We start from the raw sequence: 144,179 nt of genomic DNA on the forward strand, positions 1-144,179 counted from the left end.
CCCCATAAAACCCCCCAAGTGCAACAATATAAAACAGAACCATTTGGTTTTGAAGAAATCCTGCCTTAGATTTGAAGATTAGGGCGTGTACCTACCTGCCTAAGGAATGCTGCTGCTAAGTCGCTTCAGTCTGTCTGACTCTGTGCGACCCCATAGATGGCAGCCCACCAGGCTCCCCCGTCCCTGGGATTCTCCAGGCAAGAACACTGGAGTGGGTTGCCATTTCCTTCTCCAATGCATGCAAGTGAAAAGTGAAAGTGAAGTTGCTCAGTCGTGTCCGACCTCAGTGACCCCATGGACTGGTGCAGCCTTCCAGGCTCCTCCATCCATGGGATTTTCCAGGCAAGAGTACTGGAGTGGGGTGCCATTGCCTCACCTAAGGAATAGGGTATAGCAATTCTAATGGAAAGCTGGAAACCCTAGAAGTTGAGGATGAAGATGAAACAGCTTAGAATCTTTGGCGGCTGGGAGTAGATGGGTCTAGTTTGCTACTGTTGTCTTCTCGCCCTAGCTTGCTGATGCTTGTCTTAGTTGAAGTCAGGTGTAGAAACAGGGGTCAAAGACCATTCAAGTGGAGGAGCCTTTCTAAAATGAGAGATGTGAATCCATGAATCCTTGTCTTTCAGTCTGGCTGTGCATGGATTAGTTATTAACAATGATATCTGTTAAGGTTCTTCCCATTCTGATTGTAAACAATCTTTTATTTGATACCCATTCAAGTAAACAAAATCTCTAGGTTGAAATTCATGATCATTTTCATCTCCTGGGAGCTTTCTGGAAAAGTCATTACCAATTTTTAAAGTGTCTTCATGAGACCCTGTCAATAATGTAATATACTTCCTTTTGCACCATTGCGGGTGAAAGTTTCCAAAATACTGCTTTCCCCCCATCACCATTTTTTTCAGATGCTCATTGGGTTGAAGGATGTACTGGTATAGTGGCAGCTGGGCTTCAGTAGACACTATAAATTTGTTTTGTTCTATCTAAATCATCCCCGGAGAAGGAAATGGTAACCCACTCCAGTATTCTTGCCTTGGAAGTCCCATGGACAGGGGACCCTGGTGCCATACAGCCCATGGGTTCACAAAAGAGTTGGACGTGACTTATTGATTAAAACAAAACAAAAAACCTCCTAAACCATGGACAGAGGAGTCTAGTAGGCTGCAGTCCATGGGGTCGCTAAGAGTCGTGTCACTTTCCCTTTTCCCTTTCATACATTGGAGAAGGAAATGGCAACCCACTCCAGTGTTCTTGCCTGGAGAATCCCAGGGACGGAGGAGCCTGGTGGGCTGCCGTCTGTGGGTTCGCACAGAGTCGGACATAACTGAAGCGACTTAGCAGCAGCAGCAGCAAACCACTTTTAGTTTAGTTTAGTTTAGTCATGGGGTCAAAATTCACTGCTTTTGTTGCCATATCTGTTTCCCTTCTATGGTGGCAATTTCTTGAGTCCCTAGGAAAGGAATCTACTATTGGGTTAGCAGGGCTACTGGAGAGCAGTGGACATTCTCAAGGCTGCACAGGATGAATATTTAAAGCTGCTGTTGGGCTGCAGCATCAGCAAGCTGTTTCCTTTAGTTTCCCCAGTGTCAGGCTTGGAATGCCCTGCTGTTTTAATAATTGCTAAGTGTTTTGGCAATTGCATAACAGTTAATAACTGTGTAACCTATTTTTTACAATAGATTGTCTTGAAGAAGTTCAAAACCTCATTGCTTTCTTAGCACTCCAAAGTTGTTATGTCACTTCAAAAGTATACTGACCTCATCATACATACGTGTTACATGACCTTGTTACCTTACCAGGGGTTTCCCTGGTAGCACAGCTGGTAAACAATCCCCTGCATTGCAGGAGACAAGAGTACTGGAGTGGGTTGCCATTTCCTTCTCCAGGGGAATCATCCCGACCAAGGAATCCAACTGTGGTCTCCTGCAATGCAGGAGGAGCCTGGTGGGATACAGTCCATGGGGTTGCAGAGCCAGACAGGACTGAGTGACTTCACTTTCACTTTCCCTAGTGGCTCAGCTGGTAAAGAATCTGCCTGTGATGTGGGAGACCTGGGTTCGATCCCTGGCTTAAGAAGATCCCCTGGAGAAGGGTATGACTATGCACGCGAGTATTTTGGACTGAAGAATTCCATGGACTGTATAGTTCTTGGGGTCTCTAAGAGTCAGACATGATTGAACGACTTTCACTTCCCTTCACTTCACCTGACCTTTAGTTGACAAGCTAGAGTAAAGACAATTCATGTGACTTGTTCTGCTGACTTTGCTTCTGGTAAATAAAAGTTTATAATTACATTCCTTGTGGACATTATTGCATTTGCAACTTTGTAATGACCCTGCTTGTCAATTAAGTAAGACCCGTTTGTAGATCTGGTTAGATTAGCCTTATCAATAGGAGTTTCTTGTAAATCATTCCTGGAACGAGAAGATAATCAGTTAACAAACTGGAGTCACAGTTGTTTTCTTCTTGTGATACTGGAAGCAGATTTGCAAGATTAATGTTATTACATCCAACCAAGGTGATACGAAGGGCAGAAAGCAATAGTAGTTCATGAGAAGTTTGTTGGCTTACAGAATTGTGCTGAATGTGGTAGAGTTTAGAAGAGACTCAACTGAGTGTAAGACATAAGCAGTTAAAGGAAACCCTGTTCTTATTTCTTTAGTATTCCATCTGAAATAACCCTCATACCTGCTACCAAGTCTAATTTAGTTTTGGAGCATGAAAACAAGTCATCCACAAGCATCAGAGTAAGACAGTACTGTCTATAAATGCAAAAGACTTAAAAAGCATGCTTAAAGACCTGACTCAGTTCAGTTCAGTTGCTCAGTCGTGTCCAGCTCTTTGCAACCCCATGAATTGCAGCACGCCAGGCATCCCTGTCCATCACCAACTCCCAGAGTTCGCTCAAACTCACGTCCATCGAGTAGGTGATGCCATCCAGCCATCTCATCCTCTGTCGTCCCCTTCTCCTCCTGCCTCCAATCCCTCCCAGCATCAGAGTCTTCTCCAATGAGTCAACTCTTCGCATGAGGTGGCCAAAGTACTGGAGCTTTAGCATCATTCCTTCCAAAGAACACAGATCTCCTTTAGGATGGACTGGTTGGATCTCCTTGCAGTCCAAGGGACTCTCAAGAGTCTTCTCCAACACCACACTTCAAAAGCATCAATTCTTCATTGCTCAGCTTTCTTCACAGTTCAACTTTCACATCCATACATGACCACTGGAAAAACCATAGCCTTGACTAGACTGACCTTTGTTGGCAAAGTAATGTCTCGGCTTTTGAATATGCTATCTAAGTTGGTCATAACTTTCCTTCCAAGGAGCAAGCATCTTTTAATTTCATGGCTGCAATCACCATCTGCAGTGATTTTGGAGCCCCCCAAAAATAAAGTCTGACACTGCTTCCACTGTTTCCCCATCTATTTCCCATGAAGTGATGGCACCAGATGCCATGATCTTTGTTTTCTGAATGTTGAGCTTTAAACCAACTTTTTCACTCTCCTCTTTCACTTTCATCAAGAGGCTTTTTAGTTCCTCTTCACTTTCTGCCATAAGGGTGGTGTCATCTGCATATCTGAGGTTATTGATATTTCTCCCTGCAATCTTGATTCCAGCTTGTGCTTCATCCAGCCCAGCGTTTCTCATGATGTACTCTGCATAGAAGTTAAATAAGGAGGGTGACAATATACAGCCTTGACATACTCCTTTTCCTATTTGGAACCAGACTGTTGTTCCATGTCCAGTTCTAACTGTTGCTTCCTGACCTGCATATATGTTTCTCAAGAGGCATGTCAGGTGGTCTGGTATTCCCATATCTTTCAGAATTTTCCACAGTTTATTGTGATCCACACAGTCAAAGGCTTTGGCTTAGTCAATAAAGCAGAAGCAGATGTTTTTCTGGAACTCTCTTGCTTTTTGGATGATCCAGCGAATGCTGACAATTTGATCTCTGAATCCTCTGCCTTTTCTAAAGCCAGCTTGAACGTCTGGAAGTTCATGGTCACGTATTTCTGAAGTCTGGCTTGGAGAATTTTGAGCATTCGTTTACTAGCGTGTGAGATAAGTGCAATTGTGCAGTAGTTTGAGGATTCTTTGGCATTGCCTTTCTTTGGGATTGGAATGAAAACTGATCTTTTCCAGTCCTGTGGCCACTGCTGAGTTTTCCAAATTTGCTGGCATATTGAGTGCAGCACTTTCACAGCATCATCTTTCAGGATTTGAAATACTCAACTAGAAAGACCTGACTACAAGGGAATTATTAAGGAAATTGGCAATTTCTGTGACATACAATATTTTAATATAATAACTAGTATTAGCACTGACAATATATCAGAACTCTTCAAATTTTAGCAACTTCATATGATTTCTAGAGGCTTTATATTGATAATATTTATCTATACAATTTAAGAAAATGTATTATTACTCATTTGGCAGGGTTCCCCATGTAATTTTATATACCAGATAAGTTAAATTAGCTTAATGTCTTTCTTTGGGATATACAAGAGCCCTCTGAAGCATCCTGAAGTTAGGTGGAGGTCAAAAGGATTTCATGAATTTGATTTTAGAAAGATTGTCGGGAGAACAAAAGGTTTTAAACATTTGGCCAGGGTGGATCATGTCAGTGTGAAGCCATGCTTATTCATACAAACAAAATGACAATAAGATTTCAAAGGCAAGTGAGAAAAGTTACTGGTAAAGAGGGTTTATAAATCTGTTACCAAAAGCAGATGAATATTTCAAGAAAACTTAGTCTTCTCAACAGAGAAGTAAACCAAGTTATAGTTTTACATCATTTCACCTTTAAAATTAAAATTCATTCATTATTTATGCATTTAAATTTATTTTTACAACATTATATATGTTTCTGCCCTGTATCAACATGAATCAACCATAGGTAATCATATGTCCCCTTCCTCTTGAACCTCTCTCCTACCTCCCACCCCATCGCACCTAAATTCAATGTAATCCCTAAACCAAATTTATGAAAGGGCAGTCAGCCAGTTCATTCCAAAGATACTCCTAGGTCCCTGCCTAGGAAATGTACTGGTAGCCTCTTAAGACTCCAAATCCCAAGAAAAACAGCTAGAGTACAATTCGGGACATTTAAAGCAATGATGTTCAGATATAAGAAGAACTCACCAAAGCACTTGAGGAATACCAAGAAGAGGGTAGGACTCAAATGGCCCATGCTGGGACCAAGCACTGGTTCAGGGTGGACTCCAGGTGTCCTCTGTGGGTATTTTTGATGTTCTGCCGACTATGCCAAGAAAGTGTTGACAAAAATGCAATTACCTATCAAGTAAAGAAAGTAAAAAAAGGGAATTTTATTTGAGCCAAACTCAGGATCATAAGCAGGGCAGCTCTGAGAACTGTTCTGCCTGTTAGAAACTAAAGACACAGCTATATACATTTTTAAGACAAAGGATCATACATCAAAATGTGGTGCTGGAGAAGACACTTGAGAGTTCCTTGGACTGCAAGGCTATCAAACCAGTCAATCCTAAAGGAAATCAACTCTGAATATTCATTGGAAAGATTGATGATTAAGATGAAGCTCCAATACTTTGGCCATCTGATGGGAAGAGTTGACTCATTGGAAAAGACTCTGATGCTGGGAAAGTTTGAAGGCAGGAGGAGAAGGGGGTGACAGAGATGATGTGGTTTGATGGTATCACTGACTCAATGGACATGATTTTGAATAAACTCTGGGAGATGATGAAGGACAGGGAAGCCTGGTGTGCTGCAGTCCATGCGGTTGCAATGAGTTGGGTATGACTGAGAGACTGTAAAACATCAGAATGTTCACCAAGGATACATAGTGAGCAGGAATTCACAATGACCCCTACAGAGCTGAGAAAGAAGGTTATTCTTTAAGAAGTTACAGTGCTAGCATCAGAATAAAGAAAAAAAACCAAAAAACTGACCTTCACATTTGAGCAGGGATCCCCCTCTTTGAGGAGCTCTCTTGATATGTATGCAGATAAACACTGCACATTAGGGAGGGAGGTTGTCCAAAAAAGCACAGAGAGAGAATTTTAGATTTACTTTTTTCTTGTGCTGCCTTAAAACATACATTTTATTTCATCAAAGTATAAAAGTATTTTTGCCTATGGTAGGCAGAATGTCAATGTCCTAATTCCCAGCCCTTGAAGATATGTTAAATTACATAGCAAAGAGAAATAAAATTTACAAATGGAATTAAGATTGCTAATCTGCAAACCCTCAAATAAGGAGGCTATTCTGGATTATGTGGGTAGGACTAGTGTAATCCAAGGGCCCTTCACAGCAGAAGAAGTAAATTGAAGAGAAGAGTCAATAGGAGACATAACTAAGGAAGAAAGGTCAGGAAGATGCAAAGTTTCTGGACTAGAAAGTGGAGAAAGGGGACCCAAGGAGTGTAGGTGGCTCCTGAAAGCTAGTAAAGGCAATAAAACAGATTGTCCCCTGGTGGCTCCAGAAAGGAATCCAGCCCATCTGACATTTTGAACTTAGCCCATTTGAACTTTAAACCAAGAGGACTGTAAAATAATAAATCTGTTGTTTTAGGCCACTAAGTTTATGATACTGTGGGCTAAAATTTGCTAGCAAATTATGTGGCCTAGTTCGCTACAAAACCACAGAAAACTTATATGTATCCTAAGTATCAATATTGGCTATCTTACAGAAATTCTTTGTGTTATAATATTTATTATATGGGGCTTCCCAGATGGCTCAGTGGTAAAGAATCTGCCTGCCATTGCAGAAGATGCAGGTTTAATCCCTGGGTTAATGCAGGTGAAGATCCCCTGGAGAAGGAAATGGCAACCCACTCCAGTATTCTTGCTTGGAAAATTCCATGGACAGAGGAACCCTGTGAGCAGCAGTCCATGGGGTCGCAGAGTTGGACATGACTGAGTGACTGAGCATGCACACACTATTTATTATAAAGTAACATTTAAAAACAGTAGAGGCATTTTTACCCTTCTTTTTAAAAGATATTTTTCTTTACTTTTGATGCTGAAGATTTAAATATGTATTCTATAAATAACTCAACTTTGTTAGGTCTAAAACCTAGCTTGTCATCTTTGCAGAAAACTAGCCTCCTGTCCTGATAGCCCTCTCTCTGCTCATGATCCCACTCTTCTTTGGGTGACCTGGGTTTAGAATCAGTCCCGAAGCTCAGCCTTCATATTTCTGAAACCCAACACATATTATTCATTTCCATAGCCTTCCTCTGACTTCATCTCCCTGGGTCTGTGACAGCTATACCTACCTGGCCTTTCTGTCTTAATCTCTCCTCACTCTGGTCCATTTAATGCTCTAGAACCAGGAAAATATTCCCAAAGCAAATCTTTTATCCTATTATTCTCTGCCTCCAAATCCAGCCTTGGAATTTCATTTCCAACAGACTCACATTTCAATTTCTCCAATTCAAACCTTTTCACTTCTTCTTTCTTTTGCCACAAAATAATTTTTGACTCCAAATTTATTATTCTTTTAATCATACCACATAAATTTTACAGACTGAAGAATTCTGATCTTTATAGCCTATTCTGCCATGTAAAAACCTCATGTCCTGGATCACTTTATCTGATTATAGAGGCTTTGATTCAAATGGTACTTTAACTCAGACCGAGAGTGTTGATTGTGTTGTCCAGAATTTAAAACTTTAGTTTTTTAGTTATTCACTGTGAAATCAATTGAAAAGACTATGAATATAATTATTCAAGTGATGGGTTTCTATGGTTAAGTACATTAGTGCCAGACTTTGGAACTGCAGAGGACCAATTAGTGAATATTTTAAGCTTTGTGGTCCAAGATGCATAACCAAAGGTATTATGTAGGTATATGCATGAAATCAAAGATGTGTGCACTTATATAGTAAAAGAGGAAACAAAGTTCACAAATTTTTATTGATAAAATTGAAAATAAAATAGAGCTTTTCCCCTCTTGGGTTGGGGGATAATATTTTATTTAATTGAGGTTCAGAATTGTTCTTCCTGGTCACTCAGATAGTAAAGAATTTGCATACCATGCAGGATACCTGGGTTCAATCCCTGGGTCAGGAAGATTCCCTGGAGAAGAAATTGGCTACCCACTCCAATATTCTTGCTTGGAGAGTTCCATGGACAGAAGAGTCTAGGGGCTACAGTCTGTGGGGTCACAGTTGGACACAACTGAGCAACTACACTTTCACTCTCATCTCCAGTATTCATCTGTGCTGACTCTTCATGAGATTTTATGTATTTCATCTTGAAAAGCAATTTATCATTCACATTGGTATGTAAAATACTATCTGTCCATGAGTACGGATTCTACTTTTTCAGTCATTTTTTGGATATCTAGTAACCCAGTCACTATATTAATATTTCTGTTTCAAGAACTTGGGTCCTATAGTCCATGGTGAGATTTTGCCTTGTCCCTTCCTATATGCTGCTGTCTCTTAGCCCTGGCTTGGCATTGCTAACACCACTCCCACCTGGACCGCTTGTTCTAGATTCAGCTCCAGTTTTAGAACTCCACTTGCCAAGGGCAAGCTAGCATCTGTGCTTCCTAAACCTATTTGCCTATGTGGTTAGCTTTTTCCTGCATTTTTTATAAGCCCTCCTTGAATTTGGCCACCTGCCCATCCATCTCTGCTATTATTTTATTTGAAGTCTCCCTGTCTTGATGGACCTTTTCCTGTTGTTGGACCTGAGTCTAATCTAAACCTCACCTCCACCACTCTCAGTGTACCTAGTTTCTCTGAACCTTCCCAGTCCTGCTTGTCCAACTGCCACCCAAGCTCAGGTGGGAGAACCAGGAAGGGCAGTTGATGTTGGCAGGCCCCTGGGGCTTTCCCAACACATTGACCAGGGGGCTTACTGTGATTTTAGAAAATTCCCAGGATTCTGTGCATGCAGGGACCTTGTAAAATTTAAAAATTATTTATGATTGGTGGGGGATGTAATGGTAGCTGCCTTCTAGAGCACGAGGATTCTAAGCATTAGAACATACAGAATGAAGTTTTCATAATCCAGAAGGTGGAGATTATTCTAAAATGAAGGGATCAAGAATAGTGAGACTTCCAGTTCCATGGACAGAGAAGCCTGGTGGGCTACAGTCCATGGGGTGCAAAGAGTCAGATACGACGAAGCAGGCACGCATGCACAGAAACAAGATTCAAGTAAGTTAGTGCAGGTTCAGATGACACAGGACTTTAATCTCCAGTCTAGTCCAAAGTCTCAACTGCATGGAAGATGCGGATTTGGCTGATGTCCAGTGCTTAGGAGAACTGTTAGGAAGTTTCCAGGACTTGAGAGACTCAAAAGAGGTTGGAGCTTAGGATTCAGTTAGGGGAAATGTTATAACAGAAAATATGACTAGAGGCTAGGCAATGCCAGTATCTCTACTGTACACATCTGTACATGCCCCAGGTAGATTCTCTGAGGCTTACTTCCGTCAAGCTCTGAAGACCTAAGATATTTCTCCATTATAACATCTGACAGTTATTAGCATGGAGATAATCTGAGATCAACTTACAAAATGAAGAATCTGATGCCGAGTCCTTTACTTTGAAACAGACGTAAGACTTTATCAGAGGTCTCCTGACTTCCTTGTCTGGTCTTTTCTTGTGTTCTCAAGGTTGAAGGGGCTTGGGAAACGAGAGGAAGAAGGGAGAATGGGTGTTCTGGCAGTGTGGGAGATTAAACAACTGGTTACCATAGCCTAGCCAAGCTGACATACAAAGCCAACTATAACAGAGGAAGATAAATGTGGGAGCACTGAGAACCAGACTCAAAGAGACTAGATTGTCTTAAGTGCAAATGTGCTTAGTCACTCAGTCATGTCCAACTCCTTGCGACACCACGGACTGCAGCCTGCCAGGTTCCTCTGTCCGTGGCATTTCCCAGGCAAGAATACTTACTATGGCTTACTGTGCCCTCCTCCAGGGAATCTTCCCAACCCAGGGATCGAACTCAGGTCTCCTGCATTGCAGGCAGATTCTTTACCGATTAAGCCACCAGGGAAGCCCCAGAAACCCAGAAAAAAAACAAAGACTTATATTATTAGGAGAGTACATAAGTCCTAGGAATAGGATTTATAGTCCTAGGAATATCATGCTTTTGAGACAAATTGTGATGTAGGCTTGATCTTTCTTTTATATAATCAGTATGTCATAGCATAACAATAATGACAAAATACCTTGCTATGGGAATCTGAGAACCTGGCAGAATCCTACTTCTGAGAGATCACTCACCAAGGTATCTGAGCAGATGACCAAGTCCCTCAAGTCCTTTAGCTTTATCTGTAGGGGCTTCCCAGGTGGCATCAGTTGTAAAGAATGCAGGAGACATAAGAGACAGGGGTTCTATACCTGGGTCAGGAAGATCCCCTGGAGAAAGGCATGGCAACCACTCTAGTATTCTTGCCTGGAGAATCATAGGGACAGAGGAGCCTGGAGGGTTATGGTCCCTAGGGTTGCACAGAATTGGACACAACTGAAGCGACTTAGCACGCACACATGTACAATTGGCAAGTTTGATTAGAATCCAGAGTGAATGTTTTCAGGAGAGAATTCAAAAGTGCATATAGGACTCAAAGCAAAGTGTTTGGACTAATCTTGGCTACACTAAAAAAAATCACTAGGAAGGATATTTAAATATACTGCTTCCTTTGTCAAAACTCCAGAAGATTTTAATTCAATCAATGTGGAGCCTAGGCTTCATAATTTAAAAATTAAAATTAAAGAGCTACTTTGGGCAATTCTAAGTTTACCCAGTACAGAGAACCATTTGCCAAAGATATTCAATTATGGTTCTGTGCATTTCTGAATTTCTAAAGACCTGGTGGTTCATTGTGGTCCATGAAAAGAAATGTACAAGACCCTGAATTAGATTTTTTCAAAGGACAAAAAGAACAGTTGTCTACAGTGTACAGGAAATGAACTTTCCTCTCATGACACTATTGTTATTACAGCTTTTTTTCCTGTCTTAACTATCCAATCATTAAAGAGCTATGCTCTTTCCAAACATTTAAAAGCCAGTCACAGTGATGTAATTCATGCAGTTTCTCTTTGCCAGACTAGAAAAAGGAAATCAGTCTACTGTCTTCTGGTAGAACAGGTTTATCTAGCTAACAGAACAATGCAATCTACACTGAATTTATCAACGGAAGAACCTGTTAAGAGAAAAACTGTTAAGAAGTACAAAATAATTTGTATTGTAAGTACATTTTAACATTTTCACCTTCGTAGTTTGTGGCAAAAGGTAGGGGTATGACTCTAGGATTGTATTAGTTTGTGTTGCTATTTAAATATGAAGTTTTAAGTAACTGTGTTCAGTTTTATCCCTGACGACAACTCTAAAGCAAAGTGAAGGACTTAAATCACATTTTGCAAATAAGAAATTTGCATAGCAACAAATTAATATTTGGTCAATCTAAAAAACTGGGATCTCTGGCAAAATACTTAGCAGCACTGATTTTACCATGATTATAATTATAATTATCTCCCAAGTCACCTTTGTGCATCAGTATGTTAAGACCAGAGGGTGAGGAATTAAAATCAGTGTCTCCTTTTTTCGATTCTTGATTTTGTGCCATTTAACTTCACTCCTAGGGATGGACTCTTTTGCCTGTTTTCTCTTCCTTGTTCTTTTGTTCCGTAAGATCTTCCCTGGCCTAAAACAAAAACATTCCTTGATTTTATTACATTTTCTTTTCCTTTTACCATCAAACTTCCGACTCTCTTTATTGCCTCAGTTTTCTCACCAGCCAACCGTTTTTTATTCTCTAGGTTTGGGTTTTTTTTTTTTTTTTACTGCACTGAAGTTGCTTCCTCAAAAGTCAATCCTTCTCCCCTGTCCTTCTCCCTGCTAAGTCTCCATAACAACAGTACACAGATACTGTGGAGTAATTTCTCACTTTGAATTCTCTCCCCTTGCTTTCATGATGACATTGAAATTCCTGTTTTTATCACATTTCTCCTTATCTGAATTATTTGTTTATTTATCTTTCTTCTCTTTGGGCATTTCACCAAACACCGTGTGAAGATCTTTTCTTTAAGGACTCTAACCTTATTCATGGGTTTAAGAGTGTATTCTCCACCAAGAATTCCGCATAAGCCGCTAGTTCTCACCTCTGACTGAGTTTCAGTCCTAAATTAGAAAGTGCCTGCTTGCCCTTCCTCCAGCATCTACCTTATAATCAAAATCATTTGCATGATTTTCTCACAACTATCCCGCTGCAGTTTTCTCCTAGATTCCCAACTTTACTTAATGCCATCACCATTCTCTCTTTCATGCAAACATTGTTTGGAGGTGTAAGTGAAACAATGTGTGTAAGTATTGAACTCAATAACTATAACTAAGGGAACTCTCAAGATATTCCATTTTTTTTTTCTGGGAATTTTGACATTTGTTATTCTGGGAACTTTTAGCTCTTATGCCATTTATCATACTTATCCTATCTTATAAATTCAGGGAATTATCAATTCCTTGAGAGCAAATCTTGTTCATCATATATTTCCCTACTTTGTATACTTTTAATGGTTTATCAGTACACATAAATAGAAGCTCAATATTTTAAAATCATAGTTCCAGCCCTACTATTTCTAGATTTTAGTAAAAGTTGTATTAAGAAATTTTAAATGTATCTGTGTTTCTGCTGCTGCTGCTGCTGTGTCACTTCAGTCGTGTTCGACTCTGTGCGACCTCATAGACGGAAGCCCACCAGGCTTCCCCGTCCCTGGGATTCTCCAGGCAAGAACACTGGAGTGGGTTGCCATTTCCTTCTCCAGTGCATAAAAGTGAAAAGTGAAAGTAAAGTTGCTCAGTCGTGTCTGACTCCTAGCGACCCCATGGACTGCAGCCTACCAGGCTCCTCTGTTCATGGGATTTTCCAGGCAAGAATACTGGAGTGGGGTGCCATTGCCTTTTCCGATCTGTATTTCTAGCATTCTTTATTCAGTCAAGCTAAAATCAAATGTTGGTTTCTCGGTAATTTTTGGAGTTCAGAGTACTCCCCTCTACAATTTGTAGATAGCATAAGATAGTTTAAGATATATTTGTACCTTAATATCAAGAAACTTATTCAGAGTTACATAGAGTCATGATTATACAAGATTGAAAATGAACCTTCTTACCCTTGAGGCTTCCCAGGTGGCTCAGTGGTAAAGAATTCACCTGCCAGTACAGGAGATACAGGAGACTTGGGTTCGATCCCTGGGTCGAGAAGATCCCCTAGAAGAGGAAATGGCAACCCATTCCAGTATTTTTGCCTGGAGAATCTCATTGACAAAGGAGCCTGGCAGGCTACAGTCCATGGGGTCACAAACAGTCAGACATGACTGATAGTCTTATAGTAACAACAAAAGACAGCTAGATGTTACTTATTTTTCTAGCAAGTTTGAATGGTAAAAGAACCAAAAATAAGGTGTAAACTGAAATGTAGCTGACTCTGACTAGCCAGGTTCATCATAGGAAAGTTTCCCAGTGCATTTTAGCTTTGTAACATTTTTAGGCTTAATCTAAATCTGTGGCTTTTGAGAATGAAAATAAGGGGAGAAGTGCTAATGGTGTTATTTAATAACTGTTCATGTTCACTTTTCTGCTTCATCTTCTCTACTGAATGAACACCTGTTGGAGGTCACTGACCTTGGGCTAACTTTGAAACTTCATATGAGAATTGTTTTCATAGTATTTAACACGTTTCACCATCCTTGAATTCACTTCCATTTTAAAAGTTAGATGTGTTCATTTTTAGTTGATTTCCAGAAGGCAAACAAACAAACAAATCTATACCTTATGTAGGGTCTTTATTATCGAAAGCAAATTTTGATACTGGCTTTTTTCTTTCATTAAAGCGATTTAAAAAAAATAACAAATTTCATTGGCATTATAAAATATTTTCCTAATTTTTTTTCCTAAAAAAACACACAACTTGAAAGTTGCAAGGTAAGTTTTATTTGGTACAAAATGAGGGCTGCAGCCCAGTAGAAAGAACCTCAGATAGCTCTGAGAGATAGCTCCAAAAGAGGCAGTGGGGGAAAGTCAATATAAATGATTTTGGTGAAGGGGGTTGTTGTTATTCAGTCGCTCTGTCAAGTCTAACTCTTTGCTACCCCATGTACTGCAGCACGCCAGGCTTTCCTGTTCTTCTTCATCTCTCTGGGTTTTCTCAAACTCATGTCTGAGTTTGACTTGGTGATACCATCCACCATCTCATCTTCTGTTGCCCCCTTCTCCTGTCCTCAATCTTTTCCAGCATCAGGGTCTTTTCCAATGAGTCTGCGCTTTGCATCAGATGGCCAAGGTATTGGAGCTTCAGCTTCAGCATCAGTCCTTCCAATGACTATTCAGGGCTGATTTCCTTAAGGATTGACTGGTTTGAGTTCTTTGCTGTCCAAGGGATTCTTCAAGAGTCTTCTCCAGCATCACTGTTTGAAAGCATCAGTTTTTGAGCACTCAGCCTTCTTTATGGTCCAACTCTCACATCCATACATGACTACTGGAAAAAGCATAGCTTTGACTTATGGACCTTTGTCAGCAAAGTGATGTCTCTGCTTTTTAATATGCTAGGTTTATCACAGCTTTTCTTCCAAGCAGTATGACTACTGGAAAAAGCATAGCTTTGACTGTGTGGACTTTTGTCAGCAATGTAATGTCTCTGCTTTTTAATATGCTGTCTAGGTTTGTCATAGCTTTTCTTCTAAGGAGCAAATGTCCTTTAATTTCATGGCTGCAGTCACCATCTGCAGTGATTTTGGAGCCCAAGAAAATAAAATCTCTCACAGTTTCCACTTTTCCCCCATCTATTTGCCATGAAGTGATGGGGCCAGATGTCATGATCCTAGTTTTTTGAATGTTGAGTTTAAGCCAGCTTTTTCACTCTCCTCTTTCACCTTCATGAATGGAAGGAGAAGTTCAGTGCTATTAAGCACTCATTTTACAAAAGATTTTCTATTAGTCATAAGGAACTCATCTCATCATGAAGAGATTTAGTGTTTTTCTAAATATGAAGAGATGCAGGGATTGGAATTGTGAAATCAGTTTCTGAAAATATCTAGCTATCTAAAGACCTGTTCCACCAGATTCCCTGGAGCACGGAGTGCCTCACTCCGCCCTGAACTCCCTCAGGGGGTGTTAAAGATCAACAGCTGCAGCAGCACAGGGTTCACCCTCCCACAGAGTCAGATGGCACATGCCCTTGTCGTTCAGTCACTGGCAATGCTCTTGGCAAGTGCCAGTTTGTGAAAGTGTAAGTGTTAGTTGCTCAGTCTTTGTGATTCCTGTGGACTGTAGTCCATCAGGCTCCTCTGTCCATGAAATTCTCCAGGCAAGAACGCTGGAGTGGGCTGCTATTTCCTTCTCCAGGGGCATCTTCCCCAAAAAGCAGATTCTTCATTGTCTGAGCCACCAGGGATGCCATTTTGTAGTTGACATAAGTAATCTGTGTACCTAATTAATTACTTAAGTAAACAGTGTGTTCAAGCTCTATCATCCAGGATACTTATCATTGGACTTGATGGGGAAAGAGGTCAATGAAAAGAATTCTCTTTAATTTATATCAGTTTAATTTCAGTCGTAATATGAAGTCCATTACACTGAAGAGCTTTGTCAGCATGGTGATATGGTGATAATGATTATATACACAGTCATTAGTCAATGATTTCCAGATTACCCTAAAACATTTGTTTGCTATGTAGATCAAAGCAGGTAACTTGGTAGTTAATTGTTTGGAGATTATATTTTTATATGTTAAATATCTTCAGGGGAGAGTGAAAAAGTTGGTTTAAAGCTCAACGTTCAGAAAACTAAGATCGTGGCATCCAGTCCCATCAGTTCAGTTCAGTTCAGTTCAGTCGCTCAGTCGTGTCCGACTCTTTGCGACCCCATAAATTGCAGCACACCAGGCCTCCCTGTCCATCACCAACTCCTGGAGTTCACTCAAATTCACGTCCATCAAGTGGGTGATGCCATCCAGCCATCTCATCCTCTGTTGTCCCTTTCTCCTCCTGCCCCCAATGCCTCACTTCATGGGAAACAGATGGGGAAATGGGAAACAGTGGCTGACTTTATTTTTCTGGGCTCCAAAATCACTGCATATGGTGACTGCGGCCATGAAATTAAAAGATGCTTACTCCTTGGAAGGAAAGTTATGACCAATCTAGACAGCATATTCAAAAGCAGAGACATTACTTTGTCAACAAAGGTCTGTCTAGTCAAGGCTATGGCTTTTCCAGTGGTCATGTATGGATGTGAGAGTTGGACTATAAAGAAAGTTGAGTGCCGAAGAATTGATGTTTTTGAACTGTGGTGTTGGAGAAGACTCCTGGGAGTCTCTTGGACTGCAAGGAGACCCAATCAGTCCATCCTAAAGGAGATCAGTCTTGGATGTTCTTTGGAAGGACTGATGTTGAAGCTGAAACTCCAATACTGTGGCCACCTGATGCGAAGAGCTGACTCATTGGAAAATACCCTGATCCTGGGAAAGATTGAGGGCAGGAGGAGAAGGGGATGACAGAGGATAAGATGGTTGGATGGCATCACTGACTCAATGGACATGGATTTGGGTGGACTCTGGGAGTTGGTGATGGACAGGGAGGCCTGGCATGCTGCAGTTCATGGGGTTGCAAAGAGTTGGACCCGACTGAGCGACTGAACTGAACTGAAATATCTTCACTATTTTCTCACAATCAGAAACCCTGTTTCCTGGAAATGAAGTAGTTCATGATTTCAGAGTTTTGGGATACTTTTAAATAAATAAGGCTTCCTTTGTGGCTCAGAAGGTAAAGAATCTACACACAATGCAGGAGACCAGGGTTTGATCCCTCAGTTGGGAAAATCCTCTGGAGAAGGGAATGGCAACCTACTCCAGTATTCTTGCTTGTAGAATTCCTTGGAAAGAGGAGCCTGGCAGGCTACAGTCCATGGGACTGCAAAGAGTTGGACAGGACTGAGTGACTAAAATAAATGAATCATTTAAATAAATGATCTCCAAACATGTATCTAGCTAAGAAAGGAAAATGTGTAAAGATAATTGGCCCCCTTGGTTTTGTTTTGACTTTAACTCAGTTTGGGGTTAAACCAACTGGGACTAACGTATTTTAATTTAAAATCTGTAATCAATGGTATTTTAAAATTCTGGTATCATGAAAAGCTAGCACACTGTGCTCCTATAACAATCACTGGGGGAGACGGGGTATCTGGTTTTTTGTATATTTTAATGAAATTGTAAAGGTCACATTTTTTAAAATTTTATAACAGGTTCTTCTCATTTTGTTGGTGGCTGTGTCACTTGCATTAGGCCTGGTGGCTGGACTCAGACAACCAGAAGAGCAAGGTACACTCCTCAGCATTTCCTCAGAATATTTTTTTCCTTCTTCTTTCTCCTCACCTTCACTGTTAGAACTTGGACTTGCCTCCTCTCTCCTGCATATAGCTCTCCCCCTGCTAGGCTCCTCTCTCTCCCACACCCCATTTTTCTGTGGTTAGCACTATCCATTGCCACTTCTGGACTTTTCCCTTTGACCTCTTCTCCCTTCTTCTTTGAGGTTCATATCATTCCAGTTTTTCCCCACTTACTTTTCATCACCTTTCTAGAGGACTTTGGTAACTGGATCAAAGTTTCCTTCTCCCCCTACTCCTACTCTATCAGTAATACCAGATGATAAACTCGGCCTTGAAAGTCTTAGTTGCTTCACTCCCAGGACCTCTAGCCACCACAATTGTACTTGACATCACGTTAATATTACCCTATCTTTGAAATCTCGTTACGTTCCTGAAATAGAGTGCACAGTAAGAGATTCACAATTATCATTATTATTATTGTTGTTGTTGTCATAAGAAGCAAAGAAAAAATAGGAGATTCGTGGCTCAAAATATCAAAACACCTCACATGTCTTTTGCCATATCCTATTAGTATGTAAAAGTAAATAAACCATTTATAAGTGACTCTATAAATGCACTTTATGTGCATTTACTATAGTCTTGCTATGTATTGTTTAGACACTTTTATTCAGGGAAAGTATTGAAAGGTTGTTGCTGACACACGAAAAGACGTCGGGATTCTTGGCCTCTGGAAGAGAATTCAATCCTGGGCCAGAGATGAGGCTTGATTGCTCAGAGCTTTGTTCAATAAAGTTTTATTAAAGTATAAAAACTGGATGCTTGGGGCCGGTGCACTGGGACGACCCAGAAGGATGGTATGGGGAGGGAAGAGGGAGGAGGGTTCAGGATGGGAACACATGTATACATGTGGCGGATTAAATTTTTATTTCTTAAAAAAAAAAAGTATAAAGGAGATAGAGAAAGCTTCTGACATAGGCATCAGAAGAGGGCAGAAAGAGTACCCCCTTGCTAGTGGTAGCAATGGAATTATATTATAACTAATCTCTATATTATAACTAATCTCTAATTAGTTATTACAGTGAATCAAAAGAATCTCTGGAGGTTGTTAAGACCTCACTAGACCTACTCCCATAATTTACATTTTAAGATAATAAAATTAGTCAGAAGGTTTTTTCCAGAGACTGTCCTCAAGCAGGATACATTATTGTTATATAATCCTGAGGAATGTAGAGGGGAAAGAAGTTTGTCCTTTCTTCCTCCTTGAGCACTCCAGACCCCTCTATCCTTGGGGACCCCTAGACTTTTTATCAACCTGCCTAGGAAATGACTATCTCAGTATGAGGTCAAATGTTAGATAATTTATTCTCCCTTTTTAATTTGGTTGATCAGCTTCTAATTTGATTCCAATGGAGAAAGTCTTATTGCTTCTTGATTGGGAGACCCTTGGTGATGTTAACTGGCAATTTTCCAATATGTTTTCAGTTAATTTACAGACACGCAGTTCCCCTAGTGTCACATGGGAATACAGTGGAACTGAGAGATGGGCATTGACTGGAAAATGCCTATCTTTTCTGGTCATTTTGTTGCTGTGTTTCTGAGCTGCAGTACCGGTCCTAGATCTAGCAAATGTTGGCAGGCCATTTTGGTGCTTCTGATGTTAGTGCATACAAGTGGGTGTCAATTCCTGGTTATTTACTCCCACAAATCACATAACTTAATTGCAAAAGTCAATAGTAATCTCTGAACAAAATCTCCAATTAATCCAGCTCTTTCCATCCCTTCTTTACAGCTATTGACAGGCTCCCCAGAGTCATTGTTCCTCATTCTCTTCCTTTCATCTCGGTCCCTCAGGGCTTACATGTCATCCTTCCCCTCACTCTCTTGCCCAGGGGATTGGCGTTTAACACTGATCCCTCTTTTCCAGCATCCTTAACATAGTCACCCCCTCATTCTTACACCACAACTCTTGTTTCATAATCCCCAACTCTAGGTCATTTTCACCGTCCTCGGCTCTAATTGACCTACTTTTCGTAGGCAGTATTTTTTCCAAGTGCGAGTTTTTAAACTAGTTTTTCTAGTTTGAATGACAATTTTATCTTTTGTGCACATCCTTTTTTTACTTGTTTTCAACAAATAAGCACTGACTCTGTACTCAGTGCTATTATAATTACTGGGAATATAGTGATACAAGAAACAGACTAAAATCCTTCAAAGAATTTACATTCTAGCATGGAATACAGACAGGAAAAAAATATGCAATATATATTATATATACTATGATAGAGAAAGTGCTAAGGAATAAATAAAACTGAAAAGGGGAACATGAAATATAGAGTCAGGGCAGGTAAGAAGTATATAATAACTTTTGAGTAAAGAGCTAAAAGAAGTGGAGAAGAAACAAGGATATTTTGACAAAGAACGTTTTAGGCAAGAGAAAATAGCAAGTGCTATTCTTGCCTGGCATGTTCTATTTAAAGAATAACAAGAGATCAGTGAGCTAGAACTAAGAGGACCAGAGGGAGGGTAGTCATAAAATGAGATCAACCAAAGAAGAGTCAGATCATAGATGGGTTGGTAAGTCAAAATATGGGCTTCAGCTTTCATTGAGTGTGATGGGGATTGATTGGTGGTTTTGAGTAAAGGAATGACATGCTGTTGTTTGCTTTTCTTTTCTTTTTTTTTAGTTTTAAAAGACTTGTATTTTTTAAATTATTATTATTTATTTATTTATTTTCATTTCACATATGATGTTATGCATGTGTCAATGCCATTCTCCCAAATCATCCCACCCTCGCCCTCTCCCACAGAGTCCAAAAGACTGTTCTATACATCTATATCTCTTTTGCTGTCTCGCATACAGGGTTATTGTTACCATCTTTCTAAATTCCATATATATGTGTTAGTATACTGTATTGGTGTTTTTCTTTCTGGCTTACTTCACTCTGTATAATAGGGTCCAGTTTCATCCACTTCATTAGAACTGATTCAAATGTATTTTTAATGGCTGAGTAATAATTGTGTATATGTACCTCAGCTTTCTTATCCATTCGTCTGCTGATGGACATCTAGGTTGCCTCCATGTCCTGGCTATTATAAACAGTGCTGCGATGAACATTGGGGTACACGTGTCTCTTTCAATTCTGGTTTCCTTGGTGTATATGCCCAGCAGTGGGATTTCTGGGTCGTATGGCAGTTCTATTTCCAGTTTTTTAAGGAAACTCCACACTGTTCTCCATAGTGGCTGTGCTAGTTTGCATTCCCACCAACAGTGTAGGAGGGTTCCCTTTTCTCCACACCCTCTCCAGCATTTATTGCTTGTAGACTTTTGGATCGCAGCCATTCTGGCTGGTGTGAAATGGTACCTCATTGTGATTTTGATTTGCATTTCTCTGATAATGAGTGATGTTGAGCATCTTTTCATGTGTTTTTTTAGCCATCTGTATGTCTTCTTTGGAGAAATGTCTATTTAGTTCTTTGGCCCATTTTTTGATTGGGTGGTTTATTTTTCTGGAATTGAGCTGCAGGAGTTGCTTGTATATTTTTGAGATTAGTTGTTTGACAGTTGCTTCATTTGCTATTTTTTCCTCCCATTCGGAAGGCTGTCTTTTCACCTTGGTTATAGTTTCCTTTGTTGTGCAGAAGCTTTTAATTTTAATTAGGTCCCATTTGTTTATTTTTGCTTTTATTTTCAATATTCTGGGAGGTGGGTCATAGAGGATCCTGCTGTGATGTATGTTGGAGAGTGTTTTGCCTATGTTCTCCTCTAGGAGTTCTATAGTTTCTGGTCTTATGTTTAGATCTATAATCCATTTTGAGTTTATTTTTGTGTATGATGTTAGAAAGTGCTCTAGTTTCATTCTTTTACAAGTGGTTGACCATTTTCCCAGCACCACTTGTTAAAGAGATTGTCTTTTCTCTATTGTATATTCTTGCTTCCTTTGTCAAAGATAAGGTGTCCATAGGTGTGTGGGTTTATCTCTGGGCTTTCTATTTTGTTCCATTAATCTATATTTCTGTCTTTGTGCCAGTACTATACTGTCTTGATGACTGTGGCTTTTTAGTAGAGCCTGAAATCAGGCAGGTTGATTCCTCCAGTTCCATTCTTCTTTCTCAAGATTGCTTTGGCTATTCAAAGTTTTTTGTATTTCCATACAAATTGTGAAATTATTTGTTCTAGCTCTGTGAAAAATACCATTGGTAGCTTGATAGGGATTGCATTGAATCTATAGATTGCTTTGGGTAGTATACTCATTTTCACTATACTGATTCTTCCAATCCATGAACATGGTATATTTCCCCATCTATTAGTGTCCTCTTTGATTTCTTTCACCAGTGTTTTATAGTTTTCTATATATAGGTCTTTAGTTTCTTTAGGTAGATATATTCCTAAGTATTTTATTCTTTTCATTGCAATGGTAAATGAAAATTTCCCCTTAATTTCTCTTTCTATTTTCTCATTATTAGTGTATAGGAATGCAAGGGATTTCTGTGTGTTGATTTTATATACTGCAACTTTACTATAATCATTGATTAGCTCTAGTAATTTTCTGGTGGAGTCTTTAGGGTTTTCTATGTAGAGGATCATGTCATCTGCAAATAGTGAGAGTTTTATTTCTTCTTTTCCAATTTGGATTCCTTTTATTTCTTTTTCTTCTCCTATTACTGTGGCCAAAACTTCCAAACCTATGTTGAATAGTATTGGTGAAAGTGGGCACCCTTGTCTTGTTCCTGACTTTAGAGGAAATGCTTTCAATTTTTCACCATTGAGGACAATATGTGCTGTGGGTTTGTCACATAAAGCTTTTATTGTGTTGAGGTATATTCCTTCTATTCCTGCTTTCTGGAGAGTTTTATCATAAATGGATGTTGAATTTTTTCAAAGGCTTTCTCTGCATCTATTGAGATAATCATATGGCTTTTATTTTTCAATTTGTTAATGTGGTGTATTACATTTATTTGTGAATATTGAAGAATCCTTGCATCCCTGGGATAAAGCCCACTTGGTCATGATGTATGATCTTTTTAATGTGTTGTTGGATTCTGATTGCTAGAATTTTGTTAAGGATTTTTGCATCTATGTTCATCAGTGATATTGGTCTGTAGTTTTCTTTTTTTGTGGGATCTTTGTCAGGTTTTGGTATTAGGGTGATGGTGGCCTCATAGAATGAGTTTGGAAGTTTACCTTCCTCTGCAATTTTCTGGAAGAGTTTGAGTAGGATAGGTGTTAGCTCTTCTCTAAATTTTTGGTAGAATTCAGCTGTGAAGCTGTCTGGACCTGGGCTTTTGTTTGCTGGAAGATTTCTGATTACAGTTTCAATTTCTGTGCTTGTGATAGGTCTGTTAAGATTTTCTATTTCTTCCTGGTTCAGTTTTGGAAAGTTGTACTTTTCTAAGAATTTGTCCATTTCTTCCAAGTTGTCCATTTTATTGACATATAATTGCTGATAGTAGTCTATTATGATCCTTTGTATTTCTGTGTTGTCTGTTGTGATCTCTCCATTTTCATTTCTAATTTTATTGATTTGATTTTTCTCCTTTTGTTTCTTGATGAGTCTGGTTAGTGGTTTGTCAACTTTATTTATCCTCTTAAAGAACCAGCTTTTGGTTTTGTTGATTTTTGCTATAGTTTTTTTGTTTCTTTTGCATTTATTTCTGCCCTAATTTTTAAGATTTCTTTCCTTCTACTAACCCTAGGGTCTTCATTTCTTCCTTTTCTAGTTGCTTTAGGTGTAGAGTTAGGTTATTTATTTGACTTTTTTTCTTGTTTCTTGAGGTGTGCCTGTATTGCTATGAACCTTCCCCTTAGCACTGCTTTTACAGTGTCCCACAGGTTTTGGGTTGTTGTCTTTTCATTTTCATTCATTTCTATGCAAATTTTGATTTCTTTTTTGATTTCTTCTGTGATTTGTTGGTTATTCAGCAGCCTGTTGTTCAGCCTCCATATGTTGGGATTTTTAATAGTTTTTCTCCTGTAATTGAGATCTAATCTTACTGCATTGTGGTCAGAAAAGATGCTTGGAATGATTTCAATTTTTTTGAATTTACCAAGGCTAGATTTATGGCCTAGGATGTGATCTATCCTGGAGAAGGTTCTGTGTGTGCTTGAGAAAAAGGTGAAATTCATTGTTTTGGGGTGAAATGTCCTACAGATATCAATTAGGTCTAACTGGTCTATTGTATCATTTAAAGTTTGTGTTTCCTTGTTAATTTTCTGTTTAGTTGATCTATCCATAGGTGTGACTGGGGCATTAAAGTCTCCCACTATTATTGTGTTATTGTTAATTTCCCCTTTCATACTTGTTAGCATTTGTCTTACATATTGCGGTGCTCCTATGCTGGGTGCATATATATTTGTAATAGTTATATCTTCTTCTTGGATTGATCCTTTGATCATTATGTAGTGTCCTTCTTTGTATCTTTTCACAGCCTTTGTTTTAGTCTATTTTATCTGATATGAGTATTGCTACTCCTGCTTTCTTTTGGTCTCTATTTGCGTGGAATATCTTTTTCCAGCCCTTGACTTTCAGTCTGTATGTGTCACTTGTTTTGAGGTAGGTCTCTTGTAGACAACATATATAGGGGTCTTATTTTTGTATCCTTTCAGTCAGTCTTTGTCTTTTGGTTGGGGCATTCAACCCATTTACGTTTAAGGTAATTACTGATAAGTATGATCCCGCTGCCATTTTCTTTGTTGTTTTGGGTTCGAATTTATACACCGTTTTTGTGTTTCCTGTCTAGAGAAGATCCTTTAGCATTTGTTGGAGAGCTAGTTTGGTGGTGCTGAATTCTCTCAGCTTTTGTTTGTCTGTAAAGCTTTTGATTTCTCCTTCATATTTGAATGAGATCCTTGCTGGGTACAGTAATCTGGGCTGTAGGTTATTTTCTTTCATCACTTTAAGTATGTCCTGCCATTCCCTCCTGGCCTGAAGAGTTTCTATTAAAAGATCAGCTGTTATCCTTATGGGAATCCCCTTGTGTGTTATTTGTTGTTTTTCCCTTGCCACTTTTAATATTTGTTCTTTGTTAATTGATTAATATGTGTCTTGGGGTGTTTCACCTTGGGTTTATCCTGTTTGGGACTCTCTGGGTTTCTTGGACTTGGGTGATTATTTCCTTCCCCATTTTAGGGAAGTTTTCAACTATTATCTCCTCAAATATTTTCTCATGGCATTTCTTTTTGTCTTCTTCTTCTGAGACTCATATGATTCAAATGTTGGGGCGTTTCACATTGTCCCAGAGGTCTCTGAGATTGTCCTTATTTCTTTTAATTTGTTTTTGTTTTTTCCTCTCTGATTCATTTATTTCTACCATTCTATCTTCTACCTCACTAATCCTATCTTCTGCCTCCGTTATTCTACTGTTGGTTCCCTCCAGTGTTTTTGATATCATTTATTGCATTATTCATTATATATTGACTCTTTTTTATTCTTCTAGGTCCTTGTTAAACCTTTCTTGCATTTTCTCAATCCTTGTTTCCAGGCTGTTTATCTGTGATTCCATTTTGTTATTAAGATTTTGGATCATTTTCGCTATCATTATTTGGAATTCTTTATCAGGTAGATTCCCTATCTCTTCCTCTTTTGTTTGGTTTGGTGGGCATTTATCCTGTTTCTTTACCTGCCGTGTATTCCTCTGTCTCTTCATCTTATTTATATTGCTGTGTTTGGGGTGGCCTTTCTGTATTATGGCAGTTTGTGGAGTTCTCTTTATTGTGGAGTTTCCTCATTGTGGGTGGGGTTGTACAGGTGGCTTGTCAAGTTTTCCTGCTTAGGGAAGCTTGTGTCAGCGTTCTGGTGGGTGGAGTTGGGTTTCTTCTCTCTGGAGTGCAATGAAGTGTCCAGTAGTGAGTTATGAGATGTCAGTGGGTTTGGAGTGACTTTGGGCAGCCTGTATATTGAAGCTCAGGGCTATGTTCCTGTGTTGCTGGAGAATTTGTGTGGTATGTCTTGCTCTGGAACTTGTTGGCCCTTGGGTGGTGCTTGGTTTCAGTGTAGGTATGGAGGCATTTGATGAGCTCCTGTCTATTAATGTTCCCTGGAGTTAGGAGTTCTCTGATGTTCTCAGGATTTGGACTTAAGCCTCCTGCTTCTGGTTTTCAGTCTTATTTTTACAGTAGTCTCAAGACTTCTCCATCTATACAGCACCAATGATAAAACATCAAGGTTAATGGTGATTGCACCCATGAAATTAAAAGACGCTTACTCCTTGGAAGGAAAGTTATGACCAACCTAGATAGCATATTCAAAAGCAGAGACATTACTTTGCCAACAAAGGTCTGTCTAGTCAAGGCTATGGTTTTTCCAGTAGTCATGTATGGATTTGAGAGTTGGACTGTGAAGAAAGCTGAGCACCAAAGAATTAATGCTTTTGAACTGTGGTGTTGGAGAAGACTCTTGAGAGTCCCTTGGACTGCAAGGAGATCCAATCAGTCCATTCGAAAGGAGATCAGTCCTGGGTGTTCTTTGGAAGGAGTGACGCTAAAGCTGAAACTCCAATACTTTGGCCACCTTATGTGAAGACTTGACTCATTGGAGAAGACTCTGATGCTGGGAGGGATTGGGGGCAGGAGGAGAAGGGGACGACAGAGGATGAGATGGCTGGATGACATCACCAACTTGATGGACGTGAGTTTGAGTGAACTCTGGGAGTTGTTGATGGACAGGGAGGCCTGGCGTGCTGCGATTCATGGGGTTGCAAAGAGTCAGATACGACTGAGTGACTGAATTGAGCTGAATGATGAAAAGTTTCTCCACAGTGAGGGACACCAGGAGAGGTACACAAAGTTACGTGGAGAAGAGAAGAGGGAGGAGGGAGATAGAGGTGACCAGGATGAGATGAGGTGGAATCAAAAGAGGAGTGAGCAAGCTAGTCAGCAATCACTTCCCTATGTGCTCTCCACAGTCTGGATCCCTCAGAGGTGTTCAGGGAGTTACACAGAGAAGAGAAGAGGAAGGAAGGAGACCGAGATGGCCAGGAGGATAAAAGAGGGGAGGCAAAAGGAGACAGATCCAGTCAGTAATCAGTTCCCTAAGTGTTCTCCACAGTCCGGAAGACACAAAGAGATTCACAGAGTTGGGTAGAGAAGAGAAGGGGGAGGGAGGAGATAGAGGCACCTGGTGGAGAAAAAGAAGAGTCCAAAGCGGGAGAGAGAAGTCAAGCCAGTAATCTCGCTCCCAAGTAAAAATGGGTACTGACAATTGGGTTCTTAAAGGTACAAAATTGATAACAAATACCAAAAAGCAAAGATTAAAAATCTAGAGTAGAGGTTGGATTTTCAAAAATACAATATTAAAGGGAAAAAAAAGAAAACAAAGTCACAAGAATTATAAAATATATATATATATGAAGTTTGCTTTAAAAAATAGGGTCTCTCTCTCTCTCTCTCTTTTTTTTTTTTTTTGCAAAGTAATGCTAAGTCGCTTCAGTCGTGTCCGACTCTGTGCAACCCCATAGACAGCAGCCCACCAGGCTCTGCCATCCCTGGGATTCTCCAGGCAAGAACACTGGAGTGGGTTGCCATTTCCTTCTCCAATGCATGAAAGTGAAAAGTGAAAGTGAAGTCGCTCAGTCGTGTCCGACTCTTAGCGACCCCATGGACTGCAGCCCACCAGGCTCCTCTGCCCATGAGATTTTCCAGGCAAGAGTACTGGAGTGGGTTGTTGCAAAGTAATAGTAAGTTATAAAAATGAAAATTAAAGGAGTAATAGAGGACTTAAAATTTAAAAAAATTAAAGAAAAAATTAAAGAATGATAGTAAAAATAGCAAAAATATATCTAGGGCTTTCTCTTGTGTTGTTGTGGGCAGTGTGGGGTCAGTTCATTTTCAGATAGTTCCTTGGTCCGGCTTATATTTCTCAAGATCTATAGGCCCCTTCCTATGTAGTCGGTACTAACTACAGGGTTTTCATCTACTGCACCTGTCACTTCCAAGGAGGTTCCCTCTGATTTAGCTTCTTCTGTTTGCTGGTCTCTTCAGTGTCTAATTTCTGCCCTGACACAAGGGAGTGGTGGTGGATACTTTTTTAGGCTCACTTGTTCAGTCGTGCTGTGGGGAGGGAGGGATGCTGCAAATGAATAACACTGGTGTGTGCTCGCAGTGTCTCAGCCACACTGGATTTGCCCCCGCTCACCGCATGTGTGCTTTCCCTATCTACACTGCTTAGGCTTTAGGTTGCTTGGCCTGGAACCGTCCGAGGCCGGCCCTGGGTTGTATGCACTTCCCAGGTCTAAGCCACTCAGGTTCAGGTACTTGGGTAGTCCCCAGAGGCGCAGACTTGATTGGGTCTGCATTTTGTGCCCTTCCCAGGTCCAAGCAGCTCAGGTGACCAGGTGTTTGGTGAGTGCGGTTGCTGCAACTTATCGCCTCTCCCAGCCCTGCTGCTTGGTTTTCTGGGTGTACAACTGGCGCACATTCTCAGCGGATGTTGACCATCAAGAATCCCAGGAAGTCTTGGTTAGCAACGAAGCCTGCTTGCAGTTTGGTAGATAATGCCTCTCTGGGGCTGCGATTGCCCCCTTCTGGCTCTGGCTGCCCTCGCCTGCCTGTCACCAGGCAGGGGGATGGGCCGAGCTAGCTCTGCTCAGTCCTTTGTTCTGTGAGTGGGCCTGACGGTGTCTTAGGTTAGGGCTTTTCACGTAGCTCTGCTGCTGCTTCCAAGTTGCTTCAGTCGTGTCTGACTCTGTGCGACCCCATAGACGGCAGCCCACTGGGCTCCCCCGTCCCTAGGATTCTCCAGGCAAGAACACTGGAGTGGGTTGCCATTTCCTTCTCTAATGCATGAAAGTGAAAAGTGAAAGTGAAGTCACTCAGTCGTGTCCGACTCAGCGACCCCATGGACTGCAGCCTACCAGGCTCCTCTGCCCATGGGATTTAAGTCAGTCCTTTGTTCTGTGAGTGGGCCTGGTGGTGTCTTAGGTTAGGGCTTTTCGCGTGGTAGTTATCCCACCGTCTGGTTTGCTATCCCAAGTTAGTTCCCTCAGATTGCCCTCGGGGCATTCAGGCCCGGTCCTTACTCTAAGTAGTGCAGCCCGTGCCTCCCTGCCCAGCCCCTGCTTGCTAGTGGCGGATACAGGCATCTGCGCTGCTTTTCAGCTGGGGGAGTTACTGCTGGGCTCATAATCTGTGGGTTTTAATTATTTATTTATTTTCCTCCCAGTTATGTTGCCTTCTGTGGTTCCAAGGCTCGGCACAGACTCAGCAGTGAGAGTGTTTCCTGGTGTTTGGAAACTTCTCTCTTTTTTAAGACTCCCTTCCCAGGACGGAGCTCCGTCCTTACCTCTTTTGTCTCTCTTTTTATCTTTTATATTTTTTCCTACCTCCTTTTGAAGACAATGGGCTGCTTTTCTGGGTGCCTGATGTCCTTTACTGGCATTCAGAAGTTGTTTTGTGGAATTTACTCAGTGTTCAAATGTTCTTTTGATGAATTTGTGGGGGAGAAAGTGGTCTCCCCATCCTATTCCTCCACCATCTTAGGACCACCCCCTGTTTGCTTTTCTATGTGATCACTCATGCTGCTGAATAAATGCCCGAGTGATACTAGAAGTAGAGAGACAAGTTAGAAAATTATTGCAATGATATAGAAGAGCCATATGTCTTGGACCAGGGTGGTAGCATTGTAACTGGGAAGAAGTATTTGGATCTGGAGATCTTTTGATGTAGTAGATATACTGTTTCAACAGGTTGAATATGGAGTAAGAAATAGAATAGTCAAGAATGACCTCAGGATTTCAGCATGAACTCCTGATATGGAATTTCCATAATTGAGATTGGATAAGACTATAGAAGGAGTTGGTTTGGGAGGAATAATCAGGAACTCAGTTTTGGATACGTGAAATTTGACGTATCTACCAGATGTCCAAGTAGAAAAGTCAAAAGGTAGTTGGATATATAAGGCTGGCATTCAGGGAAGTTCTGACTGCACATACAACACGGTGAATACCAGCATCATATGTGGGATTTAAAGCAATGTGACCAGGGTATGCCAGCCTTAAAGGATTGGAAGATGAAGGAAGAAGACTAGGAAAGAGTGGATAGGAATGTGGGAGGGAAGCCAGGTGATTGCTGTGTCCTGAAAGTCAAGTGCAGAAAATGTTTCAAAGGAGCAGAATGAATGTAAAAATGTAAAGACATTTTATGTAAATGGTATATAAAATTTTCCCCTTACTTTCTCACTAACCTTTGTTGCTATCTAATTGCTATGCATGCACCTATTCTTATGCACCTACCTACTTATTGCATGTATCCAACATGTCATTGGAGAAGGCAATGGCACCCCACTCCAGTACTCTTGCCTGGAAAATCCCATGGATGGAGGAGCCTGGTAGGCTGCAGTCCATGGGGTCGCGAAGAGTGGGACATGACTGAGCGACTTCACTTTCACTTTTCACTTTCATGCATTGGAGAAGGAAATGGCAACCCACTCCAGTGTTATTGCTTGGAGAATCCCAGGGACGGGGGAGCCTGGTGGGCTTCCGTCTGTGGGGTCGCACAGAGTCGGACACGACTGAAGCGACTTAGCAGTAGCTGCAGCAGCAATATGTCATTTGACCTATGCCCTCTCCCAGTGTTGCTTTTCTGATATCATTCTGACTTAAGATCCTTTATATATTTCTCCTGCTCTTTCTCTGGGAGCTTTCCAGATCTCTCTAACCCTGTTGATTCCTTGGTATGAGTTTTGCTGTGAAAATTTGGTGAACAATTTTGATGTAATAATGTTTGCTCTTCAATGCTGAGAAATTTTACTATGATTTCTTTAACAATATCATTTTTATTTTCTCTGTTTTCACTTTTCAGTACTACCTCCCTGTTTCAGGGTCAACTAAATAGTAGCTTCAATTACATCTGCAAAGTCCCTTTACCATGTAAGGTGATATATTCATAGTCTCGAGGATTAGGGGAAGGAACCTTCCTGAGAGCCATAATCCTGCCTACTACACCCCGCCACTGAATTTTTCATTACTGCTCTCCCGTTTTTTTTTTTTTTTTTTCCAAGAGCACCCTGAACATGATTTGCCTTTTTAAAATTAGTTTTCTTCTTATTTCATGAATGTGATATCTTTTCTGAGCATCTCAATCAATTGTGTGTGTGTGTGTGTGTTTAACTCTTCTCAGAACCAGAATCAGATCAGTCGCTCAGTCGTGTCCCACTCTTTGCGACCCCATGAATAGCAGCACACCAGGCCTCCCTGTCCATCACCAACTCCCGGAGTTCACTCAGACTCACATCCATCGAGTCAGTGATGCCATCCAGCCATCTCATCCTCTGTCGTCCCCTTCTCCTCCTGCCCCCAATCCCTCCAAACATCAGAGTCTTTTCCAATGAGTCAACTCTTTGCATGAGGTGGCCAAAGGACTGGAGTTTCAGCTTTGCATCATTCCTTCCAAAGAAATCCCAGGGCTGATCTCCTTCAGAATGGACTGGTTGGATCTCCCTGCAGTCCAAGGGACTCTCAAGGGTCTTCTCCAACACCACAGTTCAAAAGCATCAATTCTTCGGCACTCAGCCTTCTTCACAGTCCAACTCTCACATCCATACATGACCACTGGAAAAACCATAGCCTTGACTAGACTGACCTTTGTTGGCAAAGTAATGTCTCTGCTTTTGAATATGCTATCTAGGTTGGTCATAACTTTCCTTCCAAGGAGTAAGCGTCTTTTAATTTCATGGCTGCAGTCACCATCTGCAGTGATTTTGGAGCCCAGAAAAATAAAGTCTGACACTGTTTCCACTGTTTCCCCGTCTATTTGCCATGAAGTAATGGGACCAGATGCCATGATCTTCGTTTTCTGAATGTTGAGCTTTAAGCCAACTTTTTCACTCTCCACTTTCACCTTCATCAAGAGGCTTTTTAGTTCCTCTTCACTTTCTGCCATAAGGGTGGTGTCATCTGCATATCTGAGGTTATTGATATTTCTCCCGGCAATCTTGATTCCAGCTTGGGCTTCTTCCAGTCCAGCGTTTCTCATGATGTACTCTGCATAGAAGTTAAATAAACAGGGTGACAATATACAGGGTGACAATTAACTCTTCTACTCCTTGCATTATTTCCTCTTCAAAAGTTTTCCCTTTTTCTCTTGTTTGTCCTGATCCTTCATGTTGGATGCTGTCTTGCTGTACTCAAAAGTCTGGTGACCATCTGTTCCATTGAAGAGTAAGACTTGTTCATCCTTTTTTTTTTTTTGTCATTGTGGCTGTCCTCCATGTCTGCTGCCTCTGTGAAGAAAATAACTCCTTCCACTTTCTTCCAAATTATGAGCCTTCTATTCTGAAATGGGAGGTGGGGTCCAGACTTTCAACCAATTTCGCTACATTTAGCCTCTGTTTGTCCCTCCTACCCTCTCCTAATGGCCCCTGGTGTCTTTGAGTCTGGGACTTCTCTGGAGTCCTGGGGAAAAACCAGTTATTATGTATTACTCATTATTTATCACTTTGCACTCATGAGTTAGGTAATGCAATAAAACTTATCTATTTTTCTGTCCTAATCTGTGCTGGGTACTTCTTATGCTTTCACCATCAAACTTTGAGACATTGGATAACTGCTGAGCACTGATTGCCTTATCCCTTCACCCTATAGGCAGCTGCAGAAAAAAATGCTTTGATGCTTCACATAGAGGACTAGAGGGCTGCCGGTGTGATGCAGGATGTAAAGGCCGAGGTGACTGCTGCTGGGACTTTGAAGACACCTGTGTGCAATCAAGTACGAACTCTGAGAGCAAGTTTATTAGCATGTTGGTTGTGTGATCATTAATGCATATGCAAATACTTGCCAGACACTTGTGTGTTAATAGTTTGCTTGGACTGACGTAACAAAGTCCCACATACTGAATGGTTTAAGCCACAGAAATTCTGGAAACTAGAAGTCCAAGTTCTAAGTGTTGGCAGGGTTGGTTCATTCCAAGATTGTGAGGGAGAATCCATTCCTTGCCTCTTTCTAGGTTTTGGTAAGTTGCTGGCTATCCTTGGTGTTACTTGGCTTGTGGCAGCAAAACTCAAAAATCTGCCCTTATCTCCAGATGACCTTCTCCCCGTTTCTTCACAGTCTTCCCTCTGCATGTGTTCATGTCTAAATTTCCTCTTGTTACAAGAAGAATACCAGTCACACTGGGTTGGGACCCATGCTAATGACCTCATTTTAATTTGTCTGCAAAGAACCTTTTCTAAATAAGGTCACATTCGTAGTCATGGGGGAAGAGAGTTAAGGCTTCAGCATTTTTGGGAGGGGACACAATTCAGCCCATAACACCTTGTATTCAGGATCTAGTATTACCCTGTCCTCTTTTTCAGTATTCTAAAGATAGAATTCACACTTTGTTTAGTTGAGGTTGAGGAATAACAGTCTCCAGCAGATAAAATACTGTCAAATTATACACATTTCAAAGGCAAGTTTTCCTATGGCTTGTCATCTTATTTAATTTCATTTTTAGTGGTTCTTAGAGAGCCTAAGACTCCTATAGAAAGCTGGTGATTCTTGGTGATTCTGATGCCAGTGCTCCATAGAACACACCTTGAGAAACATTGTTCTTTTTTTTTAATTTATTTATTTAAATTGGGAGAAACATTGTTCTTGAGGTGGAAAAGACAGCTTAGTTTGCAATATCTAATTTTCTAGGAAGTCAAGGAAAGCGGTGGTGGTGTGTCTAGTGGTTTAATGATATTGAAGATTAGAACAGTAGAGCTTCTTACATTATTCTGAAAAGGGCTCGAGGTAGAGGATAACCCAGTATGGATAAGCTCTGTATTCCTTTTAATTCACTATTAAAAATCTTTTCTTTCTAAGTACATAATATATAATGAAGAATGAAGAACGCTGCATGACTGAAACATACAGCTGTCACCTGGCCAATGCATTTGTCTGATCATAGGGCTGACATTAATGCCAATCACCAGTTCCTGGCAGGTGGCCCTTTAGGAAGCAATCTCCTCTAGATTTACTGAAACTGATCTCACATTAAGTACCTATCTTGGAAAAATACCAGAGGCACGTTGGGGAGCTGATCTACCATTCTTTCACTGTCAGCTGGAATGTACCCTGGCTGCCTGTGTTCTTACAGACCTGACCATGTTATTGTTACTTCTGTTGTCACTGCCTCTTCCTTGATGTCGGTCCTTAGATCAGGCTGGGAAGGCTGCTCCTGGGTGGCAATGGTCACTCAAGGCTGGTAGTTCTTCTATCCTTGGGTGGGAATAGGACAGGTGTTCAGTTTCTCCAAACTCAGAGGTGTACCTGATAGGTAGACCAGAACCACAGCTTATAAAGCTACATTCCTCTCTGCCACCCATGCCAAAAGAGGAAAAGTGGTGGATTGCCCCTTATTTGTATTATGTATTTTCATTTGTGGATGCAGATAAACTAAGAATTTGACTGTATGATAATACAAGAAGAAATGCATAAAGTTTATATTTTTGGTATTGGATGCTTAAAAGAAGTTGAATGCTCAAAACTGAATTGTGTAATTCTTCAGCTCAAATATGGACATGCAATAAATTTCGCTGTGGGGAGATCAGATTGGAATCCAGCCTTTGCTCTTGTTCAGATGACTGTTTACAGAGGAAAGACTGCTGTGCTGACTATAAGAGTGTTTGCCAAGGTAAGCAGGTGTTGCCCCTTTGCCTCCATGAGTTCAGTGACCCTAGAGCTGGCCTAGGCTGCGAATATTAAAACCAGTCAAAGAATTTTTAGCCACTCTGTGTGGAATAAAAGACTCAATGTGTTTACTGTGAGAAGAAATGTGTTTTGTGTATGATAGAGAAAGGGAGCTCATAGCATAGATATCATAGAAGAAAAAACTCAATGTTCCATGTTGTCTATAGAGCAAGCTCTTTTTCAGCCTGATGACTATGGTAGACATCCTTGTGGTTTGAAACATGGGATGGCAGATCCTAAAGTTAAAACATTGCAAACGAGATTCTCTGGCCCAAATAGCAGTTGGTTAAACCAATAGGACTGTTGAGACAACTATGTCCTAAGTGGTTGTTTAAGGGCTGATTTAGAACTGGCGAGAGGTCATGCAGAGCCAAGATGAGAATCCAGGTTTATCAATGCCTGATTTCACTTGCATTGCTACTTTAGGGGTGCAGATTAAAAAAAAAAGTCACCAATCTCTCTGAATATCTGATGAGACTTAAGAAAAATGCACACATACATTTAGCAACAAAATTGCTTCAAGTTTTGCTGAAGCAATTGCTGTCAACCCTTTTCTCATAATCAACATGTGTAATATCTTTAGACAAAAAAGAGATTAAATTGAATTTTGATTTTTTTTAAATAGGAAGAAAATGTTATAGTAGAAACATTATTATCCCTTAGTAGAAAATAGGTTTTGCACTAATGGACAAATCAGTTTTTATGCAAAATATAATTGAAAATCAGCTAAGAAGGGCAATCAGAAAGGAAAGTAAAAGTGCTAAATAGTAAGTCTGTTTTTAAATAGTAATTGGTACTTAACAGAGAATATTGTGGCATTAAAAATCCATCTAAATTCACAAAGCAAGTCTAGTTTCCAGTTTGCTTGTTTCTCTAATAAGTTCACTGAGCATACTGCCTCTGACCTTTGTAGTCTCCGGCCTTCTACCCTGATTTTATAACTCTTAACTTTTCATCTCAGTAATGATTCTCTGGTCATGTGGTAAATTTTCTCACTGAATTCATTGCACAGTATTTCTTGAATTTAGCAAAAACAAAAGCAATTGTTACAGGCAATGGTGAAGTTTACCATTACCACTAATTAATTACTTTGATGATGTTCCCTGAATCATTTCAGTTTATTTTTTAAACAAAAGTAAATTGTTTTCTCACTTTAAGAATTCAACACTTTACAGATGTAAATGATTCTTGCCAAAATTGTGTCTCCAGGCAGGAGTTGGAGGGAATTTGAATAATTTGTGTGCAAGAAACCAGCTAGTTACTTTTATATTTTAAGTTTAGAATTTTGAAAAAAAAAAAAAAAAAAAGATTAATTTCTAATGTATAGATGGAAGAGAACAGTATGTTTTTACCATAGGTCCGTCACCTTTCTTCAGCAATGATCAACTCATGACCAACCTTGTCTCATGCTGACACAGTGAAATTTTCAAAAAGATCAAAATATGACTCTACATACAACAGTGTAAAGTAATTAGCCTCCAATTAAAATAAATAAATTTATTAAAAAAATAGATAAAATAAAAAATAATGTCACAGAAAATTTAAACCATATCAAACACTTTCCAAACTATGACACTATAAAACTGGAAATCAGTTAAAGAAATAACTTAAAAAAAAAGATAAAAATATAACTCTAATAAATACAAAGCAAATATATCAAAAAGTCATTAACTCAATAAGGAGATAACCAACTGGAGTGTTAAGCTGGTTCAGAGGAGCAGAGACTAAGTATACATAGAACTGAAAGAATGTTGGAACAAAATCACTAAAGATATAATGTTTGGTGGGACACAAATGGCTTGCTTTGTTACAGGACAATTTACTTGCTATCAGACAAGAATCAGTTACACTGTTATTAGTTTTCTACTGATTAAATGAATCCTTGTGTGTGTACTCAGTCACTCAGTCCTATCCGACTCTTTGTGACCCCACAAACTTTAGCCCACCAGGCTCCACTAGGCTCCGCGGTCCATAGCACACTGGAGTGGGTTGCCATTTCCTCCTCCAAAATGCTATCCTTACTAAGGTGTAAAATAAATAGTAAAAGGTAAGCTAGATAAAGGTATATACTTTTAGGCAATCAGACAATCCAGAGTGGGGCTTTTAAGATTATAATAATTACCAGCATGACATTAAAATGAAGTTTAATTATCAGTTATCCTTTTGCTCATTTTCAAGTTTTGGAGTTTTTTCTTAATAAAATACCCCCAACCTATCTGTGAAAATTTTAGATTACATCAAAGGAAATCCTAATGTTAGTATCATTCATCTATAAATATTTTTAGCATGTATCTAAAAAAAGATGAACATTTAACAAAATTAGAGTACTATCAATATACCTAAAAATGTCTTCAGTAATTACAATATTTATTATCAACAAATATCAAATCTGTGTTCAGATTTTTCTGTTTCATGATATTAAAAAATATTTATTTCAAGTAGGATCCAAAGAGATTTCAGACATTTCAATTGGCTGATATATTTCGAGTCCTTTAAAAGTAGGTTTTCCCTTCCTTTACTTCCTCTCATGCAATTTACATGTTGGATAAATGGAGTCATTTATTCTGTAGAATTTTCCAGTCTGGGATTTGTAGATTGGATCTTCTGTGACTTAAGCATTTTGTCTTCTCCCATATTTCCTGCAAACTGGTAGTTAGAACTAGAGGACTGTTCAGATTCAAGTGTCTACCTATCTATCTATCATGTATCCTTCACACTTAGTGGTGTTACTTCCATCAAGAGGCATATCTGTCTGTTTGGGGTTATTTTGGTCATGTTAGGCATGTATGATGATTGCATAGATTCATTGCATGTGTGCTGAGTTGCTAAGTTGTGTCCAACTCTTTGTGACCCCATGGACTATAGTCCATTAGGAGTTGCAAATGATGGCATTCATATTAGATCATTTCTACTTCATTAACAAGTTGAAATGTTCCATAAACAGAAGCATCCATGGAGTGAGAATTTTTAAGTTATGATCTTAAAAATTTGTTCAATTTTTCCCATTTAATATCAATATCAATCATTCTCCTTGGTTATTTCTCCTTTATTCATGCTTTCTTTTTATTTTTCTTTAGACTATATACCTATGTCAATTAAAGGGCCCCTGGTAGCTCAGTTGGTGAAGAATCTGCCTGCAGTGCAGGAGACCCAGGTTTGATCCCTGGGTTGGAAAGATCCCCTGGGGAAGGGAGTGGCAACTCATTCCCGTATTCTTTCCTGGGAAACCCCATGGACAGAGGAACCTGGCGGACTACAGTCCACGGGGTTGCAAAGAGCCAGACACGATTGAGTGATTAACACTTTCATTTATTAAACTCATTTTTCCCTAGTGGTTGGGAAAGCCTTGTCTTTCAGGGAAAAAACATTATTTAGAAAAAATAAATAAAAGAAAGAAGAAATTGTCCCTTTCCAGCTAAAAGAATTCCCTTTGTTTTCTTGGTAAAGATGGGCTTCTTGATATTGTTAGTATAGGTTACTGACCTGTGCAAATTGCTACAGGCACTGACCTTGCCAACATGTGAACTAGTATTTAACACGTTCTGTATGAATTTCATCATTGGAGTAGCATGAATTAAGTCATTTGGAAAGATCATATCTATTGAATGTTGGTTTCTCTTTTCTTGTCCAAAGATGTTGATCTTATGCTTTTCAGGAGAAACCTCATGGGTGGATGAAGAGTGCAGCACAGCCCAGCAGCCTCAGTGCCCAGAAGGGTGAGACGGACATGGCCGTGTTTATCCTCCTTTAATAGATGCACATGGAAATGTAGTTAAGGCAGGATGAAATTTCCTCCACCATGTTTACATTTGAAAACAAAACAGTTAACAAAAGATTAGATTTCTTGTAGCTCCCAACTCACAACGCACTTTGGTTTGCTTTATTGTTTACAAAGCAACTTGTATTAAGTTCTTATCTTACAACAATCAAGTATTTGTAGTAACATCCCAAGGTCCTATAAAAATCAGAACTAGAATTTAGATCTAAATGAGGTTAGCCCAAACTCTTTTACCATTGTCATCCTGGCCCTTCAGATTTATTCTCACTGAGGGAAAGGGAAGAGAATTGTCCATGGAAGGCCTCACTGTGAAAGGTGGACCTTGGAGAATGGATGAGGAAAACTCTGTCAGATGGGCATGGATGATGAACACGGGAGGCATCACACCTCACCCCACCTTCCCAGGACTTGGTCCAGCCCTGGAAGTATGCCCCATGTCCCCTCACAGTCAAGATGGATTTCCCCTTTGCCTCTGGTATTCCTTTTTGCCCTTCATCTGCTTCACTATTCCCGCCCAAGCAGTGGGAACATGATAGTGAGACAAAAAGAGAAAACACTATCAGGCTATAGAAAGAATTGATGGAGACATTTTTAGATAATATTACTTCATTTAAAAAAATGTGTGTGGATAATGTGTCTATTTGTACATCATGTTACTTTGGTTTATACCAGATCCAGCTACCCTCTTCAGAAGTTTCTAGGTAGAAGAGTAAAGAATTTAGAATTAAAAAAAAAAAAAGACTTGAGTTGGGGTCCTTGCCTGTGACTAAACTCCAGGAGTTGGTGATGGACAGGGAGGCCTGGCATGCTGCAGTCCATGGGGTCACAAAGAGTCAGACACAACTGAGCAACTGAACTGAACTGAACACAAATTGCAATATGTCACTTAAATTCCTGGATGATTGTTTTCTACACACTGTAAACAGTCCAAATTTTCCATTCTTATTTTTTGAGATGTAGTTCTTGTTCATTGAAGTATTCATGCTTAAGTATAATTTTTAGAAAGTCAGAAACCTGTGTAACCCACAGATATAGAATATTTCCAATATATAGAATATTTCCATGCCCCCAGAAAGATGTCTCTGTTCTGATTTTCATCACCATCAGTTCAGTTCAGTCACTCAGTCATGTCTTACTCTTTACGACCCCATGGACTGCAGCACGCCAGGCTTCCTCGCCCATCACCAACTTCTGGAGCCTGTTAAAATTCATGTCCATCGAGTCAGTGATGCCATCCAACCATCTCACACTCTGTCGTCCCCTTCTCCTTCTGCCTTCAGTCTTTCCCAGCATCAGGGGCTTTTCCAATGAGTCAGCTCTTCACATCAGGTGGCCAAAGTATTGGAGTTTCAGCTTGAGCATCAGTCCTTCCAATGAATATTAAAGACTGATTTCCTTTACGATTGACTTTTTTGATCTCCTTACAATCCAAGGGACTCTCAAAGGTCTTCTCCAGCACCACAGTTTTTGCTGATTGTATAGAGCTTCTCTGTCTTTGGCTTCAAAGAATATAATCAATCTGACTTCGGTATTGACCATCTGGTGATGTCCATGTGTAGAGTCATCCCTGTGTTGTTGGAAGAGGGTGTTTTCTGTAATCAGTGCATTCTCTTGGCAAAAGTCTATTAGCCTTTGCCCTGCTTCATTTTGTACTCCAAGGTCAAACTTGCCTGTTACTCCAGGTATCTCTTGATTTCTACTTTTGCATTCCAGTCCCCTGAAATGAAAAGGATGTCTTTTTTGGGTGTTAGTTCTAGAAAGTCTTGTAAGTCTTCATAAACCATTCAACTTCAGCTTCTTCAGCATTGCTGGTCAGGGCATAGACTTGGATTACTGTGATATTGAATGATTTGCCTTGGAAACTAATAGAGATCATTCTGGGTTTTTTTTGAGATTGCATCCAAGTACTACATTTTGGACTCTTATGTTGATTATGAGGGCTACTCCATTTCTTCTAAGGGATTCTTGCCCACAGTAGTAGATATAATGGTCATCTGAGTTAAATTAGCCCATTCCAGTCCACTTTAGTTCACTGATTCCTAAAATGTCAATATTCACTCTTGCCATATCCTGTTTGACCACTTTCAATTTACCTTTATTCATAGATCAGGTTCCTATGCAATATTGTTCTTTACAGCATCGGAAATCCACAGCTGGGTGTTGTTTTCACTTTAGCTCTGTCTCTTGATTCTTTCTGGAGTTATTTCTGCACTGTTCTCCAGTAGCATATTGGGCACCTACAAACCTGGGGAGTTCATCTTTCAGTGTCATATCTTTTCATATTGTTCATCACCATAGATTCATGTTTTAGAATTTTATGTAAATGCACTCATACCATATATCCTTTTAAGTCTGTCTTTTGTTTTCTTTTTTGTTTGTTTTCTTTTATTGTTTGCTTAACCCAATGTTTCTGAGACTCATAAATGTTATTGTATGTATTGTTTATCTCACATGGGCTTTTGCACAGTGTGTTTTCTCTGAGTGAAACATTGGTCCCTTTCTCTTCATATCATTTCTGTTTGTTCTTTAGGGGTCAGTTCACATGTCATACCCTCTGGAGAGCCTGCTCTCACCTTACCAAGACTGAATCTATGTACTTGAATAGCATCCTGTACCTAAATCTAGTCCTTAATCACTTCTGTTTACTTCTTAATTTCATCCCCTACATAAGGGCTGTAGGGCTTCTCTGGTGGCTCAGATGATAAAGAATCTGCCTGCAATGCAAGAGACTGGATTTGATCCCTGAGTTGAGAAGATCCCCTGGAGAAGAGAATGGCAACCCACGCCAGTATTCTTGCCTGGAGAAGCCAGACAGAGGAGCCTGGTGTGCTACAGTCCATGGGGTCTCAAAGAGTCAGACACAACTGAGTGACTAAGCACACACACACAGTTAAAGGCTATAATTCCTTAATGCCTTTGTTCTCAGTATCTAGCACAAGTGACAAGTTCCCTGATGACTCAGATGGTAAAGCGTCTGCTTGCAATGCAGGAGACCAGGGTTCAATCCCTGAGTTGGGAAGATCCCCTGGAGAAGGAAATGGGAACCCACTCCAGTACTCTTGTCTGGAAAATCCCATGGATGGGGGAGCCTGGTGGGCTGTAGTCCATGGGGTTGCAAAAGAGTTGGACAGAACTGAGTGACTTAACTTTCACTTTCACTTTTTTTAGCACAAGTGAAATGAAGTGAAAGTTGCTCAGTTATGTCTGACTCTTTGCCACCCCACGGACTATACAGTCTTTGAATTCTCCAGTCTAGAACACTGGAGTGGGTAGCCTTTCCCTTTTCCAAGGGATCTTCTCACCCCAGGGATTGAACTCAGGTCTCCCACACAGCAGGTGGATACTTTACCAGCTGAGCTATCTGGGAAGCCCATCTAATGCAAAGCCCATCTCAGATATTTGTTAAATGGGTTACTCTTCAGTAAATGCATATTCTGGGAAACCAAATGGACATCGTCCAGACTCTCCTCACAATTTCCTTTATAATGTGCAAATAGATGGCTATGCTAATTAATTTTTTTTAGCTCTACTCAAACATATTGATAGAAACTGAAATTATTTTTGTTTTTAGCTGATAACAGCATTCAAAATTTTCTTTATGATAATACTGGGCATTTGTCAGAATTTTTAAAGACATATTCTAACCAAATTCCTTGGAAACACATATTTTTATTCAAGAGTATAGATAAACTGCTTGAGCACAGAGTTGAAAATTTCTTTGCCATTCTTATTTGCATGCACTATGTTTAGAATTCAAAACAAAGTTACTGTGTTCATAGCTGTTATTCATAATAGCCCTAAACTGGACAGTATCCAAATGCCTATCAATAGAATGAATCAGTTGTGGTTTATTCTTTCACTGGACTTCTAGACAACCATGAGAATGAATGATCTACAACCATATGCAAAATTATGGATGGACCTCAAGCTTAATGTTAAGTAAAAGCAGCTAGACACAGTGGAATACGCACTGTATGATTCTGTTGCATATAAATCTAAGTACAAAAATAGACACAGCTAATCTATGCTGTTAGAAGTCAAGACATTGATCATCTTAGTGAGGTGTGGTTTGCAGAAGTTTTTGAGTAGATGAGAGCATGAGGGAAAGATTCTAAATAATATTCTGTTTTGTGATCTGGGTGATGGCTACACAGTGGCGTTCAGTATGGAAAAGAATGATGAAGCTACATCTTTAATTGTGTGTGTATGAAATACAAATACAATTTTAGAAGTGAAAAAATGTTAGATGGAAAAAAAGATAGTCACTGGCTATAACCCAAAGTTACCTTTCATTATTGTAACTTACATACTCATCTAAAATGAGATTGTAATGCTTTGGAAGTTAATACTAATATCCTGAAAGTTCAAAAATGTAGAACTTCAGAATAATAAAACATAAGTTTCAGAGTTCATGAATTCCATATCACAATAACAATAGTTGTATCCAAAAAGTGGTAGAATAATTGTAACATATAATTTTGAGTGTGAGCATTGAACTCAGGAATCATTGCTTTTGGATCTTTAGCCAAAGCCAGGATTGTGAAAGGTCTACAATATAGAATTCCATTTCTGTTGATGTTTTGTTAGTGAAGAGAATAGATTTCAAGCCTTGCTGAGGCCGAAGCCCCTGATTTTTCTCCTCCACTCACTGCCTGTTCATTGTAAATGCTCAGGGCTAGACAAATTTCTTACATGGTATACTTGGGTGTCACAGATAGCCAGTGACAAGGAGCAAATGGAAATAAAGTTAGGCAAAACTGTTTAAACTCTAGAACTCAAAAGAAGGTACATTCCCAAGTTGAAAGACCCAGATAATTTATGTAACACCTTAAAAAGATATTGTACATTTTTATATGGATTAACAATGTACTGGAAACACTGATTGTAAAGGGAAATAATATTTAAAAAGAAAAAGGAAAACTTAGAACTATTTCTGACATACTTTCTTAGCATTCTCAAATTTAGAGAATTGTAAGTAGTACAGAAAAGAGTCTTTTTGAAAAAATCAAAATACTGGTCTAAATTTTTGTTTTTAATTTTCAGGTTTGACCTGCCACCAGTTATTTTGTTTTCCATGGATGGATTTAGAGCTGAATATTTACAGACATGGAGTACTCTAGTACCTAACATCAATAAACTGAGTAAGCCTCCTACAATCAGATGTGTATGGATGACAGATTAACTAATTAGTTAATCTCCAAATAGTGCAGCTTTCTTTTTAACCTTTAATGTTAGTGATTTGTCTCAGCCCAGGTCCTCTCAAGAGTTTTGATGACTTCACTAATGATATCTATTTTACACTTGTTGGCTCCTCCTTCTTTTTTGCAGCATGCTCACCCTTTTGTTTATTTTGATTTGTTTAGTAATTGAATATAACTTCTGCTCTATGAAAATCTGTTCCTAGATAATGTCTCAAAAAATGGTGCCTGTCATATCTAGGTTCTGGGTTTTAGCAAGGTGAATATGACCAGTAAGAATAGGAACCCTGAAGGAACCTGAGGAGACCAGACAGACCAGCATATACCAAGGCTCCCATAGGTGAAGTGGCTTCCCTGGTGGCTCAGTGGTAAAGAATCTGCCTGCCAATGCAAGAGATGCAAGTTTGAACCCTGGTTTGGGAAGATCCCCTGGAGAAGGCAATGGCATTCCACTCCAGTATTTTTGTTTGGGAAATCCCATAGGCAGAGGAAGCTGGTGGACTACAGTCATGGGGTCACAAAGAGTTGGACACAGCAACCAAACAACAACAACCATAGGTGAAAAGTCCAGTATTTCTGTCCAGTTCTGGAATCAAGATGCCTGGAACCTGGCTCCACCTCTTACTAGCAAGTTTACTTCCCCTGTTGGTGCCCCAGTCTCTACATCTGTAAAATGTTCACTTCCCACCTAATAGAAATACCACTGGACTATACACATAGTGTACCTTGGATGGTTTTAAGTTATTACTATAATTGTCATTTTTATTGCCATCTTTATCATGATGTTGTCCTTCTGTGTTAGGGCACAATTTTATAAAGTTAATAATAGAGAGGAATGGAGTAATAACCTATATATGGGAAAAAAAATCTGAAAGAGAATAGATACATGTGCAACTGAGTCACTTTGCTGTACACTTGAAACTAACTCAACGTTGTAAATAAACTATACTCCATTATAAAATAAAAATTAAAAAAAAAAAAGAGGAATAGAATAGCCAAGGACATAAAGCTAAGAAATATCAGAGGGCTGGCTCCAGGGCCCACACTGTTCAGTGCTCTGCAATTCTTCTCTTACTTCCTCCTTTTGTTAGGCCCTCTTTTACCTCCATGGTCCTCAAATTTTATGACAGTTTTATTTTCCTCCAAATTATTTTTTTTTTTAAAGCTGTTTGACTCTAAGCTGATCACCTTTTCTGGACCTTAGATTCATCATTTGTAAAATGAGAGGATTCAATTCAGTTGCTCAGTCATGTCTGACTCTTTTCAACCCCAGGGACTGCAGCATGCCAGGCCTCCCTGTCCGTCACCAACTCCCAGAGCAGTATGAAAATTTTACAGTATGAAAATGAGAGAATTAGACCTTATTATTTCTACTGCTAATTCCAGCACTAACATTCCTTGACTGTAGAAAGATAAATTACTTCCCCCTGCAACACAAAGGGCTTTGTCTCTTCAGCCTCCTCCTCACTCTTTGAGTCAGATCTTAAGCTAAGAGATTAAGAGGTTGGGTCTCTGACAAAACTGGCTCCAAATTTAGGATTTGTCACTTGCTGCTGAGTCACTGTGTCCTGGAAAGTAATTAACAACAGTCAGTTTCTATTTCCTTATCTGCATTTCCTCTAGTAGTCTAGATAGCAAAACCTGGGTTCCCAAAGGGAATTTATCTAACCAGGCTGAACCAAACCCCTTTAGAAGTGGAATTATTTGATTTGTTCATCCCACAGAAAGTTGGAAAGGACACCAGTGAAATATTGGGCCATTGAGAGTCTTCCCTTTTGAAGATTTAAACTATTTTTTTAATAGTTTAATAGTCTCTTTAATGTGTGAAGACATCACCAAGGCAAAATGGGCTCTTCATTTCCAGGAGGCCCAATTAAGAGTAGATGTGGTAAAAGAGTTAGGATTAGGACCTCCAGAGAATGGTAGGCTTGAGATGAGGTGTGTGACAGAAGGCATCACTTTAAGGAAGTCTAGGACTTCATCTCCAGTGTCCCATCAAACTGCCTGGAGACTGAGTATGGTCTAATACCGCAGTGCCATGAGCTATACCAGTGACTACCAAAGGGTCATGGACTCTAGTGAGAACATTTTCTTGTCTCAATGTGGATGAGAACAGACAAAAGATGGTCCAGGATCAGCAAACTGTCAAGTGAGATAGAAGTAATTTGTCTTGAACTGGAAGTCAGATTTCTTGGAAAGTTAGATGTGAAACGGGTTATGAGAAGACTAGTAGTAACCATGCTTGTGTCCCAGGGATAAATCTCACTTGACTTTGGTGTATGATCCTTATAATGTGCCGTTGAATTTGTCTTACTCGTATTTTGTTGAATTTTTTTGCTCTAAATTCATGAAGGTATTGGCCTGTAATTTTCTTTTTCTTTAGTATCCTTATCTGGCTTTGGCATCGGGGTAATGTTAATCTCATAAAATGAATCTTAGCATATTCTCTCCTCTTTGTTTGTTTGTTTTTTGGCAAAGTTTTAGAACTGGCATTAATCCTTCTTTAAAGGGCTGCCCTGATAGCTCAGCTGGTAAATAATCTGCCTGTGATGCAGGAGACCCCAGTTTTATTCCTGTGTCAGGAAGATCCCCCAAAGAAAGGATATGCTACCCAGTCTAGTATTCTTGGGCTTCCCTGGTGGCTCAGTTGGTAAAGAATCCACCTGCAATGTGGGAGACCTGGGTTTGATCCCTGTGTTGGGAAGATCCCCTGGAAAGGCTACCCTCTCCAGTATTTTGGCCTGGAGAATTCCATGGATTGTGTAGCCCACGGGGTGGCAAAGAGTCGGATAGGACAGCAAATTTCACTTTCACTTTTCACTTTCCTTCTTTAAATATTGGCATTAATCCATCTTTAAAGGGCTTTCCTGATAGCTTAGTTGGTAAAGAATCTGCCTGAAATACAGGAGGCCCCAGTTCGATTCCTGGGTCAGGAAGATCCTCTGGAGAAAGGATAGGCTTCTTTAAATATTAGGTAAAATTAACTTGTGAAGCCATCTTGGGCTTTTCTGTTAGGAAGTTTTCCATTACTTGTTATTGGTCGGTTCAGATTTTCTATTTCTTCATAATTCAGGCTAGAGAAGCATTGGAAGTGTTAGTCACTCAGTCGTGTCCAACTCTTTGTGACCCCATCAACTGTGTAGCCCACCAGGCTCCTCTGTCCATGGAATTTTCCAGGCAAGCATACTGGAATGGGTTACCGTTTCCTTCTCCAGGGGATCTTCCTGACCCAGGGATTGAACCCCAGGGCTCCTGTATTGTGGGGAGACTCTTTACATTTGTTCATAATAGTCTCTTATAATCCTTTTTATTTCTGTAGTGTTGGCTTCTGACTTTACTGGAGTCTTCTCTTTTTCCTAATGTAGCTAAAGTTTTGTCAATTTTATCTTTTCAAAAAACCTACTTTAATTTTGTTGATTTTTAAAATTGCTTTTCTCTTCTCTGTTTCATTTATTTCTGCTATAATCTTTATTGTTTTTTTCTTTTTCGCTGACTTTGGAGTTTGCTTGTTCTTTTTCTAGTTCCTTAAGGTATAAAATTAGGTTGTTTGTTTGAAATTTCTTCTTTTTTTAATGTAGCTGTTTACTGCTATGAGCTCCTTTCCTTGAAGTGTTTTTGCTGCATCTGTACATTCTTCAGCTATTTTATCTACTCATCCATTCAGTCTTCTATTCCTTCTTATAGTTTATAGTTACTATGAGTATATATTTATTCCATATATGTTTTCAAATTTTTGGTTTACTTTCTTTTTAAAAAGATGTTTTTTAAGGAACAAAATATGCAAATAATAAACTTTAAAAAATGATATTGAAAGTTACAACAGATTCTTTCCTGATCTTCCTACTTTTTCTCTACAGAAGCAACTATTCTTATTAATTTATTCCTTCCAAAATTATTCTGTTCAGTCATAATTTAAATGATTAAGATCAGGAAGAAATGATGATAGGTCTTGCTTATGATGAGCTGTTCTCTAATAGCTCTTGTTCAAAGGCAGGTGGTCAAAAATGGTAGCTTGAATCTGTAGATAGTCCACAGATCTGTAGATGTCCTGTTTAAGACTAGGAAAGAGTCATGCTTTTACATCACTGGTAACTTAGTTTGCTTTTTATTTTATGCTCTGTGCCTTTAGACACATTTAAGAATTTGAACACATACATGCTTCAGGGAAATAAAAGCAGAAACCTTATATCTCTCTTTATTGTATGATTGTCTTCTCCACTTAAATTCTTCTAATTATGTCAGTAGATTAGATCTCATTTTATTTTTCTTATCATATGATTTCATAACATATTAAATATATCTTTGTCTATTTGAGGACAAGGTTTATTTGTTGGTGATATTGACTAAAAAAGAAAAACGGTTATTTTAATTTTTGATTATACATTATGACCTAGAGCAAGCTTCAGGTTCAAGTACATCAGAACCACTTGGGGCACTTGCTAGAAATGTAGATTTTTTTTTTTTTTTTCTGAGCTCCTTTCCCTCCACCTTTCAATCCTCACCATCCCCACCAGAGTCCTATTTAGTAGACTTGATATTGGATCCAAGGAGATTCTGAAGGAGGAAATTCCTGGATCATATTGGAAATACTGGTTTCCTGGCTGGGAAGGAGACCAACTCTGAGCCTATTTGAGAAAAACTTTATTATTTGCAGATGCAAAGTTTGTTGCTTTCTGGACAACAATCATTTGCACCTTTTGTTTTAACCTAAACAGAATCTCTCGTGGTGAAGTTCTCTTTTAGAATTAGAGGTGATAGGATTTTGGTACAGAAAATGTCTCATACGTCACTCTTGCAGAGGAAAAAGCAATGTGCCTTAGTGGTTCTAACTTTCTTGAGCAAGGTTATTGCACAGATGAAAACAACAAAATAACTGAAAGCAAAATTAATGCCATGCTTTGTGGAAAACAGAGCACAGGAAACTTCGCTGATCAAATGGAAACTGTACTGAAAATAATAAGGTGGAAAGTTAGTTTTGTAAACATTACTACGTGGCATGGGCTTGTGCATTCACACAAGTCAAATTCCTTTTCAGTTATCTAGACAGTTGTATTGGCTTTTGTTATATTGGGAAGCAAATATTATATAGAAAATTTTACTTTAATGAGCCAGGTCAGAAAGAGAGGAAGAGCAAACGCAAATACAACTGGCACTGTGTTAAAAGTTTAGGGTCTTTTAAGCTCAGGTGTCAGCAATCTGGGCCTGTGGGCCAAATCTGGCCCACTCTGCTTATTTCCGTATGGTCTGCTAATGCTAAGAATTGTCTTCATTCTTAATTGGTTGGGGGAAAAAAAAGAATACCTTGTGCCACGCAAAAGAAATTACATGAAATTTCTTTGTCTTGATGTCTACAAATAAAGTTTTGTTATAACAGAGCCATGCCATTTTCTCAAAGCCTATTTATTTATTATCTGGCTCTTCACAGAAAAATTTTCCTGATCCTTGACTTAGCACTCTCCTCTCCTGAAAACTGTCATTCCTTGAAACAGAGGAATTTTAAGCATCAGAATTTAACCTCTTTCTATCTGCAATTCACCCCCTAGTTAGTTTTCTATTTCTCTGGGAAACTTTCATGTTCATATTTTTAGTTATTCAAACAACTTCTGAGGAAGAAACAACGTCTTAATTTCTCACTATCCTTTGTTGCAGAAACATGTGGAGTTCATTCACAATACCTGAGACCTGCCTATCCAACCAAAACCTTCCCAAATCATTATACCATTGTCACGGTAAGTGCTTGGTCCAGTGGCAAGACTGACAGACCCCCGATGGGACTGACCACATCAGAAATGCTGAGGCAGGAGCTGGCCAAGCCACAGATTCAGGATCATGTGTGGTAGCAATCACAGCTTAATTCAGGCTGGGAAGGAATGTCTGAGTATGAGGCCAATCCAGGGCTGCTGCTAAGTCACTTCAGTCGTGTCCAGCTCTGTGCGACCCCATAGATGGCAGCCCACCAGGCTCCCCCGTCCCTGGGATTCTCCAGGCAAGAACACTGGAGTGGGTTGCCATTTCCTTCTCCAATGCATGAAAGTGAAAAGTCAAAGTGAAGTCGCTCAGTCGTGTCCGACTCTTAGCGACCCTGTGGACTGCAGCCCATCAGGCTCCTCCGTCCATGGGATTTTCCAGGCAAGAGTACTGGAGTGGGGTGCCATTGCCTTCTCTGAATCCAGGGCTATGAGAAGTTATCTATGAATGAGTGCCCCAGTGTTCAGCTCATTTATCTCTGTGACAGGCCAGGATAGCCTCTGGGACATGGGAAATACCCTCTACTCTGATCTTTTGATTAGCCCTCATTTATCTGAAGGTCTGTGGGAATGGTAGGCTATGTATGAAGACAGCCACTTTAATGTGGAGTATCTCTTTCTTATCTAGTTTTAAAAATTATATTTAATGTGGTGAAGTCTCCTGTTTTGTAGTTGAATTCAAACTGGCTTTATCTCTTTAAATAAAGCAAATAAAGCAATGAATTCTCCTCAGTGTATGAGAAGATGTAAGTGAAATGATCAAAATGAACTCAAAGGAAGATTAAGTTTTTTAATATTTATAGATTCAGGGAACATCTTAAGGAGTCCTCTGCCTCAACCTTTCTTGCCAAACAACATTATCTTTTTACTACTTTGCATTTAGTCTTTTATTACTGTGTGTTGGTTGCTCAATCGTGTCTGACTCTTTGCAACCCCATGGACTGTAGACCCCCTGGCCCCTCTGTCCATGGGATTTCCCAAGCAAGAATACTGGAGTGGGTTGCCATTCACTTCTCCAGAGGATCTTCTTGACCCAGGGATCAAACCCAGGTCTCACGACTGAGCAACTGAGCGCACGCACCGCGCACGCACACACACACACACACACACATATAAGTCTACATACATAATATATAATACATATATGTGTGTGTGCTCATACATAAATATGTATGTTGTTGTTTAGTTGCTAAGTCATGTCCAACCCTTTTGCAACACCATGGACTGTAGCCTGCCAGGTTCCTCTATCCTTGGAATTTTCTAGGCAAGAATACTAGAGTGGGTTGCCATTTTCTACTCCAGGGGATCTTCCTCACTCAAGATTGAACCCACACCTCTTATATCTTTTGCATTGGCAGGTGGAATTTTTTTTTTTACCACTAGCACCACCATATGTCTATATAAGTAAGGGATTATGCATAAGTGCTATTAATATTCTATATATGTGCATGTATCCATATTCATATATATAGTAATGTTCTGAAATAATGACCCTAAAAGTCTATCTAAATGTAGTTATAATTGCCTGTGGTATCATAGACATTCAGTGAAAATGTGTGGAATGATTGAATGAGTCTTTGTGAGTGGATTGAATGAATGACTGGATTGATGGATGAATGACAGGGAGAAGCACAGAGACTTGACAGGCTTCCTTCTAGAGTGCTGATAACACATTTAACCCATTGGCCAACATCTGATACTTAATAACTTCTATGTAACAAATATCTTGCTCTTATTGCCAATAAACCAGTGTCTAATCATTATTGTAATATAGAATCTATAATTAGCAGTTATTAATAACATAAGAGTTACATTAAAACCATCAGCACATATCATCTTCCTAACATCATTCGTTTGCAGCTATGGACCTTGGTGGAACTGGTATATATGTAATAGTAATATATATTTGGTATTTGGGTTCAGATCTAGGGGTTTTATATTGAAAGGTATATGACTTCTTTTCAAATAAGAGTTACAGGTCTTATGCTATTTCAATTTAAATGCATGATTTGTTAATGTATTATTTTATCTTAAATCTTTTTTTCTGAAATTATCATTTTAGGGATTATATCCAGAATCACATGGCATCATTGACAATAATATGTATGATGTAAACCTCAACAGGAATTTTTCACTTTCTTCAAAGGAGAAAGATAACCCAGCTTGGTGGCAGGGGCAACCAGTATGTGTCATTCTCCATTTCCCCACATGACAATGAATCACTCTTCTCTCTCCACTCTGAGTTTTATGTTGTCTTTTTAATTTCTCAGGGCTAAGGGTGGGAAGGTGTTTCAGCACTATTTATAATTATGATTTGAATCTTTTCAATGTATATAATTGTTCACCTAAGTTGCCTTGAGACTTGGATGTTGAATTATAAATATATCAATCTGGAAGTTACTCAGAAAGCTTATCTGTTAACTTTTTAACTCATTCTATTTTATATATCTTTAAAAGGGAAAGAAGAACTGTTCAATTTTACCAATTTGAAAAATGATCTTTCTTATTGCTGTCCTACGTTTTTTGATTTTTGAAGTGGATACCTAGATAATAACTTTTTAAAACTGCTGCAAGGACAAATTCAAAACAATTTCAACACCTTTTAATAATTAAATACATTTTTCAATGGTTTAATATTGTTCAGTTTCTCATAAATAGTGCCATTTCTACTCAAACTGATTATTTTCTTGACCTCCACTTATTTGAAATTTTCTCTTCTTATAGATCTGGCTGACAGCAATGTATCAAGGTTTAAAAGTTGGTACTTACTTTTGGCCAGGATCGGATGTAGCTATAAATGGCACCTTTCCTTCCATATATAAGATTTACAACAGGTAGGAAAACACCTGCAAATGTAATCCCATCTAGGCAGGAATGATTTGAATTTTTTATTTGTTTTTTGGTCTTGATCATAATGGTAATTTTATTTTTCCAGTTATTTGGGCCAAAAATCTTGAAATCAATGTTGATTCCTCCCTCTTACATCCCTTATCCAGTTTGTCAGTAAATGCTTGTGCCTCTAATTCAAGCTATATGCAGTCTGAGAATTTTTGATTACTTCCAGCACTAACTCTGGTTTGAGCTGTCCTCCTCTTTTGCCTGTATTACCTCAGTTGCCTTTTGACACATCTCCCTCTTTCTATGTCTGTTTCCTGTAATCTATTCTCAGTTCATCAGCCAGAATAATTATTTTAAAAAAATAAGTCTGAGTACGACACTGTTTTGCACCCCTCACTTTCAAGGCTCTCAGTTTCATACAGAATAAAGCCAACAAGCCCTGGTTGGTATGAGCCCTGCTATCCCCTTGCCTCTTAGACTCCTTTCCTACTATTTTCCATTCTTTCACCCTTCTCAAGCCATACTGACCTTTTTGGTGACCCCAGTACACCAGGACACCAAGCTTGCTTCCACTGCAGGGCCTCTGTGAAAGCTGTTCCTCTGCCCGATATAATCTGACTCCATTTATCTGCATAGCCTGCTCCCTCACCTCCTTCTGGCTGTTGCTCAAAAACTACCTTATCAATACTGTCTTAGCCTGATCACACTAAGATTTCAAATTCAAATCCTCCCACTTGAGTTTCTCCAGGGCCCCTTATTCTGGTTCTCATCTTCCTTTTTTCCCCCATAGCATTTATCCCCTTTTAATACACTATGTAATTTATTTATGGGCATCACTGACTCAATGGACATGAGTTTGCACAAACTTAGGGAGATAGTGAAGGACCGGGAAGCCTGGTGTGCTTCCCTGTGTTCATGGGGTCACGAAGCCTGGTGTTCATGGGGTCACAAAGAGTCTGGCACAACTTAGCGACTGAAGGACAACAAAAGGCCTATTTATTGTTTGTCTTCCTCGACTCGAATATGACCTCTAGGAAGGAAGGCATCTTTGGTTTTCTCACTGATAAATTCCACTTAAAAGGAACAAAATTATGGCTGACAATAGGTAGCACAAATAACTGCACAAATGAATGAAGTGAACAAAAATAAGCAAATTGAATGGATGAATAGTAGCTAATATGAAACAATTTTATTTTAATTGGAGTAACAGTGAAGGAGAGATGAATGAGAAGGAAAGAAAGCAATACACAATCTATATCAAAGCCCAAGTATCTCTGTATAGGTGTTGCTCTGTATAGGTGTTGCAAATAGGAATCTCTTCGAGTAATATTAAATCCCTTTCAGTGTTCTTCTAGTATATGAACACAAAAGAAACATCCGAAAATATCAATCTGCCTTCTTGAGTAGGAATATAATGAAGTTCTCCTTGAGTTGATGAATTTTTTAAAGTTATTTTTACTTTTCATTTCAGAAGTGTCACATATGAAGAGAGGATCTTTACATTGTTAAATTGGCTGGACCTACCCAAAGCTGAAAGGTAATACTTAGTGTCAGGGAAGTGCTGGGTCAGCAGGATATCTGTGGGAATAAAGTGAAAGTATTTCTTTACTTTAAATGACTATTTTGGGGGAAAAACAAAACAAAACAAAACTTGGCATTTCCTTTTTATGGGCATTTTTCAAGAATTATTCCTAAAACTAGGCATTTAAAGAAAGAACTTGTGTGGCAGAACAAAGGCTCAATAAAAGTCATAAACCAGGAAACACAAAGGGCTGAAGCACAAGAGAGGCCTTAACAGCAAGAACAGGACAGATTTTTCAGAACTGAGTCAGACCAGTGCTTACATCCTGGAAGGTCTTGTTTACTTCCTGCTGGACCACTGTTCCTGCCAAGGCCAAGTGGAACCACTGGGCCTGGATGAAGAGAAGGAGGTGAAAGTGAAAGTCACTCAGTTGTGTCCGACTCTTTGTGACCCCATGGACTGTACAGTCCATGGAATTCTCCAGGCCAGAATACTGGAGTGGGTAGCCATTGCCTTCCCCAGGAAGACAAGGAAAGACCAGAGGAAAAGAGGAGGAAGCTGCCACAAAGTTCCAGATCCACAAGTCTGCAAGATCCAACATGTACCTCTATTCCAAATGGATAACGTCTCTCTCCGTTTCGATTTTACCCTAGACCTGATTTTTACACCATATACGTGGAAGAACCTGATTCTCAAGGACACGATTATGGACCAGTCAGTGCCGGAGTAAGTTTTTCTTTTTTAAACAAAGGTAAACTCATCTGAACTTCATCCACAACATGAAATGCTATTCTTTAATTTCCACTGAGTACAAGTGTATGTGATATATATATGAAGACATAAAAACAGTTAAAAATATAAAAAATTATCTGCTTTATTAGCCACAAAGTAGTTAAAAGTCTGAAAAGAATATATGTCTTATTAACCACATCTTGATTAATTTGATAACATTTATTGAACACTTAGATGCTGTGTTGTTACTTCATGTAACAAGAACATCAAGGCTAGATCCTGTGTGTCAATATGTTAATGCACCCCATTTCAAGCCATGTCACCTGAAAGTCCATTGTGGACTATCCAGCTGTCAATCAAAGCACAGTTCCCTAAGAATTCATTATAATTAGATGATATATTACTGATCAGGAAGAGTTATTCTCTGTCTAAACCCCCATTACAATTAAAGTAGACTCTTCAATACTTGTCTCTTCATTATCTAAACCATTTTGTATTTACTACAGAAATATAGTCCTTAAGTATGATTTTTTAAACAAGCTGATTCTCTTCTAAAACCCACTCGAGCCTGCATTGTCCTAGACACAATGTAAAGGAGCAAAGGTCCCGTGAGCATGGTGTCTCACTACCCCATGGAGAATCACATCAAGGTTGTCCTTAGTTGGAATGCAAGTGTGTTTATTTTGCTAGTGTGACTTAGCTGCTGGTTAGAAATAACCCTCTTTTTCCTTCTCATTAAATCAAAGTGATTTCTAATATAAGCCACGCTCAAGTCTGACCACTTTGAACCCATTTTTTTTTTTAGTTGCTCAGCTGTGTCTGACTCTTTTGCAACCTCATGGACTGTAGCTCACCAGGCTCCTCTGTCCATGGGATTTCCCAGGCAAGAAGAGTAGAGTGGGTTGCATTTCCTACTCCAGGGTCTCTTCCTGACCCAGGGATTGAATCCACATTTGTTGCAGCTCCTATCTTGCCTGACAGATTCTTTACCACTGAGCCACCAGGAAAGCCCATGGAACCCATTAGTCCTCTTTTATATTTCGATGCTACCCTTGACTCACAGAATTCAAAACTTAATCAGGTTATTCTAAGAGTGAATGGCTTCAGTTCAGTTCAGTTCAGTCCCTCAGTCGAGTCTGACTCTTTGTGACCCCATGGACTGCAGCACACCAGGCTTCCCTGTCCATCATGAACTCCAGGAGTTTACTCAAGCTCATGTTCATTGAGTCAGTGATGCCACCCAACCATCTCATCCTCTGATGTCCCCTTCTCTTCCCGCCTTCAATCTTTCCCAGCATCAGCCTCTTTCCAAATGACTCAATTATTCACACTAGGTAGCCAAAGTATTGGAGTTTCAGTTTCGACATCAGTCCTTCCAAAGAATGTTCAGAACTGATTTCCCTTAGGATGGATTGGTTGGATCTCCTTGAAGTCCAAGGGACTTTCAAGAGTCCTCTGCAACACCACAGCTCAAAAGCATTGATTCTTCGGCACTCAGCTTTCTTGATAGTCCAACTCTCACATCCATACAGGACTACTGGAAAAACCATAGCTTAAACTAGACAGACCTTTGTTGGCAAAGTAATGTCTCTGTTTTTTAATATGCTGTCTAGGTTAGTCTTAACTTTCCTTCCAAGGAGCAAGCACCTTTTAATTTCATGGCTGCAGTATCATCTGCAGTGATCTTGGAGCCCCCCAAAGTAAAGTCTGTCACTGTTTCCACTGTTTTCCCATCTATTTCCCATGAAGTGATGGGACCGGATGCCATGATCTTAGTTTTCTGAATGTTGAGTTTTAAGCCAACTTTTTCACTCTCCTCTTTCACTTTCATCAAAAGGCTTTCTAGTTCTTCCTCGCTTTCTGCCATAAGGGTGGTGTCTGCATAACTGAGGTTATTGATATTTCTCCTGAAATCTTGATTCCAGCTTGTGCTTCATCCAACCTAGCGTTTTTCATGATGTACTCTGCAAAGAAGTTAAATAAGCAGGGTGACAATATACAGCCTTGACATACTCCTTTCCCTATTTGGAACCAGTCTATTGTTCTATGTCCACTTATAACTGTTGCTTCCTGACCTGTATACAGATTTCTCTGGAGGCAGGTCAGGTGGTCTGGTATTCCCATCTCTTTCAGAATTTTCCACAGTTTATTGTGATCCCCACAGTCAAAGGCTTTGGGGTAGTCAATAAAGCAGAAGTAGATGTTTTTCTGGAACTCTCTTGCTTTTTCAATGATCCAACAGATGTTGGCAATTTGATCTCTGGTTCTTCTGCTTTTTCTAAATCCAGCTTGAACATCAGGATGTTCACAGTCCATGTACTGTTGAAGTACATTACTTTACTAGCCTGTGAGATGAGTACAATTGTGTGCTAGTTTGAGGATTATTTGGCATTGCCTTTCTTTGGGATTGAAATGAAAACTGACCTTTTCCAGTCCTGTGGCCACTGCTGAGTTTTCCACATTTGCTGGCATATTGAGTGTAGCACTTATACAGTATCATCTTTTAGGATTTGAAATAGCTCAACTGGAATTCCATCACCTCCACTAGCTTTGTTTGTAGTGATGCTTCCTAAGGCCCACTTAACTTCACATTCCAGGATGTCTGGCTCTAGTTGAGTGATCACACCATCGTGATTATCTGGGTTGTGAAGATCTTTTTTTGTATAGTTCTTCTGTGTATTCTTGCCACCTCTTCTTAATATCTTCTGCTTCTGTTAGGTCCATATCATTTCTGTCCTTTATTGTGCCCATCTTTGTAGGAAATTGCCGGGGTCCAGCCCCGGCTGATCCAGGGTATTCGAAGGAGAGACGGCTAGGCGACCTATTCAAATGTTAATTAGAGATAATAAAGAGGAATAGAATGAGGATAGCTCAGTAGGAAAATTCAGTGGAGAAAAGAAGCTGAGTGGCTTGGTTTACGCGGAAAATCAATATAACCCGTGACACCAGGTTAGCTCTGACCACGGAGGCTGCAGGCGCCCTCTCGAATAGCGGAAGGTGCCCCACCTTAGACACCTTCTCGAGTGGGTCTTAGAAGCCCAGGCAAATAAATGGTCGCAGAGGATATCCACGCTCCAGATGGACACTCAGCTGGAAGTTAAAGGGAAGAATGACATGGGGAGACCAAGCGTTGGTGAGCAAGGCCCATAGCTTTATTTTCAACAGGGGCTTTTATACCCTAAGTTACACATAGAGGATAATAGGGGATGCAAAATCAGCAGTCTTTGATGCTTATCAAAAACCAGGGTTTCTTTCCTGCAGATTTATCGTATACAAATGGTTTAGGTGATTTACATCATCTTCTGGCCAGAGGCCTATTAACATTTTATGACTCTTGACAAGCACTTATCAACAAAGACTTATTTTCTCTAAGAGTAATTATTTTAAGGTTTGGCGCCATCTTCCGAAGATAAGATTACGTTCCTATAGGGTGGATGTGTAATGGGTTTACAAAGGAAAGAATTTACTACCTTAAGGGTCTAAAGTTACTAACACCAGGCCACTACTTATTTTTTCTACATACCAACTATATTAATTAATGCACATTCAAGGATACAATTCAGGGGATGTGAAAACTTGGCAACAAACATTGGCTCATCAATGAAATCTTTTACTAGTTTTATTCTGACAGTTTCTAATTCTCTGAGAGGCTCTAAGCTATTTGAATATCTTAAGCTTCCCATGCCTCTGGAGGCTGGGAGACTGTAAACAATCGTATGCATAGCTGTAGGTGTCCGGGTAAACTTGTCAGGCGAGTTAGAGAGCCATCTGAGGGGTTTGGATTTAAACACTCCTAATTGCCCAGGAACTTTATTAATTGGAGCTGTAAGTTAACTCTTTGACAGAGAGAGTGAGATGGTGGTGGGGGACAGCCCCCAGTAAAGTCAGAGGTGAGAGCACAAAGCAATAAAGTAGGCAGACTCTGGTTTTTTGGGGGGTAGATGCTCGAGAATATCCGGGGGCACTCCCGAGGCTCGATCCCGCCTTTGCGTATGCCGAGCCCCCTTCCTCATGACCTTTGTCACGAGTGGAATGTCTCTCGCCGGCTCCCGGCAGGAAATGTTCCCTTGGTATCTCTAATTTTCTTAAAGAGATGTCTAGTCTTTCTCATTCTATGGTTTTCCTTTATTTCTTTGCACTGATCACTGAAGAAGGCTTTCTTATCTCTCCGTGCTATTCTTTGGAACTCTACATTCAAATGGGTATATCTTTCCTTTTCTCCTATGCCTTTCACTTCTCTTCTTTTCACAGCTATTTGTAAGGCCTCCTCAGACAACCATTTTGTCTTTTTGCATTTCTTTTCCTTGGGGATGGTCTTGATCCCTGCCTCCTGTACACTGTTATGAATATCCATCCATAGTTCTTCAGGCTGTCTATAAAATCTAATCCCTTGAATCTATTTCTCATTTCCACTGTATAATATTAAGGGATTTGATTTAGGTCATACCTGAATTGTCTAGTGGTTTTCCCTACATTCTTCAATTTCAGTCTGAATTTGGCAATAAGGAGTTCATGATCTGAGGCACAGTCAGCTCCCTACTTGTTTTCACTGACTATCTGGAGCTTCTCCATCTTTGGCTGCAAAGAATATAATCAATCTGATTTCGGTATTGACCATCTGGTGATGTCCATGTGTAGAGTCTTCTCTTGTGTTGCTGGAAGAGGGTGTTTGCTATGACCAGTGCATTCTCTTGGCAAGACTCTATTAGCCTTTGCCCTGCTTCATTCTGTACTCCAAGGCCAAATTTTCCTGTTACTCCAGGTATTCTTGACTTAGTACTTTTGCATTCCAGTCCCCTATAATGAAAAGGACATCTTTTTTGGGTGTTAGCTCTAGAAGGTCTTACAAGTTTTCATAGAATCATTCAAATTCAGCTTCTTCATCATTACTGGTCAGGGCATAGGCTTGGATTACTGTGATATTGAATGGTTTGCCTTGGAAACTAACAGATATCATTCTGTCATTTTTGAGATTACATCCAAGTACTGCATTTCAGACTCTTTTGTTGACTATGATGGCTACTTTATTTCTTCTAAGGGATTCTTGCCCACAGTAGTAGATATAATGGTCATCTGAGTTAAATTCGCTCATTCCAGTCCATTTTAGTTCACTGATTTCTAAAATATTGATGTTACTTTTGCCATCTCCTGTTTGACCACTTCCAATTTGCCTTGATTCATGGACCTAACATTCGAGGTGTTTATGAAATATTGTTCTTTACGGCATCAGACTTTACTTCCATCACCAGTCACATCCACAACTGGGTGTTGTTTTCACTTTGGCTCTGTCTCTTCATTCTTTCTGGAGTTATTTCTCCACTGATCTCCAGCGTATTGGGCACCTACCGACCTGGGGAGTTCATCTTTCAGTGTCCTATCTTTTTGCCTTTTCATACTGTTCATGGGGTTCACAAGACAAGAATTCTGAAGTCGTTTGCCATTCCCTTCTCCAGTGGACCACGTTTTGTCAGAACACTCCACCATGACCCATCTGTCTTGGGTGGCCCTACATGGCATGACTCCTAGTTTCATTGAGTTAGACAAAGCTGTGGTCCATGTGATCAGATTGCTTAGTTTTCTGTGATTGTGGTTTTCAGTCTGTCTGCCTTCTGATGGAGAAGGAAAGAGGCTTATGGAAGCTTCCTGATGGGAGAGACTGATTGAAGGGGAAATGTGTTGTTGTTCTGATGCACAGGGCCATGCTCAGTTCAGTTCAGTTCAGTTGCTCAGTCGTGTCTGACTCTTTGCGACCCCATGAATCGCAGCACGCCAGGCCTCCCTGTCCATCACCAACTCCCGGAGTTCACCCAGATTCACGTCCATTGAGTCAGTGATGCCATCCAGCCATCTCATCCTCTGTTGTCCCCTTCTCCTCCTGCCCCCAATCCCTCCCAGCATGAGTCTTTTCCAATGAGTCAACTCTTCGCATGAGGTGGCCAAAGTACTGGAGTTTCAGCTTTAGCATCATTCCATCCAAAGAAATCCCAGGGCTGATCTCCTTTAGAATGGACTGGTTGGGTGAGGAGCCAAGATGGCGGAGGAGTAGGACGGGGAGAACACTTTCTCCCCCACAAATTCATCAAAAGAACATTTAAACGCAGAGTAAATTCCACAAAACAACTTCTGAAGGTCGGCAGAGGACATCAGGCACGCAGAAAAGCAACCCAAGTCTTCGAAAGGAGTTAGGAAAAAATATAAAAGACAAAAAAAGAGACAAAAGAGGGAGGGACGGAGTTCTGTCCTGGGAAGGGAGTCCCGTCCCGGGAAAGGAGTCTTAAAAAGAGAGCAATTTCCAGACACCAGGAAACCTTCTCACTGCCGAATCTGTGCCGAGCTTTGGAAGCACAGAGGGCAACATAACAGGGAGGAAAAATAAATAAACAATTAAAACCCGCAGATTGTGAGCCCTACGGTAACTCCCCCAGCGGAAAAGCAGCGCAGATGCCTGCATCTGCCATTAGCAAGTGGGGGCTGGGCAGGGAGGCGCGCGGGCTGCATGGCTTAGGGTAAGGACCTGGCCTGAATACCCTGAGCACTATCAGAGCAAAATAATTTGGGCTAGTAAACCAGACTGTGGGATATCTACCATGCGAAAAGCCAGCTGTAACTTAAGACACCGCCAGGACCGCACACAGAACAAAGGACTGAACAGAGATAGCTGGCTGCAGACCTTCCCCCTCTGGTGACAGGCAGCCAGAACCGGAAGGGGGCAATCGCAGCCCCAGAGAGACATTATCTATAAAACTGTAAGCAGGCTTCTTTACTAATTAAAACTTCTTGGCGGTCTGGATGGTCAACATCTGCCTGAGAAGGTGCGCCGGTTGTACACCTAGATAAACGGGTGGCGGGGAGGCGATAAGTCGCAGCAATCGTGCTCGGCAAACACCTCATCACCTGAGCTGCTCGGACCTGGGAAGGGCACAAAACGCAGGCCCAACTGAGTCTGCACCTCTGAAGACTACCGGAGTGCCTGAACCTGAGCGGCTTGGACCTGGGAGGTACAGGCAGCCCAGGGCCGGCCATGGATGGTTCCCGGCGGAGCAACCTAGAGCCTGAGAAGTGTGGGCAGGGAGGCTACACGCGCCGTGAGCGGGGGCAGACCCAGTTTGGCTGAGGCACTGTGAGCGCATGCCAGTGTTATTTGCAGCATCCCTCCCTCCCTCCCAACAGCGCGACTGAACAAGTGAGCCTACAAAACAACAAAAAAAGTATCCTCCACCATCCCCTTTGTGTCAGGGCGGAAACCAGACACTGAAGAGACCAGCAAACAGTAGAAGCTGTAACAGAGGGAACCGCCTTGGAAGCTACAGGCAATAGATTAAAACCCTGTGGTTATTACCGACTACATAGGAAGGTGCCTATAGATCTTGAGAAATATAAGTCGGACCAAGGAACTAGCCAAAAATGAACTGAACCCACAATACTCACAACAAAACCAGAGAAAGTCCTAGATATATTTTTACTATTTTTACTATCATTCTTTCTTTCTTTTTTTTTAATTTTTTTAAAAAAAATTTTAAGTCCTCTATTATTCCTTTAATTTTCACTTTTATAACCTATTACTTTGCAAAAGAAAAAAAAAAGGCCCTATTTTTTTTTTACAGCAAACTTCATATATATATATATATTTTATAACTTTTTGACCTTGTGTGTTTTTTTTTCTTCTTCTTTTCTTTAACATTGCATTTTTGAAATTCCAAACTCTACTCTATATTTTTAATTTTAGCTTTTTGGTATTTGTTATCAATTTTGTACCTATAGTTTTTTTTTTTTATAATTTCTGTGACTTTTTTTTCTTCTGTTTCTCTTCTTCTTTTATATAACATTGTATATCTGAAATTCCAAACTCTACTCTAGATTTTTAACTTTTGCTTTTTGGTATTAGTCCTCAATTTTGTACCTATTTTCTCTTTATAATTTTCGCGACCTTGTTTGTTTTTGTGTGTTCATTTTTTCTCTCTTTCTTTTCCTTCTTCTTTTCTTTAACATCATATTTTTGAAATTCCAAACTCTACTCTAGATTTTTAATTTTTGCTTTTATGTATTTGTTACCAATTTTGTACCTTTAAGAACCCAATCTTCAGGACCCATTTTTCACTAGGGAGCGAGATTACTGGCTTGACTGCTCTCTCTCCCTTTGGACTCTCCTTTTTCTCCACCAGGTCACCAGTGTCTCCTCCCTACCCCTCTCTACTCTACCCAACTCTGTGAATTTCTGTGTGTTCCAGACCAGGAGAACACTTAGGGAACAGATTACTGGCTGGATCTGTCTCCCTCCTTTCATTCCCCCCTTTTATCCTCCTGGCCACCTCTGTCTCCTTCCTCCTTCTCTCCTCTGTATAACTCCGTGAACATTTCTGAGTGGTCCAGTTGTGGAGTGCACATAAAGAAGTGATTACTGGCTAGCCCACTCTCTCCTCTATTGATTCCACCTCATCTCAGTCAGGTCACCTCTAAATCCCTCCTCCCTCTTCTTGTCTCCATGTAATGCTGTGAACCTCTCTGGGTGATCCTCATGGTAGAGAAACTTTTCATCTTTAACGTAGATGTTTTATCAATGGTGCTGTATAGAAGGAGAAGTTTTGAAACTACTGTAAAAATAAGACCAATAACTGGAAGCAGGAGGCTTAAGTCCAAACCCTGACTCCAGGGAACTCCTGACTCCAAGGAACATTAATTGACAGGAGCTCATCAAACGCCTCCATACCTACACTGAAACCAAGCACCACACAAGGGCCAACAAGTTCCAGGGCAAGACATACCAAGCAAATTCTCCAGCAACAAAGGAACACAGCCCTGAGCTCCAAGATACAGGCTGCCCAAAGTCACCCCAAAGCCATAGACATCTCATAACTCATTACTGAACACTTCATTGCACTCCAGAGAGAAGAAATCCAGCTCCACCCACCAGAACACCGACACAAGCTTCCCTAACCAGGAAACCTTGACAAACCACCTGTACAAACCCATACACAGTGAGGAAATGCCACAATAAAGAGAACTCCACAAACTGCCAGAATACAGAAAGGACACCCCAAAATCAGCAATTTAAACAAGATGAAGAGACAGAGGAATACCCAGCAGATAAAGGAACAGGATAAATGCCCACCAAACCAAACAAAAGAGGAAGAGATAGGGAATCTACCTGATAAAGAATTCCAAATAATGATAGCGAAATTGATTCAAAATCTTGAAATCAAAATGGAATCACAGATAAATAGCCTGGAGACAAGGATTGAGAAGATGCAAGAAAGGTTTAACAAGGACCTAGAAGAAATAAAAAAGAGTCAATATATAATGAATAATGCAATAAGTGAAATTAAAAACACTCTGGAGGCAACAAATAGTAGAATAACAGAGGCAGAAGATAGGATTAGTGAATTAGAAGATAGAATGGTAGAAATAAATGAATCAGAGAGGATAAAAGAAAAACGAATTAAAAGAAATGAGGACAATCTCAGAGACCTCCAGGACAATATTAAGCGCTACAACATTCGAATCATAGGGGTTCCAGAAGAAGAAGACAAAAAGAAAGACCATGAGAAAATACTTGAGGAGATAATAGTTGAAAACTTCCCTAAAATGGGGAAGGAAATAATCACCCAAGTCCAAGAAACCCAGAGAGTCCCAAACAGGATAAACCCAAGGCGAAACACTCCAAGACACATATTAATCAAATTAACAAAGATCAAACACAAAGAACAAATATTAAAAGCAGCAAGGGAAAAACAACAAATAACACACAAGGGAATACCCATAAGGATAACAGCTGATCTTTCAATAGAAACTCTTCAAGCCAGGAGGGAATGGCAAGACATACTTAAAATGATGAAAGAAAATAACCTACAGCCCAGATTATTGTACCCAGCAAGGATCTCATTCAAGTATGAAGGAGAAACCAAAAGCTTTTCAGACAAGCAAAAGCTGAGAGAATTCTGCACCACCAAACCAGCTCTCCAACAAATACTAAAGGATATTCTCTAGACAGGAAACACAAAAACGGTGTATAAATTCGAACCCAAAACAATAAAGGAAATGGCAACGGGATCATACTTATCAGTAATTACCTTAAACGTAAATGGGTTGAATGCCCCAACCAAAAGACAAAGACTGGCTGAATGGATACAAAAACAAGACCCCTACATATGTTGTCTACAAGAGACCCACCTCAAAACAGGGGACACATACAGACTGAAAGTGAAGGGCTGGAAAAAGATTTTCCATGCAAATAGGGACCAAAAGAAAGCAGGAGTAGCAATACTCATATCAGATAAAATAGACTTTAAAACAAAGGCTGTGAAAAGAGACAAAGATGGTTACTACATAATGATCAAAGGATGAATCCAAGAAGATATAACAATTATAAATATATATGCACCCAACATGGGAGCACCACAATATGTAAGACAAACGCTAACAACTATGAAAGGAGAAATTAACAATAACACAATAATGGTGGGAGACTTTAATACCCCACTCACACCTATGGATAGATCAACTAAACAGAAAATTAACAAGGAAACACAAACTTTAAACGATACAATAGACCAGTTAGATCTAATTGATATCTATAGGACATTTCATCCCAAAACAATGAATTCCACCTTTTTCTCAAGCGCACATGGAACCTTCTCCAGGATAGATCACATCCTGGGCCATAAATCTAGCCTTGGTAAATTCAAAAAAATTGAAATCATTCCAAGCATCTTTTCTGACCACAATGCAGTAAGATCAGATCTCAATTACAGGAGAAAAACTATTAAAAATTCCAACATATGGAGGCTGAACAACACGCTGCTGAATAACCAACAAATCACAGAAGAAATCAAAAAAGAAATCAAAATTTGCATAGAAACGAATGAAAATGAAAACACAACAACCCAAAACCTGTGGGACACTGTAAAAGCAGTGCTAAGGGGAAGGTTCATAGCAATACAGGCATACCTCAAGAAACAAGAAAAAAGTCAAATAAATAACCTAACTCTACACCTAAAGCAACTAGAAAAGGAAGAAATGAAGAACCCCAGGGTTAGTAGAAGGAAAGAAATCTTAAAAATTAGGGCAGAAATAAATGCAAAAGAAACAAAAGAGACCATAGCAAAAATCAACAAAGCCAAAAGCTAGTTCTTTGAAAGGATAAATAAAATTGACAAACCATTAGCCAGACTCATCAAGAAACAAAGGGAGAAAAATCAAATCAATAAAATTAGAAATGAAAATGGAGAGATCACAACAGACAACACAGAAATACAAAGGATGATAAGAGACTACTATCAACAATTATACGCCAATAAAATGGACAACGTGGAAGAAATGGACAAATTCTTAGAAAAGTACAACTTTCCAAAACTGGACCAGGAAGAAATAGAAAATCTTAACAAACCCATCACAAGCACAGAAATTGAAACTGTAATCAGAAATCTTCCAGCAAACAAAAGCCCAGGTCCAGACGGCTTCACAGCTGAATTCTACCAAAAATTTAGAGAAGAGCTAACACCTATCCTACTCAAACTCTTCCAGAAAATTGCAGAGGAAGGTAAACTTCCAAATTCATTCTATGAGGCCACCATCACCCTAATACCAAAACCTGACAAAGATCCCACAAAAAAAGAAAACTACAGGCCAATATCACTGATGAACATAGATGCAAAAATCCTTAACAAAATTCTAGCAACCAGAATCCAACAACACATTAAAAAGATCATATACCATGACCAAGTGGGCTTTATCCCAGGGATGCAAGGATTCTTCAATATCCGCAAATCAATCAATGTAATACACCACATTAACAAATTGAAAAATAAAAACCATATGATTATCTCAATAGATGCAGAGAAAGCCTTTGACAAAATTCAACATCCATTTATGATAAAAACTCTCCAGAAAGCAGGAATAGAAGGAACACACCTCAACATAATAAAAGCTATATATGACATACCCACAGCAAACATTATCCTCAATGGTGAAAAATTGAAAGCATTTCCTCTAAAGTCAGGAACAAGACAAGGGTGCCCACTTTCACCATTACTACTCAACATAGTTTTGGAAGTTTTGGCCACAGCAATCAGAGCATAAAAAGAAATAAAGGGAATCCAAACTGGAAAAGAAGAAGTAAAACTCTCACTATTTGCAGATGACACGATCCTCTACATAGAAAACCCTAAAGATTCCACCAGAAAACTACTAGAACTAATCAATGACTATAGTAAAGTTGCAGGATATAAAATCAACACACAGAAATCCCTTGCATTCTTAAACACTAATAATGAAAAAACAGAAAGAGAAATTAAGGAAACAATTCCATTCACCATTGCAAAGGAAAGAATAAAATACTTAGGAATATATCTACCTAAAGAAACTAAGACCTATATATAGAAAACTATAAAACACTGGTGAAATAAATCAAAGAGGACACTAATAGATGGAGAAATATACCGTGTTCATGGATTGGAAGAATCAACATAGTGAAAATGAGTATATTACACAAAGCAATTTATAGATTCAATGCAATCCCTATCAAGCTACCAACGGTATTCTTCACAGAGCTAGAACAAATAATTTCATAATTTGTATGGAAATACAAAAAACCTTGAATAGCCAAAGCCATCTTGAGAAAGAAGAATGGAACTGGAGGAATCAACCTACCTGACTTCAGGCTCTACTACAAAGCCACAGTTATCAAGACAGTATGGTACTGGCACAAAGACAGAAATATAGATCAATGGAACAAAATAGAAAGCCCAGAGATAAATCCACGCACATATGGACACCTTATCTTTGGCAAAGGAGGCAAGAATATACAATGGATTAAAGACAATCTCTTTAACAAGTGGTGCTGAGAAATCTGGTCAACCACTTGTAAAAGAATGAAACTAGAACACTTTCTAACACCATACACAAAAATAAACTAAAAATGGATTAAAGACCTAAATGTAAGACCAGAAACTATAAAACTCCTAGAGGAGAACATAGGCAAAACACTCTCTGACATACATCACAGCAGGATCCTCTATGACCCACCTCCCAGAATAGTGGAAATAAAAGCAAAAATAAACAAATGGGACCTAATTAAAATTAAAAGCTTCTGCACATCAAAGGAAACTATTAGCAAGGTGAAAAGACAGCCTTCAGAATGGGAGAGAATAATAGCAAATGAAGCAACTGACAAACAACTAATCTCAAAAATATACAAGCAACTCCTACAGCTCAACTCCAGAAAAATAAATAACCCAATCAAAAAATGGGCCAAAGAACTAAATAGACATTTCTCCAAAGAAGACATACAGATGGCTAACAAACACATGAAAAGATGCTCAACATCACTCATTATCAGAGAAATGCAAATCAAAACCACTATGAGGTACCATTTCACGCCAGTCAGAATGGCTGCGATCCAAAGTCTACAAGCAATAAATGCTGGAGAGGGTGTGGAGAAAAGGGAACCCTCTTACACTGTTGGTGGGAATGCAAACTAGTACAGCCACTATGGAGAACAGTGTGGAGATTCCTTAAAAAACTGGAAATAGAACTGCCTTATGATCCAGCAATCCCACTGCTGGGCATACACACTGAGGAAACCAGAAGGGAAAGAGACACATGTACCCCCAATGTTCATCGCAGCACTGTTTATAATAGCCAGGACATGGAAGCAACCTAGATGTCCATCAGCAGATGAATGGATAAGAAAGCAGTGGTACATATACACAATGGAGTACTACTCAGCCATTAAAAAGAACACATTTGAATCAGTTCTAATGAGGTAGATGAAACTGGAGCCTATTATACAGAGTGAAGTAAGCCAGAAAGAAAAACACCAATACAGTATACTAACGCATATATATGGAATTTAGAAAGATGGTAACAATAACCCTGTGTACAAGACAACAAAAGAGACACTGATGTATAGAACAGTCTTATGGACTCTGTTGGAGAGGAAGAGGGTGGGAAGATTTGGGAGAATGGCATTGAAACATGTGTAATATCATGTATGAAATGACTTGCCAGTCCAGGTTCCATGCACAATACTGGATGCTTGCGGCTGGTGCACTGTGACGACCTAGAGGGATGGTGTGGGGAGGGAGGAAGGAGGAGGGTTCAGTATGGGGAGCACATGTATACCTGTGGCGGATTCGTTTTGATGTTTGGCAAAACTAATACAGTGTTTGAGGTTTAAAAAAAAAAAAAAAAGATGGACTGGTTGGATCTCCTTGCAGTCCAAGGGACTCTCAAGAGTCTTCTCCAACACCACACTTCAAAAGCATCAATTCTTCGGCACTCAGCCTTCTTCACAGTCCAACTCTCACATCCATACATGACCACAGGAAAAACCATAGCCTTGACTAGATGAACCTTTGTTGACAAAGTAATGTCTCTGCTTTTGAATATGCTATCTAGGTTGGTCATAACTTTCCTTCCAAGGAGTAAGCGTCTTTTAATTTCATGGCTGTAGTCACCATGCAGTGATTTTGGAGCCCCCAAAAATAAAGTCTGACACTGTTTCCACTGTTTCCCCATCTACTTCCCATGAAGTGATGGGACCGGATGCCATGATCTTGGTTTTCTGAATGTTGAGCTTTAAGCCAACTTTTTCACTCTCCACTTTCACTTTCATCAAGAGGCTTGTTAGTTCCTCTTCACTTTCTGCCATAAGGGTGGTGTCATTTGCATATCTGAGGTTATTGATATTTCTCCCGGCAATCTTGATTCCAGCTTGGGCTTCTTCCAGCCCAGCGTTTCTCATGATGTACTCTGCATATAAGTTAAATAAACAGGGTGACAATATACAGCCTTGATGAACTCCTTTTCCTATTTGGAACCAGTCTGTTGTTCCATGTCCAGTTCTAACTGTTGTTTCCTGACCTGCATAGAAATTTCTCAAGAACAGATCAGGTGATCTGGTATTCCCATCTTTTTCAGAATTTCCCACAGTTTATTGTGATCCACACAGTCAAAGGCTTTGGCATAGTCAATAAAGCAGAAATTGATGTTTTTCTGGAACTCTCTTGCTTTTTCCATGATCCAGCAGATGTTGGCAATTTGATCTCTGGTTCCTCTGCCTTTTCTAAAACCAGCTTGAACATCTGGAAGTTCACGGTTCACATATTGCTGAAGCCTGGCTTGGAGAATTTTGAGCATTACTTTACTAGCGTGTGAGATGAGTGCAATTGTGTGGTAGTTTGAGCATTCTTTGGCATTGCCTTTCTTTGGGATTGGAATGAAAACTGACCTTTTCCAGTCCTGTGGCCACTGCTGAGTTGTCCAAATTTGCTGGCATATTGAGTGCAGCACTTTCACAGCATCATCTTTCAGGATTTGAAAGAGCTCAACTGGAATTCCATCACCTCCACTAGCTTTGTTCATAGTGATGCTTTCTAAGGCCCACTTAACTTCACATTCCAGGATGTCTAGCTCTAGGTGAGTGATCACACCATTGTGATTATCTGGGTCGTGAAGATCTTTTTTGTACAGTTCTTCTGTGTATTCTTGCCATCTCCTCTCAATATCTTCTGCTTGTTAGGTCCATACCATTTGTGTCCTTTATCGAGCCCATCTTTGCCTGAAATGTTCCCTTGGTATCTCTGATTTTTTTGAAGAGATCTCTAGTCTTTCCCCTTCTGTTGTTTTCCTCTATTTCTTTGCATTGACTGGGCCATGCTCAGTAAATCTCTAATCAAATTTTCTGTTGATGGGTGGGGCTGTGTTCCCTCCCTCTTAGTTACCTGGGGCCAAACTATGGTGGAGGTAATGAAGATAATGGTGACCTCTTTCAAAAGGTCCCATGCAGCACTGCTACACTCAGTGTCCCCAACCCTGCATCAGGCCACCTCCGACCCACACATCTGCTGGAGTCTCCTGGACACTCGCAGGCAAGTCTGGGTCAGTCTCTTGTGGAGTCACTGCTCCTTTCTCCTGATGAGCACAAGGTTCTGTTTGTGCTCTCCAAGAGGCTTAGTAACTATCTAAAACATAGTCACCATTTCTTCTTTTCCATTTTAATTGTTATCCATGTTTGTTTGATATGAGAGGGATACTCTAATCTGAGGCTTCCAAGGTGGCTCAGTGGTAAAGAACCCACCTGACAATGCAAGAGACACGGATTCTATCCCTGAGTCAGGAGAAGATCTCCTGGAGTAGGAAATGGCAACCTATTCCAGTATTCTTGCCTGAAAAATTCCATGGACTGAGGAGCCTGGTGGGCTACAGCCCATGGGGTCACAAAGAGTCAGACACGACTTAGCGACTAAACAACAGCTCTAATCTGCATTTGTCTGATCCCTACGGCTGACATTAGGCACCATATCTTTTTCTTCTATACAGCGCTCTGGTTCAGTATCCAAATAAATTTTGAGTATAATTTGGACAAGTACTTCAAAGGAACAGATCAGGATTTCCTGAGAGATCTTGAGGGGTTAACATAGTCTGGGTTAAGGCTGGTTAGAACGTTCTCTGAATAACAAAAGGGAAAAAAATGTTTACAAATGGCCTGATTAAGGGAGGAGCTGAGCACATTAGAAGAACACATAAAATGAGCAATGGATGGACAGACAAATGTATAGGTGGCTAGACACATAGACAATATGATGATGGTAAAAATAATAATAGCAGCTACCTTCTACCGTGTACTGCTCTACGCCAGGTGCTGTGTGGATTGCCAGAGGAGAATCATCTCCCACTAATGTCTGGAGCACTATGAACTAGGGGAGAGGGCTAAGGGAAAACCTATAACAGGAGGCAGGCACCAAATCTTGCAAGTTCTTCTAGGCCATAAAATATGCAATGAAAATATTGAGGCATTTTAATCAGGGAAGGAGCTGATTAGATCTATGTGAATTTAAATACCACTTTTACTGTGTAAGAGGAATGGGTTAGAGGAAGCAAGGGAAAGTAGGGAGAGATGAGTTAGACTTTGCAACATTTCAAGAAAGAGATGGTAGTGACTTGGACTATGATAGTGACAGCCATTGTGGATAGAAGATGTGTTTGAGATTAAGAGATAGACTTAATATGACTTTGTGTGAGACAGGTGATGAGGTAGGAGAGTTTCAGATTTCTAGCATAAGCAAGCAGGTTCATTCCAGTAAGGCCACTGAAGGGGATCTTCTTAGAGGACATTATTTTGTAATTGGAATGCCTGTGATGTCTAAATGGAGATGTCCAGAAGGCAACTGCGAATGTGGATTTAGAACTCAAAGGAGATGAAGATCAGACTGCTTAGCAGCATATAGACAGTCATAGAAGTGGAGATGTCCTAAAGAAAGAAAGAGTGAAGCAGGAGAACAGAAGGATTAAGACTAAGCCTCATGTGAAATTTAAGAAGAGGCAAAACAGATGGAGAAACATTAATTTGTTCTATATCTTTAAGTTAAACTTCAAGTTTCCTGGTCTCTATAACTGGAAATTCCAGTAGCATCATCCATGAATATTTACTGAGAGAATTTCATTAGATAGTGCACTAATAGTAATTGGCTTGTAAAATTCTTTCTCAATAAAAAAAAGGCAATCAGTATCCCAATCCATTGCTATTATACATTCTATTTACTGAAAAAAATAATGAAGTCATGTTAGTTAAAAATTTATTCACTTAAATCTTAAGTCAATTCAATATACTATGTTTATAAAGTGTAGAAAAAATCTAAAATCATGAAAGAATACAAACAAAATAAAAAAGAACTCCAATTCACTATTCAGAGACAACCACTGTTAATAGTACCTTGATATTATGATTATACAGTGGAAGTGAGAAATACATTTAAGGGCCTAGATCTGATAGATAGAGTGCCTGATGAACTATGGAATGAGGTTCGTGACATTGTACAGGAGACAGGGATCAAGACCATCCCCATGGAAAAGAAAGGCAAAAAAGCAAAATGGCTGTCTGGGGAGGCCTTACAAATAGCTGTGAAAAGAAGAGAAGCGAAAAGCAAAGGAGAAAAGGAAAGATATAAACATCTGAATGCAGAGTTCCAAAGAATATCAAGAAGAGATAAGAAACCCTTCTTCAGTGATCAATGCAAAGAAATAGAGGAAAACAACAGAATGGGAAAGACTAGAGATCTCTTCAAGAAAATCAGAGATACCAAAGGAACATTTCATGCAAAGATGGGCTCGATAAAGGACAGAAATGGTATGGCCCTAACAGAAGCAGAAGTTATTAAGAAGAGATGGCAAGAATACACAGAAGAACTGTACAAAAAAGATTTTCACGACCCAAATAATCACGATGGTGTGATCACTCACCTAGAGCCAGACATCCTGGAATGTGAAGTCAAGTGGGCCTTGGAAAGCATCACTATGAACAAAGCTAGTGGAGGTGATAAAATTCCAGTTGAGCTCTTTCAAATCCTGAAAGATGATGCTGTGAAAGTGCTGCACTCAATATGCCAGCAAATTTGGAAAACTCAGCAGTGGCCACAGGACTGGAAAAGGTCAGTTTTCATTCCAATCCCAAAGAAAGGCAATGCCAAAGAATGCTCAAACTACCACACAATTGCACTCATCTCACACACTAGTAAAGTAATGCTCAAAATTCTCCAAGCCAGGCTTCAGCAATATGTGAACCGTGAACTTCCTGATGTTCAAGCTGGTTTTAGAAAAGGCAGAGGAACCAGAGATCAAATTGCCAACATCTGCTGGATCATGGAAAAAGCAAGAGGGTTCCAGAAAAACATCAATTTCTGCTTTATTGACTATGCCAAAGCCTTTGACTGTGTGGATCACAATAAACTGTGGGAAATTCTGAAAAAGATGGGAATACCAGACCACCTGACCTGCCTCTTGAGAAATTTGTATGCAGATCAGGAAGCAACAGTTAGAACTGGACATGGAACAACAGACTGGTTCCAAATAGGAAAAGGAGTACGTCAAGGCTGTATATTGTCACCCTGTTTATTTAACTTCTATGCAGAGTACATCATGAGAAACGCTGGGCTGGATGAAGCACAAGCTGGAATCAAGATTGCCGGGAGAAATATCAATAACCTCAGATATGCAGATGACACCACCCTTATGGCAGAAAGTGAAGAGGAACTAACAAGCCTCTTGATGAAAGTGAAAGTGGAGAGTGAAAAAGTTGGCTTAAAGCTCAACATTCAGAAAACCAAGATCATGGCATCTGGTCCCATCACTTCATGGGAAGTAGATGGGGAAACAGTGGAAACAGTGTCAGACTTTATTTTTGGGGGCTCCAAAATCACTGCATGGTGACTACAGCCATGAAATTAAAAGACGCTTACTCCTTGTAGGGAAAGTTATGACCAACCTAGATAGCATATTCAAAAGCAGAGACATTACTTTGTCAACAAAGGTTCATCTAGTCAAGGCTATGGTTTTTCCTGTGGTCATGTATGGATGTGAGAGTTGGACTGTGAAGAAGGCTGAGTGCCGAAGAATTGATGCTTTTGAAGTGTGGTGTTGGAGAAGACTCTTGAGAGTCCCTTGGACTGCAAGGAGATCCAACCAGTCCATTCTGAAGGAGATCAGCCCTGGGATTTCTTTGGAAGGAATGATGCTAAAGCTGAAACTCCAGTACTTTGGCCACCTCATGCGAAGAGTTGACTCATTGGAAAAGACTCTGATGTTTGGAGGGATTGGGGGCAGCAGGAGAAGGGGACGACAGAGGATGAGATGGCTGGATGGCATCACTGACTCGATGGATGTGAGTCTGAGTGAAGTCCAGGAGTTGGTGATGGACAGGGAGGCCTGGCGTGCTGTGATTCATGGGGTCGCAAAGAGTCGGACATGACTGAGCGACTGATCTGATCTGATCTGATATTTTATCTTGGTTTTCTGTTTGTGTGCTTTTACTATGAAACACTAAACATGTTTTAAAACAAAATTGCATTATGCAATATGTATGAGTGTGAATACAGTTTGATTTTAACATTTTCTATGTAACATTGTATTGTGATTGTCTTCCTATGTTTTTGTTTTTTTTTAATATATTTTAGTGGCTATTGAATATGCCCACTGAAGGATGTGGCATAATTTTTTTTCTTGTATTTAAATTGTAAATAAATAATGTGATGACTGGCCTTGCATGTAAATCTCCAATTGCACTCTGTTTACTTCAGATAAACACCCAGGAACAGTATTATTAGGTTACAACTTACACCCCTTTCCAACTCTCTGGCTATACATTGTCACACAGTCTTCTAGAACATGTGTAACCATTTGGGCTCCTATGGAAGTGTCTACAGACTCTTCTACCCAACATTGGACACTATCAGGAAAATATTTGCAGTTGAATAATGTTTGTTGATGTTGAATACTTTTTCTCAGATATTTATTGCCCAGTCTTCTGTCTTATGGAAAATGCCTTAATTTTTTTTTGTCTATAGGAATGTAAGGAATTGGTCTTTTGTACATGTAGCATGGGTGCTGGGCTCTGATATCCTAGTCAAAATCCAACAATTTCAGAGAAGGAAGTTTATTTAATTTTTACTCCATTAGATAATAATTTAATTAATTAAGCCTTAATTCATGAAGACAATCTTAACTCCAATTTTTTTTCCTTTTTAGGTAATTCAAGCCTTACAGTTGGTAGATAAAACTTTTGGATTGTTAATGGAAGGCCTAAAGCAGAGAAACTTAGTCAATTGTGTCAATATAATCCTTTTGGCTGACCATGGTATGCTTTTTTTAAATCATATTTTATCATTGATTCTATCTTATCACTTTGGGGAGCACACAAATATAATAAGGAATTTTAGAGTCTGTATTTCCAGACCTAGAAGCTCTTGAATGCACTAAGAATGGTAGGCTGTGACTAGAGGACTAAAATTTATACTTTAATTATTCTAACGTTCATTCTGAAAAATGTATCAACACATTTCATTTTCTGTAAAAATGGAGTTAGAGCTCTACAAGGATACAGTTGGGCTGTTATTCAATCACAAAAAGTGCCTCTTTTTTCAGTAAATGATTCTTTCATATAGATTGGCTTCAATTGACTGTGTTGGCTAGCTTTACGATGTTCTGCGTATTTTTTTTGAATCACGTGAATAGACTTCTCTAAAGTCCTAGCACTCCACATTTCTCGACTTGAGGTTAGCTCGCCATTTCAGTTAACTTGAATGTTTAAGGAGGTGAGATGCTGCCACGCCTTCTGCAACCTCATTTTTAAAGTACTCATTCATTCAACAAATATTTTTAAAGTGCTAACTCAATGCCTAGCAGTTTCCTCAATATGTTGTGTGAGGAAGTACATAAAGGAGAGGTGGACCTTTTCTAGATGGGGTGGCCTAGAGGGACAAGAAGATGAAAAGGAGCATGTCTGTAGAACTTCTGTTTATATCTTAGGACATCAAGATGATGTGAAATGTAATTAAAGAGTTTCTAATTGTTCTAAAGTTAAGGGAAATATTTTAATACATATCTTGTTAAAAGAAATTATAAAACATACAAATAATGAAGTAAATAAAAATAATACAAAGAAAAAAGTTTGGACTGAGTCTGAAAAAATCTTCAAATAAAAAAAGAGTTAACTACCAAATCTTTTTAGGAACATATGCTGCTCATATAAATTTAAACAAGACCCTTATGAAAAATAAATATTCTTTAAACTTTGTTCTCCTACTTATTTTATTGTTTTATAAAAATGCATGCTATCTTTTGGATTTGAAAGTATTTCATCTTGCCTTATGTACAAATCAAATTTTATAAATTAGCTCTCTATAGAGAACATTCTTTTTCAAAATTAACTGATCTACATTGAACAGGTGATCTGTTTATAATTCCTATCCATTCTTTCTTATAAACCTGATTCTTTTCTTCTACTACCAAGACTTTCAAAGCCTGCCATTTAGAATGAAGTAATTGGGCAAACTGTAAAGCTTCTCAAAAACTTGGTTTGATATATGTAACATAAAATATCTGCTGTTTGACCTGATCAGAGACAACCAATTGTTATCATCTTATACAGTCAGTGGACTTTTTTTTTTTTAATTCAGGAATGGATCAGACCTATTGTGACAAACTGGAATACATGACTGATTATTTTTCCAGTATAAACTTCTACATGTTTGAAGGACCTGCTCCCCGCATCAGGACTCGTAACATACCTCATGATTTTTTTACCTGTGAGTGTGAAGATGCCCAAATAGAAAAATAATGGTAAAACTAAAAGCAAATAATATAGGCCCCTAATTCTGAGCATTCAGGTATTACCAGGCCCCCTCTTCTGATTCTTGGGAAGACCGCACAGAAGTAAATAAGAAACTCCCATGGTTAAGTACAGTCTGTTGATAAAGTCTATGGTAATATCTAATATTGTTAGGTTAAAATATATTCCACTCCATTCTTAAATACTAAAACAATTCTTTGCTTAAAATACTTTTTATTTAATTGTATCAGATCATAGTCATTAATAAGCTATGTCAATTCACCTGAATTATTTAATTTTATAGTTGTCAAGTTTCAATTGTAATATGACCTATTTGTTTTTCTTTTCAAATAGTTAATTCTGAAGAAATTGTTAGAAACCTCAGTGTAAGTATACTGCCTCCTAATACATATATTTAGATTAATGTAATGTCTTTAATCTGGCTTCAAGAAAATTGTATTCTATATTTTCCAGTCCAAACCATTTGTAATTTATTTCTTAAACCTCAGTCAACAATTTTTTATATTCCTGTCAGTTGCTTTTATTTTAGCTGTTTTTATTTTGAAATTGACACCACTATAGGAAATTTGTTTTGGTACCAGTTTCACTGACTTCTAAATTGAGTGGGCTGATGTTTCATTCAAAGGATCTAGGCTAGTGAGTTTTGGGCAAAATCATTTTTCACATTTTTTGTATGATTGAATATCAGGAAACAGCAAATCATGGATTTTATAGATCTTTTTATACAGTTAAGAGCAGTCATTTCTTTAAATATATTGAAACTGCTTTTAATTGGCTCTTGCATCTCAGGTTGCAAAAGCAGGGCAAATTCTAGATAGCTCAAAGCAATTGGGATTTTTCAAGGTGAAGTTCACCACTTCTGGAGAGTGTGTAGTGGTTTTAATAATTCTGTGTTTAAAGTATATTTGCAAATATATATCTATTTATATGGATTTATAAGTTTACCATTGCTTGGGGTGGGGCTAGATTTATTTACATATAGGTAATATGCAATTATAGTAAAAACAGAATAAAATGCGAGTGATTGAAGATAAAGAAACACTAGGGAAAGAATAGTTACTGTAACCTGGGACACACTGCAAATTTGAAGTAGGAATGACTGCTTAAGCAGAAACGCCTTTATGTTAATCACTCCTTTTTTCTCTTACGCCTAATATCCTGATCTTGAATAAGCATGAGGGGTCATCTTACCCCTGCTAGTGAGGGTTTACCTGTAGTGTGCCCATGCTGATGGAGGGGCGGTGTAGTGAATTTTTAATATACAGACTCTAAATCCACACATTATTTTCCCTTAAGAAGTCCTGTTGGTGAGATGAGGAAGGGCAAATGCCTAATAATCCCAGAGGTGCAAAGGGATTTGATAACACAGGCTTTGGAAATCCATTACATTTATGCATAGTTTTCCCATTTTATAGGTGTCATGAAGAAATAATTTACCTCTTTTTCAGTGCCGAAAACCTGATCAGCATTTCAAGCCCTATTTGAGTCCTGATTTGCCAAAACGCCTACATTTTGCCAAAAATGTCAGAATTGACAAAGTCAGTCTTTTGGTGGATCGACAGTGGCAGGCTGTGAGGTTTGTGTGTCTAATTTTTCTCATAATACTTTTAACAATCATCTTTCATAATACATTTCCTTGACCTTATCCTGTTATTATAATCACATGAATCTTCCTGGGCATGACAATTTCTTGATCTTTTATATGCTATCTAGCACTTCTGTATATGAAATGACTGTTACTAGGTTGCCAGCCTTAGCATCCTAATCTTCACAATGTAGATAAGAATGAGAAAGAAGGCTGACTATTTATCAATTGTTCCAGAGATTATTGGTACCAGCATGTTCTCAGTCTCCACTGTGGTCTCTGTTAGGTGGCAGACAGGATATAAAAATGATATTAGTTGTCTCACAGGCTGGTAATGAGTAAATGATTAGATGGCTCTCTAAGATCTTCGTCATCTTTGTGGTTTCTCTGAAAGAGCATGCTTATGTCTGTAAGGCCAAGCTAACCAATTAGTTATAACTTTTTTTTTCTAGTTACAATTGTGATTCACATTGATCATTTAACATCTGCAAAATATGTCTGTTTTCAGAAAATATAAACCATAATTCCATCCCCAAATAACAAACTAATTAATTGATTCAGCAAAATTTTATTTGTGCTTTCTCTGTGTGTACCAAACCTTGTTCTAGGCTTTGGGATACAGAAATAATTCCATCCCTCCTCGTCAAGTGGAGAAGTCTTATAATAAGCCAGTACACAAATAAATACACCCTATCTGGTAGTTTACATTCCCTATCTCACATTTCCTATTTTTTGTATTTTATTACAGCATTTTTCCCATATGTGTAAGTGGATATACGTGGAATCGGGTTCATATTATGTTTTCTGGCCTATCTTATTTGTATGTTACATAATATACAGGAAAATAAAGGCACAGTAGCTGAAAGATATGTTTAATAAAGGAAGAGGAGATGAAGGAAGAGAAGAAGTTGGGCTCTAATATAAATGTGTACAGAATGAGGAACTGAAGATGTACTAGAGTCTATCCTCTGAGGTAACAGGAAAGCCAAGCAGAGCACCACTCGGCCAGAGAGAGTGCAGTTTAACATAAAGCCACTAGATGGCACTAGCCTTTCTTCTTGAAGTTTGAGCACCTTCGGCTCAGTGAGCTGTCCTGTGGCTTAGGACAGCATTCTCTTAAAAAAAAATAGATTAAAATATATGAACATGATTAAGCTTTACTTCTGTTATATTATAAGTTTTTAGTAGTGTGGGTTTGTAATATATAAATGTGAGTTCTCCAAATATTTACTGTTAAGGATATGAGATCAAATGGTATAAGGATATGCATTAGGAGACCAATAGTCCAACATGAGAAAGTGCCCCATGGGTTTGACAGCATGGACTATGGGCTCTGGAAGGAGAGTCCAGCCACAGTAATACCTCTGGGTTTCAGTCTTTATTACTCAGTCGCAAATTGTGAGCTTTGTACATTTACTAGCAAGCAGTGAGATGTAAACAGAGCAGCAGCCCCAGAGTTCAAGTTGTGAGAACTTGGACATATTAATATTTTCTCAAGGCTTCATTTTCTCAGCTGCAACGCATCATGAACCTGGTTTTGCTATTCTCTTGCTATGTGAACACAAAGGAAACTAACTTACGTCAGAGGAATTGTTGACCACAGCCCTAACCAGAGCAACAGGAAAGTCTTACCTGATTAGATCTTGGGGTTATTCTATCTCCAGCTCTTAACACATGAAGCTCAGGCTACCTGTTTTCTAAGTTAAAATACGTCATCGTTAGTTATAATGTTCAATATTTGATAAGTAGATTAGATTCCATTTTTGAAAATTATAGCAAATCTCATCATTTAATATAATCTATGTTCCTCCTTCTCCTCCTTGTTTTGCCCTTTTAAAAATGTTTTAGATTTTACTACTTTGGAGGAACCCAGTTATTTGAAGGAGAAGGCAATGGCAACCCACTCCAGTACTCTTGCCTGGAAAGTCCCATGGACGGAGGAGCCTGGTAGGCAGCAGTCCATGGGGTCGCTAGGAGTCGGACACGACTGAGCGACTTCACTTTCACATTTCACTTTCATGCATTGGAGGAGGAAATGGCAACCCACTCCAGTGTTCTTGCCTGGAGAATCCCAGGAACGGCGGGGCCTGGTGGGCTGCCCTCTATGGGGTCACACAGAGTCGGACATGACTGAAGCGACTTAGCAGTTATTTGAAATTAGTTGAAGTAATGTTAAAGTTCCCTTTTAGATAACATGAATAATAGCTTTTTATTTTATGAATGGAAACTGACAAATCATCAGTAAGTCCAGGCACCTTTCTCACAGTGGAGATAGACACAGTCCCCACTAAGGATAGTCACCCAGGCAGAGAGGATGGCAACAATTATAATCAGGTGTAGCAACTGTTGCAATGGGATCAAGGACAAGGCACAAGGAAACAAAAAGAGTGATTTCACACTGGGGGTGCGAATGTCAGAGAACACTTTCTGGAGGGCCTGGCGTCTGCTCTGGGTTTTGAAGACTCAGGATGGGTTAGGCTACATGCTATGACATAAGCAGGTCTGCCCAGGCAGTTGTCAGTCTGAGCATTGTACAGAGACACGCAGCCCAGAAGATGAGTGAGGGGAAATCTAACCCTTGCTCAGCTCAACAAGCCTTGACAGGCTGTATTTACAGGAGGAGCAGGACCCAGTTTCCTTGCTGGAAGGCACTCATCTGCTTGCCAAGCCTTGAACACTGGCAGCTTGTGACTTCTCAGAGGTGCTTCTTTCTCTGATTGCTCAGCTCAGAGGAGTGGAGTACTTTATTTTTTTTTTTAAGCCAGTAGGAGCTCTGGGGCAAAGGAAGGTAGAAAGATAGTGTCAGGTTTCCAGGCAGAAGGATCAGACTCCATCAGTTGAAAGTAGATCCATATTGCTAGAGCGCCTAGTGAGTAAAGCTGACCTCTGCACAAAGGGCCTTATTTGTCATGACTAAGGAATGTGACTTTGTGAAGAAAGTAGGAGACCACTCAGAGATAGAAGGTGGCTCAAGGTGAATAGATTGGGATTTGCATTTCAGAGAGCTGACTCCAGCTGCCCTATGGAGGAGGATGGTCAAGTGAGTAGCATGGAGGCCAGTTAGAAAAGTGAAAGTGTTAGTAGTTCTGTCATGTCTGACTCTTTGTGACCCGTGGACTGTAGCCCACCAGGCTCCTCTGTCCGTGGAATTCTCCAGGCAAGAAAACTGGAGTGGGTAGCCATTCCCTTCTCCAGAGGATCTTCCTGACCCAGAGACCCTACCAAAGTCTCTTGCATTGCAGGCAAATGCTTTACTACCTGAGTCACCGCAGGTCATAACCCATTCTTCAGCATGATGACAGCCCGAAGGGAAGCTATGGAGCCATGGGGGGTGGTAAAACTAGCCAGGTAGCACACTATTGTGCAAATATGTATGGTGAACTTATGACTTAGATTTTCCAGGAAGTTACTGGCTCATTTTATTCTGTCTCACATTTGTATTCATTAAAACACATGTTTCCATTTCCAGCAGGGGTATATAGTGTTAAATACATTTGGGTGTGTGTGTGTGTGTGTGTGCTATATGGAAGATTCTGAAGTTCAGAGTCAGGATAACCAGTTCAGGTCAGATCCATCATAGCACAGAACAGTGAGAATAGAAAAGCAAAGCAAAGGGAAAGTGACAGATATGGCAGAGAAAGATAGGACTTGGTAACTAGTTGAGTATCAGGAGAGGTCTTGCTCATTGTCCATCTTTGTTGTTATCCAGCTGTGGCAAAGAAACGGGGCCTTGATTTTGACTTTATTAATTAAACACAGAGAAGAGAAAAGAGAATTTGCTCCAAGAGATTTTAGATAGTACTTGGAATTTGAGCTAAATTTTGAAAGATAAAATCACCCAAGTGCCAGCTTCCGTTTTTCCATATGTAATTTCCAGAGCCAAATTAGTGTTTGGAACACTTGAACATGAGTAATTAGGAGAACAAATTTCTAAAGTTTTCATTTGGAAAACCATAGAAAATAGAGTTTTTCAAATACTATTTTTGTCTTTTGCTTCCAAATGCAGTTTTGTAATACTAATGTTTTTCTAATGGAGTTGGATTAGGAGTTGGAACTATAAAAACAAACAAACAAAAACTAGATTTTTTTTTCCTGAAAACAGAAAAATAAATAAAGGATCAATTTTAGAAAATTTTATCAATGACTTGGTTCAAAAGACCTTTTCTTTCTTTCATTCATGAATATTCTAACTTGCCACACAGAATTTAAAACTGAATTCACCTCAATCAAATAGTTCCAATAATCTTAGGAAAACCAAATATTTATTCAATAAGGATAAAAATATTTTTTTAAACAAGTTTTACCTTCTACCAACAATTTTATTAGAATTAAGATGACATGAGCTGGTACCTTACAGTAATGAACTTAAACCCCATTTAAAATAGGACTTCTCTTGCTTTCTCCATTCTGGGTAGTATTTAATTTCTCCTTTCTTCCCTCATTTGGGTAGAGTTGAGTGTGACCTGGTCACTGTTGAGATTTATTTTTTATTTTGTGATTTATTTTTGTTTTTTATTTAAAATGAGTGAGAATCAGTTATGAATTTTTAAAAAGTTGAGTATTTTTAAGACACTAAATTAAAGCCTGTTCTTAAGGCTACAATGTAAATAACCAAAACACTGTGTATGTGAGTGAATGTGTGTGTGTGTGTGTGTATTTGCCCATGGGGTTCATTTCAGTTCAGTTCAGTCGCTCAGTCATGTCCGACTCTTTGCGTGGGGAGAATTCTTTTAAGGCCCAAGTTTGGATACAGTTGACATTTTCCCTTGGGGGCCTACTTTGAGGGCTTTGCAGGTGGCGCTGGTAGTAAAGAACCCACCTGCCAGCGCAGGAGACATAATGAGACCAGGGTTCAATCCCTGGGTCAGGAAGATCCCCTGGAGGAGGGCACAGCAACCCACTACAGTATTCTTGCCTGGAGAAGCTCATGGAGAGAGGAGCCTGTCAGGCTACAGTCTATAGGGTCGCAGAGTCAGACATGACTAAAGCAACTCAACATGCACACTTAATTTGAACCAGTATAAAATTGTTGTTCAGTCGCTAAGTTGTGTCTCTTTGCAACCCCATGGACTGCAGCTCACCAGGCTTCCCTGTCCCTCACTATCTCCCAGAGTTTACCCAAGTTGATATCCATTAAATCAGTGATGCCATTCATCTCATTCTTTACTGCTTTAAATAATTTAGGTTCATTTATCACTATTTTATTTTCAAGTATGAAAACTGCACATAAAATTGCTGCTGCTAAGTCACTTCAGTCGTGTCCGACTCTGTGCGACCCTGTAGACAGCGGCCTACCAGGCTCTCCCGTCCCTGGGATTCTCCAGGCAAGAACACTGGAGTGGGTTGCCATTTCCTTCTCCAATACATGAAAGGGAAAAGTGAAAGTGAAGTCACTCAGTTGTGTCTGACTCCTAGCAACCCCATGGTCTGCAACCTACCAGGCTCCTCCATCCATGGGATTTTCCAGGCAAGAGTACTGGAGTGGGGTGCCATTGCCTTCTCCAATAAAATTGCTAATATTGCTCAATTCAAAGATTAAAATGTGAAAATGTAAGCAAAATACAAATGAATTGACTTTTAAAAGTCTTTCAAGTAATAGAACAACCTCCTTTGGAATAAAATCCCAAAAGTTAAATATAAACTCTGATTTAAAAAGAATATACTGGCTTTTCCTGCTCAAATGTTATAATTAACTTACTCTGAGTTTTCTCTATCCATATTTCCATATTATTTCCCTAGACATACCAGCCATAAAATTGATATTTCCCCCCAGTTCCAAAGATATATTTTTAAAGTACTGAAATGCTTAAAGAAATATATTAATGAAATTAATCTTAATCAGACAGACATGGCTGTGTAAACACTCAAGTAAGCCTGAAGACAAATTTTATAAAAATATGTGACTGTTTATCTTTCTCTTAATGTTTAAGAGTCAAACATTTTTTAATTCTATTTATAGATGCTGGAATTCTCCTTCCTTCTCTCCTACTATTCTCTTTGTTCCTTTGTGGCTGTGAATTTGAGCATGAAAATAAATATGTTTATGCTATTGTTGACAGAAAATTTTTCTTATATAAAAGCAGAAACCATATCAAAACCTAGAAAGCTCAGTTTGCAATAAGGTCTCATATCAAAATAGACTGATCACAGTGTAATAATATTTTTTTTATAGGAATAGAGCATATTCATACTGTGGAGGAGGCAACCATGGTTATGACAATGAGTTTAAGAGCATGGAGGTAACAACTTATTGCCTTTTTTAAAACAAATATTTATTGAGCACCTACTCTGTGGCAGACAATGTTCAGGACTCTTGAATACATTTGTGAACAACACAGATAAAGACCTCTGCCCTCGTGAAGTTTTCATTCTAGCAGGTGGATATAGACAATTGGCATAACAAAGCAATATGCTTTGCTGATTATCTTGGGAAAATATATATGTGTATATTTGCATTCCTGTCACCTGAAAATAATTGCTTACCCATGTTTGATTCTGTTTTTCTAGTTATTTATATTCTAAACCAATTAGATCTGTTAGATATAATATAATTAAGTTACCTTTAATTAGAGCAGGAAATGGCAACTCATTCCCATATTCTTGCCTGGAGAATCCCATGGACAGAGGAGCCTTGCAGGCTATAGTCCACGGGGTCACAAAGAGTTGGACATGACTGAGTGACTAACACACAAAATCAGCTAAACATAAATAAAAATATTTAGGTCTCTTTATCCTAAAAGTAAATGAGAGATGTATTTGAGAAATCAGTGAGCAAATATAAGTTGTACAAAAATTCAATGCTTAGAAATTTCAACATTTTTTGTCATGTAGTAGTAATATATATGAATGATGATATGAAAGGAATATAAAAAGAATATATGATTTGTGTGATGAATTTCTAATTTCTATTATCCAGATATTGTAGAACTGTGCTGGCATTGATTGTCCATTATTACTTGTATTCTCCTGGTCTGTTGACACAGGAGATGCTATGGAAGTAGGTGGATATAGAAGTAAACACAGTATAGATTATACTTGATTGCACTTAGGACAATATCATAGGTAGAAATGATGCAAAAATCATTTTCAAATCTGGAAAGCAGCCAATATTTATGATAACTAGAAATGGAATATTGAGAAATTGTGATCACTCCATTGTACACCTGTAACTTATATAATATTGTACAGCAACTATACTTCAATAATAAAAAAACATACAGCAAAAAAAAAATTATGAAAAGCATTCCTTACAGAGGAATAAGATATGAATAGAAGAATTGTTTAATTATGTCTCTTATCTGTTTCTGAGTTTACATGGCATTTAATAACCGGATTTTAATGCCTAGGCTATCTTTTTGGCACATGGACCCAGTTTTAAACAGAAGACCGAAGTTGAACCATTTGACAATATTGAAGTCTATAACCTATTATGTGGTAAGTATATCTATATAAGTTCAACAATCAAATGTGAATTGAGTTTCAAAAATATGAATTTTGAAGTTGGTGATATGCTGATATCACTTCTAGGTGATATCCTAGAAGTAGATGCTCTGCCTTAAGAAGACAGAAAGTAGAAAAAGACGAGGGAGAAATATTTATTAATCAGAATTATTCAGCTATAAGTGTGAGGTTTTTTTAAGTAATGATAAACACTAGACCTTGGGAGTGGAGAAGGAAATGGCAACCCACTCCAGTATTCTTGCCTGGAGAATCCCATGGACAGAGGAGCCTGGCGGGCTACAGTCCATGAGGTCACAAGAGTCAGACACGATTGAGTGACTAAACAACAACAGACTTTGGGAGACCAACTTTTCTGTTAGTTACTATATGAAAATTTGATAGAACTTAGATAAATAAAATTACACTTCCAACTTCTCAAAACAGGAATAGCACACCTAAAAACAGAAGTATTTTCTTGTGATTACAGACAGAAAGCTTCTGGAATAAAAGGAGGTAAAAAAAAGTCCTGGTGGATCAGCACTTATTACACTTAATGTTAAAAACCTTAAAGAACTAGAGTTTTGGGGAATCTAACCCACCTTCCTGCTGGTATGCTTACCTCAGACCACACACCACTTAGCAAGACAATGAACAGGCTGCAATTTCACCTTTCACTTTAGGAATTTGTTAACAAATTTGCTCCCAATTGTCACTCTTATTAATCTTGCCACTGGCTTGTGGTAATTGAATGTGACTTAGATACCAAAGACTATCCATTTAAAAAGAATGTGTTGTAGCCTTAACAACTTCAAGTCTTGGTTCCCAAGCCTGAGTTTGTGGTCAGAGCTGCCAGCCCTTTTCAGGGAGGGTTTAAAAGGAAAAAGAGAGGATGGCAGTTCTAGGAGAGATCTCTATGGGGGCCTCAGCAGGAGCCACGTACAAGGGTATGTTGGTGCAAGATTTGTATGTTCTGTTTTTATAGGGAAAATTATTTTAAGCAGAGTTCACCAGTTTATTACTTTAAAAGCATCTGTACTTAGAGAACTTTCCTATAACTAAGTAAATATACTACAAGTAACATTACAAATTATTTAACTTCTTTAAACTTGTTTTTACTGAAAGGGTGGCTCAGAAGTTAAGGAATCCGCCTGCAATGAAGATTCAATCTGGGTTCAATCCCTGGGTCAGGAACATCCCCTGGAGAAGGAAATGGCAACTCACTCCAGTATTCTTGCCTGGAGAATCTCATGGACAGAGGAGCCTGATGGGCTGCCGTCCATGGGGTCGCAAAGAGTTGGACCCAACTGAGCGACTAAGCACACAAAATTGTTCTTACTGAAAGTATAGCTTTTTATGCTGCTGCTGCTGCTGCTGCTGCTAAGTCGCTTCAGTCGTGTCCGACTCTGTGCGACCCCATAGACGGCAGCTCACCAGCCTCCCCCGTCCCTGGATTCTCCAGGCAAGAGTACTGGAGTGGGGTGCCATTGCCTTCTCAGAGCTTTTTATGCTAGAAAACCATGATATGCTTAAGGCATAAAGTGACCATTTAAGCAAAGATACTTTTCTCTGGAGGAACAGAAATAGTTCATGAATATTCCTGTGGCTCATTTAGAGCAACTGTTGCTATTTTCTAGAAAGATGAGGTAAGTAAATTGAGAAGGAAAGGGAAAGCTGGTAAACCAAATGGCATATACAGCAGAATTTATTAAAGAAGTAAATAGCAGGTGTTTGCTTTCTATCATCTTCTGCATAGATGTTGCTGCCTTCTAATTTAAAACTCCTTTGAATTTACTTTTTAAACAGATCTGCTACACATTCAACCAGCACCAAACAACGGTACCCATGGTAGTTTAAACCATCTTCTGAAGGTGCCTTTTTATGAACCATCCCATGCAGAGGAATTGTCAAAGTTTTCTGTTTGTGGCTTTACTGCTCCATTGCCCATAGATACTCTAGGATGTTCATGCTCCAGACTACAAACTGTAAGTAATAACTTTATGGATCCATAAGAGTGTAAAGGGCAAGCTCATCTATAACCAGGGTAGCTAACAACCAGGTTTCTAATTTAGCTCAGATATTTACTAAATGAGTATGTGGTTTCTCTGAACCTTATCTGGAAATAAGAACTACATTGCAAGATTAAGTTTTTGAGTATGTTTTGTAAACTGGAAAGCACTATTTGGCAATTGTTACTCCATGGTGGGCTAACTGTCCCTGATCATTCGAAACAGTGGAATTCTACAGCTCTCTTTGATTTCCCTCATAAACTACCTCTCCTACAGCTTAAGAATCATATGGTCAAACTTGGTTATTTCAGAACAATAATATCTAGAGGGGCCAAGGATTGAGATCTAGCATCAGACACACCCACTAGAGTAGGTGATATGGCGTCTGATCAGCAGGAAGTCTAGCATTTTCAGTGGGAGGTATTTGATCAATGCTTGGACACTGGTTGACAGTCAGCACTGGGAAGGTCTTTTTAGAGGTCAAGTGCCAAAGCTAGTTCAGGAGTAGGATTTCAGATTCCTGGAGACCCCCAACAAGGTGAGATTCCAGTGCTAAGAGGGGTCTCCCAAAGGCTAGCAATCAGAACAGGAACTCAAAATACAAGGAGAAAGCCCCTACACCTCTGTAGGAATTGGAGCACATGGGTGGGGCTGGGATTTCAGAATGGAATTGGAGTGCAGTTACCAGGAGTCTATCAAGCTCAAACTAATGCCAAGGTACACTTGATGCCAAGTTCCAAGGGTGGTTGTAAAGCTAAGTAATCAGTTGCTGCCTCAGGTAAGAATTGTTTCTTACGTTCAGGGGACAGGGAAGACTTTCCATTCTCTAATCCTCAAAATAACATTATATCACAGAAATAAAGGCATAAATAAATTACCAACCAAAAAAGATTTAAAGGGACAAAAATCTAAGCTTCCTGCAAAAAATCTAATCTACACTGAAGACCAGAGTAAGGGTGTGGGTTTCCTACTGCTCCAGATAACCTCAGTAGAACCACTATTTAAAGTAATGATAATAAATGCTATGAAGCAGGTGTTTTATTCCCCTCTTTAGAAATAAAGAGGACTCTGAAAAGTTAGGTGAATTGTCCAATGTCACAGAAGCTCAGTCTATCTGACTGGAGAACACAAGTTCTCTGTAAGGAAGGTCCCTTCCTGCTCAAAGTGTGGTCCCAGGATCAACATCTGCTTCACTTGCAAGCTGATTGGAGATTCAGAATCTCAGGCCCTACTGAGCTCAGGCATACACCAAACCAAAATTCGCACTGAAGCAAGACCCTCAAGGGAGTTGCATGCACATATATTAAAACCTGAGAAGCCCTGGGATGTCGTCATCCCAGCTTAGTAGTTGATTCCAGTCATAGTCAAAATGATCAGCCTTATCAATTTTTTCTCTGCAACTTCCCACACAAAAAATATATTCTTGCAAGTAGTAATATCTCCGTATCTTTAAGTTAGTGAAAGAACTGGAATTTAAACCAAGTTGCTGCTGCTGCGTCGCTTCAGTCGTGTCCAACTCTGTGCGACCCCATAGATAGCAGCCCACCAGGCCCCGCCGTCCCTGGGATTCTCCAGGCAAGAACACTGGAGTGGGTTGCCATTTCCTTCTCCAATGCATGAAAGTGAAAAGTGAAAGCGAAGGCGCTCAGTCGTGTCCGACTCTTAGCGACCCCAGGGACTGCAGCCTACCAGGCTCCTCCATCCATGGGATTTTCCAGGCAAGAGTACTGGAGTGGGGTTTGACTTTTTTGTTCAGTAGTAAAACATTTATGCAATTACTACAGAAATAGTCTTGATACCTTGTAAAACATATGTCGTTACTTTGATTCACTTCTTCCCCATCTCCCACATTATCTTGCAGAATTCTGACCTTGAACGTGTGAATCAAATGCTAGATCTCACCCAAGATGAAAGTAAGTCAATGGAAACTATATTAAATCTTTGTTGTTTAGCCCTAACAAAACACCATGTTGTCTTTTTGGGCTTCTCTGAAATAAGCTTACAGTCTCTTTTGACCATGAAGATTTTATTGTCAGTACACAGGAGGGGAAAATACCACAAATCTAATCACAGCATCACAAGCACACAGTAGTTACACTGGTTCCAAGGATGGGACAGACTCCTTGAAGTGGCTGTGCATCACCTACAGTCCTCTATTCACTTTTTTAGAAGTGAAAAGACAAATTGCCTGGGTTTAAGTCCTGTGTCTACTGCTTGCCAGCTGTATAACCTGGGCCAGATTACTTAACCTCTCTGTATCTCAGACTTCTCATCTATAAAGATAGTACTCATCTCACGTAACTGTAAAGATTAAAAGAGCGGATGAGTAGAAAGACTTTAGAAGTGTTTGGTCTGAAGTAATGTAATTATTACCTATTATCCCTTTTATTTTTTACTTTAAAAATTTTTAATTGTGATATAATTGATATATAACATTATAGTAGTTTCAGGTATGCAATATAATGATTTGATATTTGTATTTATTGTGAAATGGCCATCACAATAAGTCTATTTAACATCTGTCCCCATACACAGTTATAATTGTTTTTCTTGTAATGAGGGTTTTAAAAGTTTGCTTTCAGTCAGTTTCAAATGCGAAATACTGTATTATTAACTATTATCAACATGTTAACTTTTAAGTATTCTTGTACCAAACTCTCTAGGCCTGTTGTGTCATTTGTAAAATGGAAATAGCTATTTTTAGACCTGTTATGAAGATTAAATGAGTTAACATATGTTTGTACTTAGAACAGTGCTTTTCACATAGTAAAAGTTCAGTAAATATGTTGGCTATTTTGATGATCTTATAATCTACTGTTATTCCATGGCATAAATACTTTGCAGGATTTTTAGCCATCAGTGCTTGATGAAATCTAGATTATAATGGCAAACAAAAAAGAATAAATACATTAGGACATACTTTTAATAAAATTCCAATTTCTTTCCTAGGACAATAAGCACAGTAATCAATCTTTGTTATAAGTATGTGCTTTTTAAGGTTTTATCTCTTCAAATATGTCTTGTGAACTGTTAGCTGTTTAGCTAAGTAATTTATCTAAGCCTTAGTTTCATAATTTGTAGAATGGAATAATAACACCTACCTCATAGGGTTGTTGTTAGATGCAAAGAGGTTAAATAAGTAAAAGAGTTACCAGCTGCTGCTGCTGCTGCTGCTAAGTCACTTCATTTGTGTCCGACTCTGTGCGACCCCATAGACGGCAGCCCACCAGGCTCCCCCATCCCTGGGATTCTCCAGGCAAGAACGCTGGAGTGGGTTGCCATTTCCTTCTCCAATGCATGAAAGTGAAAAGTGAAAGTGAAGTTACTTGGTCATGTCCAGAGTACCTGGAAAATAGTAATCCATCAGAGATGGGTGGTTTCTATGCATAGACCCCATGGACTGTAGACTGCCAGGCTCCTCTGTCCATGGAATTCTCCAGGCAACAATTATTTACTGCAGTGGGTTGCCATTCCCTTCTCCTGGGTATCTTCCTGACCCAGATATTGAACCTGGGTTTCCTGCATTGCAGGCAGATTCTTCACCATCTGAGCCAAGAGCTCAGAGCCAGGCTGTGCAACAGAAACATTTGCTAATTTCACATTTGTATTTTATGTTATTTTTATTTTAGTAACAGCAACAGAGAAACTAAATTTGCCATTTGGGAGGCCCAGGCTTATACAGAAGAACAAGGAGCCCTGTCTCCTTTATCACAGGGAATATGTCAGTGGATTTGACAAAACTCTCAGGATGCCGCTTTGGAGCTCATATACGGTCCCTAAACCAGTAAGTTCCTGTGTCCATTGGTCCACAGAGGCTGGAAAGAAATTGTAGCTTGTTTGGTTTTTCTTTCAGAGTGATACTATTTTTAATTTATTTTTAAAATTGGACTATAATTGCTTTACAATGTTGTGTTAGTTTCTGCTGTACAACAATGTGAATCAGCCATATGTGTACATACATCCCCTGCTTCCTGAACCTCCCTCCCAGCCCCCACATCCCACGCTTCTCGTTCATCAGAGAGCATTGGGCTGAGCTTCCTGTCTAGCTGAACTTCCAACTAGCTGCCTGTTTTACACATGGTAGTGTATATGTGTCAGTGCTACCTTCTCAATTCATGCCACCCTCTCCTTCCCCTGCTGGGTCCACAAGCCTGTTCTCTACATCTGCGTCTCTCTCTATCCCTGCCCTGCAAACAGGTTCATCAGTTTCATTCTTCTAGATTCCACATATGTGTTAAGATATGATATTCGTTTTTCTCTTTCCAACTTATTTTACTGTGTTTGACAGACTCTAGTTTCATCCACATCACTACAAATGACCCAATTTGTAGTTCTTTGACATTTTAAATGCTGAATTTTGATTTCCAGTAGAGAGACCTAAAGGAGTCCCCTGGGCCTGTGACTTGTAAGACAGTGTCCCAGGTTTTACTTACAAGTACTTGCAGGTGCTACATAAGTGCAAAAGAGGGATACTTAGTGTTTTGCTTGAAGAAAGCAGAGTGTTTACAGGCCAGTTGGCCAACTGGTATGGCGGGCAGAAAAAAGATTTCAAAGAGAAGCAACAGGAAGTACAGAGACACACATTTCACTTGGTATTTCCCAAGTATTGGTGGGTGCGCCTAAGAGGTGATGGTAATTTATTTATAAAAGGTTTTGTTATTTATTTGATTACTTTAAAATACTATACTATCTGTTGTGTACCTGGGTAGGTACAATAAACATAATGTGAATAAGAGGTAATTTTCTCCTATAGGGTTTAGCACTCTAAGAAGTCAGGCTAGACTTATATGAATATAATAGGGGTCAGATCTCTCCAGATTGAAGTTGAGAATCCAGTGGTTTCAATCCTCTTTTCTTTTTTACTATTTGGCAAACTCCTTTTCAATTAATGTCACTGGGACAATTGGCTTCCATAAGGAAAAAAAAAAAATCTCAGCTCCTTACTTGACACCATATACAAAATTAAATTACTAGTGAAATTATAGACCCAGATGTGAACAGCAAACCCATATTTTCTCTTGTGTATATCTCTATGGCCTTAGGATAAGGAAGGAATTCTTAGTACATAAAATAACAACAAAAACAATTCAAAGGAAATTTATTAATTTACATTAATGTGTGGCAAAAACTAAGTTATGGATGGATTTGCATTACATATAAGAAACAAATGATGACCATAACAGGAGAAGGAAATGGCAACCACTCCAGTATTCTTGCCTAGGAAATCCCATGGACAGAGGAGCCTGGAAGGCTAGAGTCCGTGGGGTCACAAACAGCTGGACCTGACTTAGTGACTAAACCACCACCATAAGAAATAAGTGATGAGTATACGGAATAGTAATTAGGATCCAAAACAGGCAGTAAATTTCTGCCAATAAACAAGAGAATCACAAGCATCTTACTTAATAAATGGGCAAAAGATATGGACCAAGCAACTGAACTTCATTAACAATTAGGAAAAAATAAATAAAAGCAAAAATCAATCTGCCAAAAATCAACCCAAGCACTCATTCATGGCAGAAATGGTTTTATTTAATGCATTCCCCAGGACCATACAGCTGCCCAGTAAATGTTTACTGAGTGAATACACTGGATAAATTAATCCCAACTGTTATTTTTAAAGAGCTAAAGAGAAAGCAGTATTTCCAACCAAACTCCCAACCAGGAAGATAATCAGGAAGCTATTTTTGTAGAGAAAATTGGTATTTTAGATACAAAGACTCTGATGACAAACCCCTACTTATTACTGTTCTTGCTAAGGGTACAGATATTCCATCTCTTTTTATGGAAAGGAAGTGATCGGTGGTATCCAGTTTATTTACTCTTCTTGTTCCAATTCAAGATTTTTGGAGAAAAATAAGCATATTTTCCCACAACTAATTAAGGCTTTATGTGTCCTCAACACCAGCTCTCCTGCTGACAATGGTTTAATTGTGGCCAGTGGTAGACAAGCACTCATGTTGTTTTCCAATATGGACAAATATTTTACAAAGTTGCCTGAGTTCATATGTATGGTTAATGGTGACATCAATTTCTTAATAGGCACAGTGTTCATTTATTTGTGATTTTCATACAGTGAACATACTGTGAAGCATATTATGAAACAAATATGAAGTTATTCATTCCTTAAAATAATTTCTGTTGTTTTTGATTTTGAGAGGGGCAGTATGGCCACTTTTATTAGTCAGTTCTCTTTTGAAAAATCTAGGTACCTGGGATTATGTGGTGGTAAGGAGAATGTTTATGTTTCTAATACTTTCCCCTGCTGTCTTGCATTCCTGAATTTATATGAGCTTTAGCGGAAACCAGAGGCAGAGAGATTTTAAGTGGGCTCAGACTAGGAGTTTAGTACAATTCTTTTTTTGTTATTGTTATAAAACGAGCGTCTTTGTTACCCAAAGTTCCTGTCCTTTCACTGGTCCCACAGAACTGCTTGTGTATTTCTCCCTCCATGTGACAGGATGGAATTCTAGCAATTTTCTGCTTTCTAATTCAGAAATTACTCTGTTAGTATGTTGTGGTTCAAGATAATTACATACAAGGATGTTTTGAGATGCACATAAAAAATGTTGTAAATCAGCTCTGTGTTTGAAAAATCAGACTTTAAATAAGCACTTTTTGGAGTGTGGACCCAATTGGCTTGTGTTTTTAAGTTTTATGGAGCTTTTGTTTTTCTGTGGCTTTGGTGGGTTTTCTAATTGTTGTTGTTATTATCTCAGAAGAGTTTTGGGGAAGTAGTTGTGATTTGAAATCAAGGTCGTAGAGCAATTGCTTCAAAACTGTTAAGGTTGCTCAGACTGTATAAGGATTTTGCTTCTGTGCTTCCTCAGCAGGAAGATGTAAAGTGTTTGTTTTTCTTTGTTGCTAGGTAGAAAATTTAAAATAATAGCAAGAATTACAATTATTATTTAGCATATAGAATTCAGAAATTGAATATGAAGTCAAAAGGCTTTTTCAGAGAAGAAAATCTAGCACAGTTTGAAAGATATCTTCCCCTGCCTATATATAGGGAGGAGATATATATATATATATATATATATATATATATATACACACACACACACACACACATGTGTATACATATGTATATATTTCCAATGATGGAATTTTTACAAAGCCTTTTTTGTTTCTAAAGCTTGTTAGCACTGATATTATAAATTGTGACCCAAATATGTTGTGAGTCTTTAAAAACTAGGGACATTGTTGTGTATTGCAAAAGATTTTTTTGGAACTGTAATAAGTATTTTTCCCTATAGAAAAAAAGAAAAAATAACATGACCAGAAAAATAATTTTAAAATGTGTATAATTGTTATTCTTACCATAAAGCAAGACAGCAGTTCTTCCATCTTCTTATAAATATGTTTTAGCTTTGACATTCAGCCTACAGATAGGAGAGTTTATAATTTCAATAAAAATAATTTTATCCCTTTTTAAGTTCTGCTTTTTATTCATGCCCGACTAGAAATGAAAGTATCTTACTTTCTTGTCTGTGTTCATCATCTACTTCCCTTGAAGAATTTTGAGAGCTAGAGAGTTCAGATTTCATCTGAGTGTCTGAGTTCTATTTATTGTTTTCCTGACTTTCTATCCTCTGACTTAAAAAAACTTTAAGGAACTCAGAAAAGGTGGCAGGATGAAACATCAACTCACAATATTCTGCGTGTCTATATGGTTTACTGGGTTAGCTACAAGTCTCCCTGGTTTTCTCACTTTGCAACATCTTTTTTTTTGGCCATACCTAGTGGAATGGAGAACTTCCCTGACCAGAAATTGAACCCCTGCCCCCTGCAATGGAAGCATGAAGTCTTAACCATTGAACCACCAGGGAAGTCCCTATAACATCTTTATGTGCCCCTTTCTACCAAGTAAAGAAACCTGGTCATTCAGAATTGTTCATTATCTGTTTTTGAAAGAATATGAACAAATGCTTTTAGCATTCTAGTATCCATCACCAGAAGGACAATGAAATAAATGGTGAGAGTGGATATACTGTATCTAAAACAAATACCTTCATATTTCTTAATCTGCTGCTTGTATTGGTGGTTATATCACTGAGGAGCTTCCTAAGAAAGGAAGAAGGGAAGATATATATTTGAGACTTCATCTCAAATGTGCATCTCAAAATGTTTTTATTCTAAATAATATGCATAATTATGGAATAGCTTTAGAATTTTAGAAATATGTTTTCTTCAAAATTAATAAGATATTAGACTTCTAATGTTTTTATATGCTTCTCCCTTTTTTCTATCTCTTGTTTTTAATTCACTTTTTGAGAAATAGCTGCAATTTCATTTTCTAGAGCTTATTGAAAATTTTATTTCTGCTGTCATATTTTAAATCCCAAGAGCTCTTTCTGTTATCTCTTTCCTTTTAAAATGCTTTCTGCTCTTTCTTTATGATACCATATATACACTCATCTAAGAAGAGAGTTTTCTTCTACTCTCTGCATTGTCTGTTTTTCTTCTTGGTTTCTCTTCCCAACTCCATTGAATATATCTGATGGTCCTTGGCTGTCAGCTCATGTGTTAAGGGTGAGACACCAAGCTACAGGGCTGGGGCTTGCCAGCTGATAGGCTTCATTACAGATTAATTAGGAGCACCAGACATCTTGTTGGAGACTCTCAATTGTATCTAATTTTCTTTTCAGGCTGGTTTGTTTTCCAAAGATAGGACGCTTCTAATCTGAATCAACATACACAGGGACGATGAGACTGGAGGGAATCTTACCTTTCAGTACATAGATTTTTAAATTTAATTCCATTGCTGTGTAGGTGTGCTTTAGCCTGGTTGTCCTCCTGGTTCAACCTCTCCAGTGAGCAAACATTCTGTCTGGCCTCTTTCACAGACTTTCAACCTATCCTCTTCTTTCCAAATTTACACACATCCCCTGTCGTTAGGAGACTCCCAAGTTCTACGCTTCTGGTGTTCTACAGTAAGAATCAGCTTCTTTGGGCTTTCCCCAACCACAGGCTCTTTGTTGTCAATGTTCACTGGTTTACCAAGTCAAGGTTACAGTAGTAAACAAATATGTTTCTTTAACTTCCTGTTTCTTAAAAATTTTTATCACCTCTTATGTGTCTTTATCATTACTGTTCTTTTAGTAGGATTTCAGAAGGAAGCAAAGATAAATGTTTGTGTACAATCGAGTTGAGAAATGTTACTCAGCTTCTGTATAGTTTTTTCCAACTGGAGTACTGCAGTATCTTAAGGGTACTTTCTCCGCTTGTCCTTCCCCTCCTCATCTCCTATCTGCTCTATATCTCATCTTGGGGATAACACACAGTGTAACTTGCCTTTTCCTTTGTTAACTGATCTTGTCATTTTATTTATTTACCCCCAACTTTATTGAGATATAATTGACAAATAACATTGTGTAAGTTTATAATGTGTACAATGTGATGATTTGATATATGCCTATATTATAAAATAATCACCACATATGTTTTAGAGGTAGTTGTGATTTAGTCACTGAGTTGTGTCCACCTCTTGCAACCCCTTCGTTAGACACCATAGCTAATTTTTGCTTTTAACACAATATAGTGAATAGAGGAAGAGCATTCTAATTTTAATTTAATCGTCTCTTTTATAAATTGCAAAATAATTTTTTAAGAAATAAGTACGTAGTGGGCAATAGAGAGCTTATGAATCAAAATCTCTGAAAAATTTAAATGAATAGCAAAATGTTTATATACTCATAATTATATGCTAATCAAAATATGATTATATAATACTATATCACCTTAAGTACTTAGGTGGCACATTTATAGGATATCTGCTAGTAAATAAATTATTGTGTTATTCTTTAAATAAAGTTGCAAAGAAAACTAAAAAAAATTCTTATATTTCATAATCAATAAAGCATAGCTACAAATTTATTAAAGTTCCCAATTAAGTAAATGCATACAACTATAGCTTCTTTAAGTTAATCTTAGGTTAACTAGAAGTTCTTGTTCAATTGAAGAATACTGTTCTTAGTTCTATCTATATTTTTAAAATAAATTGTTTATATTTATTTTAAATTTTTAATTGCAAGCACAATATAAATTACCACCTAAAAGTTAGATCCCAAAAAGGATTTGGATTTTTAGCAGTAGCTCTCATTACTTCTCTGTACTCAGTTCAGGTTTTATTCTGCAAATAATCCTTTCCAAAGTGTATTTGATTTGCCCTCCCTGTGTCCCTAACCAGAAGGGAACCACAGAAGAAAACATTGCTGAAGACATCCATTTCCATCGCTTGCGTAGACCTGATTCACTAAGAAAATAGGAAAAGGTTAAATGAAAAACATTCTAGGGAAGTTACAAACCATATAAGGGGATGGGTGAGCCACACGTGGGCGTCATTTTTTTTCTTCTCTTCTCTCTTTCAACAGGGAGACACATCGCCTCTTCCTCCCACTGTCCCAGACTGTCTGCGGGCTGATGTCAGGGTGGCTCCTTCTGAGAGCCAGAATTGTTCCTTCTCTTTAGCAGACAAGAATATCACCCACGGCTTCCTCTATCCTCCTGGTTTGTATAACTCTTTTTTAGAGCAGCAGCTTAGAAAGCCCTCATCAGCTGGATGTGGGCATGTGCCTTAAACATATGCTCCCCACCAAAACTACCTGCTTGGGCTAAACTAGCTGCCCAGGAGGCTTCCAGTGGTTGTGGGCCAGCCTGGAGCTATAATAAAAACTAATAAATTTTGCACTGGGAACTACACATCAGCTCTGATCTGGCCCAGATGTTCAGAGAGTTCGGCAGGTTTAAGTTTAATTTTAAAACTGAAGTCTCTTTGGAGAAGGACACAAGCATCTAAAAAAACAATTTTTTCTCCTGATGACTGGCCAAGCTAAGGCTGGCATGGAGAATGCAGCTGTGCGTATGAAGACAAATTAGCCTGGAATTTGGGCCTTTTGGTCATGCTGTATACCCAACAGCTTTAAACTGCGGATTAAACAGCTGAATGAACTTGAAATATTTTTTCAGAAAGCTTTTCTCTTGGGAACATGCAAAAGCTAGTGTGATTTTTATAAAACTCAAATCTCTTCTCTGTTCAGCAAGGGTTGTCATTTCCTTAATTTTCTCAAGAGATTTTCAACAATTTTAACTTCTGGGAAAGGGTTTTCTCCAGATATTTGGCTTTGGTTTCCTGGAAGCCATAACCAAAGAGGTTACTTTAGAGATTTATAATTCAGAGATTCTGAAGCTTACAGTGGGGGAGAAAAGGCTCAATGAAAGCAAGTATCACACTGATGTAAAATTCCTAACAGAATTAGGATAATAAACTGATGTATCTTACTACAATCTCTAGAGACAATTAGAGCTCCATCAAATGTATGTAAACCCTAGGACAAATCTTAAATAGTTGCAACATCTGATCAACAAAAATTTTTAAATTCAGCCTTAAAATAGTGTCTGTTAAGCCTTAAGATACTGGTTGATTTATAAATGTTTGCCTTGATAAGGAAATGAAATTAAAAGCTAAACAGCTTGTCTCAAAAAATATTAAAGCTAGAATGAAACTCCCTTCTAATTTTCCATTACAAATTCTGTTAGCAGTTCCATTCTGGGCAAATTCTTATTTTTCTCTGAAAAGAAGATAATGTTTATTGACTTTCCAACTTTCAGAGTTTAATTTAAAAAGTAGAAAAGTCATAGAGGATCTGAGGACTGTGAACAGCATGTGAAATCTTAAAGAAAAAAGCCAAAATCTCTTGCTTCTCTTTGCCTTTCGGTGCCCATACATTGGCCTTTCAATAGAGTATTAGTTAAGGTAGCCAAGTGCAGTGTGAATGTAAATAGTGTTATCAGAAACACTCATAGGCTTGCAGGGATTTAAATCCTCTCAACATTTCACTGAGAGATGCTGAGACAAATGAAGCACAGAGGGACATAGCATATTGCCCAAGTGGGTCAGCTGTGGGCAGCAGAGCTGGGATTCCAACCCCAGGAGTCTGGGTCCAGAGTACACACACCCAGCGCACACTCTGCTAGACATCATGTCCATGAGTCTTCAAAGCCAATCATTGTGGTGCTGTCAGAAGTCTTCCTTGAGTTAAAACTCTCTTTCTTAAGAAAATTTTATTTTGGAATAGTTATTTATCCCAGCATTATTATCTTATGTATATTCAATAATGATGCTTTCCTATCAGTATTATATTTGCTTTAGAAACTGCTGTAACAAATTATCCACAGACTCAACGGCTTAAAGCAACAGAGCTTTATTTATTCTCTCAAAATTCTAGAGGCCAGAAGTCTGAAACCAGGGTGTCAACAGGGCCACATTCTCTTCACGGGAGAGAATCTAGGGGAGGATCCTTCTTTAGGTCTTCCAGCGTCTGGGGCTCCAGGTGTTACTTGGCTTGGAGCTGAATCAGTCAGTCTCTGCCTCCATCTTCACATGGCCTTCTCCTCCAAATCTCTCCTCTTTTCAACCCTCCTTTTCTTTATAAGGATACCAGTCACTAAAGGGCTTTTCTGGTGGCTCAGATGGTAAAGAATCTGCCTGCAAGGCAGCAGACCAGGGTTCAATCCTTGGGTCGGAAAGATACCCTGGAGAAGGAAATGCAACCCTCTCCAGTACTCTTGCCTGGGGAATTCCATGGGCAGAGGAGCCTGGTGGGCTACAATCCGTGGGTCCCAAAGAGTTGGGCACAAGTGAGCAACTAAACCATTCACTTTCTTTGTAAATTCAGTATAATCTTATCTTGAAGCCTTCATTTAATTACATTTGTGAAGACACTATTTTCCTACCTATCACCTTCTGAGGTGATGGGACGATAGGACATGGATATATCTTCTTGAGGGTCACCAACCATCTGCAAGGTATCAGATGCATAAGACTGCCTGAATTATGAATGACGTCTACCAGAGAGTGCTTTGTGACTCTGTGTTTTGTGTGTTAATTAAGTTACATTAATATGTAATAATAATAGGCCTATTATATAGAATGCTATATTTTCTTTTGTAGCTAGAGTTAATAAGATTTATTTGTTTTGCAGCAAACAATAGAACTTCCAATAGTCAATATGATGCTTTAATTACAAGTAATTTGGTCCCTATGTATGAAGCATTCAAAAGTAAGTATATACTTAGATTATTAATTTTGGTGACTCTTTGAACTTATGAACTAGACACATCCTTAACTGAAATTTGTTTCTGTTATTAGTCATTTTGTTCTTATGTTTTAAATATAGAAACAGGAAGGATATCTAACATAAATTCTTTTCACAAAAGAATTAATTAAAAGAGATAATTACAAAATAAAACTTTAAAAAATTGTATACATTTGTATTTATATATATATACAATTGTATATAATAATGCAAATGTATTATTTCTATACAAAATAAAATTTTTCTGACACTCACCATAAGTAAATGAAATGTGTTCGTCCCGAGTCATAATTAAAAAAGCAGTATATATGTTCTGACTATTGTTTAATACTGTCTCCAAAGCAATTCAGCCCTAGGAAGTCCTTTGGAGACATATTTAACAATAATTTCAAGACTGCAACTATATCAACAACAAAACCTACCATGGATGTGGCTGTTTAGTTTTTCTGCTTAGACTGTTTGCAGAATTCCTCAATGACCACTGACAAGTATTGAAGTAGAATTGGATGTTATTTAAATGTACCTGCTTATAATAGAAAATATTTCCATGTTCAATAAAGGTAAATATTTTAAGCACTTTATTCCTTTATTTTTAGCCATGTGGAATTACTTCCATAGTGTTCTCCTTGTAAAATATGCCATGGAAAGGAATGGAGTCAATGTGGTTAGTGGACCAATATTTGATTATGATTATGATGGCCATTTTGATGCTCCAGATGAAATTGCAGAGTAAGTAATTTGACACCAAATGGACATTTTGATTTAGCAATAGGGTATCATAAGGGGAAACCTAAATATTTTAAATTAAAACTCAGTATTCTATTATATAACATATTTATGTAGAGATATAATTATTGACTATTTTCAACTAGTCTATCAAAAGACTTCACAAAATTTTTATATGGTAAAGACTTAAACCAACAGGCAAAGAAAAAAATGTCCAGGAAAGGTTTAGCAAATTTTTTATTTGGAAAATTTCTAAACCAATGAGAAAGGAAAACAGTTTTGTCGCAGCTAAGGAAGTAGGGAATGCTCACTGTGCTATCAGAAAGTAGAGAACCAGTTCAGCAATAAATAAAAACAATCAAGAAGTGACTATTCAAAATATTGCCCAATAGTTCAAATAGTGGATGATTCATGAAAGTATCTCACAGGAGAGATTATAGGTGTCCTGTAGAAAACTAGTCCTGTTTATCTTTATAAACTTTATATTTACAACTGTCTGTGTAAACTAAGCTGTATATTTCTGTACTAAACCTGGTCATATAGATTGCTAGGAATTACCCCTGAATCCAGGACACAGGAACAGAGAGTTGAAGTGTCATCCATGATTTTTCTATTATCAAAATAGACTGTACTAAGCTATGGTAATGTCTAAGCCTGGACTATGTAAAGCAATGATCTCTACTTATACCTTCTAATAAGATAACATTTATGACCACTAAGTAAGCTTGTCACCTTTTAAATTTTGTTTGCCTTGTCCTTATGTCAGTGTTTATTGATCCTGTCTTTCTCCATTTAATAATTCTAGCAAATGCTTTGATAGCACTTTACTCCATGCTAGGTACGCTTCTAAGCATTTACAGATACTTTATTTAATCTGAAAAAGATCCTCATGTTAGATTCCATTAGCTCCCATTTAGAAAAAGAAACTGAAGCACAGAGAGGTTAAGAAACTTGTGTAAGTTCCACAGCTAAGTATTAAAGCCAGAACCCAGGCAGTCTAGCTCTGATTCTAAATCACAGTAACATAATTATACCAGTTATACCATACTTATTCCAGTTCATTTTCCTTTTAGTGGACTCACACTAATAGCTTACCTTTATTTTGCACTTGAAACTTTTAAAGGCACTTTTATATTTATTATCTGAGCCTAAAGAACTGTCAGATCAGCTGTATGAATTTATCCCTGTCTATGCTGTGAAAATGGTACCACAGGATCACTTCCGTGTTAAAGTTGAGGAAACTTAGGAAGTCATAGAATATTAGAGGATTAGTACACATCCAATGTCTAGTAGAAGTGTGCAGCTAGTCTTGGAATCCCAGATCCTTCATTCCCAGCCCCTGCTCTATTAGGAAACGTCACTAGAAGTATAAAGTCAACAAAACTAGGAGGCGGAATATCATGCTGTGCTTTTCTTTGTGTTCTAATATTTTCCATGATAGAATGATCAAGCTTGGACTTCTGTAAATCTTGATTCTGGCTCAATAAGGCTTAAAAATGTGTAATAAGATTCTATATTTTCTATTTATTTACTTTCTTCAGCTATAATTTTACCTTGGTGTTTCTTAAAAAAAAAATATATATATATATATATATATAGACACATAATCTTCAGAAGCAAAAGTATAATAACATCAAATGTTTTCAATTATGCTTTTAGCTATGCAGTCAACACCAGTGTTCCCATCCCAACACACTACTTCGTGGTGTTGACTAGTTGTAAAAACCAGAGCCAAACCCCTGATGCCTGCACTGGGTGGTTGGACGTCTTACCCTTTGTCATCCCTCATCGACCTACCAATGTGGAAAGTTGTCCCGTGAGTATGCTCCCAGGGAGGCCCTGGGCCCAGAGAAAATGATTCGTTAGAGCTCATCTGAGCTTTCAGAAAGTGGTTCTGACTACAGTACATATTTTAGGTGTTTCCTAGGTTAGAGTTGTATTAAATGTGACCTCATTTTTGAACTTTCCTTTAGACTACTGATCTCTATGTAATTAACATTAATTTAAACATGAATATTTAAATATTAATGTAAACATTCATATGCTTACATGAACATGTGTTTATATATGCTTGTCATATATATTTTGTTTAGATATATTTTACTCACATTCACTAATAAGGGAAGGGTTGTAGCTTATTAATCTTTTATTCTGAATGCATACCTTAAGGTTCTGTCCCAATGTTGGCACGAAATTAATGCTTCTCAAGTGACTATGTAAATATAAAAATTCCATCAACTTGAAACGTGAGGTCCAAAAATATATATATATATATTATGTATATATATATATTTTCCTAAATATATACATTATATTTACAAAATAAGTTGGTTCAAATGACATTCCTTGTTTAATATCATGTATTAGGCCACTTCAAAATCTTGTGGATCAAGGCAAATTACATGTAAATATTTACTTTGACTTCATATATGTTCTTCATAGAAAAAATATGCATCCTGGTAATTGGTCTTTACTGAAGTAATTCAAAAAATATATTGAATACCTTGTAACTACACAGTATCATGACAGATACTTTTTAGAATGCACCAGGGAGGAATATATTGTCTCTGCCCTCAAGGAGTTAATATATAACTTTGATATGTAAATTATATATGTAAATGGGATGCAGACACACTAATGGGTTAGTTGATCATATAAGAATTATTTTAAAAATTAGAAAGTAAGAGACACTACAAAGTTGGGATTCATTGCCAAATACTGTTTATAAGGATTTACTGTTTCAAATTCAAAACACATCTAGCTGGAATAATCAATAATGGTTACATAAACTGAGGTGGAAGTAAGGCCCTAAAAGATGGGCATTATTTGAACAGAGTGAAAAGATTAGAAAGACTTTTCCATGGAGATAATGAAGGGAGGGACTTGGTAACTGTCTGGATGCAACAGCCAAAGGAAAATGGAGAGTCAAAGCTGAATCAGAGATTTTAAATGTAGACAATTAGGAAAAAGGGAAGTTAGGAATGAGAATTATTTTGGCAGGTAGGTAGGATAATTAAGAGTAGGCACATCTGATTTGTAGAAATGGGCATTCATATGGAAAATCCCATGGGCTATTAGGGAAGGATTAAAGCTTAAGTTCTAGGCCAGGTTGAGATTCCTCTCTATTCTTTCAGGTACTGAACACGTAACTGCCTTCACCATGCTATGTACCCTGGGCAATACACAAATAAATCAGACATGAATTATAGCAAAAAAAAAAAAGGCTCATAGTCTAGCACTGAGAAGCCTAGTCAAATAGAGAAAAGAAAAATAAGTGGCACAAAGAGGGACAGGTAAAACTGTTGTAGGATCTCAAAGGAGAAATACTTTCTGGTAAGGAAATCAACATTCTAGTTGAGTCTTGAAGATAGGGTTTGAACTTGAGTGTTTGGTGGTTGCTTTCACTGACTAGAAATGGAGGGCAAAGGTCAGAGGCTAAGCAATGGATCACTCACAGTCCTAGAACCATGAAGAGTTTCCAAACAAGAAGCTATCAGGAGATGTTGTATAGTTGAAACTCTTCCTATTTGTCTTGTCAGAAGTTTATTTAGTTAAGACAAAGGGAAGCTATTATTATGCACTTCCTCTTCTAGTGGCAGACTTTGGTGACTAATACTCTTGGTGTGATACTCTTTTCCACTCAATCAGGAATAAATAGTTCTTTATCATAGAGGTTCTAGGTAGCCACTCATAATGGGTGTGCAAAGAAGAAATTATTTGCTATCCCTGGTTTAGGCCCTTATTACCTTCTATTAGGACCTTTTGAAAATGAATTTTAAGTAGTTTCATTGTCTCCTGTCCTTTTCACCTTTACTTCTGTATACCACGACCAAGTTCCTCATCTTAAAATTTAGCTTTTCATTACGAGTATTTTCTCATCTGCAAACTTTGATTATCTATCTACCCTGAATAAAAGTACTGTACAAAAACAGCAAAAATCCCTCAGCCTGTACTTAAGGCTTTTCACAATTTACCCTCAGTTGACTTTGCAGACCCAAGTTCCAGGCCAACTGAAGTTTTTGAAATTACTTGACCAGCGCTTAGTTTTCCCTACCTCCATGTCCTTGCTCATGAGCTTCTCTCTTCTAGAATGCCTTTCTTTGCTATCTGCTAAAAATCCCACCTACACTTCAAGGTGAAGCACAAATGGTACAAAACTTTTCCTGTGCATCCACAGGGGAGACGGTCTCAAAATTAATAAGGCATCATTTCTATTGACTAAGACATGAAGATCATTAAGCGGGACATATTCCAAGATTTTAAAGAATTGACAGGATAGTAATCAGGGCATGACATTGGATAAACAGAACTATGAGATGTAATATGATGAATATGAAACAAGCTATGATTATAAGAGAGGCTGTGACATAGATACATGTGACTGTCAATTTGATATGAAGGAGGGAAGAGACAGGATGATAAAGTCAGGTAACTGAAAATTTAGGTGTGACTGGCCAAGAAATACAGAAATGATCAGTTGTTTTATTAGGGATAAATTTGTTGTTTGTGGTCCTTCAATCGAGAAACTAGTTGAATACCTAAGAGGCTACAGTAGAGAATAGAATGCCAATGCCTGGGTTTTGGAGTTGAATATCTGAGTTCATTTACTGATTTGGCCTCTTTGGGGAAACAGCTGAGTGTCACTTTCCTCAAATGTATGAAACAATTCACCCCCTAATAATGTTGTTGTGAATACCAAAACAATCTGAAAAAAAAAAAAATAATGTTGTTGTGAAAATTAAATATTTCATATAGACTCCTAAAAATTCTCAATAAACAGTAAGCAAATGGGGGTCATTATAAATAAATCACATTTCATGAAGGAGTTACATTGTAAAGTCAATATAAAGTGAAATCTTGTATACAGATAAAATCACATAGAATCAAATCACCAAGAAAGTACAGTACCTACACAAGCTATACCTTGGAAAGAAAGTTAAAGTGTTAGTCACTCAGTTATGTCTGACTGTTTGCAACCCCATAGACTGTTGCCCACCAGGCTCATCTGTCCATGGAATTCTCCAGGCAAGAATACTGGAGTGGGTTGCCATTCTCTTCTCCAGAGGATCTTCCTGACCCAGGGATAGAACCTGGGTCTCCTGAATTGCAGACAGATTCTTTACTGTTTGAGTGATGTAGAATTTGCCAACACTTCCACTAGTATTAGAACAAGTAATTGTGCTTTAATTGTGCAATTGTGAAATAGTTAGCTTGCTTTAAGGGTCATACTATATGAAAATTCTGCATTTTTAAATATTCTAATCACTGAGTCTGTGGAGGTACTCACACTGCAAGAGGTTTGAGGCAACTGACACCATTTGTAGAAATGGTAGAGTCACAATTCCACCTCACACTTGATGTAGAGAACTTGATTCTTATTTTCTTTCTTCCTTTGTTTTCCCGTCATTTCTTCCCTCTTCCTTCTTTTTCTTTTTCCCCTTAACTTTGTATTATTAAATTCCTGTCAGATAAATGAGAATGTTGCTGTAAGTCCACGTGACCATCTGTGTTTTAACTTAGTATATGTTGGAAATGTAATTGTGTGTGTGCTTAGTAGTTCACGCATGCCCAGCTCTTCCCAATCCTGTGGACTATAGCCTGCCAGGCTTCTCTGTCCATGGAATTCTCCAGGCCAAATACTGGAGTGGGTTGCTATTCCCTTCTCTTGGGGATCTTCCCGACCCAGGGATTGAACCAAGGTCTCCTGCATTGTAGGCAGATTCTTTACCATCTGAGCTACCAGGGAAGCCTGGAAATGTAATCGGGGGTATACAATTGTACTGTAAATAAAATTGGGGATAAGACAATACAGGTATGGAACTTAGAGGAGATCAGAATTATAGAGATAGATTTTGTATTAAATCACAGGAGTGAAAGGAAATTGCCAAATAGAAGAAAGTAGAGAGAGGAGGCCCAAAGATCAGATGTCTGTTCTTCCAGGAGGGCAAACAACTGAAGTAAGCTTGAGGAAACAGAAGGCATCATTGAATAAGGGAGCAGAGCTATGAAAGATAAAGAAGGAACTTTCAGAACAGCTAAGCGAAAGGGCTACAAAAATTCCACTAAATTAGGTTATCCTCATCTAGATGGTTTCATTAGTGTGATGCCAGCAATGACCAGACTATAAGTGAATAAGGAAGCAGTTAGGAGAGAAAAACACTGAAACTGATATCACCTCAAAAAACTTACAAATTAAGTTTTATTTGGGGTGTATACAATATTTCTATTTATGTAATAGGTGTAATACATATAGATTAATAAATGGATTATATAAATGATCAAAAGCATATATTTAAATATGGTTCATAGAAACTCAATATACACAAGGCTTCTATTCCTTTGGGATGCATTGGTACAGCTAGAGCAGATGTCTACAGCTGAATTCTGTTTAGATTGTTGGTGCTGGTGAACTATCTGATATGAAATAGCTTGAGTATTACCCCTGCCTAGGTATAATTATGTTGTTCTTTAAGATCATTTCTTTTCAGTTTTACAAAAGATTGTCAGGTGTTCACTAAACATTCAGTTAGATGGATACCAAATAAGCCAGGATAAAATAGAACAATAAAAGCCAAATGGGAGAAAACTTTATGGGAAAAGTGATCAAAACCATTCAGTGTTGCTAAAATGTGAGAAAGTGAATTGAAATTCATTCAGTCATGTCCGACTCTTTGCCACCCCATGGATTATACAGTCCATGGAATTCTCCAGGCCAGAATACTGGACTGGGTAGCCTTTCGCTTCTCCAGGGGATCTTCTTGATCTAGGAATCGAACCAGGGTCTCCTGCATTGCAGGCAGATTCTTTACAAATTGAGCTATGGGGGAAGCCCTAAAGAATGAAGGCAGGAAGAAAAGACTGAATTTGATTCCCATTAGAAATATAAGTTAAAATTAGCGCATCACATATTTATTTAACAAACAATAACTCACCTCATGAATCTTACCTGGAAAAATACTTAAGAGGTTTGAAACAGTGATTTCCTCTTATACTTCCTCTGGCTCAAATAGTAGCTGCCTATTTTAAACTTGCATATTTAAAAAACAAGTGAACAAGTATGCTAAAGTTATGTAATACACCACATTAACAAATTGAAAAATAAAAGCCATATGATTATCTCAATAGATGCAGAGAAAGCCTTTGACAAAATTCAACATCCATTTATGATAAAAACTCTCCAGAAAGCAGGAATAGAAGGAACACACCTCAACATAATAAAAGCTATATATGACAAACCCACAGCAAACATTATCCTCAATGGTGAAAAATTGAAAGCATTTCCTCTAAAGTCAGGAACAAGACAAGGGTGCCCACTTTCACCATTACTATTCAACATAGTTTTGGAAGTCTTGGCCACAGCAATCAGAGCAGAAAAAGAAATAAAAGGAATCCAAATTGGAAAAGAAGAAGTAAAACTCTCACTATTTGCAGATGACATGATCCTCTACATAGAAAACCCTAAAGACTCCACCAGAAAATTACTGGAACTAATCAATGACTATAGTAAAGTTGCAGGATATAAAATCAACACCCAGAAATCCCTTGCATTCCTATACACTAATAATGAGAAAACAGAAAGAGAAATTAAGGAAACAATTCCATTCACCATTGCAACGGAAAGAATAAAATACTTAGGAATATATCTACCTAAAGAAACTAAAGACCTATATATAGAAAACTATAAAACACTGGTGAAAGAAATCAAAGAGGACACTAATAGATGGAGAAATATACCATGTTCATGGATTGGAAGAATCAATATAGTGAAAATGAGTATACTACCCAAAGCAATTTATAGATTCAATGCAATCCCTATCAAGCTACCAACGGTATTCTTCACAGAGCTAGAACAAATAATTTCACAATTTGTATGGAAATACAAAAACCTCGAATAGCCAAAGCGATCTTGAGAAAGAAGAATGGAACTGGAGGAATCAACCTACCTGACTTCAGGCTCTACTACAAAGCCACAGTTATCAAGACAGTATGGTACTGGCACAAAGACAGAAATATAGATCAATGGAACAAAATAGAAAGCCCAGAGATAAATCCACGCACATATGGACACCTTATCTTTGGCAAAGGAGGCAAGAATATACAATGGATTAAAGACAATCTCTTTAATAAGTGGTGCTGGGAACTCTGGTCAACCACTTGTAAAAGAATGAAACTAGAACACTTTCTAACACCATACACAAAAATAAACTCAAAATGGATTAAAGATCTCAACGTAAGACCAGAAACTATAAAACTCCTAGAGGAGAACATAGGCAAAACACTCTCTGACATACATTACAGCAGGATCCTCTATGACCCACCTCCCAGAATATTGGAAATAAAAGCAAAAATAAATAAATGGGACCTAATTAAACTTAAAAGCTTCTGCACATCAAAGGAAACTATTAGCAAGGTGAAAAGACAGCCTTCAGAATGGGAGAGAATAATAGCAAATGAAGCAACTGACAAACAACTAATCTCAAAAATATACAAGCAACTCCTACAGCTCAACTCCAGAAAAATAAATGACCCAATCAAAAAATGGGCCAAAGAACTAAATAGACATTTCTCCAAAGAAGACATCCAGATGGCTAACAAACACATGAAAAGATGTTCAACATCACTCATTATCAGAGAAATGCAAATCAAAACCACTATGAGGTACCATTTCACTCCAATCAGAATGGTTGCGATCCAAAAGTCTACAAGTAATAAATGCTGGAGAGGGTGTGGAGAAAAAGGAACCCTCTTACACTGTTGGTGGGAATGCAAACTAGTACAACCACTATGGAGAACAGTGTGGAGTTTCCTTAAAAAACTGAAAATAGAACTGCCTTATGATCCAGCAATCCCACTGCTGGGCATACACACTGAGGAAACCAGAAGGGAAAGAGACACGTGTACCCCAGTGTTCATTGCAGCACTGTTTATAATAGCCAGGACATGGAAGCAACCTAGATGTCCATCAGCAGATGAATGGATAAGAAAGCAGTGGTACATATACACAATGGAGTATTACTCAGCCATTAAAAAGAATACATTTGAATCAGTTCTAATGAGGTGGATGAAACTGGAGCCTATTATACAGAGTGAAGTAAGCCAGAAAGAAAAACACCAATACAGTATACTAATGCATATATATGGAATTTAGAAAGATGGTAACAATAACCCTGTGTACGAGACAGCAAAAGAGACACTGATGCATAGAACAGTCTTATGGACTTTGTGGGAGAGGGAGAGGGTGGGAAGATCTGGGAGAATGGCATTGAAACATGTAAAATATCATGTATGAAACGAGTTGCCAGTCCAGGTTCGATGCACGATACTGGATGCTTGGGGCTAGTGCACTGGGACGACCCAGAGGGATGGTATGGGGAGGGAGGAGGGAGGAGGGTTCAGGATGGGGAATACATGTTTACCTGTGGTGGATTCATTTTGATATTTGGCATAACTAATACAATTTTGTAAAGTTTAAAAATAAAATAAAATTAAAAAAAAATGAAAAGCCAAAAAAAAAAAAAAGTTAATTGAAAGTTATCCATGCAGACTCATCTAATTAACGAACTTGTAAACTTTCTTACTTTAAAAAATAGATAGAAATTTAGCAACTTCATATAACTGTCAGAAAAGTCAAAAATAAAGAATAAGGAATTTCATAGCAATCCATGGCTCCAAATTATTGAACTAACCCATATATATATATATATATATATATATGTACAGTATTTATGGTAAAATTTTTTTACTATGCTATTTATATTTTTTTCAATATACTATTTTTTATATTTAGTTAAAAACCTACTGAAAGTCAAATGGCCAAGAAATATCTGAAAAGACACTCAATAATACTCAGAGTAATAAACTTTAAATATGGATAAAGCACTATTTTGCAACATGGTTTGGCAAGGATATGGAGAAATGGGGATTATCCTCCACTGTCAGTGGAAGTGTAAATTGTTATATGCACTTTGAGGAGTGTTCAGTTCAGTTCAGTTTAGTCGCTCAGTTGTGTCCGACTCTTTGAGGAGTGTTAGGTTTACTATTTAGTAAAATTAAAGTTGCATATACTCTATGACCCAGCAATTTCATTTATATATCCTAGAAACTCATGTTCTTAAACATAGAAGACATGTGCCAATTTATTCATGACACTATTATTTATAATGCCAAAAATACTATCAATATGTCAATGAAAATATTAACTTAGCTGCCACAAACCATAGCTAAAGATAGATGATTTAACTAGATTTAGATATTTCACTATGAATAGATTACAAACATAAAATTGAATGAAAAAGTATAGAATCTCATTTATATCATTTATATAAGTTTGAAAACATAAATCAATGCTATATATTTTATATTGATGTTCAGTAAAAGTTAAAAAAACACAGACTGGATTTACACTGACTCATGACAATGATTTCCTCTGAGTAAGACTTGACTTCATCTTTAATGTTTCATTTCTTTAAAAAAGTTATATCTGAAGTAAATATAAAAGTGGTTCTACTTTATGGCAGTCTGTATTTGCTATTGTATAGTTTGTACTTTCGTTTTTCTTTTTATGTTAACATACAACAAAATTTAGCTCTATCAAATTAAGATTTAAGGCAATAAAAACCATAAGAACAAATATCAAATCAATGAGTTGGACATTTTAAGCTAATATAATGTATGTCAATATACCTCAGAAAAAAACAAGCAAACAAAAAAACCACAGGAAAAAGGGACAACTTCTAAGTAATAAAAGAATTTTCTGTTAATGAAAATCCATGCTCCAGGGGAAATAATCTTTTGCTTTTCTGTTTCAGGAAAATAAATCAGAATCTCTTTGGGTTGAAGAAAGATTCAATGTACATACCGCCCGCGTGCGTGATGTGGAACTTCTTACTGGACTTGACTTTTATCAGGAAAAAGCACAGCCTGTCTCTGAAATTTTGCAACTAAAGACATATTTGCCCGTATTTGAAACTGTTATTTAACTTAATATATAAAACAACTTTGGCAAATTGTGAATGATTTTTTTCCTGTTGAAGACCATAAAACAAAATGTTCTGTTTTCCTTAACTCTACTAAAAGCTGTATTGTGTAATTTTAATTATTCCTTTCTTTTTTTCATTTCTATAAAAATATAATGTTTTAAAGTTACACAGTTTGCACACACTGTGCTACATTATTCCTTCCTTATTATCTCATTTATAATCCTTGGCTATCTTTTTCTTCCCAACATTATCTAAATAGAAAGCAGAGTATGAGAAGTAGGTCTCACTTTTGAACCAAATCAATTCTACATCAGTTTTGTTATAAAACTTTTTACACTTAGCAATCAGGCAATATATATTAAAGTAAAAAAAATACACATTGCCTTCATTCAATAATTTCATTTGTAAAAGTGGTGCCAACAGATATACTTTGCACAAATGCATGAAAGTATCATCTTTTACGAAGACCAAGTGGTAGTGATGGTTAAGTTGTTAAGTCATGTCCAACTCTTGTGACCTCATGGACAGTAGCCCTCCTGGCTCCTATGTCCATGAGATTTCCCAAGCAAAAATACTGGAGTGGCTTGCCATTTCCTTCTCCATACAAAGACCAGAAAATAACCTAAAAGTCTTGTTGAGCAAATTATGTTCATGCATGCTAAGTTGATTCAGTTGTGTCCGACTGTATGTGACACTATAGACTAGCCCATCAGGCTTTTCTGTCCATGGGATTCTGCAGGCAAGAATACTGGAGTGGGTTGCCATTTTCTACTCCAGGGGATCTTCCCAACCCAGGGAATGAACTCGCATCTCATGTTTTCTGCATTGACAGGCGAGTTCTTTATTTTGCCATTAGCACCATGTGAGCTAATGGTAAGCCCAGGTGAGCAAATTATGGAGTTTATTTAAACAAACAATGGAATGTGATTCCACTGCTCTAAACAAAGAAGTTGGTCTATATATTGAAGACGGTATGGCTATTGTTAAATGAAGAGCAAAGAGTGGTAGAATAGTAATGTATAGTATGCTACCATTTTTAAGGGACTGGCAAAACTTCTCTTTAAGTGAAAGTGTTAGTCTCTTGGTTGTGTCCAACTGTTTGCGATCCCATGGACCATAGCCCTCCAGGCTCCTCTGTCCGTGGGATTCTTCAGGCAAGAATACTGGAGTGGGTTGCCATTTCCTTCTCCAGGGGATCTCCCCAACCCAGGGGTTGAACTTGTGTCTCCTGCAGGCATATTCTTTACCGTCTAAGCCAATCTCTTTAAGAGCTGGATAATAAAAGTTTTTAGACCATACAGAATGTTGCAACTACTCAACTTGGTTAATACATCAAGGAAGTGGTCATAGATGATACATAAAAGGAATTGGAGTAACTGTGTTTCACTAAAACTTTATTTACAAAAACAGATGGGGGCTAGAGTTGGTCCATGGACTGCAATTTGTCAACCCTTGATTTATGTCTTAAGCCAGGGTGGCACAAATTAATACTGAGAGATGGAGATAAAATTTTTATTTTCTGCCCTTTGACATTGCCAAAAAATTTTAAAAAAAACTTACTTTATACATATGTATCTCTTTAATTTTTCAAAATGTGATTTTTAAAATTTTATTTTTTATTGAAGGATAATTACTTTACAGAATTTTGCTGTTAAATGTGATTATTAAGCAAAGAGATCTCAGTATTCATTTGGTAAGTAATAGTATTGGTCAGATTTTAGGATTTGCAGACTGGCAATGTTCCAGACTCATTTCTGATATATATACACCAGTTCATCCAGTGGACACAGGCTTTGTTGGTGACAAAAAAATCTTGTGGCCTGAGCTTCAAAAATCAAACTATTACTATAATGACTTCAACTGAATTAATTATAGCTAAAAGTTAAATGTTAGCTTAGGGTCATTGGATTTTTATTAATACCACATAAAGAGTTGGATTTAAAATGTACAATATAGAGAGGTTGAAAGACAAGACAAAAAAATGGAAATTATTTCCAGCTAAGTGTCAGTCAAAAATGTTGATGCCCTGTATATACACAGAATTCCTCCAATCAGTGATCCCCTGCCCCACCATGGCCTATAAACCAGATAAGACCACCTGGAATTTAGACCCCACTTTGCGGCAAGACAAGTGAAGGATGGTTTAGTGCTGAACTGCAATTAAACTCTGGATGCCCTCATTACTTCTGAATTTCTCTTAAAGTAACTAAATTGTTTTCGGTATCAGATTAAATGGGTGCTCAACACAGAAATAAAAATTTCACAAAGAGAAACATTAAAATCACATATTTTTGCACAGAGATTGTGTAATGTACTTTTCTGGTATCATTATCTCATTAAAAAGATATATGTATGTGTAAAATCATTCTGACAGAAAGACAATGAGTTAATAATTTATGGAATTAAAGGATATTTACAATTGCTAATTTATAACTTTCAGTGTATAGTCTAGTTTTTATAATGAACTTGTTTGTAAAAATGTAAAAAATACAGTTAGTTGCATTAAAAGAAATATTTATTTAGAAAGAATTTGAAAGACATAGAAAGGTTGTAAGAATAGCATAAAGAACTCTGTATAACCTCCACCCATCTTTACTAATTGTTAATATTCTCACTATGTATATTTATGGATAGCTTTAATTTTTCCCCTGAACTTTCTGAGAGTATATTGGAGTATCATGTCCATTTATGCAGCAAAAGTTCAGGGTTTATCTCCTAAAATCAAGGACATTCGTACAACCACAGTCAGGAAGTTTAATGATGATACAATATCATTTTTTAATTTCCAGATCAAATCTAGTTTTTTTTCTCATCTTCGGTTATGTCCTTTAAAGTATTTTATTTTCTGTGACCGCCCCACCCCCAAACAGAATCATGCATTGCATTAAGTTTTCTTTCCTCTTTGGTACAACATTTCCTCAGCCCTTACCAAGTAATGTTAACATTTTGACGAGTTGATTTATTTTGTAGGCTGTTCCTCAATTTGGGTTTGTCTATATTTCCTCATAATGTTTTGTATTTTTGGCAAATGCTACATCAGTGGTGGGCTTCCCTGGTAGCTCAACTGCAGGTAAAGAATCTGCCTGCAATGTGGGAGACCTGGGTCTGGGTTCGATCCCTGGATTGGGATGGTCCCCTGGAAAAGGGAACGGCTACCCACTCTAGTATTCTGGCCTGGAGAATTCCATGGACTGTATGGAGTGACAGAGAGTTGGACAAGACTGAGTGACTTTCACTTTTTTTACATCAGTGATAGCGTGCTCAGTGCTTCATTTCTGGGAGCACAAGATGTTCAACTTTACCATTACTGCTCAGGCCAAATTTGGTCCTGTGGTTACGTTGGTGATCACTAGGTTTTCCTTCTGCAAAGAGAGTGTTTACTCTCTGTAAATTGGGAGTTATTTGTGGTGAGATAGTTGAGAACCAGAAGTATCCTGTTTCTCATTAAATTTTTACCTGTCTTTAGTATCCAATAATAATTCTTCCTTGATTCAATTTTTACTATGACAGTTCCAAAGGGTGATTTTAAAAACTGCCATTATTCCCCCTATATTTATTGGCTTTCACGACCCAGATAATCACGATGGTGTGATCACTCACCTAGAGCCAGACATCCTGGAATGTGAAGTCAAGTGGGCCTTAGAAAGCATCACTATGAACAAAGCTAGTGGAGGTGATAGAATTCCAGTTGAGCTATTCCAAATCCTGAAAGATGATGCTGTGAAAGTGCTACACTCAATATGCCAGCAAATTTGGACAACTCAGCAGTGGCCACAGGACTGGAAAAGGTCAGTTTTCATTCCAATCCCAAAGAAAGGCAATGCCAAAGCATGCTCAAACTACCACACAATTGCACTCATCTCACATGCTAGTAAAGTAATGCTCAAAATTCTCCAAGCCAGGCTTCAGCAATATGTGAACCGTGAACTTCCAGATATTCAAGCTGGTTTTAGAAAAGGCAGAGGAACCAGAGATCAAATTGCCAACATCCGATGGATCATGGAAAAAGCAAGAGAGTTTCAGAAAAACATCAATTTCTGCTTTATTGACTATGCCAAAGCCTTTGACTGTGTGGATCACAATAAACTGTGGAAAATTCTGAAAGAGATGGGACTACCAGACCACCTGATCTGCCTCTTGAGAAATTTGTATGCAGGTCAGGAAGCAACAGTTCGAACTGGACATGGAACAACAGACTGGTTCCAAATAGGAAAAGGAGTACGTCAAGGCTGTATATTGTCACCCTGCTTATTTAACTTCTATGCAGAGTACATCATGAGAAACGCTGGACTGGAAGAAGCACAAGCTGGAATCAAGATTGCCGGGAGAAATATCAATAACCTCAGATGTGCAGATGATACCACCCTTATGGAAGAAAGTGAAGAGGAACTAAAAAGCCTCTTGAAGAAAGTGAAAGAGGAGAGTGAAAAAGTTGGCTTAAAGCTCAACATTCAGAAAACGAAGATCATGGCATCCGGTCCCACCACTTCATGGGAAATAGATGGGGAAACAGTGGAAACAGTGTCAGACTTTATTTTTGGGGGCTCCAAAATCACTGCAGATGGTGACTGCAGCCATGAAATTAAAAGACGCTTACTCCTTGGAAGGAAAGTTATGACCAACCTAGATAGCATATTCAAAAGCAGAGACATTACTTTGCCAACAAAGGTTCGTCTAGTCAAGGCTATGGTTTTTCCTGTGGTCATGTATGGATGTGAGAGTTGGACTGTGAAGAAGGCTGAGCACCGAAGAATTGATGCTTTTGAACTGTGGTGTTGGAGAAGACTCTTGACAGTCCCTTGGACTGCCAGGAGATCCAACCAGTCCATTCTGAAGGAGATCAGCCCTGGGATTTCTTTGGAAGGAATGATGCTAAAGCTGAAACTCCAGTCCTTTGGCCACCTCATGCGAAGAGCTGACTCTTTGGAAAAGACTCTGATGCTGGGAGGGATTGGGGGCAGGAGGAGAAGGGGACGACAGAGGATGAGATGGCTGGATAGCATCACTGACTCGATGGATGTGAGTCTGAGTGAAGTCCAGGAGTTGGTGATGGACAGGGAGGCCTGGCGTGCTGCGATTCATGGGGTCGCAAAGAGTCGGACACGACTGAGTGACTGATTTGATCTGATCTGACTGTAAGGAAAAGAGTCCCCTTCTTATGTTTTATTTGTTTTTTTATCTGTAGAGACTCATGGATTCTTTCTTACTCCAACTAATTAAAATACACTGAATCATTGTTTATTTTGGTACTCAAATCGCCCTCAGACTTGACCTGTGTTAGTGCCTATAAGTAGGCTCTTATGTCCTTTTGACACGTCATTGTTTTTCAAGAACTTCCTTACTTTTTGGCAAAAATAAATGTTTTAGGCTCATCTTGTATGACCTGTGCTAACTCTGAAATCAGCCATTTCTCCAAGGAGCTCTGGTTCTATTTATTCAGTGCTGGTGTCTTAATTAATTTTGGAGCATCACTGTATCTAGGTTCCTTTAGTCAACAAAAGTACAATCAATCTATAGCTACATCTCTGTCTGTGTCTATTTATGTTTATTATAATTACACATATAAAATGCAATGAGTTCAATGACCATTCAGTACTACATGGTCCTTTCTAACTCCTCATTTCATAATAGTATCTTCCTTCTCCAAAAGTGAGAAACTTGTTTCCGAACATCATCAATATTTTTATTCATTGCTCAATCTTACGATACAAGGAATGAAGGAATTGCTAACCAATACCATTGAGAGAAAAAAATCTACTAAGTAGAATTTAAGAAATGTTTTCGGTTCTTTGTGTCTCTAGACTTAGAATTTATAATCAGATTCTGTGTCCCAAAATGATGAGGATTAATTTTTCCCCCTTCAGTATAGTTACATTATTCTTTCATGGATCATGCCTTTGGTGTTGTATCTGAACACCATACCAAAGGTCTTCTAGGTTTTCTGCTATGCTCTGTGCTAGGAGTTTATAATTTTGTATTTTACATTTATGTCTATGATCTATTTGGAGCCAATTTTGTGAAAGATGTATGGTCTCTGTCTAGATTAATTTTTTTTTCTTTGCACTTGGATGTCCACTTGTTCTAGCACCATTTGTTGAAAAGACTGGCTTTGCTCCATCGTATTGCATTCACTCCTTTGTCAAAGATCAGTTGACTACCATAGTTAATTAAGTCAATCCCCTATGTGAGAGCCTTTAATTGTTTCCAATATTTTGTAGTTACAAATAGACTGCAGTGAATAACTTAATCCACATGTGTATGTGTTATATGTTAGTGTCTGAACAACAGTCAGTCAGTGTCTGACTCTTTGCGACCCTCTGGACAGTAGCTTGCCAGGCTCCTCTGTCCATGGGATTCTCCAGGCAAGAATACTGGAGTGGGTTGCCATTCCATTCTCCAGGGGATCTTATGGACCCAGGGATTGAATCTGGGTCTCCTGCATGGCAGGCAGGTTCTTAACCAGCTGAGCCACCAGGGGAGCCATTAGGGAATCCACATGGTATTTTGTTCAAAGTGTATCTTCTGTAAAAATTTCTCGAAGTTGGTAAGCATATATATGGCAGCTTTATTATTTTTTTTAAATAGAAGTACTATATTGGCACAACTTTAATTCCTAAATTGGTACATCAAAATCTGAACTTAGAGGTGTAGTTTTCCTCCATCAGAAAAGCAAAGATTTATTTTTTCTAAATCATAAAAAGCACATACTCATTGTAACACTATCCAAACTACATGCATATATATATACTATTTAAGTACATATATAACTATTTTGTATATAAACTATATTTACATATAAACTATATTATAAATATATTAAAATCACACATAGTCACATCAACCAATGATTATAACAAACTCTATTAATTCATGACACCTGGACATAGCTTTCCTTTGAATGTAGTATTTGAACATGGCATTTGGGGAAATGTCAATCCACATTACTTTGGTTCAGAGTCAGATTTTTTTTCCTCAGGGGAATTTCAAAGCTTTCAGGTAAATACTTGTGTTTTAAAGATTTTAAAACTTTCTACAGAAAGTTTAACTTATTGGAGTAAGTCAGGATTCAATAATTTCAATAAATGCCTTGACATTTTACAAATTGATACCCACAATGTGTAACTGAGAATTAATGGAGCCTTAGGCGGAGAAGGCAATGGCACCCCACTCCACTACTTTTGCCTGGAAAATCCACGGACAGAGGAGCCTGGTGGGCTGCAGTCCAGGTGGTCGCTAAGACTTGGACACGACTGATCGACTTCACTTTCACTTTTTACTTTCATGCATTGGAGAAGGAAATGGCAACCTACTCCAGTGTTCTTGCCTGGAGAATCCCAGGGACGGGAAAGCCTCGTGGGCTGCCGTCTATGGGGTCACACAAAGTCGGACACGACTGAGGCGACTTAGCAGCAGCAGCAGCAGGGGGGTATAGTCGGGATCCATGTTAGTATTCATGGCCAATCATCACCCCAAGTCTTCCAGTTATTTTTTGACTTTTGCACAATAGAACTATATCATCTCCCAGGTGATGCAATTGTCTTTCCTTTTTATTCTCCTGACATGGAAACGTGAACAACTAAATTTTTGACAAGTCCTTTGTATATAATTGATACCTTAATACTACAGAATTGCTTGCTTTTAAATAGAGGAACCTCATATTACTGCTATTTTAAATTATATGTATTTTGGTAGACAGGCATATAAGAGGGACCTTTTTGTGAGTTCCAATGTTACTGAATCAAGGATTGCAATTAATTCTTGTTTTCAGAAGAGAACATTCTAACTCAAGTGGGGTCAGCTAAGGTCTTGGGAGCAGACTTGGAAAGAAGGGAAATTTTAACGTTTGGCTTATTTTCCAGATTTAGTTAAGATTCTGGAAATTTATTTTCTCAATGCCTTTCTCTCTTCCTCCTTATTTTTCTTTCTTTCTTTCTCCCTCCCTCTCTCTCTCTCTTTCTTTTCTTCTTTGTAACCTCTCAGAGGTTTTAGTGACACAGTTTGAATTAAGGGAGCTCAGGGTCTATTCTTCCATAAAGCATCAGAAACAAGTGAGTTTTCTGGGCAAGTAGAAACAGAGGGGTGGAGATAAACAGGATAAGGTGGTGCACCTATGTATGTGCCAAGAATTCATCTTTAGCCATTTGTTTAGCTGGAGTTTAGTATAAGAATATCCAGTGTTTGATCATTTAGAATAAATACATGAAGTTCCTAGCAGCCTATATTTACACTTACAGATTTGACTGATCCTGATTTTATAAATCCCATCTGGTTTTGGCACTTGAGGTTATTTCCCAACTACATATGGGTTCCTTTAAAATCTTTAAAAATCTTTAAAAATCTTTTAAAATCATTCTTTTAAATGCCCTAGGGAAATCTCTTTCCTTCCTCCACCTCCACCCCCACCCCTGCATCACCGCTCTCTACCACCACGGCTTGTCATCTGTTTACTTTGAGAGGGCTGGGCCTGGGAATGGAGACAGGACATAAACTGAAACAGTTTTCAAAAACACAAACAAGGCTGTTAGAAGAAACTACTTCCTTTTTACACAGGACTCTTGGCAGACCACAATCACTCCCTCAATCAGTGGACTCACGCTTGCACAAACTTCCAGACAGAAACAAACCTCAGCCTTCCAATGACAGAAGATTCGTGTAATTCTGAATTGTCCCAAATCCACATTATAAACATAGCTGAATAACAACTAGTAAATTACCACACCAGACTTAGGCTGGTTCTGTTATTCTAGGATACTATGTTTCTCACTGTGTAAATTAAAGATGTATAAGTGTAGAAGAAATCTAAAGAGGCCAGCTAGTCCATCTTACATGGCTCACTCCACTAAAGAATGTATGTGCTTTGCTAGTCATGTCTGACTTTTTGTGATCCCATGGACTGTAGCCCACCAGGCTCCTCTGTACATGGGGTTCTCCAGGCAAGAATACTTGAGTGGGTAGCCATTCCCTTCTCCAGGGATTAAACCTGAGTCTCCTGCATTGCAGGTAGATTCCTTACTGTCTGAACCACCAGGGACCCAATAAAAATAATGTTATATATCTCCAAGGAATAAACAAAGACCTTAAACAATTTTTCCTATTTCTAAAATTAATATATTTTGCCTAATGATTTGCAGTGTCTTCTCTATTTAATGTGTTATTGCAAAGTTTGTTTATAATAGTCTTCCAAGGAATAATCTCTTCTCCGTTGTGTTTTGAGGTGGTATCAAGTTGATAACAGACCATGCGTTCCTAATTTACAGACATCAAGGTTTAAATTTTAGTTTCCCAGTTGTATGACCTGGAGCAGCTTTCTTAAACCTACAACTTTCTTAAACTAAGAAAAGCTTTCTTAGTTTTCTCTTCTGTAAAATGGGAGTTTTTAGTACTTACCTCATAGAGTCATTGTAGGAGTTTAATATGTTTCCAGATCTAGAATACATGCAACTGAGGCTCTACCATGGTAGCATCACCCTCTCTCAATTGTACAGAAAACACTCTTTTTGAATGAACCAGGCAATTGCTTCTGCTTCACTTAGGGTTAGGTACAATTTCAGTGACTCAAATTTGTGAATTGGTGTCCAGGTTGACCTTTGCCCTGTGATTTGGAGGGCTGACTCCTATATTTCCTGCCAGAATGAGTTAGTCACATTCATAGCATCTCCATCATGGTTTGTGGTTGCCCTGATCTTTAAATTTGGTCTGCCTCTATTACAGTCCTTATTCACTGGTTAGGCCCAAGAATATTTTTATAAGTTATGGCCACATTAGCAATTTAAGGGCAAAAGAAAAGGAAGATGGCATGGTTAATCCTGTTACTCTGGGATACAGAAAAAACCAGAAATATTATCCACAGTGACTCCAGTCAACTGACTTTGGCAATAGATTCATATATTACCTCCTGATCTGTCTGGATCTCATCTCAGAAAACGGGCTTATTCTGATGATTTCATCATCAATTATCCCCTCAGATTGTGACTTCATGCTCTTATAGCATGTAAGCAGAGTTTTCCACAAATTAAGAACAAAAATTTAGACTCAAATCTTTATTCAATGACTTTGATACTAAATGTCTTCCTCTCTTGTTGTCCCTTGATTCTGGAAACAACTACTTTTTCCTATTCATTAACCACATGTCCTGCCTATTTTGGGTCTTCTCATCAAACCTATTTATTCAACTAATGTTAATTGAGCTCCTGCTAGGTTCCAGACATTGTTCAACGGCTTTGGATAATCAGTGAACAAAATCGACAAATTCCTACTCTTGAGAAGCTTATAGAGAGGAAGAAAAACAATAAAAAATAGATAAAACAAATGAGAAAATTAAATGAAAAAAAATTATATGTTAGATAAATGCTATAGATAAAAAGAAAAAAATAAAGCAGAATAAAAAAGGACCAGGACAATGTGTTGTGAAAATGTGGAGGATAGTTTGCTAAAAGTAATAAATAGGGTGGTTAGGGTAAGCCTCCTTGAGAAAGTGAGATCTGATAGAGATTTGGGGGAGATGAGGTATTAGGCAGGCAGATAGATGGGGGAAGCTGTGAAGTCATGTGCCTGGTGTGTTCAAGGAGCAGTAGGTAACACAACATTGCAAAGCAACTAAACTCCAATAATTTTTTTTTCAATTAACAATGGGAAGCCAGCATGACTATTAAGAAAGGTTTCTTGTTCCCTCAGGCCTCTCAAACTGTTTTCTGAGATAACACAAAAGAATAAAAAACTAGATAAAGGAGATTTTTTTTAAAAGTTGCAGCCAATTCAAAAAAGTGATCAAAATTTTTTTCTTGTGGTTCTTTTTGATAATCTGAGTCATTCTGTCTCAGAACAAAACCTTCTTGTAAGCAGAGACAATAATGAATGGGGTCTATCAAGTTCCAGTTAGCAATAACAAGTCTGTGAGCCAAACGTCAAGTATAACCTGCATTTTACCACCTATTCATATTACAGTATTGTACTGTGCTATAGTGAGTTGCTCAGTGGTGTCCGACTCACTGCGACGCCATGGACAGTAGCCCTCCAGGCTCCTTTGTCCACGAAATTCTTCCAGGCAAGAATACTGCAGTGGGTTGCCATTTCCTCTTCCGAGGGATCTTCCCAACGCAGGAAGATGTATGTCTCTTACATTGGCAGGCCGTTCTTTACCACTAGCGCCATCTGGGAAGCCCACATGGGTATTAGGATAAACCAAAGGAAATTGCCATTCTTTTAACTCAAAAATTGCTAAACATTGACAATTTTATATGGTTTAACCCATACCCCTTTTTGGTAACACTAAAATAACATGAAGTGTTTCATTTTTGGCTAAAAAGCAAGATGAATAAATATTAATAACAAAAAAACCCCATGAAGTATATTGATTTTCAGAGGTATAATTTGATGTTGTCATGTAGTTGTCGTTTGTCATGGAGTTTTAATTGTTTAATTTATGAAACATTTTTAAATTCATAAGTGTATGTTCCAAACACTTTCACATATCTTCTCACAGTTATGATTACTTCCAGTTCACATATAACAAGCCTGATGGGAGCAGAAGTTGAATTGTTTCCTCAAGACCAAGTTACTAGAATGCTGAGCCAGACTGGACTCTGTGTTTTTTTATTCTAAGCACAGTGTTTATTCCGTTTACCATTATTACCATCTTTTGCTATCAATTAATCAAGAAATTGAAGGATATAAAAATTTAAAGACCCACGTCTTACCTTTAAGGAGTTGATAATCCAGCCAGGACAATGTTTTCTAAAGTGACTTCTGTGGAATCCTAATCTGCAAGTATGACAGTTAGTTTTATGCATTAGTTTCCTGAATCTATTCTGGGTATTTCTGTAAAAGTGTTTTTGACCCATTTAAATCAATGGACTTTGAGAAAAGCAGACTACTCTTCATAATGTGGTGGGCCTCATCCAATCAGTTGATGGACTGAATAGTACAAAAGTCTGATGTCCTCAAGCAAGAGGAAATTTAGAAGACTGCCTTAAGACTTCATCCACAATATCAGCTCTTCAGACTTGAACTGTATATTGGTTCTTCCACAGGTGTTGGCTCATTCTGCAGATTTTAGACTTTCCAGCCTCTATAATTGTGTGACCCGAATCCTTAAAATCAATAAATCTTATTATATATGTTACATATATATTATAGATATTTTTTATATCTCAATAGTTCTATTTCTCTAGAGAAAACTAATAGACCTGGGAAGCTCCATTATAACATGGTCTATATGTTTAGAAAGCACTAAACGCTGCTATGTCCATTGGAAATATATACAGTTCACATTAGTACACGAAAGCTCCAAGGATTTGTTTTATTTAAAACAGAGACTTTAACAGTAATTAAAATAAAAAGTACCAGCAGCCTATGCATATAGTTCTAGTATTTTAAAGAACACACTTTAGTAAATGTGGAACAGCAAAGACAGTTTGTATTAACTGGTACTACATGGAAAGACCTGCCAAGTGCTTTAGGAAAAGAACAGGGAAGAAAAAGTGCAGCACAATCATTAAAAGTGGACTCTTGTATCATATTGTGAGACCTCTGTGTACTTCATTTTTATTGATAACATGGGATAATTTAATGCCTGTTGTAAGGATTAAATGATATAATACATGAAATATGCTTAGAAAAGTGATTCTTTTATAGGTTGATATTTGCTCTGAAAATTATAGCAAGCCTATGGATCCCAATGTGAAAGAATTTAGTCTTAAAAATGAGACTGTAGGGAAAAGATGCATTTTAATGACCATGAAAAACAATGGCAGATTTTAAAATATAATTCTTTTAACCACTATAGACGGTAGTATTAAACACATTATTAAGATTCAGTTACATTGTCAACTAGAGTGTTGGTGAAAGACTGGCTAAAGGATCTTTGTTCTGTTCTGATGGATCTTAACTTCAAAACTTCTGTTGGCATCATCTTTAAGGCAATTTTAGTGTATATATTTATCACAATGATTTACTTATATGCTTGTTAGCAATTTAAGAAAATGAATCTTACTCATCTTTGTACCAGTAACAACCAATGTGTTTGATTGATAAGGACTCAATCAATGCTAAGTTAAACTTCTCTGGCCCTTTTAAGCTTGTGCTAGAAAAATGCTAAGAGCTTTGGCTACACTAAACTATGCTTAGACTTTAGAAGTAAGGGTGTAATAATACGATTTGTCCTGCCATATATTTGAATCTGAGAGAGAAAAAATTCTGCTCACTTTTAATCTTTCTTCTTTTCTCTAGCTTCCCAGGTACCCTGTAAAGTGTCTGTAGTTTACAAGACGCATGGACAATAGACTAAAAAAAGTTTAACTCACAACTAACTATATTATATTCAGGTGTGCAGACGAGTCATCATATCTTGGCTGATAGAGGAAAAAAAAATTAACCCAAAGTCTGCTGCTGCTGCTGCTGCTAAGTTGCTTCAGTTGTGTCCGACTCTGTGCGACCCCATAGACGGCAGCCCACCAGGCTCCCCGATCCCTGGGATTCTCCAGGCAAGAACACTGGAGTGGGTAACCCAAAGTCTAATCCTGTTTAAAGCCTGTGTGCTCAGTAATGTCCAGCTCTTTGCAGTCCCAGGGACTGTAACCTGCCAGGCTCCTCTGTCCATGAAATTTTCCAGACAAAATACTGGAGTGGGTAGCCTTTTCCTACTCCAGGGGATCTTCCTACCCAGAGATCGAACCTATGTCCCTTGTGTCTCCTTCATTGGCAGGCAGATTCTTCACCACTAGGCCCACCTGGGAAACCCAGTGTTCAGACACTCTAGGATGAAAATACTTAGCTCTCATATAGCATCTTCCCTCTTTTTCTCTCTTGGTTGATGTCCAGGTTTGAAAGAAAAAGTGGAGTTTGTGACCTTGTGGGAGGAGATTCCTGACCTCCTATTTCTGTAAGAGTGTGTGCTGGCTGGCAACTTCTGGCCTTGGCAGTAAATTCCTTTCTGCCTTTCATGAAACTGACCTATTCGTCTCCAAACTTGAAATCTACCAGTGGTGAACTCAAGATCCATTCATTTGGCTTAGCCACTTTAGCCTCTGAGTCTCTCACCACATCCTCCTTCTATCTGGCTGACCCTGAAATCGTCTTCTACCCCATTGTGGGATTTCCTCTCCCACATGGTTAGCCCTGAGCTCAGGATTCAGGCAACGGGGAAATCGAGTAGATCAGAAAAGCTAACTTCAGGGGTTCCATCTGCCTACCACTCTGCTCAGTGTTTATACTGAGCCCTACATTGGCTCAGGATAGCTTCCTCCCCAAGTTCCAAATGCAAGACCATGCCCCTTTACCCCATGTTATTTGCTCATGAACCTAATATGTTTTGGGCTGTCAGAGATATAAAAACTGATACATCTGCTCCTTCTACTCTTTATTTTTTTCCTCCTTTCTGCATTCCACTGAGACCAAGAAGGAGCATCTTCTCTCCTTTTGAAACTTCCCCAGTGAAAACTCTATGTTTTGGCAGTCAAACCAGTCCCTGAATATGTTAAAGGGGAGATCAAGGAATTTAGATAATTGTTTCCTCAAATAATAACCTGTGGTAAAAGTTTAGTTGTCTTTGTGCAAAGTCCTATATTTGAACATCAAAACACCAGTCTTTCTTTTGGTATTTGATAAAAGAATGCAAAACATTGATTTCTCCACTTCATCTGTATCCACATTTGGGCAAATCAGGATCATGGCTTGTGCTCAGAATAAGCAAAAGAGAAAAATCACAGGCTTGTTAAAAAAAATTTGGGGGGAATTAAAGATATTTCTTGCTAAATGAGTTTTATGGGGGAGGTAGTTATTACTTTAAAATGATGCACACAGCACTTAGGGACATAAAAGATACTGGAAATGAGACAAGTAAAAGTTAAATATTCCTTGAATGTATTGTACCTTTCTAGGAAGACTTTAAAATCTTTTCTCACTTTTTTCACACACAAAAAACTAATTTTGAAATAATTATAGACTCACAAGAAGTTAAAAAAATAGTACAGGAGTCCAGTATATTCTTTACCCAGCTTCCCCCAGTGGTAACATCTTATACGACTAGGGTGAAATATCAAAACCAGGAAATGCCAATGTATGATACTGTTAACTAGCCCAATCTTATTCAGATTTCACCAGTTCTCACATGCATTCTTAAAACATTACTTATTTATGTTTATACAATCCCATTCTTCTATTTAACCCTGAGAGAAGGTACAGATGAAGCAAGTGAGGTTCAGAGAATTTAGATGCTGCCCTCAGTCCAGTGATGTCCCCTCAGAAGAGCATATGGTAGCCAACAGGATGAACCAACTGGTTTTAAGGGCCCTGCCCAGAAATGTTTTCCTTCTGGAATCTGAACTAGTCCAATCAGAGATTTGCTAAATTCACCTGAATCTTTGTGCCCCTTTTGAATTGTATGTATTCTTAAGAGATTAGCTCACTCAATTCTTTATTTTTTTCTAGGATCTCAAGAAATGATAGATGATTGAGATGTGGATAAAGTTTGGAGGATAAGATGTTGATGATAATAGGGATGGGGGGAGGACAAGCAAAGGGGGAATTGGGGGCTATCCAGGGCTAAGATGCTCTCCTCCTTCACAGATACGTTACAGGAAAGTTATATTCATGAGGTATGTCTGGAGTAACCATGGACTGTGGCCACCACAGACCAGGTGAGTAACACAGATTTTGAGACTCAGCAGCAAATGATAAAGTCAGCTATTAAAATCTAAAATTGTAATTGTCCTTATTTGAAAATAAGAATAACTTACATAGTATGTGAGCATAAAATTTGAAACCACCCAAAACAGCAAGGATGAAAGTGGAAGAATTACAAGCTTATGTTTCAAAAAGCAATTAGGGAAAAACAGCACAGCGTACCATAAGGCTGGAAACCAGTGGTCTGGAGGTTTCAGTATTGCCAACGAGTAGAAAAAGTTTCCATAGAATTTCATTAACCAAGTAGAGTCAGAGTGACTCAAGACATGTCTGGAGTTTAGACTTCTTTGATGGAAACTTCGTAGGCTGCGTTTTCCTCTTTTCCCACTCTGACTTTACAAGCCAGAGCCCACATACTTGGAAACAGTAACTGGGCGATTACTAAATGGTTGCTGAGTGATGGTGTAAATAGTGGGAAAAAGTTTGAATTTGGATTTATGACAGCTATCAAGGTAAGTTGGCCTAACTTCATTTGTATATAGCTTATACACTAATAGGATACGTGAATGTCAAAGGAAAGTCAAAGTTTGCTGTGCGTTTCCAATTAAAAATGCATCTTGATTAGCCAAGTGTGTTATACAAGTATAGACAAAAAACTTTTTTAGGTTTCTAAAAAAGTTTTCTTACAAAACACTTCACATTGGGAGACTCCATGTTTTCTCAGAAACCACTGGAATGTGCTTTCTGAGAGGGTACACAGAAGGCTCCCACGTAGAGGGAACTTAAGTCAAGTAGCCCTGGTCCTGTCACCAAGGGCTCCAGGGTTGGCTGGCTCTTTCTTGTCAGAAGCCAAAGCTTGGGACAAGGACAGACTGAGAGCAGAATTGACTTTCATATTGTATATTTATTCATATATGTTTATGAATATATGAAGATTTTGTATGTTTATCCATCTGGTGGAAATATTCTCTTAGCTACAAAATTTCACTACCTTCACCACCACTACACATACATACCTGTTTATTGGGTGAATATTTTGATAAACTGCCTGAAATGGAACGTAAAACACTCACAAACAGGACTTAACTGGTGCTAAGTAGTTATTGTTCTGTTTTTTTATTTTAGTGGGAAGGGCTTTTGATGGTGGAGGGTATTACTTGGAACAACCCAAAAGCTGGATTTAAGACAGTAGAGTAGATTTTTTTGACTGACAGACAACCGAAGGGAGTGTTGGGGGCAAACAGTGAAGATGAAATTTTGCCAAGTTTTTTTTGATAAGTGATGTAATTTTCCTTCTTCATTTCCCCTAGAAATCTTCGGTAAAATTAACATTACTTATGATTGAAATTTAGTGTTGAATTTTTTGGGGAATGCAGTAAAGAGTTGAGTTTAGTTTCAGAGTAGGCCCAGGGTGAGAACAGAAGCCACCACAGAATTTGAGGCATATCTGGGTTACTTAGACTTTCAGGCAGTGATTCATCTCTTAATTGAAAATGTTATTATAACTATTAGGTTATCTGCTATTAATACTTTTCCTTAAACTTAGAATGTTGAAGCAAAGAAGGACTACTTTCTTAGGTGAGAAAGTATATTCTTTCATGTATGCTTTATGAATCTATCTGCATGTCACTAATAAAAATTTAAACACTTGTTAAACTCTGAGTGGAGAATTAGGAGCCATTTTGAAAATGGGTATTTTGGACCATCCAGTTAACGAGGAAACTTCAGGTGTAATGCTGCTGCTGCTGCTAAGTCACTTCAGTAGTGTCCGACTCTGTGTGACCCCAGGTGTAAAGAGAGATGAATTAATAAAGACTTTCACTGAATTTAAAATATTATCTTAAAAACGAAAAAAGACTTTAATTTTACTTGTTATAAATCTATAAATGCTTACTGTAAACAAAGAAATACAGACAAGCAAAAGAAATAATGCATGATACTGCCATATTTAGAAAAGATAACCAACAAGAACCTACGTATAGCACAGGGAACTCTGCTCAGTGTTATGTGGCAGCTTGGATGGGAAGGAAGTTTGGGGGAGAGTGGATCCATGTATACGTAGGGCTGAGTCCCTTTGCTGTTCACCTGAAACTATCACAGCGTTGTTAATCAGCTATACTCCAATACAAAATAAATACTGTAAAAGAGATAATACATGCAATTTTACCAAGCAGAGCAAACGGCTGCTAATATATGGTTGCATATCCTTCTAGTGCTGCTTGTATTAGGCTGTATTCTGTATATTGATTATTATTTGTCTCCTATTGTATGTGAGCTGAGTGCTCTACATACAATGTTTTATTACTTCTCTTTCTATACTATGGAATAAATGTGATTTTACACAAGTGGAAATATTTGACTCTTCTAAGGGGTAGAAAGCAACCCTTTTGGAAGTTTTCCAAAGAGCAGTCTAATTATTTATGGCCTACTGCTTCTGCTGCTGCTAAGTTGCTTCCGTCATGTCCGACTCTGTGTGACCCCATAGACGGCAGCCCACCAGCCTCCCGCGTCCCTGGGATTCTCCAGGCAAGAACACTGGAGTGGGTTGCCACTTCCTTCTTCAATGCATGAAAGTGAAAAGTGAAAGTGAAGTCACTTAATCGTGTCCGACTCTTAGCGACCCCATGGACTGCAGCCTACCAGGCTCCTCCGTCATGGGATTTGCCAGGCAAGAGCACTGGAGTGGGGTGCCATTGCCTTCTCCTATTTATGGCCTATGGCACATTAAATAGGTTAGCTTCCTTGTCACTTGTGTTGTAGTGCTCACCATAACCCTCGCTGCCCAGAAAATGGCCTAAGTCGAAGAATTCCACTAGGAGACTTCAGGAATACAAAGAAATTCAGACAAAACCAAACCTCCTAATTCACTGAGAATTCAGGAGTATTCAACATACAAAGAATTCTCTCTTTGTTAATTGGGACTCTAATATATGATAATATCTTCATTCAGTTCAGTCACTCAGTCGTGTCCGACTCTTTGTGCCCCCATGAACTGTAGCACGCCAGGTCTCCCTGTCCATCACCAACTCCCGGAGACCACCCAAACCCATGTCCATTGAGTCAGTGATGCCATCCAACCATCTCATCCTCTATCATCTCCTTCTCCTCCTGCTCTCAATCTTTCCCAGCATCAGGGTCTTTTCAAATGAGTCAGCTCTTCGCATCAGGTGGCCAAAGTATTGGAGTTTCAGCTTCAACATCAGTCCTACCAATGAACACCCAGGACTGATTTCCTTTAGGATGAAATGGTTGGATCTCCTTGTAGTCCAAGGGACTCTCAAGAGTCTTCTTCAACACCACAGTTCAAAAGCATCAATTCTTTGGTGCTCAGCTTTCTTCACAGTCCAACTCTTACATCCATACATGACTACTGGAAAAACCATAGCCTTGACTAGATGGACTTTTGTTGGCAAAGTAATGTCTCTGCCTTTCAATATGCTGTCTAGGTTGGTCATAACTTTCCTTCCAAGGAGTAAGTGTCTTTCAATTTCATGTCTGCAATCACCATCTGCAGTGATTTTGGAGCTGCAGAAAATAAAGTCTGCCACTGTTTCCACGGTTTACCCACCTATTTGCCATGAAATGAGGGAACCAGATGCCATGATCTTCGTTTTCTGACTGTTGAGTTTTAAGCCAACTTTTTCACTCTCCTCTTTCACTTTCATCAAGACGCTCTCTAGTTCTTCTTCATTTTCTGCCATAAGGGTGGTGTCATCTGCATATCTGAGGTTACTGATATTTCTCCCAGCAATCTTGATTCCAGCTTGTGCTCCCTCCAGCCCAGTGTTTCTCATGATGTACGCTGCATAGAAGTTAAATAAGCAGGGTGACAATATACAGTCTTGACATAACTCCTTTTCCTATTTGGAACCAATCTGTTGTTCCATGTCCAATTCTAACTGTTGCTTCCTGACCTGCATACAGGTTTCTCAAGAGGCAGGTCAGGTGGTCTGGGATTCCCATCTCTTTCAGAATTTTCCACAGTTTATCGTGATCCACATAGTGAAAGGCTTTGGCATAGTCAATAAAGCAGAAATTGATGTTTTTCTGGAACTCTCTTGCTTTTTCCATGATCCAGTGGATGTTGGCAATTTGATCTCTGGTTCCTCTGCCTTTTCTAAACCAGCTTGAACATCTGAAAGTTCACGGTTTACATGTTGCTGAAGCCTGGCTTGGAGAATTTTGAGCATTACTTTACTAGCGTGTGAGATGAGTGCAATTGTGTGGTAGTTTGAGCATTCTTTGGCATTGCCTTTCTTTGGGATTGGAATGAAAACTGACCTTTTCCAGTCCTGTGGCCACTGCTGAGTTTTCCAAATTTGCTGGCATATTGAGTGCAGCACTTTCACAGCATCATCTTTCAGGATTTGAAATAGCTCAACTGAAATTCCATCACCTCCACTAGCTTTGTTCATAGTGATGCTTCCTAAGGCCCACTTGACTTCACATTCCAGGATGTCTGGCTCTAGGTGAATGATCACACCATCGTGATTATCTGGGTCATGAAGATCTTTTTCGTACAGTTCTTCTCTGTATTCTTGCCCCCTCTTCTTAATATCTTCTGCTTCTGTTGGGTCCCTACCATTTCTGTCCTTTATTGAGCCCATGTTTGCATGAAATATTCCCTTGGTATCTCTAATTTTCCTGACGAGATCTCTAGTCTTTTCCATTCTATTGTTTTCCTCTATTTCTTTGCATTGAACACTGAGGAGGGCTTTTTTTATCTCTCCTTGCCTCATACTTGATTCATTTTCAAATATGAAAGTGTTAGAATTTCCAAAGGAGGAGCTTGCTGCTGCTGCTAAATCGCTTCAGTCGTGTCCGACTCTGTGCAACCCCATAGACGGCAGCCCACCAGGCTCCCCCATCCCTGGGATTCTCCAGGCAAGAACACTGGAGTGGGTTGCCATTTCCTTCTCCAACACATGAAAGTGAAAAGTGAAAGTGAAGTCGCTCAGTCATGTCCATCCCAAATACTCAAGTCGGTGTGTTTGAACCTTGTATATGTTTTGAGATATTTGTTAACACAGCATTGCCATAATCACTGCTGAGATAGTTATGGTTAAGAAATGAACATAGCAACAACTTGATAATGAATATAGAGATAACATGATGATGGGAAAATATCTCATGCTACAAAAAGTATATAACACTTTTTAGCTTTAGCAAGCAATGCATTCTTTTACTATGTTTAAGTTTCATAACAGACAGTCTGTACATTGGGTAAACATGAAAACTTTTTCCAAATGAAATTGTTAAAGCAAACTTTATGAAATATGAGTCACCTTCCAGACTTCCAAGAAACTAACACTCTTGGGTTTCTGTACACGTGGTGATTCACTCATCCAGGATATTCAAGCAGATGTTCTAGAAGGTGGGTGGCAAAAAAGAGAAGCTAAGAGCAAGAATAACAATTAAAGGGTAGAATGGGTCTTATTTTTCACGTATGGGTTTCTCCTCTGAATGTATATTCTTGGTATTTTCACCCACTTTTTAAATATTTTGCTTTTTTTCATTTCTGCTCTATGATTTGTGATAATTTACTTTGAGATGGAGGTTATCAAAAAGCAATGGGATCACTGAGGGGTTGAATCTTTTTACGTAGCTAATTTTTTTTTTTCAGGTGCCTGGAAGTTTGCCTTTAAGAAGCACTATTTAAAACCACTTAACCATACAGGATTGATGCTTTTGAACTGTGGTGTTGGAGAAGACTCTTGAGAGTCCCTTGGACTGCAAGGAGATCCAACCAGTCCATTCTGAAGGAGATCTGGGATTTCTTTGGAAGGAATGATGCTAAAGCTGAAACTCCAGTACTTTGGCCACCTCATGTGAAGAGTTGACTCATTGGAAAAAACCCTGATGCTGGGAGGGATTTGGGGCAGGAGGAGAAAGGGACGACAGAGGATGAGATGGCTGGATGGCATCACTGACTCGATGGACGTGAGTCTGAGTGAACTTCGGGAGTTGGTGATGGACAGGGAGGCCTGGTGTGCTGCGATTCATGGGTTCACAAAGAGTTGGACACAGCTGAGCGACTGAACTGAACTGAACCATACCTGAAGGGCTTCCCTGGTGCTCAGACAGTTAAGAATCTGCCTGCAATGCAGGAGACCTGAATTTGATCCCTGGGTCAGGAAGATCCCCTGAAGAAGAACGGAATGGTTACCCACTCCAGTTTTATGGCCTGGAGAATTCTATAGACAGAGAAGCCTGGAGGGCTACAGTCCATGGGGTGGCAAAGAGAATCGGACATGACTGAGCAACTAACACACACAATCATATTTAAAGCATTTCTTTATAAAATGTACATGGAACATGGAATTCTATGGATAGGGAAGCCTGGCGTGCTGCAGTCCATGGGGTTGCAAAGAGTTGGACACGACTGAGTGAATGAACAAAAGCAAAATTGGATATAAAGATCTGTAACTCAAGAAGAGAACTCTAGGTTCCTGATTTGTGAGTCATCAGCCCATTGTTTTCAGTTTTATCTGTGGAAATGATCACGCATTAGAGTGATAAAGGGGTCAGAATGTTTAAGGGGAAGAGGAGCAGAGAGGAAGACATGCAATAGAATGTGGAGAATCAAAGAGAAGGGAACTTTAGAGAGAAAAGATGTGACTTCTCCTTTTAGGCAATAAGAAGGACAAGCTAACCAGACAACATCATTGCTAAGTAACACCTAGATGTGTTGAATAAGTTACAACAAACATGCTTTGTTTTAGTCTGTTTTTTTTTAGTCATGCCGTGAAGCTTGCATGTTCTTAGTTCCTTGACCAGTGATTGAACCTTGGCTCTAAGCAGTGAAAGCGTGGAATCCTAGCCACTGGATGGCCAGGAAATTCCCTAAACATGCTTTAAATATGTAGCCAAACTTGCAAAAATTAAGAGGTGTATCCCTAGGGCCCAAACATAAGAGACAACTCAACAACTGAGTGGTGAAGGTGTGAGCTGGGGCTGCAGCAGCCTGGGTGGGTTTACCCATCTTGGAGTGAGGGGCTTAGCTTTCCTGAAGGAGCAGGAGATGAGACCTTGTAGTTAAAATTTTTTTAAATGACATAGATATTCATAAAAAGGCAAGTATAAACAAATAGTAACGTGTGTATAATACAACAGTATCCTACTAAAATGCAGTTACAGTGAGCTATGACTACACGATCAGCATAGAAAAATCTCAAAAGCAATGTTGAAAGAACAAAGAATGCTTCAGAATAATACTCCAGAATTCCATTTAAAGGAAATTTTAAGAATACAAAAGATTAAAGAGCATTGATATAAGTAATAAAAGCAGTAATCCACATTTCATGTAGTCCATGTTAGTAGTTACTTCTAGTGAGGGAGAGAGAAAGGGTCAAGGAGAGATATGTGAGAGCTTCCATGGTATTTTTAGTGTTGTATGTCTTTAATAAAGTGAAAAAAATAAGGTAAAGTTGTTAAGATTTGTCAAAGCTAGGTGGTTAGGATATGGGGCCTGGTGTATGCTTGAAATGTCTTAATATAATGTGTTAGTGAATAAGTGAAAAAATTGAGGTATCCTCTGTAAGCTGGAGAAGCCAGAGGGAATGAAAACGATCTCAGAGTGCAGGTGTGTGTGTGTGAATGCACACGTGCACCTATGTATGTGTATGTTTCTGCTGAGAGACTGCGGGTGTTTTGGTAAGTCATGTATAAGGCATCAAGTGGGTTCACTTACATAGGTGAATATACATATAAATGAATGAAAGGTGGCCTTAGCTTTCGCTGTCAACTACAGAGAGAAAAGAAGCCAGAAGATTTGTGATGTGGTGAAATTTAAAAAATAGATCTGAGTGGCAGAGACCAAATAGATGGATAGATAGACACATAGGGAGGCAGGTTTTGAGTTTCAAAGGTGAGTTCACCAGACGGTTGAATTAAAAATACATTAAATATTGTGGTATGTGCCTGTGTTTGTGTGTATCTAAATGTTTATATATCTATATAACAATCTGTAACTTTTAACGTAGCAGCACACTCCCTTACATCTTCCTTAGAGTCAATGTCTGCTGCCAGTGTCTGGGGGCACGTGGCTAGGATGGAGGAGGAAAGTAGAAGCCATGCACTATGCCCTGCCTCTGCTGTTTATCTAGCTGAGTACCCACAAAAAGCCACTTAGCCTTTCTAAGCCTCAGCACCTTCCTAAGGGGTTGTCTTGCGACTGTGAAGTGTGAAAGTGTTAGTTGCTTAGACACATCTAACTCTTTGTGACTCCACGGACTGTAGCCCACCAGGCTCCTCTGTCCATGGGATTCTCCAGGCAAGAATACTGGAGTATTTCCTCCTCCAGGGGTTCTTCCCAACTCAGGGATCAAACCTGTGTCTCCTGAGTCTCTTGCACTAGCAGGCAGGTTCTTTACCACTGAGCCACCTGGCAAGTCTATTCAACTATATGGAAGACAGTAAAATAAGAGAAATTTTAATTTTTATATGAAATGATCTATTGCTAAATTAAAAGCAAGTTACAAAACCATGTGCAGAATTTGACTCACTTTCTTAAAAAGTTAACTTATATATGTCTATATTGAATAGAAAAGGCTTGGAAGAATCAGCACAAAATTATTAATGATAATTATCTCTGGATAGTGGTATTTTGAGTGATTTTACTTATTTTCTTTTTGTTGACCTATATATCTAAACTTTCTTCACTGATGACGAATAGAATGCATAAAGGCAAAAAAGGATAAAAATACTTCAAAGGGGCATTTTATCACTTTGATTAGCTTATATCATCAAATTATTTGGGGGAAAATGTTTCCATGCATTCCATGAGGGCTATAGGGGAAGAAAAGCTTTATTCTATCATCCTAGGGTCTGTGGACTGAAACTGATAAAAGAGTCACAGGAGAAAAGCAGAAAAATTTTATTTAATATTTTCATGTGTTCATGAGTGTCTCCAAAAGGAAAATGACGGGGACTTCCCTGGCAGTCCAGCAGTTAAGACTCTGCACTTCTACAGCAGGAGATGCAGGTTCAATCCCTGATCAGGGAATTAAAATGTTTCATGCTTTGGGGTATGGCCAAAAAAAAAAATAATGATAAATTGTAGGAATGTGATAAAACAAAGGGATTTGGGGGAGGGCATCAAATTGTGAGACCATTAAAAAATACGGAAGTGAAAGTGTTATTCACATAGTTGTGCCTGACTCTGTGACCCTATGGACTGTAGCCCACTAGGCTCTTCTGTCCATGGGATTCCCCAGGCAATAATACTGGAGTAAAGTTGCTATTTCCTTCTTCAGGGGATCTTCCCGACCCAGAGGGCATACCTGGGTCTCCTGCACTGCAGGCAGATTCTTGGCTGTCTGAGCCACCAAGGAAGCCTGTAATAGAAAATTCAGTAGGTTTGGTTGATACATCAGTCTCTGATGATGAGCGTGTTCTCTTCCTGGTGCAGGGTGGGCACCTCCATCATGAGAAATTTTATGCTGTGCTTTTAGACAGAAAGAGAAGATCAGAGGGCCTCATCTGTACCTGCTGCTTCTCAAGTACTTTCAACTCAAAATCATCAGTATGTCAAAGAGGCATACCTTGAGGTGGCATATTCTGAACCCCTTCAGGGCCGTCATTGGCCTTAGGAAGGCCTTATTTTCCCCCTGATGTGACTGTTGAGGGCCACATGCCTGTGGGTTATGTGAAGGCTGATGGGGAAAACAGGAGACCCAAGAAGTGGTACAATGGACACGTACTTCTCCCCACCTCCCTCTCATTCCTCCCCACAGTATTCTCAATGGGAAAGATGATCTCTATTGCACAAGGTCAAAAGTGCCTTACCATCCAAGGTCTCTGGGGGGAAAAAGGAGAGAACAATCTTTATCTCAACCTGTAATCAATGGTGAGCTCTCCAAGCCACAATGCCTCCCTTTTGCTAAGCTAATTATCTTGGTTGAAAGAGTATCTTTGAGCTACTCCCAATGGACAGGTCTCACTGATGAGGAGCGGATTTGGAAACTTGGCTAACAACTCCCAGGGGGAGCTGCAAACAGGTCTCCTAAGGCTGTTCACAGGCTTTTTCTGGCAGATTCCCAAAGCCTAGAAACCTAAAAAAGTAAAAATAAAAATGAACAGAAGAAGACTTGATTCTTTTTCTTGGGGCTTAGGCAGCCAGCCTGGAACTCTTCTCCCAAGCCAAGACTGGGGGTGAACCCACTGGAATAACTGATCATACGTGTGATGTTCTCTGGTCCTCTTGCCAAGGGGTTCTTTTTGATTCTAATGGTCAGAGATTCTAGGTTCCACTAACTCACTGCCTGGCTGGGATTTTCCTTTTCATTAGAACACTGCTGATTAGATTCAAGCATCCAAAGACCCAGCTTACATGGAAGAAACTAGGCAGAGAGAGGCATTTTAGGGCAACAGTCAAGGATTAGGGCTCTGAGCCTGTTACCACTGACCAGCCAGTTGTTTAAGCAGAGTTTCAAAGCCTCATTCTCTTGAAATAGGAGTAAAAACAGAACTTATTTCAAGAGGTCACTGTGCTATACTTAGTCACTCAGTTGGACTCTTTTTGACCCCATGCACTGTCAAACCCACCAGGCTCCTCTGTCCACGGGGATTCTCCAGGCAAGAATACTGGAGTGAGTTGCCATGCCCTTCTCCAGGGGATCCTCCCAACCCAGGGATTGAACCCAGGTCTTCCACATTGCAGGCAAATTCTTTACCATCTGAACCACCAGGGAAGCCCAAGAATACTGGAGTGGGTAGCCTATCCCTTCTTCAGGGGATCTTCCTGATCCAGGAATCCTACCAGGGTCTCCTGCAATGCAGACAGATTCTTTACCATCTGAGCCACCAGAGAGGACCAAGAGGATTAAATTCAATTGTGTCCTTAAATGCCTGGCATATAATGAGGATTTAATAAACTCAGCATTAGCAAAGAACAGCTGTGAGGGAGTCCAGGATTGTCGTGATTCTGATTTGAGAGGTGATAGAAGGTCAGACTGGAGTGAGTTTATGACGGGAATCCTTCCCACTGGGGAACGTGACCATCCCACCTCCTCCAGTGGAGCCTTCTAGGCAGTTATTTCTTCAGGTAAAAGTACTTCTTTCTATTCCCAAACCCCAGAGCATCCTCTTTCAAACAGCACTACTGTTGCCTGAAGGTGATGTTTTGGATGTCTGTTTTCTTGACTAGTTCTTAAAATTTATACTTATAAATCTATGTTCTTTAACCACAGAACTTCAGAGGTGCAGAAATCTGCCGGGAACATTACCAGGGATAAAGAATATTTCTTCTAATGCTGTCAGTTTCCTGGTAAAGGGAATACCAGAGAGCTCAGAATATTTAGGTTATTTGAGATAGCAGGAAAAAATGAGCTATTAAATACTAAAAATAAAGAAAAACCATTGAATCTACTTAAACTGATCGCTGCAGCTGGCAGCAGTTCATTGCAAGTCAGTTTCAAAAATGTGATAGCTTTCAAAGAACCTTTTCATATATTTTCTGAGCTTTCCCTGAAAGGATTGCTTTCTCTGTGAACATTGCTATTTAGGAGGGTTTCTATAAACAAAAATGAATTTGAAGGTAAGCAAGGTTTTTAAAGGAATAGAAGCCTGATTCAGAAATAAATGTTTATTGAACTGGAGAAATTCAGCTAACTTTCCCATCCAGGCATTCTGATTTTTCTCATTTTCAAAGCAGATTCCATGTTTTAAAGTCCCGTTTAGGAAATCTGCCAACAGTTCCTTGGGCACAGGCTCATGGCTACCTGTCTATAGTTTTCTGTGAGATTGGGCTGCTACCGTTATGTTTTAGGCTGCACACAAAACCTCTGTCCTTTCAGATTCCAAAGTCACTTCTGATGGCTGGAGTGGTTTCTCTACCTTTGTTGGTTTTGTTTAATAATAGCTCAGTCATGTCCAATTCTTTGCTACCCCATGGACTGTAGCCCACCAAGCTCCTCTGTCCATGGGATTTCCCAAGCAAAAATACTGGAGTGGGTTGCCATTACCTACTCCAGGTGATCTTCCCCACCTGGGGATCACACCTAGGTCTCCTGCATTGGCAAGCAGATTCTTTACCACTGAGCCACCAGGGAAGCTCTTCTCGGTTAAGCATTTGCCCTTCAGGCTAAAATGCTATTCTTGTTTGCTTTTTTTTTGTTGTTGTTGTTCCTTGTTTAGAATCTTCATTGACTTTAGCTGCTTGCAACTTTTACAGATGATGAGAATTTGTTACTACAAAAGCAGTAACTCAAAGCCCTGGAAGACGAGACTGGATGTACAGAAGTGATGACTTTCAGTATTCCCAACATGCTTGGGAAGAGATGCTAGTTGCATGTGTGCCTCAGGGATCAGACACTTTAATGCTAAATATGAAGATTAAGTGAATAAGGCCCCGGGGGAAATGCCTGACTCAGAGATGGGCCACAAATGTTCTGCTTTTCCCCTCCAATTCCATTCACCCTGCAGCAGCCTCTCTAAGATAGAAGCAGCTATTATGTGTGCCTGAACACTCTTTTCTCTCAGGGCAAACACCTGAAATTTTCTTTTCAATTGCTCCTACAGATATGAGTTGCTGTGCTCTGGTAGCTCAGCTGGTAAAGAATCCACCTGCAAAGCAGGAGGCCCTGGTTGGATTCCTGGGTCAGGAAGTTCCCCTGGAGAAGGGACAGGCTATGCACTCCAGTATTTGGGGGCTTTCCTGGTGGCTCAGACCGTAAAGAATTCGCCTGAAATGCAGGAAACCTGGATTAGATCCCTGGCTCAAGAAGATCCCCTGGAGAAGGGCATGGCAATCCACTCCAGTATTCTTGCCTGGAGTATCCCCATGGACAAGGGAGCCTGGTGGGCTATAATCCATGGGGTCTCAAGGAGTTGAACGTGACTGAGTGACTAAGCACAGCACACACACCCCTGCCTCAGTATCTTTGTAGTTTCCTTGGATTAACAATTTCCTTCCATTTCAGTTGTGGTGGCTGAAAATGAACTCAGTACCCAGCTGAGGTGACCTCCACAGGGGGGGCCTTTCTATCCTCTCTGAGCACGATTTGTCTCACAAGACAGATCAAAGTCAGTTTCCTGGTTCACTCAGGGTGCTACTGAACTACATCATGTCACAGAGGCTCCCTACACACTCCACCCTTCAGTCCACTATTACTGTCCTATGCAAGACTTTGTCAAATGCTTTTTGGAGATCCAGCTGTGCTCTGATTATGGCATTGCCTTTACTCAGCAGCTTCCAAAAATGAATAGTGCTTTTTATGAGGGTGGGGATTTTTCTTTTTTTCATTCAAAAGACATTTATTCACTTATGGGTTTGGGTGCTATAGAAACGCTTCATCCCGACTTTGCCTTTAAGTTGATTTTCTGATATACACATGAACTTCCATCTCTACTCATTTCTTACAGATAGATGATCATTTAGTTCATAGATCTATGAACTAAACCCATAAGTGATTACCTAAAAAGTCTGTTAATAAGTCAAATTTAACTCTTTTTCAAATAAATGAAATAACTTTTAAATCTGAAAAAAAAAAAAGACATTTATTGAGTGCCCAGACCATGGTAAACACTCAGTAAGTGACTTTAGAATGAATGAATGAATGAATTTGTACTTCATGAATTATTTTGGCTTCTGTTACTCCTTCACACTGATTTTTAACATATATGTTTTCAAGTCAAACTTATGCAATTCACTTATGCAATTTACTCCCAGGTGGCACAGTGGTAAAGAATTTGCCTGCCAGTGCAGGAGACACGGGTTCAATTCCTGGATTGGGAAGATCCCCTGGAGAAGGAAATGGCAACCCACTCCAGTATTCTTGCCTGGAGAATCCCATGGAGAGAGGAGCCTGGCAGGCTATAGTCCAAGGGGTCACAAATTCAGACACAACAGAGCAACTGAGCATGCACATAACTAAAGCAGCTTTATTGTCCTCTTCTGTCTCTCAGAAAATATATTTCAACTTGTTTGAAGTGGCTCAGAAATCTTAAAAGCAGTTTCCCTGGAGAAACTTTGGGGATAAACTGGCTCAGGGCATCATTCCTTTTTATCTCACAGTCTCACGTGTCTTAGGCGTCTATGTCTTCCCACTGTTCCACAACTTGGTCTGAAGTTCATTCTTCTCCCCCACCCCGCCAAAAAAAAGCCAAAAAACAAAATCAAAAAAATTTTTGTTCCTGCTTTCTCTCTGTAATTCGTTAACATTTCACTATGTGCCATGAGAAACGGGCGTGTTTTCTCTAGTTTTTTAACTTTGAATACTATTCATGAGACTATTATATTGTCCTTAGGTGCCTATGGCTTAAGAAATACTGTGTGTCTTTCTGCTGTTGTTACCTAGGTTGGGATGGAAAAAACTTTCCTCTACCCTTCTAGTTTCTTCTGGCTGTTCTAAGAATTAAATTGATATGAGACAGATTAACAGGAGAAAATCAAACAAAAGTTTAATAACATGCATATTGGGAGAGAAAAAAAAAAAAAAACCCACCAAATTTGTTTGCCAGAATGGTAAAGCCCTGTAATAAATGTGTGTGTGTTAGTCACTCAGTTGTGTCCAACTCTTTGTGAACCCATGGACTGTAACCCATCAGGCTCCTCTGTCCATGGAATTCTCCAGGTAAGAATACTGGAGTGGGTTGCCACTTCCTTCTCCAAGGGATCTTCCCGACCCAGGGATTGAACCCAGGTCTTCTGCATTATAGGTAGATTCTTTGCCATCTGAGCCACCAGGAAAGCCTTCAGCTAAAGACAAAAGAGGATACTGGGATAGTGTTTTGGGGCCTTAAAGGGGAAGAAGGAAATTCACATGGAGATAGAGAAGTAAATGTTTGGTAAACAAATGTTTGCTGGGCCTACAGAGACAATAAGCCACAGAGAAAGATTTAACAAACAGGCTTCATTACGTCTTCCCTGTCTACCACACCTGGTTCAGACTACAGTATGGTATGGTGACAGTCCCCTTCCTGGAATAGGTCCTCTAGCTACATTAGGCAGTTGGGGGAAAGTCAGAGTTTTTTTCCTAAGTCTTTTGGGCCTTGATTGTTTTCAAATAAAAATATTGTTATCAGTCATTCATTCAGTTAGTCAGTTCAGTTACTCAGTTGTGTCCAACTCTTTGCTACCTCATGGACTACAGCACTCCAGGCCTCCCTGTGCATCACCAACTCCTGGAGTTTACTCAAACTCATGTCCATCAAGTCAGTGATGCCATCCAATCATCTCATCCTCTGGCATCCCCTTCTCCTCCTGCCCTCAATCTTTCCCAGCATCAGGGTCTTTTCAAATGAGTCAGCTCTTCGCATCAGGTGGCCAAAGTATTGGAGTTTCAGCTTCAACATCAGTCCTTCCAATGAATATTCAGGACTGATTTCCTTTAGGATGGACTGGTTGAATCTCCTTGCAGTGCAAGGGACTCTCAAGAGTCTTCTTCAACACCACAGTTCGGAAGCATCCATTCTTTGGTGCTCTGCTTTCTTTATAATCCAACTCTCACATCCACATATGACTACTAGAAAAAACATAGCTTTGACTAGACGGACCTTTGTTGGCAAAGTAATGTCTCTGCTTTTTAATGTATTGTCTAGGTTGGTCATAACTTTTCTTCCAAGGAGTAAGTATCTTTTAATTTCATGGCTGCAGTCACCATCTGCAGTGATTTTGAAGCCCCCCAAAATAGAGTCTGTCACTGTTTCCACTGTTTCCCCATCTATTTGCCATAAAGGGATGGGGCCAGATGCCATGATCTTAGTTTTCTGAATGTTGAGTTTTAAGCCAACTTTTTCACTTTCCTCTTTCATCAAGAGGCTCTCTAGTTCTTCTTCACTTTCTGCTATAAGGGTGGTGTCATCTGCATGTCTGAGGTTATTGATATTTCTCCCAGAAATATTGATTCCAGTTTGTGCTTCATCCAGTCCAATGTTCTCATGATGTACTCTGCATATAAGTTAAATAAGCAGGGTGACAATATATAGCCTTGACATACTCCTTTCCCTATTTGGAACCTGTTGTTGTTGTTGTTTGGAACCTGCTGTCTGTTGTTCAACAGAAAGTTGAACTGTCCGTTGTTCCATGTCCAGTTCTAAATGTTGCTTCCTGACCTGCATACAGATTTCTCAAGAGGCAGGTCAGGTGGTTTGGTATTCTCATCTCTTTAAGAATTTTCCACAGTTTGTTGTGATCCACACAGTCAAAGGCTTTGGCTTAGTCAATAAAGCAGAAGTAGATATTTTTCTAGAACTCCTGCTTTTTCAATGATCCACAGATGTTGGCAATTTGATCTCTGGTTCCTCTGCCTTTTCTAAATCCAGCTTGAACATCTGGGTCATTACTATACCTATAAAACCCATGTCACACTGAGTGCTTCATGCATAATTTTTATATTGACACTATTTTTACATTATTATAGTAAGAGGAACTGAAACTTCAGAGTAAGTAGTAACTCATTTAACCAGGAAATGCAGTCAGCATTAGAACTCAGATTTGCTTCCTCAGTGCCTCCACTCTTCAACTACATGACCCTGCCTACTGACTTCCATTTATCTATTTGAAAAATATTTATTAAGTGTGTGTACCAAATGCCAGGCACAGTTCTAAATGCTTAGGATATGTGTATGCTCAGTCACTCAGTCGCATCCAACTCTTTGCGACCCTATGGACTGTAGCCTGCCAGGCTCCTCCATTCATGGAATTCTCCAGGCAAGAATACTGGAGTGAGTTGCCATGCCCTCCTCCAGGGGATCTTCCTGACCCAGGATGGAACCCATGTCTCTTAAGTCTCTTGCATTAGAGGTTTCTTTACCACTGAGCTTACCTAGGAGGCACCACTCAGGATATATCAGTGAATAAAGACAAAACTCCCTTCCCTTTTGAGTTTTGGATTC

The 144,179-nt window shown here is 38.8% G+C and overlaps 1 protein-coding gene across 1 annotated transcript; it reads left to right on the forward strand.

Moving 5' to 3' along the window:
* Window positions 1–11,106: 11,106 nt before the first annotated feature.
* On the forward strand, window positions 11,107–112,062 carry ENPP3 (ectonucleotide pyrophosphatase/phosphodiesterase 3). Its single transcript, XM_055535648.1, has 25 exons — window positions 11,107–11,184; window positions 17,227–17,302; window positions 31,885–32,007; window positions 33,773–33,898; window positions 37,610–37,670; window positions 42,776–42,873; window positions 48,580–48,659; window positions 50,740–50,859; window positions 51,402–51,511; window positions 52,987–53,052; window positions 53,691–53,763; window positions 74,287–74,395; window positions 75,717–75,845; window positions 76,223–76,254; window positions 77,338–77,465; window positions 83,647–83,713; window positions 84,821–84,908; window positions 86,718–86,896; window positions 88,782–88,833; window positions 90,550–90,704; window positions 97,294–97,429; window positions 99,904–99,981; window positions 100,614–100,746; window positions 102,403–102,559; window positions 111,552–112,062. The coding sequence occupies exons 1-25, from the start codon at window positions 11,107–11,109 to the stop codon at window positions 111,720–111,722; spliced, it is 2,625 nt and encodes an 874-aa protein (XP_055391623.1). The 3' UTR covers window positions 111,723–112,062.
* The last annotated feature ends 32,117 nt before the right edge of the window (window positions 112,063–144,179 follow it).

This window comes from Bubalus kerabau, chromosome 9 (assembly GCF_029407905.1).
Source record: "Bubalus kerabau isolate K-KA32 ecotype Philippines breed swamp buffalo chromosome 9, PCC_UOA_SB_1v2, whole genome shotgun sequence".
NCBI lineage: Eukaryota > Metazoa > Chordata > Mammalia > Artiodactyla > Bovidae > Bubalus > Bubalus kerabau.

Coding starts and splice junctions, on each gene's coding strand:
- ENPP3 (XM_055535648.1), top strand. CDS start 11,107: ATGCAATCTACACTGAATTTATCAACGGAAGAACCTGTTAAGAGAAAA. Junction 11,185..17,226: donor AGTACAAAATAATTTGTATT/GTAAGTACATTT, acceptor ATTTTATAACAG/GTTCTTCTCATTTTGTTGGT. Junction 37,671..42,775: donor CAGCCTCAGTGCCCAGAAGG/GTGAGACGGACA, acceptor TTTAATTTTCAG/GTTTGACCTGCCACCAGTTA.